The sequence below is a fragment of the Macrotis lagotis genome, chromosome 1 (assembly GCF_037893015.1).
Source record: "Macrotis lagotis isolate mMagLag1 chromosome 1, bilby.v1.9.chrom.fasta, whole genome shotgun sequence".
In the NCBI taxonomy this organism is placed as follows: Eukaryota; Metazoa; Chordata; class Mammalia; order Peramelemorphia; family Peramelidae; genus Macrotis; species Macrotis lagotis.
Genome location: NC_133658.1, coordinates 358240423 through 358381311, shown reverse-complemented (window position 1 = coordinate 358381311; position 140889 = coordinate 358240423). Strand labels below are relative to the sequence as shown.

General features: G+C 39.2%; 2 protein-coding genes, 1 long non-coding RNA gene, 1 other non-coding gene and 1 pseudogene across 8 annotated transcripts; 3 read left to right on the top strand and 2 right to left on the bottom strand.

The window, feature by feature from the left end:
* Nucleotides 1–23657: 23657 nt before the first annotated feature.
* Nucleotides 23658–56904, top strand: ZNF341 (zinc finger protein 341). Of its 5 annotated transcripts, none has more exons than XM_074212144.1 (15): nt 23658–23715; nt 35819–35929; nt 38355–38542; nt 41285–41446; nt 43373–43633; nt 44881–45076; nt 45947–46031; nt 46365–46555; nt 47047–47237; nt 47647–47855; nt 50475–50571; nt 51944–52076; nt 54243–54354; nt 55033–55103; nt 55444–56904. In XM_074212144.1, exons 1-15 carry the CDS (start codon nt 23685–23687, stop codon nt 55944–55946), a joined length of 2541 nt encoding a protein of 846 aa, XP_074068245.1. In that variant the 5' UTR covers nt 23658–23684; the 3' UTR covers nt 55947–56904. The 5 variants fall into 5 exon arrangements, with proteins under 5 accessions (XP_074068245.1, XP_074068244.1, XP_074068246.1 ...); XM_074212143.1 differs by having other exon boundaries at nt 23659–23715; nt 41282–41446; XM_074212145.1 differs by lacking the exon at nt 43373–43633 and having other exon boundaries at nt 23660–23715; nt 41282–41446.
* LOC141505882 (uncharacterized) lies at nt 40535–76465 on the bottom strand. Its single transcript, XR_012473719.1, has 3 exons — nt 75486–76465; nt 57766–57862; nt 40535–40931 (listed from the first exon to the last, which is right to left on the bottom strand). It is a non-coding gene; the product is annotated as an uncharacterized LOC141505882 (long non-coding RNA).
* On the top strand, nt 75913–133852 carry CHMP4B (charged multivesicular body protein 4B). Its single transcript, XM_074212148.1, has 5 exons — nt 75913–76364; nt 127333–127510; nt 128440–128554; nt 129941–130067; nt 133590–133852. The coding sequence occupies exons 1-5, from the start codon at nt 76172–76174 to the stop codon at nt 133652–133654; spliced, it is 678 nt and encodes a 225-aa protein (XP_074068249.1). The 5' UTR covers nt 75913–76171; the 3' UTR covers nt 133655–133852.
* On the top strand, nt 79439–79578 carry LOC141510288 (U4 spliceosomal RNA). Its single transcript, XR_012474799.1, has one exon. It is a non-coding gene; the product is annotated as a U4 spliceosomal RNA (small nuclear RNA).
* On the bottom strand, nt 102878–104376 carry LOC141505878 (motile sperm domain-containing protein 1 pseudogene; annotated as a pseudogene).
* Nucleotides 133853–140889: the final 7037 nt, after the last annotated feature.

Sequence of the window (140889 nt, the reverse complement as noted above, 5' to 3'; positions counted from 1 at the left end):
TTGACTCTAAGGATCCTTGAAACCACTGTCCTATATTTCTTTCCTCTTTCACTAATGATGCTTGTCCTTCATTCTTGAAGAAGACCACAACATTAGGGACATGATGCCATGACAAGCATGTGAATTGGATTTGAGTGAGGGGATGCTGTGCTAAGTCACCAGCCTCACTTTCTCTTCCAGAGCCATCTGGGTCCACTGGTTAGATATGAAACAGGATGACTGGAGATGGGCCTGAATGGGAGACAACCAGGGTTAAGTGACTTGCCCAAGGGAACTGTCAAGTATCTGAGGCTGGATTTGAACTCCTGTCCTCCTGACTCCAGTGCTCTATCCACTGAAGACCTAGCCCCTTTCACTACTATGTTTGATTTATCTATCTTCATTGAATGCATAGTTTTCTTCCACTCCATACTGCAATGTCCCTTCCTAGCTTATTAAAAATCTCTTAATGGCTAAATGTAATGATGTTTTTCTAGTCTTCATCATCCATTATTACTTGGCAGCCTTTCACACTATTGATCACCCCTTTAAGGTCCCCAGCCTGAGAGGTCCCTGAGATCATGGAATAATACAGCTAGCATTTATATAACAATTCCTAAGTGAAAGGCATTATGCTAAGCATTTACAGTTATCATTTAATAGCCCTACAGATAGGCACTATTATTATCTCTATTTTACAGTTAAGGAGACTGAGTCAACAACTTGACTTGAGTCAATAGAAGTTAAGTTACTTATTCAGGGTCAGCTAGTAAATGGCTAAGACTAGATTTGAACTCATCTTCTTCAATCCCAATAGCCACTGAAACACCTAGTTGTCTCAATAAAGCAGCAGAAGAACCAAAAGGGAAAAAAACTGAGCCAAGATACTCTCCCAAGAAGTTCCTAGAAAGTTAGGAAGTAGACTGAATGAATGTGCAAACAGAAAAAGAATTTCATCATAAAGTATTATAATGAAAGGGATACTCAAGACACAAAATCAGAAGTAGACAATGTCTCTAAAACATTTACAAGAAAAGTTTCAAAGAAAAATGCAACTTCTTTAAAGGATCAACTAGAATTCCTGGAAGAAATAAAACAACAATTTTTATAAAAAGCTAAATAATGATTTTTAAAAACCGAATGAAAGGGGAAGCTAAGTGGTGCAGTGGATAGAGCACTGGTCCCGGAGTCAGGAAGATCTGGGTTCATATCCAACCTCAAACATTTAATAATTACTTAGTGTATGATGTTGGGCACATCACTTTAACCCTATTGCCTTAAATAAATAAAATTTATAAAAAAATAAAAGCACTAGAGGAAAAGTTGATAAAATAAATGAGTTAGGGAAGAAAAATTTAATAAGCATCAGACAACTTGACACAGCCATGAACTGTCAAAAAACAAATCTAGATAACAAATTTCACGAAATCATAAAAAAAAAAATAACCGAACTCTTAGAAGTCATCTCCTCTCTCTCTCTACTCTTCTTACACCTTACTCCCAAACATGTAGTCTTTTATTCATCAACACTAGTCTCCTGGTTGTTTTCATAAGCAAGACATTCTGTCTCTCTCAGCTCCTTGCACTCTCTCTGGTTGTCCCCTGTACTTGGAATGCTCTTCTTCTTCCAGTTCAGCTTCTGACCTCTGTGACTTAGTTTAAGTCACAATTAAAAGTCCACCTCCTACAAGAAGTCTTCTCTAGTCCCTCTTAATTCTAGTGATCCCTTCTGCTAATTAATTCTTATTTATTAGGTATGTAGCTTGCTTTGTATATATCTCTATTTGTCTCCCCCATCAGATTGTAAACTTTTTTGAGGACAAGGGCTGTCTTTTGCTTCTTTTTATATCTCTGGTACTTAGCACAGTGCCTGGTATAATAAACATTAATAAGTGTTTATTGAATTTATTGAACCAGAAGGCAAAGTAGAAATAGAAAGAATCCACCTGAAAGAAATCCCCAAATGAAAACTCTTAGAAACATCATAGCCATAAGTCAGAGCTTACAAATCAGAGAAAAAAATATTACAAACAACCAGAAAGAAAGAAATGAAGGAAGGAGTCACTTCAGGTTCAAACAAGAGCACATAGCTTAGAACACAATATTCCAGAAGACAAAAAAAAAACTTGCAACCAAGAATATTTTACCCAGTAAAACTGAAAATTTTCAGATGGGAAAAATGAACCTTTAATAAAATAGAGCACTCTCCAGAATTCCTAATGAAAATATCAGCACTAAATAAATAATCTGAAATTCAAACACAGGAGAAAAGATAAATGTAAAAAAGTTATTATGAGTGAGCAATCATATGGGACTAAATAAAGGATCAGATGTTCACATTAAAACATGGGGAGAGGAGAGATGTATCTCCTCAGCACTCAACATCAGGGATCATAGAGGGAGTTTAATTAGATGGAATTACTTGGAGTGGTTCTGTTTGATGATCTTAAAAGAATGGAAAGGGAAGAGATTTGAAGAGGAATACACAGCTAAGGGAGGATAGGAGAAAAGAATGGGAAAAATTAGGTCATATAATTGGTTAACCAAATAGGAATCCTATACAAACAGGGAAGAAATAGTTCAGTGAATGACACTTGAAACTCTCATCTGAACAGTCAACAGAAGGGAAGAATACATACACATACAATTTGAGTATAAAAAATACATTTCACTCATTAAGGAAACAGAAGGTAAAAAGGAAATGAGGGAATTAGAGAAAGTGGAGATTAAGGGAAGAATGAGTCTTAAAGAAAAGAAACTAGCAATAAGGGCAGATTTCAGAAAGGGGCTTAAAAAAAAGAAAGATTCACATGACTAATGTGGAAATAAGTTAAACATGATTGTACATGAAGAACTATCAGATTGCTCTTTTGTGGAGGGGGTATGGAAGGTGGGAGAAAAATTTGGAACTCAAAATCATATTTAAGATAAATGTTGAAAACTTATGAAAAAATTAAAAGAAGAGTAGAACCTATTCTTTGGTTTGGGGAAAGGTTAAAAAAATTTAAAAGATTAGGGAAACAGAAGCAGATTATACCAAACCTAGTGCTGGGCTTCTTTTTTCCCCTATATTACTTTATAAAGGGGGGAAGAAAACAACGAGACAGAAAAATATAAGAGTATAGTTTGGAGAGAAATAGAAAATCACATTCTTTTTTTCTTTTTTTTAGGAAGATTTTATTTATTTTGAATTTTATAATTTTCCACCTAATCTTGCTTCCCCCCACCCTCCACAGAAGGCAGTCTGTTAGTCTTTACATTGTTTCCATGGTATATATTGATCTAAGTTGAATGTGATGAGAGAGAAATCATATCCTTAAGGAAGAAAAATAAAGTATAAGAGATAACACAATGATATAATAATATAACAGTTTTTTAAATTGGAGGTAATAGTCTTTGGTCTTTGTTCAAACTCCACAAGTCTTTCTCTGGATACAGATGGTATTTTCCATTGTAGATACCCCCAAATTGTCCCTGATTATTGCACTGATGAAATGAGCAAGTCCATTAAGATTGATCATTACCCCTGGAGTCAGGAGGAACTGAGTTCAAATTTGACCTCAGACACTTAATTACCTAGCTGTGTGGCCTTGAGCAAACCACTTAATCCCATTGCCTTGCAAAAACTAAAAAAATGAAAAGGCTAAAAAATTGAAGAAAATGTATAGTAACTTCTAGGGAAAATGAATGACCTGAAAAACAGATCCAGAAGAGATAAACAACAAATCATTGGACTACTAGAAAGCCTGGACCAACAAAAGAACCTGGAAAACATCATGCAAGAAATTATAAGGGAAACCTGCCCCAATGTACTAGAACAAGATAACAAGATAACAATTGAAAGAATTCACAGAACCCCTCCAGAAAGAGACCCCAGGATTAAAACTCCAAAGCCATTAAGAGTTAAATTCCAGAACCCTCAAATAAAAGAGAGAATATTGAAAGCAGCAAAAAAGAAAACAATTCCAATACAAAAAGAATACAATCAGACTAATACAGGACCTTTCAGCCTCAACAATGAAGAATCAGAAGACCTGAAATAAGATATTTCAGGAAGCTAAAGCCCTGGGATTACACCCTGGAATGTACTACCCTGCAAAATTCAACATATTCTGCCAGGAAAAAGATGAATGTTCAATTAAATACAGGACTTCCGGAATTTCCTGACAGAAAAACCAGAACTGAACAGAGAATTCAATTGCCAAATACATGACTGAAGAGTTACATAAAAAAAGGTAAATGAAAAAGGGGACTGAAAAAACAAAATTGTTTTAAACAACTGTAGGTCCCTAAAAGGGAAGATGTAACAATTCTAATTCTTTAGAACTTTACTTCTCAAAGAAAATATTAGAGGGTAGAATATAATTGAAGAGAATGAACCTAAAGGATCTAGGTATAATTGGGTCTTGTCTTTCAATTGAAGAGGTCCAAGATCACATTACTAGTTTGAGATGAGAGGCCCTGAAAAAAAAAGTGGAGGTGTTAACTTTAGCTTAAGTGTCTCATTATACTTTGACTCACTTTAATCACACAGTGCTTAGCACCTTGTCTAATGCGAGTATCATAAACTGTGTGGACCTGAGACAGTGTCTTTGTTACTTTCAATAATTTGTTTTTATTTATTTATTTATTTTTTAGGTTTTTGCAAGGTAAATGGGGTTAAGTGACTTGCCCAAGGCCATGCAGCTAGGTAATTATTAAGTGTCTGAGACCAGATTTGAACCCAGGTACTCCTGACTCCAGGGCCGGTGCTTTATCCACTGTGCCACCTAGCCGCCCCTCTTTCAATCATTTGTAAGATTCTCAGGTGAGACCTCCAGAGCCCCCCAGTACTTAGAGAGCTTTAAGCTTCATAAATTATGAAGACCTGAGACAGTGTCTCTGTTACTTACAATCATTTCTAAAGTTCTCATTGAGACCTCCAGAGACTCCCAATACTTGGAGATCTTCAAGATTCCTATAGTTAATTGGATTAGCTTCCTGTTCTTCATTTAACATGGGGTTAAATACTCTGGGTGGGGAGGGGGGGTAAAGGAGGAGAGATAATAGGCCTTGGTTCATTTAACAAGGTGTTAAGTACGGTGGGTGGGGGGATGGAAAGTGTGAAAGAAAATAGGCCTGGGGGGAGGGGTATAAATAGTTCAAGAAATGATATGGCTTTGGATCATACTTTGACTTGTGAGAAGGATTATGTGTACTTGAAACTCCCTAAGAAAAAGTCTTCAGGTCCAGGTGGATTTACAAGTGAATTCTATCAAACATTTAAGGAACAATTAATTCCTATTCTACATAAACTATTTTAAAAAATAGGAGAGAAAAGAGTCCTGCCAAACTCCTTTTATGACACCAACATGGTGTTGATACTTAAACCAGGAAGAACCAAAACAAAGAAAATTATAGACCAATCTCTCTAATGAATATTGATGCAAAAATCTTAAATAAAAATTTTAGCATTGAGACTACAGCAAGTTGTTACTAGGTTAATACACCATGATCAGGTTGGATTTATGCCAGGCAGGCAGGGATGGTTCAACATTAGGAAAACACTCAACATAATTAAACATATAAATATAAACATATAAACATAAACAGTAAAACCAACAGAAATCAGCCAAGAATGAGCTACCCAGCAAGGCTGAATGTCCTCTTCTAGGGGAAAATAATGGACTTTCAATGAACCAGGGGAATTTCAAAGGTTCCTGTTGGAATGGCCAGAGCTGAACAGAAAGTTTGATCTTCAGATACATGACTCGGGTGAAGCATAGAGAGTGGAGGAGAAGGGGAAAATATGAGGGATTTAATGTTGATGAACTGCATGCATTCCTGCATAGAAAAATGACACTGATAATACTCATATGAACCTTCTCAGTTAATAGAGCAGGTAGAGAGAGCTTTTATAGTTGAAGCACAGGAGAAAGCTGAATTTGAAGATAAAATATGGTGTAAAAATGGAGTCAATAGAAAAAAAGGGAAATGTAATGGGAGAAAGTAAAAGGAGAGGGGGAATAGGCCAAGATATTTCATATAATAAGATTTTTATTACAATGAGCTATTGCAATGATATGGAAGGGGGGGGAGGCAAGGGGGAATTAGGGAATCTTTGCTCTCATCAGAGATGGCTAGGAGAGGAAACAACATATATACTCAATGGGGTATAGACATCTGGAGTAAGAAGGAAAGAAGGGGGACAAGGGGAAGGGGGAGGTGTGAGTGATGGAGGAGAGGATGGACCATGGGGGGAGAGTGGTCAGATATAACACATTTTCTTTTTTACTTCTTGCAAGGGGCTGGGATTGGATGGCCTGCCCAGGACCATAGGGCCAGGTGGATGCTGGACCTATGGGGTGGTATGGGGGCTCAGGGCCTCTTGGCCCCAGGACCAGGGATCTGTCTGCTGCGCCACTCAGCTACCCTGCAGCAGAGTCAGAGTGAAAGGAGAGAGAAAATATAGTACATGGTAGTGGAGAAATACAAAAGTAGGGAGTTGCGATCAACAATGGCAACGGTGGGAAAATATGGAAGTAATTTTTGTGATGGACTTACCATAAAGAATGTGATCCACCCGTGACAGAGTTGTTGGTATTGGAACAAAGACTGAAGCACATTTTTTATTATTATTATTGGGAGGAGGTGCAGGGCAAATGGGGCTGGGTGGCCTGCCTGGGGCTGCATAGCAGGGTGATCGTTGGTTGTCTGAGGCCGGATTTGGACCCGGGTGCTCCTGGTTCAATGCTCTGTCCACCACCCAGCCACCCCTACTATTATTACTATTTTATTTTATTTTGGGTCTTTTTTTCCTTTTTGGGGGGTTTTTGCAGGGTGGTAGGGTTCGGGTGGCTTGCATGTCACACGGCTGGGTGATTGTTGGGTCTACGGGGCCGGATGTGGGCTCTGGTGCTCGTGGCTCCAGGGCTGGTGCTCCGTCCATTGCGTTACCTGGCCATACCTACAATTATTACTATTATTTTTTTAATTTTAATTTTTTTCTCTCCCCTTTACTTTATCGCTTAAGCAAGTCTATATTTATGGGGGGAAGGGGGTATTTTATTTACTCTTAAACAAGAATATTTTATTAATGTAAAAAAACACTATTTGTACAAAATGAGAATAAATATTAAAAAAAATTCTATGTAATTGGAAAAAATATTAAATTAAATTAAAATTAAAAAATAAAATTAAAAATAAAAAAACACTAGAAAGTGGGGTGGCTAGGTGGCGTAGTGGATAAAGCACCAGCCCTGGAGTCAGGAGTACCTGGGTTCAAATCCGGTCTCAGACACTTAATAATGACCTAGCTGTGTGGCCTTGGGCAAGCCACTTAACCCCATTTGCCTTGGAAAAAATCTAAAAAAAAATAAAGTTGTAAAAACACTAGAAAGTTTAGATATAAATGGAGTTTTCCCTTAAAATAATAAATAGTATCTATCCAAAAACCATCAACAAATATTATGTATAATGGGAATAAACTCAGAGCATTTCCAGTAAATTCAGGGGTGAAACAAGAATGCCTATTATCATCGTTATTATTCAATATAGTATTGGAAATGCTAGCAGTAACAATGAGAAGAAAAAGAAATTGAAGGAATCGGAATTCGCAATGAGGAAACAAAACTTTCACTCTGCAGCTGATATGATGATATACCTAGAGAACCTGAGAAAATCTAAAAAAAAAAATCCTTGAAACAGTTAACAAATTCAGCAAAGTAGCAGGATATAAACTAAATCCACATAAATCAGCAGCATTTCTAGTCCAAGAACAAGAGATAGAAAGAGAAATTCCATTTAAAATAACTGTAGGTATGGGGTGGCTAGGTAGCTAGGTGGCTAGGTGGCGTAGTGGATAAAGCACCAGCCTTGGAGTCAGGAGTACCTGGGTTCAAATCCGGTCTCAGACACTTAATAATTATCTAGCTGTGTGGTCTTGGGCAAACCACTTAACCCCATTGCCTTGCAAAAACTAAAATAAAGACATATTTTAAAAAAATAACTGTAGACAACATTAAATATTTGGGAATCTACCTCCCAAGAAAAACCCAGAAATTGTATGAATACAATTATAAAACTCTCCTCACCCAAATAAAGTCAGATCTAAATAATTGGAAAAATGTCAAATGCTCATAGTTAGGTCAAGCTAATAAAAGAAAAAATGACAACTCTACCCAAATTAAATTACTTATCCAGTACCATACTAATCAAACTACCAAATAACTACCTTACCTAACTAGGAAAAAATAGTAACAAAATTAATTTGGAGCAACAAAAGGACAAGAATAGTAAGGGAACTGATGGAAAAAAAAATGTAAACAAAGGTGACCTAGCTCTACCAAATCTCAAACTATACCATAAAGCAGCAGTCATCAAAATTGCCTGATACTAGTTAAGAAATAGAGTAATGGATCAGTGGATTAGGATAGATTCAAAAGAAATTACAGTAAATGACTACAGCAATCTATTATTTGACAAAACCAAAAACATCAGCCTCTGGGATAAGAACTCACTATTTGACAAAAATTGTTGGGAAAATTGGAAAATAATATGGCAAAAACTAGGCATATACCAAAATAAGGTCAAAAATGGGTGCAGGATTTAGACATAAAGAGCTATATCATAGATAAATTAATAGACCAAAAATACTCTACCTATCTGATCAATGGAAAAGGGATAAATTTATGATCAAACAAGAATTAGAGCACATTATAAACTGCGAAATGAATGATTTTAACTATATCCAACTAAAAGGGTTTTGTACTAATAAAATCAATGCTGCCAAAATTAGAAGCAAAGCATAAAGTTGGGAAACAATCTTCACAACCAGGAGTTCTGATAAAGGTCTTATTTTTAAAACATATAGCAAATTACATCAAATTTATAAGGTCACAAATCATTCCCCAATTGATAAATGGTCAAAGGCTATATGACTAGACAGTTTTCAAATGAAGAAATTAAAGCAATATATAATCATATGAAAAAACACTCCAAATCACTATTAATTAGAGAAATGCAAATTAAAATAACAATGAGGTATCATCTCACACCTATTAGATTAGGCCAGATGAGAAAAAAGGAAAGATGATCAACACTGGAGAGGATGTGGGAGGATTGGGATATTGATGCATTGCTAGTGGAGTTGTGAACAGATCCAACCTTTCTGGAGCGCAATATATATAGAACTATGCCCAAAGAGCAATAAAATTTTGACCCAGCAATTCTAATTCTAGGACTATATCCAGAAGAAATTGTAAAAAATGGGAAAGGTTCAACATGTTCCAAACTATTCATAGCAGCTCTTTCTGTAGTGGCAAAGAATTGGATATTGAGGGGGTGCTCATCAATTGGGGAATGGTTAAATAAGTTTGGTACATGAATACTGTGGAATAATGTTTCTATAAGAAACTATAAATGGTTATACTCTAGAGGAGCATGGAATGAGTTACGGAACCAGTGACCCCAAATAGTCACTGACAAAGTACTGCTGGCTACTGGTCACTCCTTCCCCCTCAAAAGAACAGTCTAAAGGGGTGAAATAAAGTTTCACTCCCACCCCACTCAAAATCCTAGGCAACTATTTTTCTTTGACTGATTACCAAAAAATTTGGGGGCTCAAAGACCAACTGGGTTGTCCTCAGAAATCTCCATCATTAACCTGGTCCACCCTGAAGCCCAGGATCCTATATATTCAGGTTCACTGTTCACCCTGTAATTCTCAGTTGTTTTTTGCCTTGAATACTATAAAAATACAAAAGAAAAGGTAGTCTACTACTCCTAAGTCACTGACAAAATGACCTACACTTGAAATTTATGTATTGCAGGTTCCTTGTCATGCTTCTTTGCCACAGTAGCCTGGCATAATGCCTGAACATGCTTTTCTGGCATCTAGCCTGTCAATTTCTTAAATTTAAAATTTTTTAAATGCCCAGAATGAAATTAATCATCTTTTAATAATTTTTGCTCAGATATCATTGTATTTCTTTTTTCTCACTCTCCCCAAAGAAAAAAAATAAAATGCTGGTAACATAATTTTAGAGAAATTCCCATATTGGCAATGTCCAAAAATGTATGTCTCATTCTTCCTGTTAGACCTTCACCTTAGTAAGAAGAGTGGGATAGTGAGTTCTTTTTTTATATGCAATATATATTTTATGAAAAAATATATATATTTTCTGAGGTTTATTTTTGAATTTTACAATTTTTCCCCCCAATCTTGCTTCCCTCTCCTCAAGCCCCATGTTTCCATGCTATGAGAGAGAGATCACATTTTTTCCTTAAGGAAAAAATAAAGTTTAAGAGATAACACAATTACATAATAAGATAACTTTTTTTTAATTGGAGGTAATAGTCTTTGTTCAAACACCATAAGTCTTTCTCTGGATAGAGATGATATTCTCCATAACAGATACCCTAAAATTGTCCATGATTGTTGCACTGATGAAATGAGCAAGTCCATTAAGATTGATCGTTACCCCCATGTTGCTGTTAGGGTATACAATGTTCTTCTGGTTCTACTCATCTCACTCAGTATCAGTTCATGCAAATCCTTTCAGGCTTCTCTGAATTCCCATCCCTCCTGGTTTCTAATAGAACAATAGAATAATAACATACAAATATCACAATTTGTTCAGCCATTCCCCAATTGATGGACATTCACTTGATTTCAAATTCTTTGCCACAACAAAGAGCTGCTATGAATATTTTTATACAAGTGATGTTTTTACCCTTTTCATCATCTTTTCAGGGTATAGATCCAGTAGTGGTATTGTTGGATCAGAGAGTATGCATATTTTTGTTGCCCTTTGGCCGAAATTCTAAATTGCTCTCCAGAAAGTTTGGATTTGTTCACAGCTCCACCAACAATGCATTAATATCCCAGATTTCCTACATCCCTTCCAACATTGATCATTGTCCTTTCTGGTCATAGTGACCAGTCTGAGAGGTGAGAGATGTTACCTCAGAGATGCTTTAATTTTCATTTCTCTAATCAATAAAGATTTACAATAATATTTCATATGATTATGGATTGCTTTGACTACCTCATCTGTAAATTGCCTCTGCATATCCTTTGACCATTTGTCAATTGGGGAATGGCTTTTTTTTTTATAAATTTGACTCCGTTCTCTATATATTTTAGAAACAATGAGTCCTTTGTCAAAAATACTAGTTGTAAAAATTATTTCCCAATTTACTACATTTCTTTTGATCTTGGTTAGTGGTTTTGTTTGTGCAAAAGATTTTTAATTTAATGTAATCAAAATTATCTAGTTTGTTTTTAATAATGTTCTCCATCTCTTTCTTAGTCATAAACTGCTTCCCTTTCCATAGGTCTTCTAGTTTGCTTATAATATTGTCTTTTATGTCTAAATCCTGTACCCATTTTGGTCTTATCTTGGTATAGGGTGTGAGATGTTGATCTAATACTAACTTCCAATTTTCCCAACAGTTTTTATCAGAGAGTTTTTATCCCAGAAGCTGGACTCTTTGGGTTCATCAAACAGCAGATTACTATAATAATTTCCTGCTATCTCTTTTGTACCTAGTCTATTACACTGATGGATAGTGAATGCTTTAGGGAGATTTAGAAAGATTGCCTAGTATTGTTAAGACCCCTCCCCATCCAGGAGAAGCTAAGTAGTGCAGGTGATAGAGCACCAGTAGTCAGGAGGACCTGAGTTCAAATCCCACCTCAGACACTTAACACTTATTTAACTGTGTGACCTTGGGCAAGTCATGTAACCCAATTGACTTGCAAAAAAATGACTAAATAAATTTTTTGAAAAAGACCCCGGGGACAGCTAGGTTGCACAGTGGATAGAGTACCAGCCCTGGAGTCAGGAGGACCTGAGTTCAAATCCAGCCTCAGACACTTAATAATTACCTAGCTATGTGACTTTCGGCAAGTCACTTACCCCCATTACCTTGCAAAAAAGTGAAACAAAAAACCCCCAAAAAACAAAAAAGATCCCATCTAAAGTTATGTAACAGAAATTTGTAGTGGACCCACACAGAAGGACTGTGTGACTTCTACCTTTGTTCAGCAGCATATTATAGGAATGATAGTTGATGGGAGTTATTCAAGGCTGAGTCTTCTCAAGGTACAGTGGCCAATATAATAAAGCAACCAGGGACTCCAGAAAATTAGATGGTATAGAATTGAACTAGTTCACCAAAAGGTCAAAGCAAGGAAAAAAGAAGGGAGTAGTTAGCCCAGGAGTGATGGTCAGTATAGAACTGAAGGTTTAGTAGATAGAGTTTAGTAGATTATGGTTAGATAAGGAGATTTCATAATTCTATAATATGGAGATGGTATATTTAAGAGTGATGATAAGATCAAGGGTATGACTATCTTTGCCTGTGATTGAAATAGAGTTGGAGGAGTTGGTTATAGGAAGTCAGTAAGTTGAAGAACTGAGTAGTTAGGGTGATTAAGGGAGAGTCAATGAATATAGATATAGATATGAATATACATATAGATGTATAGGCTTGAATATAGATATGGTTGTAGATATAGATATGAATGTAGATATGATATAGATATAGATATGAATATAGATGTAGACATGGATATAGATCTAAACATAGATATGAATATAGATATAGATATGGTTATAACTATTGAAATAGATATATAGATATAGTTGATATAGATATAGATATTGAAGTTCCCTGGTAAGAGAAAGAAGTTGGGGAGGAGAGAAAAATTATGAATCAGGTATTGAACTCATTGAGGAAGAAAGGGGAGTGACCTGGAGGGTCCATAGATAATAACTAGCAGAATTTTGAGTGGGTGATAGATATGGATTGCTTATATAAATCTTAGTTCCCAGACTGCCACCTGGCAAGCATTGCCATAGAGACTCCAGAAATGTCTAATGGATTCTGCCTCAGAATTCACCAGTTTGCAAATAGTTTTTCAAAGATTTTGAAGATTTGTAGGAGACAGAAGCCAGAAGAGATTGCTTATTTCCCCACATAGAAGGAAGTATAGTAGAGTCAAACAAAATCTAATTTCTTAATGCTTTCTCCCTGACCCTTCCTCCAGCCTTCCTCTGGAGGGCTCCTGTTATTGGACAGTAGTAATAGAACTGCTGAGACACTTCCTTTTCTATTTGCAGTCAGGAGAAAAAAAAATCAGAGGAGAATTAAAGATATGATGCACCCAGTTGCTAACTGGCAATGGTCAGTTCTCACTTTATGTTGTTCATTTCCTAATTAGACCCCCCTCTCATATTCTCATGTGTGTTCCTCTGTATAATTAAATTTTTATATTTTTAAATTTTTATTTATATATTTTTAATATTTTTAAAATTTTGAGTTTCAAATTTTCTCCCTCCCTCTTGGATCTTCCCCAGTCACTGAGAAGGCAAGCAATTTGATTTCAATTATTCAGGAGAAATCATGCAAAACACATTTCCAAATTAACCATATTTTTAAAAAGCAAATTAAAGTATCATTTTCTCACTTTTCATACTTTAGTTAGTACTCAGAGATTATCAGTTCTCTCTCTGGAAACTGATAGCATTTTTTTTATCATAGTCCTTTGGAATTGTCTTGGATCATTGCATTGATCAGAGTAACCAAGACTCTCACAGTTGATCATCATTACAATATTGCTATTACTGTGCAATATGATCTTCCAGTTTTTCTCACTCACTTCACTTTGTATTAGTTCAAATAAGTCCTACCATGTTATTTCCTTCAAATCCAACAGAACAATACATAATACAACCATAGAATAAAAGTCTTGTTCCTCCAACTGAATGGAGAAGTATTGTACATGATAGGGGCTGAACATCCAAATCAGACCACAAATACATTTGAATATACAAACATCAAAGACATAGTCTCAATGGAGTGGAGATGTTTACCTACACTTACTCAGGGAGAAGTCATAAAGTTGGTCCTGGTCACAATCTTTAGATATTCCTTTCCTCCTTCTGTGCCTGGGCTAAACAAATTTGTATTTTTTCTTTGAAGAAGCCATTTCTGGGGAGGATGGTTGGATAAGGGGCTCATTTCTGGTTGAGCTACTGTATATGGAGTTAGAGTAGATAGAAGAGAAGAGAAGCACAGCTATTCTTTCCCACTTTATAGGAGGTAGGGATTGGTCTCAAAAGAAGGATTTCTTTACAGCACTCCTTAGAGGATAGGACTTAGAGTCAGATTTGCAGCTTATGTTCCATGTTTCTAGCACTCTGGGTGAGGGTGCTGGCAGAGGCTCAATAAAATGAGAAAATTATCCTACAGGCCTATGATTTTTCTCTCCTAAGCATTTTCCTCTTGAGCTTTTTTTTTTCAACCTCTTCTATCCATAATAACTATGTTACCAGTAGAAGGATGACCTATCCAGGTATCTGGTGAAATTATTGCCAGAGTAGAGGTGCTTGGAAATTACCCTGTTAGAGAATTTTTTTAAAAAGCAAGAAAATTAGAACGAGCAGAAAAAAAAATTAGAATAAGCAGATGGAAACAGAACCATAGTTAAGAGGCTGAGGAAAAATAATCCTACAAGCACAAACACAGCCAAGAGAAAGGAGTTTGAAAAATTTTATCTTTTATGTTGTCTGTTGGTAGCTATTGTAAGATAGTGCTATTGCTGTTTTCCATGGGTCCCTAAAATTATACAGTATTGTATGCTAACCAAAAAGTATAATTTAAGTCTTATTCATTATATCCATTACTGAAATAAAATAAATTCTCAGTTTGAAACTAAATTTAAAGATAGATTCATAAATGTTATGTGAAATATCCTTGAAAATAATCCATGTGTAGAGCACCTGAAGTCAGAAAAACCTGAGTTCAAATTTGACCTCAGACATTTGACACTTACTAATTGTGTGATCCTGGGCAAGTCATTTAACCTTGACTGCCTTGTCTCTAATCCCTCCCACCTCAAATAATAATCGATGTCGCAGTTACAATTGAATGAGAAATCTTGCATTTTAATTGATCCAACCATTTTGAAGAACAATTTGGAACTTTGCCCAAATGGCATTGACCCAGCAATCTATGTCTTTCCCAAAGAGAGCAAAGAAAAAGAAAGGACCTATACCTGCAAAATATTTATAGCTGATCTTTTTATGGTGAAAAAGAATTGGAAACTGAGGGAATGTCCATTAATTGGGGAATGACTGAACAAGTTGTGGTATATGATTGTGATGGAATACCATTATACTATGAGAAATGTCAAACAGGATAGCTTCAGAAAAAACATGGAAAGACTTATAGGAACTGATGCACGGTGAAGTGTATAAAACCAGGAGAATATAGTAAATAGTAAAAGCAATATTGTAAGAATAATCAACATGGGGGGGGCAGTGAATAGAGCACTGGTCCTGGAGTCAGGAGGACCTGAGTTCAAATCCAGACTTAGATGTTTAATAATTACCTAGCTGTGTGACCTTGGGTAAGTCACTTAAACCCCATTGCCTTGCAAAAAAACCAAAACAAAAAAAAGAATAATCAACACTAGTTGATCAGCTACTCTAATCCATACAATTATCTAAGACAATTCCAAAGGACTCATGATAAAAAATGCTAACCACATCCAGAGAGATAACTGATGAATTTTGACTATAAATTAAAACCTATCTTTTCATTTACTTTTTCTTGTTTTTTTAACATGAATATGGAAATATATTTTGCATGCATATGTATAAATAATATCATGTTGCTTGCCTTTCCAATGGATAGAAAAGAGTCTGGAGAAAGGGAAAGAATTTGGAACTCAAAATTTTAAAAAATTAATGTCAAAATAAATAAAGTATATATATATATATATATATATTAAAAATAACTAATTTTTCAGTTAAAGATATATAACTAAGAACAGGACCAGATACCAATTTCTTCATCATGATTTTATTATAGTCAAGTGAAAATGTTGCTTTGCAGTATACTTCAAAAACTGACATTTTCATTGCTTTTTTAAAAAAAGATGAATATTCTCTTTGATTTTAATATCCAAATGAGTATAATTATCAGAATAAATTGTTAAATCTTTAACCTGAAGATAATTCTGCTAGACTTTCTTCTTCAGGATCCCCAAAAACATTAGGTGGTTTACCAATGAAATCATATTTTAGTTATTTATACATCTATATACAATTCAAATTTTCCCAAAACTAGATACCTCTGATAGACAGTAATGACTGAATATGCAAGAAGTGTTCACAGCACTGAACACTGACAAATACTGTTTTGTGGGGCTTCTCATTTTCAAGTCTGATTCATATAAGAATTTAGAAAATGAAAATAACATTATATAATTGACTTGTCTGTACTAACAATGTTTTTTTTTTTTAAGAAAAAATAGGTCAGTTTGATGACAAATTGAAGATAGTGGTTATTAGCACCTTGGAAATTCAAATTCAATTCATCTACCGCTGATATCCATATACATCACGTACATGGTGATATTAAAATTAAGTAAACTTTGAAAGTCATTCTTCCTCTTGAAAATACTTAAATTTAAATCTTTTAATTTATTCTGGAGGAAACGCTTAGAAAGTATGCTTTCCCCTTTCAATCATAGATGTAAAAAACTCCCATGAGCAGCTAGGTGGCGCAGTGGACAGAGCACCAGTCCAGGATTCAGGAAGATTCATTTTCCTCTGTCTAAATCCGGCCTTAAATACTAGCTGTGTTATCCTGGGCAAATCACTTAACCTTGTTTGCCTCAGCTTCCTCATATGTAAATGGAGAAGGAGATGGCAAACTACTCCAGTATGTCTGCCTAGAAAATCCCAAATGGGGTCAGGAAGAGTCAGACACAACTGAAGCCATTAAACAAAAAAGGCTACTATATTAGCTATCTGAAATTTATAAAGATTTATATATTTTATCAATATCAAAAGTATCTTGCAATGATCTATCCTAAATTACCAAGCGTGGGTCCCTGCCACAGATTGTATTTGCTTTCTGAGAACTTACCCAGCTAAATATGGAGAGATTTATCACTAGTTTTAACTCTTGATGACAAATTTTTTGGCCACAGCAATCCATGGATCTATATTATTTATGAGAACTTAATATAGATGGAGTGCTCACAGTAAAATGACAGAAAAAATTTATTAATAGTTGAATTTTTTTCTCTCAGTCTCTAAGGATGCCAACTTTGCTCATCATAAAATACTATTTATCTTTTCATTTGTGACAGTCATTTTAGCTTATTCATAAGATGTGAAAGCCAAGCCCACCTATACAATCAGTGGAGAAACAATGAATTATAAAGGCAGAGAAAGAGAAACAGCTTTTATTGACAATGGGATTTGCATCTTCCCTCTATCATAAAGGCAGTTAGACTAGTTCAGAACTTGCATCAGGGATACTTCTGAAACTGTTGACCTGATTATGACTGCTTGTCTGTACTTGCATTAGCAGTTGAGATAGATTATTATTTTGTGAAATGTTGTCTGATTTTTGAATTGAGAAATTCTCAAGACTGAGTGACCTATGGAAATTGTTGTTTGGATTTTTGTGTGAATTAAGTTCTCTCTCTAAAGTCTGGGTCAAAGAAGCTAAAATTCCCCCTGCAAGTTGGGGAAGAGAGGCACTCACTAGTATTTGCCACAGGCAATCTCTAGTGCTCATTATCATTAACCTTGTCTAAATATACAAATTTGTAGGAATACTTCTTACCAAATATTACTGCCAGAGTCAGGAGAACATAGGACACAATTATCAGCAACACTCTATAATGATCAACTATGAAAAACTTAGTTCTTCTCAGCAATACAATGATCCAAGACAATTAATTCCAAAGAACTCATAATGAAAAATTCTGTCCACTTCTAGAGAAATAACTGATAGACTCTAAATGCTATCTCAATTTACAATTTTATTATTTATATAATTTGTAATTTTTTAAGCTGTTTACTTTGTTATAGTTTATAATGTTCTTTTCTTTTGGCCTGTTTCTTCTTTCACCATATGACTAATATGGAAATATGTTCTACATGATTGCACATACATAACCTTTATCAAATAGCTTATTGTCTTAGGTGAGGCTCAATTATTTTTTTAAATGAATGATAAAATCAAATTCTATTAAAAAATATTACTTCCAGATGGCTAAAGTTCCCTTAGAGTGTTTTAATGGTATCAAACTCAAGTTGAAATGAACCATGTGCTACATATTGACTTAGAAAAGTACAAATTAACAATATCTCTGTTGTATTGTGTTTTTATTTATTTTGCTAAAGATTTCAAATTACATTTTAATTTGGTTTTAACACTTTTGAGGCCAATGGGCTATTAATTTGATCCCTCTGCTCTAGAATGCTATAAGTTTAATAAAAAGGGCATGGGATAGCTTTCTAGGAGGAGAAGGAGTAGGAAAACTAAGAGAAATTACAATGATGCAGAAAAATGCATCATTAAAATTTTTTTAAAAATAAAGTCAAAAATGATAAAAGGATATGCAAAGACAATTTACAGATGAGATCAAAGCAATCCATAGTCATATGAAAAATTGCTCTAAATTGTTACTTATTAGAGAAATGCAAATTAAAGCTTCTCTGAGATACCACCTCACTCCTCTCAGACTGGCCAATATGACCAGAAAGGATAATGATCATTGTAGGAAGGGTTGTGGGAAATCTGGGGAAACTATTACATTCTTGGTGGAGCTGTGAACTCATCCAACCTTTCTGGAGAGAAATTTGGAACTATGCCCAAAGGGCAACAAAAATGTGCATACCCTTTGATCCAGCAATACCACTACTGGGTCTATACCTTGAAGAGATTATGAAAAAGGGGAAAAAAACATCACTTGTACAAAAATATTCAAAGCAGTCCTGTTTGTGGTGGCAAAGAATGGAAATCAAGTAAATATCCTTTAATTGGGGAATGGCTTAGCAAACTGTGGTATATGTATGTCATGGAACACTATTGTTCTAATAGGAACCAGGAGGGATGGGAATTCAGGGAAGCCTGGAAGGATTTGCATGAACTGATGCTGAGTGAGATGAGCAGAACCAGAAAAACACTATACACCCTAACAGCAACATGGGGGCAATGATCAACCTTGATGGATTTGCTCATTCCATCCGTGTAACAATCGGGGGCAATTTGGGGCTGTCTGCAATGGAGAAAATCATCTGTATCCAGAGAAAGAGCTGTGGAGTTTGAACAAAGTCCAAGGACTATTTCCTTTAATTTAGGGAAAAAAAACTATCTTATTGTCTGATGTTGCTATCTCTTATACTTTATGTTTCTTCCTTAAGGATATGATTTCTCTCTCATCATACTCAATTTGGATCAATGTGTACCATGGAAACAATGTAAAGACTGGCAAATTGCCTTCTGTGGGGGGGTGGGGGAGGGAAGTAAGATTAGGGGAAAAATTGTAAAACTCAAAATACATAAAGTCTTTAATTTAAAAAATAAAAAATAAAGTCAACTGGGTTTGCTTATGCATTATCATTTGGTCAATTAAAGAAGAATCTACTTACCTTTGAGATATAACCTGTAGTGATATTTTGAGTTTATTTTGGCATATGACATGAGGAGTTGGTCTAATTTCTGCCAGACTGCTATCAAGTTTTCCCAATAGTATTTATATAGTGAATCCTTCCCTCAGTAACTTGGGTCTTTGGATTTATCAAAATTATGCCAGTTTGTTTCTCCATATTATTTACGGAATCTGTTCTACTGATTGATCAAATTTTTTTTAACCAATGTCAAATTGTTTTAATGATTACTGCTTTGTAATACAAAGATTTGAGATCTGATACTTCTAGGTTCCTTCCATTTCTACTTGTCTCAATAAGATTCTTGATCTTTCAATTCTCTATTAATTTTTCTCTAGATCTAAAAATAATCCTTTGATAGTTTGATTGATTTTGCTCTGCTTTTCTTGATTAGTCTAATTTACTGCCTCTAGGACAAAAATATAGCAGGGAGAGAATGAAGGGGGTGTGATATTGAAAGACTGTGAAGAAGGGAGACACAGAAAGGGAATATTGTATAATTGGGGAAATTCCATATCCACACCCCAAACTCAGTACTTGTGCAGGTGGTTGAAACAATAGCCTATGCGTTTCTCTAGCACCCTAAGGTCCTACTAAACTATCCTGCTGGGGAAATAACTTTCTGAGTTCTAACATAAGACAAATCCGAAATAGGTCAATGGATGAACACAGCCCTGAATGTCCTAGAAGCGTCAAGAAGTAGCTTCTTAAGTATAAAAGATGGGAGGGGAAGAGGAGTCACAAAGACAGGTTTCAAAATTAAATAAAGTAAACAAAATGAAAAATTAGCATGAGGCTGTAACTTTGTGGCCTTATGTTTTTGTTTCTTTTTACTTTTCCCTTAATAAAAGTTTTACTATTAGGAAAAAAAAAAGAAAGCTCCATTTAACTCTAGTTTGTTTCCTTCGGTAATTAGACTTGTGTAGAAAGAAGAGATTCTCAGACTAGATTTGAAATCCCAACATGGCCAGTATGTAGAGGATGACTGGCAGAAGATCTCCATACCTATGTAACTAATTCTGGAAAGATCACCAGCAAAAGTTTGAGTAAGGGGTGATTAACTTTTTGTGCTCTGGAACTCTGGAATATTATCTATTATGCAATCACAGATGGGTTATAACCTTCATCAGTAGAGAAAATAGTTATAAGAAATCAGTGATCTTTGAATTAACAAGAAAGGGGGGAAGAGAAAGGAGGGAAAATACATGGATAGAAGAGCAGACAGAGTATCCTTGGTGTGGCCATAGGGTCCTCTTCAGAAGGACCTAACAGCTGCCAATAGACCCTTGACTTTAGCATCTTAAATATCTGAAACTCTTGGTTCTGAGGTCTAGGGTAGGAAGGAAGATCTGGTCTAAGGAAATCAGATTCTTAAATTTGCTGAAGACCACAAAGCTTTAGACTAGGAAAGGGTTTAGGTTAAATGTAGTTCTAAATCAGAACAAGATTAACATTGGTACCAGGGTCTCAATTCTCTAAGCATCTCTCTTCTTGTCTCTGTCAGCACTGACTCATCCTACAATTCCTTCTTTCAAGGGCCAGCAGGTGGCTCTAGGAAAACAAAGAAGAAAGGAATCATCCATGACCTTGATCCTGGATTTTGAATATTCTGCAGTGAGGGTCTATTACAGGCTTCTCATGGGTAGTGGAGTCAGGTTATTGCTGGAGGGGTTTTAGTTAAGATTTCTGGGATTATTTAGGGAAAAGAGGCATCAAATGAGAAAAGGAAGGTCTGAAGGAATAGGAGTTTTTGGTAACACAGGAAGGGATAGGCAAAATATCAAAGCAAGTGTATATGAAGGGGAAAGGTCCCTGGGGAAGAGTGTATCTGTATGTATATTTGTATATGTGTGCATATACTATATAAGTATTTCTATATATCTATTGATGTATATATAAGTATTTCTGAACTCAGTGGGATATTGTTGCTGCTGGGATTTTGGGGGTCACCAATTAAAGACAGAATTTGGGGTAGCAGAGAAATTGAGGTCCACTGAAAAGGATGAAAGAATTGACCAGCACTCACTTGCTCTCTCTCTCTCTCTCTCTCTCTCTCTCTCTCTCTCTCTCTCTCTCGCCTGATCAGCTCCCTTTGACTGACTGCCTTTCCTTATCTCCCTCTTTCTGTCTCAGCCTTTGTCTATCAAGCAACTATGCCTAGTCTTTAGGTTTTTATTTATTTTTTTTTAATTTTCATCCATTTGTACATGTATATTTCCAAGTTGCAAAATTTCCCTCTGCCCTTCCTTCTCAAATCCCTCCTCTCAGTAGGGAACAGTCAGGTTAGCATTTTACATATATATATTGTTAAACATATTTACAAATTAGTAATTTTTGCAATGAAGAATTAGGATTAAGGGGAAAAGATACATAAGAGATAATTTTTATTAAGTGTTCATCAGATTTGGTAGGGGTGTTTTGTTTTCTGTGTGTTTTGTTTTGTTTTTCTTCCTCTGGTTGGGCATAATATAGACCATTACCAGTCTAATACAGTTGTCTTAGTTCTCTGGACTGTTGAGAGGAGTTGCTTCCATCAAGATTGTTCATCTCATAATGTTATTGATGTATTATTGTTCTCTTGACTCTACTCCCCTCACTCTGAATCAGTAACTCATTCCATGCTTCTCTAGTCTATTTATTGTTTCTTATAGTATTCATGTACCATAACTTGTTCACCATGCCCCAATTGATGGGCATCCCCTCAATTTCCAATTCTTTGCCACTATAAAAAAGAGCTGCTATGATTATTTTGGAACACATAGGACTTTTCCCATTTTTTTTTCTTCTGGATATAGTCCTAGAATTGGAATTGCTGGGTCAAAGGATATGAACAGTTTTATTACTCTTTGGGCATAGTTCCATATTGCTCTTCAAAAAGGTTGTTCACAACTCCACCAGCAATGCATCCATGTCCCAATTCCTCCTACATCCTCTCCAATATTGATCATCCTCCCTTTTTCTCATCTGGGCTAATCTATTAGGTGTGAGGTTGATACCTCATTGTTTTAATTTGCATTTCTCTAATCAATAATAATTTGGAGCATTTTTTCATATGAATATATATAGCTTTAAAATTTCTTCATTTGAAGAATTTTTGAATTCCTTTGACCTTTTATTAATTGGGGCCTCCTAGCCTTTTGTAATTCACCCTGTCCAAAAGTGCACGTTGACCCTCCAGGAGGAAAAGTTTTTTTTAAACTGTTTACTTTGTTATATTTCATAAAATAATCCTGAGTCATTTTAACATCCCAGAGAGTGTGCAAATGAATTCTTTTGCTTTTCAGTGGCCCCCAAATGTTATCCTTATCTGGTTGCCCCAAATCCCATAGTCAACAATATGATTGGGAAGGATGAAAGTTTGGGAAGTTAAATAAATGTGGAAGATTTTAGTGTTGTCTCAAGAATCATCAAGGAGGGGCAGCTAGGTGGAGCAGTGGATAGAGCACCGGCCCTGGAGTCAGGAAGACCTGAGTTCAAATGCGACCTCAGACACTTAATTACCTGGCTGTGTGGCCCCATTGCCTTGCAAAAAACATAAAAAAAAAAATGAACTAAGAATCATCAAGGAGAGGAGTTGGATTTCGTGGGGTTTCAGTGCAGAGGAATAAGGCGGAGGGTATCCAAGAGCAGGGGGAAGGGATGAAGGGAGTGTCAGGAATAAGATGCAGTGTGTTAGGGGGAAGGGGTGCGGGGACAAGTGCCCTGTTCGGGAAGGGGGTGTAATGTTTCTAGTTTCTTTGGATACAGGGGAGTGGGTGGGGTATGGACGTCATGGTGGGGGTGTGCTCGGATGTTCAAGTGTGTGCTGGGTGGAGAGCATGGGAGAAGTGACCCCCGGGAGCAGAGTGTGTACTGGGGGGCTCCACAGGGTGACGTAGGGGCGGCATGCCCCAGCCCGAGGGTACGCCGGGGGGCACACGAGGCGGAGTGGGCGCGTGTGGAAGCGCTGGAGCGGCTGGAGGGGGAGTGTGCTGGGGGGGCGGCTGCGAGAGAACGGCGCTGGACGCGGGCCTATGGGAAAGGGGTGCCAGGTCCGAGGCGACAGCACCTCGGGGGCGCCCCCTGCCGCTGGCGGGCCCTGCCTTCGCGCCCCGGGGCCTCCTGCCCGCCATCGGTCTGCCCTCTGCCGCCGCAGCTGCCGCCATTGTCCTCGCCGCCGCCGCCGCCGCCGCCGCCGCCGCCGCTCCCACAATGCTCGTCTAGCCCCGAGCCCTCGGCGGCGGCGGCGGCGGCGGCTCCAAGATGGCGCAGACGATCTTCGAGGCGCTGGAAGGTGAGCGGCGCGGGCCGGGCCGGGCGGCCGGCGGGCGGGCGGGCGCGCGGGCCGCGGCGGTGGCTGCAGGGCGCGGAGGGGCGGCGCGCGGCCCCGGGGAGCGGCGGGCGGGGGTGGCTGTTCCGCGCCGCGCGCCGCCCCTCCCTCCGCGCCGCCGCCGCCGAGGGCTGGGGCCAGGGAGCCCCAGGAGTGGGGCGGCGGGGCCGGGTGCCTGGAACAGCCACGACGGAGGGCCTGCAGGGCGGGAGGAGGGCTGCGGCCTGGAAGAGCCGCTCGCAGGCCGGGCCCGGGAGGGGCGGCCGGGGAGGCCTTGGCCGCTTTGCGCATCCGCGTCTCCCGAGAGCACGCCGGAGACCCATTGGGCCGGCCTCGTCCGGATTCCGGGGGCCGCCCTCCGCCCCGCCGCCAGGCCGGGCCAGGCCTTGGGAGCTCCCGGGCCCGGGCCCGGATACTGGCTCTAGTGCGCACAAACGGGCGCAGGCCCGGCCCCTGGGGAGGCGACGAGCGCCCCCCCCCCCCCCCACGGTGACACAGCCCGCCAGGGACCCCCGAGATGGGCTCACACAGGAAAACATTCATTTTAACTGATGCCCTTTATTTCATTTCTGAATAGACCTCCAGCTCCTCTCCTGCCTAAACACTGTATATGTGTTTATACCTGTATGTATATCATATATTACATGTAGACTGTATTGTGTCTGTATATATATACATATATGTATACACATACATATACACACTATATCCACAAAGCTAGAAAAAGGAACACTTAGCTGCTCCAAATAGGAAACTGAGCCATAGTATATTACACCCCCCCAAGTAATTTTCTTAAATTTTCTGCAGGCCAGACAAAGTCATCCTACTTAACAGTTCCTGTTTATTGTTTTATCTTGTTAACATGATTGTTATCTTGTATATTTGATCCTGCATCATTTCAAAGGAGTATTCCTTGGCATCTCAGAAAAAATCATATTCTTTCTCTTTTACAGATAGCAATGTTTTCTTCTGTTCATGATCTGTACTTTATTTGGCTAGTTGAGGGCAATTGTGTTGTTTCTTTGTGACCACAAAAAATATCACAGACCTTTCTCTCTTTTGACTCCCTGCTTTGAGGGGATTTTTTTTTGGGGGGGTCAAAGATTATGGACATTTTATTCACAATATGGACATAATATTCACAATTACAGATTGTTTTCCTGAGTAGTTGGACCAAGCAACTCCAACAGTGTACTTCTGGAAGGCTCTCCAAGACTATTTACATCTCATCTTGGGCAGTTTGCCAGCCTCAACATTGTTTTTCTTATTATTTGAGGTTTGAAGTAATCTTTAATATATCAGCTTCTTCATTTTTCAGATGAGGAAACAAATCTAGACCTGGGAAGTGACTTAATCCAAGTTCGGGGTCTAGATTTGAGTCTAGTTTACTACATAGAAGCATAGTACTTGGTTTCAAAACCCATATCTGAGAATTTATCTTCTGTATTATATTGGGAAAGTTACTTTTCTTTAGGCCCTTGAATCATCATTTTTAAAATGAGGAGATTGGACTAGATCATCCTTCAGTCCCTTTCAGTTCCAAATCTCTTATCTCCAATTTCAGCTGCTACATTTTATTTCTACCCTGTACTCTACTCTCCTTTTATTGGTTTCAATTTCTTCTTCTGTAAAATGAATCAGTTGGATTAGATAATCTCACAGGGCTTTTCCAGCTCTTAAAAGTCTTATGTTTGGGGCAACTAGATGGAGCAGTGGATAGAGCACAGGCCCTGGAGTCAGGAGCACCTGGGTTGAAATCTGCCCTCAGGCACTTTATAATTGCCTGGCCATGTGACCCTGGACAAGTCACTTAACCCCATTGCCTTAAATAAATAGAAAATTTTTTTTTATTTAGATTTTTCAAGGCAATGGGGTTAAGTGGCTTGCCCAAGGCCACAGGGCCAGGTAATTATTAAGTGTCTGAGGTCGGATTTGAACCCAGGTACTCCTGACTCCAGGGTCTGTGCTCTATTCACTGCACCACCTAGCCGCTCCAAATAAATAGAAATTTTTAAAAAATTTTAAAATGAGAATAAAAAAAGGGTGGGTGGAAGCAATCAGTGCTGCCTTGATAGGATTTAATAAAGGTAAATTGAGGCAAAAGATAGTTCTTAGTAAAGTGAGAATTTACCAATAAATAGAATCTCAACTTCCTAAGCAAAGCTGAGTCTAAATGAGGTGTACAGCTCTCTTTTGTAGTTTTGGATACTACAGGAAAAATAGGAAGGCTAGCATAAAAAATGGAAGAAAATATGATTGTATAGAAATTGGGGATGGGCTAGCAACAACTTTCTCCTTTCCTCTGAGAATAAATTTTCATTGTTTGAATCCAACTATAAATGCAATGACAGATAACAAACCAGACTTTGGATAACAAATCAGGAAAACATGAAGGATAATTTGGTGATGTAAAGGTGCTAGACCAGACTCCCTGGTGTCTACTTGACTTCTTCAAGGTAACAGATTTCCTTGACTTAAGAATAGAATAGAGGTTAATAAGAGAACTAGATTTCTAAGCTTTAACTCCTTACAAGACAGTTGAATTTCTAAACTAATTTCAGAGACAACGACTTGGACCAGGACTGTCCAAGATGCAGTTCAGTGTGTTTTTATGAGACTGCCTGTGACGAGTTACTAAATGCCTTAGCAAATGAAACTGAGCAACTACAGAGCTCTCACTAAAATGGCAAATCAAAATATGTTGTCTATTATTTTAATAACTTTTAAAAATGAGGTTGGACAGCTCTGACTTAGTTAACAGGACAAATGCAACTATAAATAGAATAAACTTAAAAAGATGCAATCTGATTATTTCAGTGCCTACAACATGTTATTCAAAAATGTCAAAAGACAACGCTTACTCTCAAGGCATAGTCTCGTGGTGAAGATAACCTGACAGTTTTATACAAATGAAATATTTAAAGGATAAATCAGAGATAACTTCAAAGATAAGGTGCTAAGACTAAAGAGGACTAGAAGCCTTCTTGCAGAAGAGGTGACTTCAGCTGAAACCTGAAGGAAGTCAGGAGGAGGAAATAAGAAAAGAATTCTAGCCATGGGAGATAGTGAAAATGCTCAGTCTGGAGATGGAATATCCAGTGTGAGGAATAGCAAGGAGGTCTTTGTCACTGAATCATAAACTAGTTGGAGGGGAATAAGGTGTTAGATGACTATACATGTAGGATCAGACTATAAAAACCAAATGGTCATACTTAAAAAGATAAATTTGTTAATTGAGTACATGGTGGACTGCAGTTGGAGAAGACTTGAGGTAGAGAGATCAACCAGAAAACTATTAAAATAGTTCAGACTGGAGATAACGAGGACATTCATTATGGTGAGAAAATTGTCTGGGAAGAAAAGAGGGCATATATGAGAGGTTTTGAAGGTGTGACAAGACTTGACAACTGATTGGATGTGGGGGTTAAAAGAGAATGTGGAATCAAGAATGACACTTAAGTTTTGGAAAAGAGTAATGGATGGTAGTAAGGATAATTGTAATAAGGTAGTTAGAAGGGATTATTTGGTGTTGAAAAAGAATTGGACTTGTTGAGTTTAAGGTATCTACCATATATCCATTTTGAGATGTCTAATGGGAAGTATTACAAGACCAGAGGTCAGGAAAGAGGTTAAAATTTGGCAACTAGATCTGAGAATCATCTGCATTGAGATATTAAATCTATAGGAGTTGATGAATTCACCATGTGAAATAGTATAAAGAGTAAGAGAAGAGGGCTCAAAACAGTCACAAGGGGCCTTCACTGTAAAGGGTGTGATCTGGATGAAGATCCACAAAGGAGACTGAGTAGGATTGATCAAACAATAAGGAAGAGAACCAGGGGAAAACAATTATCACCGAAACCTAGAGAGAAGAGAATATCAAGGTGGGAATGGCAGTGGATATCACAAAGGCTACAGAAAGGTCAAAAAGGATGAAGATTGGAAACAAAGCCATTTAATTGAGCAATTAAGAGATTAATTAGTGACTATGGAGAAACCAGTTTCATTTGAGAAAAGACATTAGTAGTGGTCCAAATATTCTCCCTCTTTGGTCTTTAAACATTTTGTTAAATCTTGCCAATTCTTTGTGATCTTATGGATCATATCACATCAGTATCATCCATCTGGTTTTCTTGTCAAAGGCACTGGAGTGGTTCAGTTACCTAAAGCCACAAAACTAGTGTCTGAGGTGGGATTTGAGTTCAGGTGCTCTATCCACTGAGCCATCTAGCCTCATAAACATTTACACATTCTTTAAAAACCCAACTATCCCATTAGGAAGCTCTCCTTGAGGTCCTCCCACCCCCATGCAACACTTTGTTTTTTATACCTTTCTAATGCAATAAGCTTTATTTTATCTTTGTCTCTCTTAGTGGCCTTTAGTATTTAGCACTAGACCTTTGCTGAATGAATGGAAATACCAGGAGAAATTTTTTTCATTAGCATTTTTAAATGTTATCTTTTGTTTTTATTTCATTTTCAAGTATATTGCTCCCTCCCATCCCCAGAGAGATATATCTGGTAAAGAAAAAAGAGAAAATGAGAGAAAAGAGGCAGTTCAGCAAAACTAACATAAGACTTTAAAGTATATAGTTTTCCCACCATCTGTAATCCCACTTCAGACAAGGCAGAAAGGTACATTTGCTTTCATCTTCTTGGAGTCTTGTGTTGATGATTATAATTATACTGTATTTGGAATTTGTGTGTGTTTGTTCCATTTATTTAAATTATTGTAAAAAATGTATATCATGTTTTCTCGGTCCTTCATACTTAACTTTACATGAATTTATATGTCTTCCCATGCTTCTCTTTATTCTTAATTATTTTTTCTTATGGCACAATAAAATTCCATTGCATTCATGTACCTCAATTTGTTTCTCCATTCCTTAATTGATTGTTTATATAGTTCCTCACCACTCCAATAATTGCTACAAGAAATATTTTATTTGTGAGACATTTCTGTCTTAGACTTTTAGTATTTTTGCCTGCTTCTGATCATTTTCATCACTTTTTTAGCATAATTTCAAATTGATTTCCAGAATGGTTGAATGAATTCACTGCTCCAAAAACCAGTTTATTAGTGTCCCTTTCTTTCTACAACCAACCCCCCCTCCCCACACACACATTGACTATTTTGGTATTTTTGTCAACTTTTCTAATTTCCTGGATTTGTTTGAGGTAAAATATCAAAGTTGTATCAATTTACATTTATCTTAGTGACTTAGTGAATTGGAGCATTCTTTCATATGTTTGTTTATAGTTTGTAGTTGTTTTCTTGAGTCCTATTTGTCTATATCCTTTGACCACTTAACTATTGGGAAGCTAGAAAACATTTTAGGAGAGATCACTCTTACTTGGGTAGGGACTATTTATGAAGTAAGAGGTAACTGAGCTGGTCTTAAAATAAAGGAAAGAACTTTAACTTCAGTTCTGCAAGTGTTCATTAAGATCTTTCCATGTGCCAGGCATTGCTAAATCTGATAACTCAAAAATGAAACAGTTTCTTTTGTCAATGAATTGACATTCTACTGGGATCTCAACAGATTTAGAGGGATACAGTGATGGCCCGGACAGAATCAAGCTTAAAAAGGGAGCTAGCTACTTTTATCCTAGTTGCTCTTTTCCCTTTCCTGTGCCTAGCATAGCAAAATATATGTAGTAATCATGATAGTAGTAAAAACTTCTGTTATAGTTTATGGCTTAATGGACCTCTGCTAAATTCCAAACTCCTGTGATATGGAGGTATCCCTGGGTTTTCTAAAGTTATGCCACTGAAGCACAAACTGAAACAAGCTCTTCAGAACTAGAAAGACTCCAGATGTGTGCCCAATGATAGACTGTTGTCCACAGATCAGCCTAGTTCTTTTCTGGAAGGCTCATCAACAGAGGGTTGACAACCAGGTGATGAGTTTTATTGGTCTTAGCTCTTGAAAGCATGAAGAGCCTAAAGTATGAAGAGGTTGTAATCTGCATCAGAGGAAGAATCCACATTGGTGAAATTCTGGATTCTCCTCACTCCCTGTAGTCCAAGCATGTAAAAGCAAGTATGGTCTCTGAAAAGCATTTATTGATTATTTATGTATTGCTATGCTAACACTTGGGATTACAAAGAAAGCTTGCCATCTCTTCTCAAAATGGTCCCTACTCTCAAGGGACTCACATGCTAGAAGAGAAAACAACACACAAATAACTGGACATAGAGGATATATACAGAGTATATGAAAAGTAATCACAAGGTACTAGTAGTGAAGAAGACCAGGAAGGTAGAATCTAAACTGAATGTTAAAGGAATCCAAGAAAACCAAGCAGGCAGAGTTGAGAAGGGAGAGCATTTCAGGCATCTTGGGCAGACAGGAAAAAAGCCATGCAGTCTTGAGATGAAGTGTTGCATTTAAGGTACAGTAATTAGGACAATGTGGCTGAACCATAAAGTATGCAGATGTAGAATATAAGACTAGGAAGGTAGGAAGTAGACTGGCTAGAAGTCTTTAAAAAAACAGGATTTTATATTTGATCCTGGGTTAATAGGGAGACATTGGAGTTTATTTTGTAGAGTGAAATCATGCCCTACCCAGCCTTAGATCATCTTAACCATCTTCCATATTTAAATACATATATGTGTAATATATATATATATATATATATATATATATATATATTTCTGTTTTGACTTTGTTTTTAAATTACCTTTGACAAATATATTTATTCCTCCATCTCTCCCCAGAAAGCTATCCTTTGTAACAATTTTTAAAAAGATATGAGAAAGGGGAGGCTAGGTGGCATAGTGGATAAAGCACTGGTCCTGGAGTCAGGAGTACCTGGGTTCAAATCCGGTCTTAGACACATAATAATTACCTAGCTGTGTGGCCTTGGGCAAGCCACATAAGCTTGTTTGCCTTGCAGAAACCTAAAAAAAAAAAAAAAAAAATGAGAAGACACTTCCCTCCCTTTTCTTTGTAAATGTGAAGGGTCACAGGTATATTTGGGTCTACCTCAAATTAACCTTAACTAATCTCAATTGGACCATCCCTTTAGCAGGGTAATCATTGTACTCTTCCCAAATCAATTTACCAACTCACTTTCTGCAGTAGTTTTCTCAAATCTCATTTCTCAAGCCTTCCATGGATTCCCCTCCCCCAGCCTCTTTGCTGAGGCCCTTCACCAAAAAACTTAAGGCCACTGCATTTGATGTTCTTCTTCCTCCTTTTCCTGTCTCTCATACATCTTCCCTTTTGCTATAGTCATATATAAAGAAATGACCCTGTTCTTTGCCAAGATCATTTTACATGCACCTTTGATCCTATCCCCTCCTGTCTTTCCAAGTTTGTCCACATTGTCATTTCCATTCTCTCCTCAATCTTGTTCTGTATTGTTCTTCTTAAATGCTTTACAAACATGCCCATATCTCCCCATCCTTAAAAACCCTTACTTGATCCTATAATCCCCCACTAGCTATCACTCTAAAGCTTCTCCTTTTCAGCTAAACTCCTTGAGAAGGAAGTCTATATTAGCTGTCTCCACTTCTTTCACCTTCTTTGTAAATCTTGTTTCCAATTTCGTTATTCAGTTAAAACTGCTCATTACTGGTGATCATTTAGTTGCCATATTTAGTGCTCTTTTATCAATGCTTATCATTTTTCATTTCACCATCATCACTCTCTTCCCCTGGATTTTTCTTGTATATTCTCTAACTTGATAATCATATCAGTTCCCATTGGTTCAATTTTTATTTCTATGGAGCTGATTCTCTGATGTAAATATCCAGCTTTAGTCTCTCTCCTGAGCTACAGTTCCGAATTACCAACTGCCTTTTGGACATCTTGAACTGAATGACCTGTAGACCTTGCAAACTCATTATGTACAAAACCGAATGCATTATTTTTGTCTTTCCCTCCCACCAACCCCATCCTCTATCATTCATCCCTCACCCAATCCTCCTCTCTTTCCAACTTCTCTATTACTGTTAACATCACCCTTTCCCTTTCACTTACCCAAACCTACAACCTTAGTGTTATTCTTGATTCCTTACTCTTACTTACCCAACACATCATATCAGTTGCCAAATATATTCATAGCATCCCTCCTTTGTATCCACTTCTCTCCACTCACACAGCCTCCATCCTAGTTCAGGTTTTCATTATAATAGCTTTCTAATTCACCTCTCTGCTTCAGGCTTCACGCTATTCCAAATTGTCCTTTCTTCCTCAGCCAAAGTGATTTTCATAAAACTTAGGTCTGATCATAAATAAATCATCCTTACTCCGTAAACTTCAGTGGCTTCCTATTCTAGTATCAAATGTAAAATCCTTTAGCATTTAAATTTTGTCTAACTCTCCTTCACCTACTGCATGATCCATCTACACTGACCTTCTTGCTCTTCCTTAAACAGCACTCCATCTCTTCTCTGTGCTGCTTCAGTGATTGTCTACTGTTTTGAATGCTCCTCACTTCTCTTTGTTTCCTGGCTTCCTTAAATTCGCAGCTCAAATCCCACCATTTGTTAGAGATTCCAAGTTTAGCTCTGATTTTTAAGACTTTGGTGGTAGAGGAGGCAGGGAGATATATGTTAAGAAAGGTTAGGGTCTATTCCATGGCTTATCTGCTTCGTTTGACTCTGTTGACCCATCCTCTTCTAGGTGCTTATTCTTCTCTGGGTTTTTGGAACACTTCACTTTCCTGGTTCACCTACCTGCCTGACTGCCCCTTCTGTTTCCTCTGCTAGCTCATCATCCATATCATACCCCCATCATTGTGGATATTCCCAGAGGTTCGACCCAATTTCCCCTTTCTTCTCTCTCTCCTTCCTTTTTTTGGTAACCACTCAGATTAACTATCATCTCCATGCCAATCTGCATTCTGTCCCCATTTTCTCCCCTGAACTTCAGTCCCATATCACCAGTTGCCCAACTGAATATCCTAGAGATATTTTAAATTTGATTTCCAAACTTGAGCTCATTATCTTTCCACTTAAACCTCTTCTTCCAAATTTCTCTCTTTTTAAAGCATCACTAGCTTTCCAGTCTTCCGAGTCTATAATCTTGGCATTATCCTGTATTCTCCATTCTCTCTCACCCCAGGTATACAATCAGCCAAGTTTTGCTGTTTCTATCTTCCTAACATTTGAACATTTGAGCCCTTCTCTCTACTGATACAGTTAGCAGCCTTATACCTCAATAGTCTTCTTTTTTGTTGTTGATTATTTTCTTTTTTAAAAAATTTATTTAAGGCATTGGGGTGAAGTGACTTGCCCAAGGTCACACAGCTAGGCAATTATTAAGTGTCTGAGGCCGGATTTGAATTTATATTCTCCTGACTCCAGGGCCGGTGCTCTATCTACTGTGCCACCTAGCTGCCCTGCTCAATTCTAATTGGTCTCTCTGCTTCAGATCCCTCACAACTCTATTTTATGCTACCTATTCTGCCAAAATAATTTTCCTTAAGCATGGATCTGTCCACATGGCCTAAGTGTGCCTTCAGCCCCTGTCACAATCCAGATAAACAGCCCTAGGTAGAATGGAATTCACACCAATGGGACCATGCAGGGGAAGGGAGTAAACATTTATATAACATCCATTATGGGCTAGGCTCACAAATATTATCTCATTTGATCCTCTCAACAACCTTGAGAGACAGAGGCATTTATTATCCCATTTTTTTATGGTTGAAGAAACTGAGGCAAACAGAGGTGAAGTGGTTTGTACAGGATCAAATTCAGAGTTTGGATTTGAGCCTCAATCTTACTGATTCCCAGCTCAGAACTTTATCCACTGCACCACCTACTGCCCTTGGTTGACACTAGTTGACCTTCCATGGTAAATAAGACAGAGCCATGCTTAAGAGAGCCATGGATGGGGCAGCTAGGTGGTGCAGTGGATAGAACACTGGCTCTAGAGTCAGGAGGACCTGAGTTCAAATTTGGCCTCAGACACTTAATAATTACCTGGCTGTAAAAAAAAAAAAAGCCATGGAGAGAGAGACATGGATGGTGGATTCCCAGGCCTAGAATACTTCTGGCTACTATCAGTTGGTTTTCAGACCAACCTCAACTTTCAGGATTGTTGCTTTAAAATTAGACCAGTAAAGCAAAGCTGGTAGATAGAAATATTTATTTTCTTTGGTATTTATTAAGTTCAGAATAATTTTTTAAAAAAAGGATTAGCGGGAAATATGAAAAAACATTAATTTATACAAAATCAGTCAGCATGAAAGAGTTGTGGCTAAGGTGATGTGTTGCCCCACTTTCAGGCATTTGGGAGATGACTTTAGGCTTTTGAGATACTGTAGAGGCATTTGCTGTATGAAACTGTACAGTCCCTGAGCTGTGGGCAAGAAGGATACTGACTTTTTAAAAGAAAGCTTAACTTTAAGTTCAAATCACACCCTGAAGTTTTAATAAAGTTAACAAAGGAAGACTCATGTAATTCCCTCTTAATTCATGATGAAGAGAACTGTTCCTGAGTCTAAGAATGATAAAACAGTGTAAGCCCTGAGCAATCCATGTGATATGGATGGTGGGCCTTAGGTAAGGGTTTATATTGTGACTGTTTGGGGAGCAGCTATGACTTCTGAGGAGACTTAGCTATGCATGGTTTTTTTTTAATCTTTATTACCAGTTTTTGGTTTTATATGATTTCAATTTCCAAAAAAATCTTCTACTCCAGCCCCTTCCCCAAGAACTATCCCTTATAACAAAGAATAAAAAAATAAAGAGATGGGGATAGAGAATATCTTATCAGCAAAACTAATCATCATATCAACCAAATCTGATATTATATGTACTATTCCACACCTATAGGTGAAAATAAGGGAGAAAGGTACATTTTCTCTTTTCTTCTCTGGGACCAAATTTTATCCTTATAATTACAGTGTGGGGGCAACTAGGTGGCACAGTGGATAGAACACTAGCCCTGGAGTCAGGAGGACCTGAGTTCAAATTTGCCTCCAGACACTTAATAATTGCCCAACTGTGTGACCTTGGAAAAGTCACTTAACCCCATTGCCTGGCAAAAGCAAAAAAAAAATAATAATTATAGTGTTTAATGTTTATTTACATTGTAATATATTATTCTTCCCTTTTTGCTTAATTTTGCATAAATTAATGTTTTTCCATATTTCCCTCTAATCCTTTTTTAAAAAATTATTCTGAACTTAATAAATACCAAAGAAAATAAATATTTCTATCTACACAATAGAAAACAGATAGAACCAGAACTCTATAAGTATATGTTTGCCTTATAACTTCAAAGCTAGTCTGCTTGGGCTTTTTTCTGGTCTTCCTTCTATTCTCTCTGCATTTTGGGGTTGGGGAGTAGGGGATATGGCATTACCCTTTATTGCCCAGACAATCTGGTGACCCTCTGCTCTGGTGGTAGGCTCACCAGTCCTGTGCCAAATTTAATGTGGAATGCCCAATGAGCTTTGCTCCTGTTGCAGCACAGAGCTTCCTGAAACTCAAGTTAGCCTATCCATCTCAGCCTCTCCAGCTGCAGGAACTCCTGTCCTGCACATCCACACCCAGCTCTTTTTTTCATCGAAAGAAAAAAAAAGCTCCAAGGACAATTCTTTCCTATTTTTTTTCCTACCCTATATCTATTTTCTCCCTTGATCCCACCCCTTCATTGAGGAGAAAAAAGAAATTAAAAAAAATAAAAACAAAGTAATTATTAAGTGTCTGAGGCTGAATTTGAGCTCACTTACTCCAGACTCCAGGGCCAGTGCTCTGTCCACTGCGCCACCTAGCTGCCCCATAAAGATATTTTCTTAAAACAATTATTTTGAAGATGTATAAATTATTCTCCAGGTTCTACTCACTTCACTTAGCACTGGTATTTCTTTACATTCTTGATATTTATCATTTTTATGATTTGTTTTACATTCAGGTATCCAGTTTGTTCAGTTAATAATCAACTTGGCTTACAATCCTTTGCTGCCACAAAAATGTTCAATAAACATTTCTTGGTATAAATGAAATCTTCCTTTTTATTTTGGATCTCTTTAGGCTTACCACGGAGAGTCACAAGATGTGGACTGAGCATAGTTTCTAATCTGATTGTATTTTTCTCTTTAGGAATAGATAACCAGACTGTTCTGGCAGTTCAGTCACTATGGGATGGACAAGGGGCAGTTCCTGACCCAACTGCTCCAAGTGTCAATGCACCTACTGCCATCCAGTCCTTGGGTGAGTTGTTACTCAGAAGCTGATAAATATCAACTGCTCTTCATGTGGGAGATCATCAGCCAAAAAGCATATTCATAACAATTCAATTTGACAAGCAATTTGTTTTAGCAGTTTGTTAAATATCTTTTATGCAAAAAAAACTGTGCTGGCTGTTAGGGGTACAAGGACAAAATGAAAAACAGTTCCTGTCCTCAAGAAACTTTTACAGTCCTTGGGGGAAGTGAGATATGCACATACTTTGGTAAAAAAGTAACTGGAGGGGGCAGCTAGGTGGTGCAGTGGATAAAGCACTGGCCCTGGAGTCAGGAGTACCGGGGTTCAAATCCCATCTCAGACACTTAATAATTACCTATCTGTGTGGCCTTGGGCAAGCTGCTTAGCCCCATTTGCCTTGCAAAAACCTAAAAAAAAAAAAAAAAAGTAACTGGAGGAAGAAGAGAGCACCCTACCAGTCAAAGGAATCCAGGAAGATCTCCTGTAGGAAGGAGCATTTGTGCTCAGCCTTGGAAGAACTAAGGATTCCCAGGGACATCTACTAGAGGGAGCACTTGCCAGGCATATGGCCAGCAAATGTAAAGGCATGGTGGTGCAGGAAAGCTAGGTGGTGCTGCAGTCAGGGCACTGGCCCTGGAGTCAGGAGGACCTGAGTTCAAATTCAGCTTCAGACACTTAATAATTTCCTAGCTGTGTGACCCTGGGCAAGTCACTTAAATCCATTTGCCTTGCGAAAACAAAAAAACAAAAAGAGCATGGTGGTGGAAAGGGAGAACCAATTGTGGAGAACAGGAAGTAGGTCAGTTTTCCTGGAGAGGGTGTAAAGGGGGCAATGTCCAGGAAGCCTAGAAAGGTAGGCTGGAGCCACAATGTGGAATGGTCCAGATTTCAAGCTGATGTGTTTGTGTTTTTTTCCTAAAGGCAAGAGGGAACCACTGACAGTTCTTGAGTAAGGAAATGCTATGGTCAGGTTTGTGCTTTAGCAGTGCTATTTTATCAGCTATGTAGAAGACAGGCTATAAAGAAGAGATGAACTATATTGTTGTAGTGCTCCTTAGACTTCTTCCCTCTACACACCATTCCCTAAAAGAGTCCCTACTCCCAGGCTCTCCTCCTTTCCCCTTTTTCAGTCCTTCACCATCCTATAGGATTTGCTTGTCTGTTTATTTGTTTTTTCCCTTAGAATCCAGACTGGCTTTTTGGATCCCTTAATGCTGAGAAAATAGGATCGGTGTAGAGGGACTGAGCACAGTGTTCCTATTGCACATTTAAACTGTCCTACCCAGAGACCCTGTAAAACCTTTTATTAACAACCACTCACTTATTTATCTTCCTGGGGCCCCTGTGATATGCAGACAGGCCAGACATTTTTTTCCATTTTGTTCCTAGGAAATCCAAAACACAGAAGGCACAAAAGGCTTGCTAAATATCAAAAAGGGAGTCAGTGGGAAAACTGAGACCCAAATTTCTGTCTCTGAGCACTGATTGAGATTCTGGCTTTGCTTTTTTAACTGCCAAGTCATTCCTCCCCTCCACCCTCATCCCACACTGCTTTAGTTTCTTCATTATGAAATGAAGGGGCTGAACCATGTGATGCCAAGGCCCCATCCAGCTCAGATTGCTGCGATCCACAGTACAGTTAATAGATATCAGGTCTTTTGTTTCACATGTGACTTTATATTGACCTGGCCAGAAGTAAGTGTTCCCTCTTACGAACACTTATGGCATTTTGTTCATCACTCTCTTAGAGCACCAATGTTTTATTTTGTATTTTCTATATACATATAAGATACTCCCAGCTAGAATAGGAGCTTCATGATGTTCACTTGGGACTTTATCTGAGATGTCCTTGTAACCTTTCCCATATATAACCTAGCACAAACTTCTGTGGTGGTTTATTTTTTGTAACTCACTAATATGCTTCCTATTGAGTATTATATATTATCCTTATAACTAGAATTTATGTTCTTTAATTGTGGAGGCCATGTCCCTTCTAAACTTTGTTTCTCCCCTTTCTGACTAGAATTGGTACTCTGAATACCATAAGCATTTAATAAATATTTGTGGCATTATGTCCATTTCAGTTTCTTGTTTTTAGTAAGTGTTTTTAATCTGTGTTCACACATGTACATATATGCATTATGTGTTTTGACATATACCTCTTAAACTCCTGGAGGGCTTGTGCCCTCTTATTCCTTAGCTCCTAGCAGAGGTCTCCATGTATTGGCTGTGCTCAGTAAATATGTTTTCATTGACTGATGTGTCCAGTAATACTCACTTGACCTTCCTGATCACAGACATGGAACACAACAGCCATTCTGAAATCAGATATTTGTCCTGGTTCTTTTTTTTTTTCTGCCATTCTCTCTGACATGGTTTTTCTTACTTTGCCTTACTCTCTGTTACTGCCCTCTCCCCATCTGACTTACAGATGATGAAGATGTCTTTCTCTGTGGGAAGTGTAAAAAGCAATTCAATTCATTACCAGCATTCATGACCCACAAGCGGGAGCAGTGTCAGGGGAGCGCCCCTGCACTGGCTGCTGTCTCCCTGGCCACCAATAGCATCTATGCACCTTCTGTCACATCTGTGCAGCAGGCTCCACCAGCCAATCGCCAGGTAACCATTGGGAATGAGGGGTATCTTCAGAGCTGGGACTTGGGGAGGTAAAGGGAGGTGAGGTAGCAGCTATGGAAAAATGGAGTTCAACTCACAGGAAGGGTTGGAAGAGAACCATAGAATGCTGAGTTACTAGCAGAGTTTTCAGGGGAAGGAGCCTCTTTGGTCTCTTCACATTCTCTATTCTAAAAATGTAAACATATTATGTATATACTGACAAATTTCTAGATGACACTCTAGGAGAGTCCAAATGTGTCCACTAAAGTGAGATAGGAAGAAGAGATCTGAGGAAAGGTTCTCCAGGTTATTCCCTAGACATTCTGATTCTCTTTCCTATCTCTTATCATAAGCAAAGAATTGTGAGCTTTCTTTTTCCCCCCAAAAAGTGTTTCTAAATGGCAATAAAAAAGAATATAAGAAAACCTATCCTCTATGTTTAAGGGAACAACTATAATACCAGGACAGTTATCTGTGAATTAACTTTCATTTTCCAGGGCCCTGGATTGACATCAGTGTCTTTTCCCCAAGTACAGTTTTTAGATTGTGTGCAGTTGATTTCTCTGGCTTAATATTTTAGAAATGTTGAGGTAAGCTAAACATTGAAGTAAAAATCCTGATAGTGGCTACTTGCTACATCTTCATTTTATGGCTTTGCCATGTTTTAAATTTTGCCTTAAGAGGATCTCTCAGATCCGTAAGTTAATATAACATTATATTAGTATATCAGTATCCTGGGTTGATTTCACTGTACTTAACCAACTAAAAACAATTTTTTAAAATGAAAATTAGTTCTATGTGTGATGCCACATATTAGAATTCCTTGCTAGTAGGGGAGGCTGAGACCTTAGGTCACCCAAGCTGGGGAGTTTTGAGCCACATTGGGCTAAAGCTGGTCAAGTATTTCCACTTTATCTGAAACCAATACTATTGGGGTGAATAGCGGGGGGGGGGGAGACTACCAGATTGCCTAAAAGAGGGATGAAACTTCCCTTTGGAAATGGAGCAAATTAAAGTTTCTAGGTCAGTCAGCTTTGGAATTGACTCATAAATGATCATCATATTTCCAACTTGGGTGAGGTCTAGCTATTAAAAAGAAAAATTAGTCAGAGGGGGCTGGCTTCTCAGGTAGAAGACCTCAGAGCTACAAAACATTCTAAAGGGAGGGAATTGCCTACATTTTTTTTTCTTTCAATCAAAACAATGAAACTAGGCTGGTCACTTTTATTTCTCATTTGGCCTGACTTCTCTGGATTCTCACTGCAATAAAAACATTACTATATTTGGGTTGGCAAACTTCAGAGAAAGATTTCAGCTCCATAAAAATTTTTAAAAACCTGTGTCTTTGTTTGGTCAAGTCTCTTTCCTCCTTAAAACTTTGTATTTTGAGCCCAATTAAAGTTCAATATGTCTTTTAAATTTTTTTCTCCTTTGTTCAAAGAACAGAAATTCCGTAGAGTTGGCTGATTGAATGTTAGCATTCTGGTGAGAGTGGATGATAATCTCAGACAAGGGCAGATTTATAAGCAATAACACCTAGTGCTTGCTCTGTCAGTAGAGGACGTGAAGTGGTTTGTTTTTGACTCCATGGCAAAAATATAGGGGGCTGCTAGGTGGTACCATAGAGAGAGTTTGGAGCCTGGAGCCAGGAAGACCTGAGTATAATGTGGCCTCAGACACTTAGTTAGTAGCTGTGTGACCCTAGTCAAGTGACTTAACCTCTATTTCAGTTTTCTCAACTAGAAAATGGGGGGGGGGGAATAGTAGCACCTACCTCCTAGAATTGTCATGAGGATCAAATAAGATAATATTTATAAAGTGCTTAACATTGAGTCTGGTAGGGGTTATGTCAATGCTAGCTTTATTATTATAATCATTATTAATTTTAACTTTACTTCCCTATGAGAGAATGGAGCTTCTTAGACTTGCAAGAAGGGATAGTTGAGTGATGGAATATTAATATACCTTATATATCATAAGTTAATATGTGCTATATATTGATAATGTCCTCTCTTACTCAGTCATAAGTTTAGTTTGTTTTATTTTAAAGAAAATAGAGATTAGTATTTTTTTTTGAAGGTTTATAAATATCTCTCTCAGATATAGGGTTGATGAGAGGCCCTTCTGTCTTTTGCAGCAATTAGTGAAGCATAGAAAAGGAAAGTGATTAAATTGTGTTTGGTCATTTTGTTCTTTAAACACCCTGTCTCCTGCAGACTCTCACCTGTTTTGAATCATTCTTATTTTTATCTGTGGAAGGCATATCTTGTGGATGATGGTGTGGGGTAGTCATTAGAGTTCTGGTTCTGGAGATGGGATGATCAAGGTCCAAATCCCACACTTTCTTTTTCTTTTGTAAGTCACTTAACTCCCTGGACCTTGGTTTTCTTATCTGTAAAATGGAGAAAGAGAAGTTTCCAACTTTTCTTGGTTTTCTTATCCCTTGGCTTTTGGTCAACCTTTCTGTTCACTTGGTCAATATGAAAGCAAATGAAAGTCTAGAGTTTATTATAAACATAGACATCAGAAACAGTATAAAAAGATTTTTATAAAATTAGTTTCTTTTATTATTAGATGCTAACATCTCTGAACAGGGGTATTTGTATTCTTCCTGTTTTGCCTCTTTGTCAAGTGATGGGAGAAGAGAGAGCTCCAGGTACCCCAGGAGGGGGCATTGGGTTCTTCCCAATGCTGGAGATTCCTTTTTGTGTGATGTCCAGTTCTTATGTGTTTTCCCTGCAGCAGATCTCTACATACATCACAGTGCCCCCATCCCCTCTAATCCAGACTCTGGTGCAAGGGAACATTTTGGTGAGTGATGAAGTGCTCATGTCAGCTATGTCAGCCTTTACGTCACTGGATCAGCCGATGCCCCCTGTGCAACCCCCTGTACAGCCTCCTGTGCAGGTAAGAAAAATTCATGCCTTGCTAGGGAAAGAGTACAGCTTCTTCATAACATTAAATTTGTTTATTGTCTTGGTTCACTCTCTAATCTATAAGCCACCCATTGTATTTCAAAGATCTTGTTGAAAAATAATGATTTATTTTCTTATTTTCTCTCATATGAGTAATTCTGATCTCTGATAATTAAATCAGATATTAGGTTCTTGAATTAGGGCTCCTCAGTGTAGCAATTTGAATTCTCTAATGTGAGGTCTAAGTTTTTTAAAATGAAGAGACATCAGTTTCCCCATTTTAGTGCCTACATTTGGTAGCAAAGGTCTTTCTAAATGAGTGATTATGTGGCAACCCAGTTTCTGTAGTTGGAAAAGGAAAAGATTCCCACTTAAGATTTATGCATCCAAATAGACACATAAAATAAATTTAAAATAATGTTTTATTAATATCTTTTGTTTTTTGTATTGCCTAAATTTCCCTCGTATCTCATTCTCTTTATTCCTGGAGAATTGTTTTCAAATGAAGCTTATTAAAGGCACAGATGATTGAGGCCTCAGGAAAGGTGTACCACAGTTCTCCAAATCTGCATTGAGATTGAGTTTCAGCATGACTGTTCAGTATGCCTTCCAAGAATTACTTTTGTGTTTTTTAAAAAAAATTTCCTTCCTCTGATGTGTGTCAGGGATGTTCCCTCCATTTAAGGATTCTAGGACAGTGATGAGTGGAGAGCAAGATTTCTGTGTCTGAATTTTGAGAACTGTAATTGGTTGAGAAAAAGATGAGAATGATAGGATTGGATGACCCTCATCTATTCCAGATTGGCTAACAAGAAGACTCTTCTTTATGATCCCAGGTACTATGGGATTGTTTGGGTCTAGGCAGAAACTTATTTTATGAAGGTATAATTGGGGAGGCAAAGACAAACTCTCTTGGCTACTTTAGGACTGAAAGAAAAAGAAACCAAGAAGCAATTAAAACTATGGGAATATACAGGGAAATAGCTAATTAATATAGACATGCATTTCCCAAAGAGTTCTGCCTCTAAATTGTCAGTCTATCACCAGAGTAGTGGTCTTCTCAAATGTGAATTAAAGACACTAGGATGGAAGTCCTTAGAGCTTTAGCTCTTGGGAATTTCACATAGACTTGTTGGTTTAGATTCTCTAGGGGAAGAGAGGAATAAACTTCAAATTCATAAAGATTCTAATTTAGGGAAAAATACCTGAGTTATTAATACTACTGTGTATGAATGTATATGCTTGTGTATATTATTTAGCAAACAATATCAATTCTGTTGCATTCCAAGAGGAAAGATGGCATTGCAGTTAGGAAATTCTAAGAAGCAAACACATACTTTCTACCTTATTTGTGACATAAGAAGAGTAATAGAAATCACAAACCTGACACTATAAAATGAATAAGCAATTATAGTTTAAAGAACTGTTACCATATTGGTGAAAGAGATGGTTGTTGCTTGTTCTGGACCATGAAGTCACACCCTGGGATGGAGCTTTGGGGATTCATAGCAGTGGTTTAGCCAGAAGGAAAAGCAGTAAAGGACCATTTCTATCTCGAGCACAAATCTAGCTTTATTTCATGGTCTCCCTTTCAGATTCTTCCTCTGACCCTACTCCCCAAATAACTTTGCTTTTCACAGGTGGGTTTGGTTTCTGGGTTGAAAGAGACATAGTATATGTTATTTTGTTGAAGTCACTTGGATTCCCTAAACAACCCTCAGTTTCCTAATCTATAAAAATGAGGATCATGGTCTACCTGCCTGTGTAATAGGGTTCTTATAAGTATCAAATAGTCTACTTTACATACAAGAACTTAAAACTATATAAACTATAAATTTAAAGTATTTTTCTTTTTGATGATACTCAGTCTTAATGCCATCTTTCTTTCTGATTTCTATTTTATCTCTTCTCATTCTAGAGCAGCCTGAGTATGCACTCAGGGCCTGGCTACCTCCCTCAGCCTCCACCACCTCCTCCACCACCTCCACCATTGCCTCCTCCCCCTCCCCCACAACCCCCTCCTCCTCCTCCTCCTCCTCCTCAGAACCTTGGGGCTCCAGGACGTCCCAACACGGCTAGCAGTGGAGTGGTGGAGGTTTACAATGCCCCTGTCCCCCTGGCAGGAAGCAATGTGGTGGAGATCCAAGCTTTGGGGATGCAGCCCTACCCACCTATAGAGGTAATGGGACACTCATCTTTGGGGAAAGGCCGTAGAACTTTACCACCAGTGAGGGAAGGTACAGCCAGAGGTTTCCTGGTGAAAGGATAAAAAGCAATGGATAATCAGGATCCTGGTTGCGAGAGAGGCTCTGATGAAAAGACTTAAAATTGGAACTTTTTCCCAGGCTATTAGTGGGAAGACAACTCAGAAAGGCAGAACTAGAGAGGAGAAAAACTGCTAACATAATGTCAAGATTAAAGACGAGATTTCTAAAGAGGCTCTAGCCTTCATTTGGCAGGATGGAAGAAGCACTGCCTCTGGAGTCCCAAGACCTTGGTTCAAAAGCTGCTTCCAACCTGTGTCATCTTTGGCAAGTCACTTTCCCACTGAGCCCCAATCTCCTTCTCTATAAAATGAGAAAGGTTGTTCTAAAGAGTCTCTGAGGACTAAAGAGCCCTTCCAGCTCTAGACCTGGTGTCCTTCAATTGTACCTGGGCTGCCCTTTTGGAGACTGGGGATAAATTTTTCTTTTTAAACTCTGCTTGGGTCTCCAAGGGGTGGGTAGTATGCTTGGTGTCCCAGGCTTTTCTAATAGATTGCTGATACCTTTTCGATATCAATTTACTGTTTTCTGAAACTCACATTTGCTTTTTCTCTCTGCTAGCCAGGCAAGAGGCAGTGGCAGATGGGCTGAATTGGAGCCACAGATGGGGTTGTCACTTGAGATCTATGGGAGAGGGGTGATCTGACTGAATTTCCCTCAAAATTATTATATAGGAGGAATTCACTGAGACTGGGGCTAGGACAGATCAAGTAGGAAGAAGCATTTACACTGTTATATTATATACTATGTATTACATGCTGGCACTAAGAGGAAAGTTAAAAGAAGAGAAGATTCTTAGAGTAGTGGAAGCATGGAGTAGTGGAAGCAGTCCTGAATTGGGGATTGCCCTACTTTATGGCTTAAGGCAAATCATTTAACTTTTTAGAACCTCAGATAAAGTTCTGCTGAATAGAGTTTGATTTAGATTTCTCATAAACTGAGGATTTTAAAATTGGAAGAGACCTTATCAGTCATCTTACCCACCTCCCTGAATTTTACAGAGAAGGATCTTGGAGGCACAGAGAAGGACAGGGATTCACCAAAATTGCTAAGGTCCTACCTGGCACTCACATTTCTACATTTCTATCCTTTCTATCTTCTATCCTTGGTTCAGGTGGCTCCAAGTAGACCGGTGAATTCTCCTTGATAACTGTGCTTTCAGGTCCCAAACCAGTGTGTGGAGAATCCTGTGTATCCCAGCCCCCCTGTGTATAGCCCCGGGAAACAGGGCTTCAAACCCAAAGGACCAAGCCCACCTGCTCCCTTGACCAATCCTGCCAGTGATAACATGGCTGCTTTCAATTCTTCCTCCACATTGAAGACCCGGCGCCCCAAAAGTGATGGCGGGCTCCAAGAAGGTAGGGCTCAGGTCCCTTTTCCTTGGCCAGTGGCCAAACATTCTGACATTTTTTAGCAGAGCACTTGATTGTTGGGGCTGTGTTTCCAGGAGCATTCAGTAGTAGACCACGTGATCAGAAATCTTGTGTGTGTGGACTGCATGAATTTAATGATATACTTAGGTTTATAATGGAAGCTGAATACACTAACACCTCAAAGCTGGGCGTCACATATAGGTGACAGCTGGACAATAAGTGTTTATAAAGCATTTACTGTCCTAAAGAAAGGCAACCACAGTTCCTGTCCTAAGGAGCTTAGAATTTGAGAAGGGTCTGAGCAGATGGCCCTCATTTTCTGCTGGTTGAACTACCTGAACAGCTTCTCTCTTTTGAGGGGAATGTTAGGCAGGACACACCTGAGGTGACCCTAGGGCAGAATTCTTAACCTGGAGTCCTTGTAGTGAGGCTTTTCTTAAAAATATATTTTAAAACTAAAAAAAAAAAAAAAAAAAGAAAAAATATATTTTGACAGCTGTATTTCAATATATTGAATTTCCTTTGTAATCCCATGCATTTCAAAATATCATTCTGTGAAGAGATCCATTCACTAGACTGCTAGAAGGGTCCATCACACAAAATAGATCAAGAGCCCTCCCTTTGTGGTCTTTTCTGTGGGGATCCATTAGTTTCAGGTGACAGAAGTTGAAGGGGAAGAGGACCTGGATGCTTTCCTCAGGGGGGGATGAAATCTGGGCCTTCACTTTTTGCCTCTGCCGTGCAAGAGCCTAGTGTATGGCTGCTGCCCTGAGGTAAGCTACAAGTAAGACCCTACCCTTTACTTCCCCGCTGTTCTAATTCTTCCTCTGTTCTCTCATTCTGTCTCTGTTGCAGGGAAACCCAAGTGCCAGAAACTCAAGTGTACCTACTGCAACAAGACATTCACCAAGAACTTTGACCTGCAGCAGCACATCCGGAGGTACCTGTGAGGAAAGGGTCTGCTATTATCTCTGAGGAGGGACCCAGCCCTTCTGCCCATCTTGGACTGGTAGACCTCTGCTGCCCCACTCTGTTTAGGGAGTGCTGACCACAGCAGGACCCTGGTATCTTTTTCTTTGTTGCCAATGTCTCTAGAGTAAGTAAGGGACCCTTCATCCCCCTCCAGGCTCTTGTAGGGTGGGTACAGGCAGTCAGTGTGTGGATTTTCTCTTCCTGAATCCATACGGTCTTGTCTGGCTTCTGACAGTACCTGGCATCTCTCTCTCTCTCTCTCTCAGGTAAAGGTTAGATGACTGACTTCCTTCTCCTTTAGTCACACAGGGGAGAAACCCTTCCAGTGCATTGTCTGTGGCCGGGCCTTTGCACAGAAGTCAAATGTCAAGAAGCACATGCAGACCCATAAAGTGTGGCCACCAGGACATGGGTGCACCATCTCTCGGAACTCAGTGACAGTTCAGGTTATGGCACTGAACCCCACCCATCAGGAGAATGAGGAGGACCCAGGTGTGGAGCTGAGCAGCCACAGGGGCTGGGTGTTGGGCAGGTCAGACCGGAGCTTGATGTGGCAGCCCTAGATACTTCACTCCTAAAGCTCTGTTAGTATTCTGTGTCCAGAGGACAGTGTTGTGGAGTCTTCCTTTGTTGTCCCTGGGCTGGTGGCATCCCTGCCTTTCTTGTGAGGGCCTTCGTCCCCAGGATCCTCAGATTTCCTGGTGCTAGCCACTATTCACTTGGCGGGCAGAACACAGCTCCTCCTATCTCCAGGCCTCTCCTCCCTAAGGGCTGTATGGTAAATCTAGGTTTATTGCCTGCCACAGTTATTTAAATGTTTCATGTGAATGTTGTCTCCCTGAGGGAACAGACTCATTTTTCTTTTTTATCTCCCGGAGTACCTAGTGTCATACCAAGCACACCATCCGTCCTCGGTAGATCGTGATTAATTGAGCTCTTTTTCATCTGTTATCCTGATTCAGCCTCTCTGTGCTTTCCTGCAGGGATCAGCCAGCCCCCCAGGAGTGTCTCCCAGCCTCAGGTCTTGGCTTCAGCTGATGAAAGCGAGGCAGGAAAGTTGGAAGCCAAGCAGGTGGTCTTCATCGACAGCTCTTACCAGTGTCAGTTCTGTCCAAATAAATTCAGTACATACTTCCAGCTAAAGTCACACATGACCCAGCATAAGAATGAGCAGGTAGGTAGGCCCTGATCTATTCCATCCTCACCTTCTCTTCCTGAGTCCAGCCTGGGGAAGGAACTAGGTACCTTCCTCTCCTATCAGAGGCCCTGCCATAGAGATGGAGCAAATGTGGCCTGCAGATTCCCCTTGAGTGGGCCTGCCTGCTGACTTGCCCCAGAGGGCCATAAACCTCATCAGGAGAGGGAGGTTCTGAGGCAACCCCAAGAGAAGGGCAACCTGTGGAACAAATGCATCTGGTTTATCAACCAAGCCTCATGTCCATGGCACTATTCTTGTGGGAGGTAGTAGAAACTATTTGTCTGGATACTAGGTCACGACTGATCTGACAGCAGGGATTGGAAGGGGTAGGCAGCCCTCCCCACTGCTTACCCCTTTCTTCCCACTGCCTGGGACCTCCCTCTAGGTGTACAAGTGTGTGGTGAAGAGTTGTGCCCAGACGTTCCAGAAGCTAGACATGTTCCTGGAGCATATCAAGAGTCACCAGGAGGAGCTGAGCTACCGATGTCACCTGTGCAGCAAGGACTTCCCCTCCCTGTATGAGTTGGGCGTGCACCAGTACTCCCACAGCCTCCTGCCTCAGCACAGCCCCAAGAAGGATGTCACGATCTACAAGTAATGCCAGGCCATCTCCAGGCAGAGTCCTTGGGCAGTCAGGACTGAGGTTTTGTGCAGCCCAGAACCTTAACAGACCTTTAAAGATGTGCCAGGAGGCCAAGCAAATGGACAATCTTGGGTTATCTGTTGGGACTAGTTAGTGTACACACAAGTTTCTAAATGTTTTGAGGGCTCACAGCATGGGTGACATCTAGAATGGACCATGGCTCTGACAGTCATGGATGAGGCTGGAGGGAGAGAGGAGGGCACTAGGAATAGAGCAAAGATCATTTAGTAGGTATCGTTTTACATGTCCATACAGGACATGTTGGTTAATTCATATCCAAAACTTTTTTTCTTTTTAACATATAACATGTCACCTGCCCCAAACTGACTTTTTTCATCTATACTAATAACAGCCTTTATTTAAAGTTTATAAAGCACATCCCTCATAATAATTCTGTCAGAAAGAGATAGCAAATATCCCAATTTTATAGATGAAGAAACTAAAGCATAGATTAGGTGAAATGACCAGCCCATAGTTATGTAGCTGATAAGTGGCAGAAGGTAACATTTGATTCTCCCCAAGAAATGCATTGTTGACATTTCATTCCCCACAGTGCCTTACATAATGTGCAGTATTTGTGTGGGCATCCAAGGTTATTTGTTGGAATCTATGAATGTACAGACTTATAAATGTGAAACCTGAATTTTTAAGACTATTCCCCTTCATCTTTGAAAAGTGATCTGAACCCCATAACATGCTTCTGAGTTTTGATTTCTCACTATAAATGCCTTTTGACCTCCCCTTTTTGGAGTCAAAGAGACCTTAGTCCATTTTAAGTCAGGTCCAAATAAAAAGAAGTCTCTACCCTTTTGAAAGATCTACCCTTTTAGCAGCAAAACACCCCTCCTATAGGCAGAGAGCTCCACTCCTTCTTGGTATCCTAGGCAACCAAACCTCTTCAGCTAGTATCCAGATGATTTCTGATCTGATTCTTCAACAGGGTTTAGAGCCCCCTGAAAGTTAGGAAACATCTTGGAACTAGACTGTTTGAGCAGACTTCAGAAAGAGCTTGGTAAAGAGGAGTATGGCAGAGGGACTTTAATTCAGGGTCTGTAGTACCCTTCCTATTTCCATCACAATGATTCTTGTTTACTCTTCAATTAAACCTTAAGAAGTAGCAACTGGAAATATGTAAAGTTTTCCCTTTTGTATGGAAAAATGCAGGCTTTTCTCATCAAGCTAAGAGAAATGCAGGAAGTGAGGTACCCTTTGGTACAGCTAGAAACAAAAGAAAGTGTTTTAACTCTGAGAGAGATATCTGAATTTAGGAAATGCAGAAGGGTGACACAGTCTTCTCCCCTCCCCTTCCTCTCTACTCCCCCTTTCTGTCTATGTTTCTGTTTCTCTCCCCTCCCCTTTTCCCTAATTCTTCACATTAAGGTAGTGGTTCTCAAACTGTGGTCCATAGGTATCCTCCCAGAGGCTGAGAAGCAACATGGTCTATTGGATAGAGTGCTACCACTGGAGTCATACCTGAGTTCAGATCCTGCCTTTGATCCTTACTTGGTGATTAGGAGCAAATGATTTCTCTGTGAGCCTTTGGCAACTCCCTAAGACTTACTGTGAACCAACCAAAGAGAATTTCTTAGGCCCCTATGGACCAGAAAGTATATGTTAGGAGCAAGGGATAAAAGAAAAAAGGAAGCCTTCTTGTCCTGCAGGTATTTACAATTTATTTAGGAGAGGCAACATTTAAGTATGAAGATAGATACAGAATAGATAGCAAATTCGGCAATAGGAGCTAGGGCAATAGGAAAGTCTTCAAGAGAATAGTAGCACCTAATCAGAGACCTAAAAGACTCAGTTATTGATGAGTTGCTATTAGTGGTGGAACTTTTTGTACTGAAAAAAATCATGACTTCTTGACATATTAATTCATCACTTAAGGCATCTTTATGGTATCTATAAAAAAACAACTATTTTTCATTTGTTTTGGTTATTTTTTTTCTGTGACAAGTGAAAACATGGATTGGTGTTCCCTTTTTTTTCCTTTCACTATCAAAGTGATTAACTAGCAGAAAGAATTTGAAAACCATTTTTTTTTTTTTTTGGTTTTTGCAAGGCAAATGGGGTTAAGTGGCTTGCCCAAGGCCACATGGCTAGGTAATTATTAAATGTCTGAGACCCTATCTGAACCCAGGTACTCCTGACTCCAGGGCCGGTACCACCTAGCCGCCCCTGAAAACCATTTTTTGAAAGGACTTTTAGAATGTCTGAGAGCCTAAGAAGGGAGTTAGCTCTGTGGTTCAAAAAAAATGTCCTAATTAGTTGTAGAAATGAGAAAGGAATTTGAAAGGTTTAAGGCATAGTCAGTAGGATAATGCGATTTAATCAGAGATTTTAGGCCATATGATAGACAAGTCATCAGGGACCTGGGAATAGGATGGAGAATTTCTGATTGGCCTTACTAAGAATCCTTTTCCTCCATTCCAAAGGTGCTGCTGTTCGCTGGATAGATTTTTAGGACAAGAAATAGTGTGAGGTCTGGTTTGAGTTTTGACTGCCTGTCCTGGGGAGTCCAGTCTCTAGTATTGTCATCTTTTCAAGTCTTTTTACTTCTTTCCATTCAGGTGTGTCAAATGTGTCAATAAATACTCTACCCCCGAAGCCCTGGAGCACCATCTCCAGACAGCAACTCACAACTTCCCCTGTCCACACTGCCAGAAGGTGAGTGCTTATTTTCCCCAGGAAGGAACTTGGAAAGAGTGGGTGACCCAGAAACTGAAGTTTTCTTCCTTTTTTTTTTCCTCTTCTCCTTTCCTATGTCAGTATGTTCTGGGAGGTCCTCTGGGGTGTCTCAGGTGAAGAGACAATACTCATTCCTTTACTACTGAAGAGTCTATCTCTGACTCCAAGTATCTCTGTAACATTTATTATGGATAGCATTGGGCCTCGAGCTCTGCCAGATCCCAAATTCCCCTCCCTAAGAACTGGAGGACTCAAGCCCTTATATCTTTTACCACAATGGTGATTTTGAGTTTTACAGATTGGGGGACTTTAGGACTTGGTTGCTAAAATAATCCCCCTGTTCTTTATGAGCAGGGCACTTGGCCCGTGGGGCTGCAGCCTCTTTATTGTACCCTTGTCCCGACCCTGGCTGTCTCAGCCTAGTAGTATGTGGAGTGTTTTTGGTTGAGACCTGTCATTACCTTGCTCCTCCCCTTCCCCCTGAGGGCTTAGAGCCATGAAGAGTCAAGGGACAGATGGGGGTTCTCATAGCTTACTTGATCATTCCCCCTTGCCCCCACAAAGAATATAAAAACTCCAAACTAAAATTGAGCAACTTACTCCTCTGTTTATAGATAAGGAAGTGAGAGGCTCGCCGTGGGGGCAGGGCCAATCTCAGAGGATTGACTGCTTTGTACTGAGCTAGCTCAGGAGGGGAATTGGAAACCCCACTCTGGTTAGTAGCTCTTCTGTGTCTTTGCCTCGGTTCCCAAAGCCACAGGGTGGGGACTCTGGGGGGAACTGGAGCAGGTGTTCAGGTCAGCTGCAGTAGAGTAGTCCAAGGGTCTCTGCCCTGGAGCCCTTTGGATGAGAGGAAATGCTAATGGAATGAAGCCCATATTTGGAGGTCACAGTCGAGAGCCTTCCCATCTCCTCACCTGGATATCCTCCACTTTGGTGTAATTTTATAGAAGAACTCACACTATGATGTTTAGGGAGAAAAAAAAAAGCTTTTCAAGTGTGGTTATTATGTCCTTTCTGTGTTTGTACCCATCTCAGAACCTAGCACAGAGTAGTCAGATAGCTGTTGACTGATTGGTTTCAATGTTCTCTAACCTGTTTGCATTCTTGCTTCTCCCTGGGCACAAGAGTGGGGGAGAAGGGGTAAGCAATGCAGTTACAGTAGTAGCCAGAGCAGATTTCTGCCTCTGTCTCTTAGGTAACAGAATAGAAGTCTTCATTCCCCAGTAGGAAATGTTCCTTAAATTAGCCTAGTGAGGAGAGCCCCCAGTTCATGGGACTAGAGTGTAAAGAAGGCTGGGGTTCCTGGTGAGCTTGGTTCTTGATAATGCCTCCTTTCCTCCTCCCCCAGGTGTTCCCCTGTGAGCGGTACCTTCGACGTCATCTGCCCACCCATGGCAGTGGGGGCAAGTTTAAGTGTCAGATATGTAAGAAGTTCTTCCGGAGGGAACATTACCTCAAGCTGCATGCCCATATCCATTCTGGTAGGTGGAGGCAGTCACCCAGGGCTGCTGCCTTGGGCCTTTCTGTCCCTGGCATTACTCTTGGTACCCACTTTCACATCTCCATTCACTACCTCAGAAGCCTTACTGTAACCATTACCTTAACTTCAAGACTTTTCTCCCTATTTGCCTCTCTTCTTTCTCCAATTTGATCCAAATACCTTTTATCCCCTGATCCCAATTTCTTTTCATTCCTCCCTGCTCCCATATTTTTTTTCATGCTACTCATATTCTGGGGACAGTCTCCACACATCATCCCTAGCCCTCTACCCTTTTTTTCAGAGACTTTTTTCAGACCCTACTACCCAGCTTGTGATGGAGAAGTCACCTGTTGTATAATCTCATTTTCTCTCTAGTTTGGGCCTCTATGATTGTCCCTACAAGTAGGGTCTGGGGCTTTCCAATTTTGGGGAGCATGTTTACCTTTTTTAGTAAAGCAGAGTTTTATTATCATTATCCTCAGCAATAATCATTACTGTTGTGTTCAAAGGATTCAGAGCCTATATTTCTCAGACCAGGTTCCAATTCTTGCATTTACAGAGTGATTTAAGATTTGCAAAGCCTATTTAAAATATTATGTCATTTGATCTTCACAACAACCTGAGAAATAGGTACTATTATCTTCATTTTACAGAAGAGGAAACTAAGGCAGATGGATGCTAAGTGACTTGCTTAGAGTCACAAAGATATGAGCACAGGTCTAATGCTCCCTCTTCTTTTCCTCCTTCCCTCTTCCCTTCCCTCCTTCTTTCCCTCCTTCTCCCCTTTCCTTCCTCCCTTCTTCCTCCTTCCTCCCTTCCCCCTTCCCTCTGTCCTCCCTTCCCTTCTTCCTTCTTTCCCTCTTACTTCCCTCCCTTCTATCCTTCCTTCCTTCCTTCCCTCCTTCTTCCCTTCCCACCTTTCCTCCCCTCCCCCTTTCCTCCTTCTTTCCTTCCTTCTTCCTTCCCTTCCTTACTTCCTTCTTCCTTCTTTTCCTCCTTTCCTCCTTCCTCATTTCCCTCCTTCATTCCTTCCCTCATCCTCCTTGCCTCCCTTCTTTCTTTCCTTTCTTTCTTCCTCCTTCCCTTCCACTCTTCCTTCCCTTCCACTCTTCCTTCCATCCCTCTTCTCCCCCCCCCCCCCGCTTGCTTTCCTTCCCTCCTATCTGTCTCTCTATCTATTCTAGGTAGCACACATTTCTATAGCACCTATTATGTCCAGACACTGCTCTGAGGGCTTTGCAATTATTTTCTCATTAGATCCTCACAATGGCCATGAGAGAGAGGTGTTGTTATCTCAGTTTTACAGTTGAGAAAACTAAGGCAAACATAGGTAAAGTCACTTAGCTAGGGTCATACAACTAGTGCTCAAAATCAGATTTGAATTCAGGTCTTTCTGATTCCAGCCCAGCACTTTTTCCACTGTACCATCTAGCTAGTTATAAAATCAGGTAGTTGTTATTTAGTGATTTCATCACCTCCAATTCTTCATGACCCCATTTGACATTTTCTTGCAAAGATATTGAAGTAGTTTGCCATTTCTTTCTTTATCTCGTTTTACAGATGAGTAAACTGAAGCAAACAGGGTTAAGTGACTTACTCAGGGTCACATAGTTGGTGAGTATCTGAGGTTGGATTTGAACTCAGATCTTTGTGACTTCAAGCCTGGAGCTTGCAGAACTGAGTTTAAATCAGGTCTCAACACTAATAGTGTGACACTTGTCAGAACACTTAACCTGCCTCAGTTTCCTCAATTGTAAAACAAGGATAATAATACCACCTTCCTTCCAGGGTTGTTTTGGGGACCAAATGAGTAATAATTCCAGATGTTTGATAAATGGTTGTTCCTTTCCTCTTTCTTCAGTGAAGTAATATTTTTTTTTCCTGAACCTGTGATTTCTTCAATAAATGGAACTCCCCAGTGAGGAAATCCATTTGCTAATATAGCTCTGAACCTTAAGGTCTTAGAGAGTTGTATGTGTGTAAATGCCTTCTCCTGGAAAGGAGTCCAATCTTCTTGCTGCTCCTCAAGAATAAGAATGGTGGGAATACCATGGACTTCTGTTCCCCCAGATCACTCAGTGCTGAGGTTCCCTGCCTCCCATTTCAGGGAAAAGGATGGTAGATGTTTGACCCCTGGTCATTTGACTTTGCTGTTTCCCCCATTCAGGTGAAAAGCCCTTTAAATGCTCTTTATGCGACTCAGCCTTTAATCGGAAAGACAAATTGAAGAGACACATGTTGATCCACGAGCCAACCAAGAAATATACATGCCCCTTCTCGTACGTAGCATCACTTTGGGGCAAAGGGCTAAACCAGGGTGGGCTGAAACTGGGGAGGTGGAAGAAGGGCTGCTGATCCTCCCAGAGTGGGATTTCACAAAAGAACACCGCTATTTGCAGCCCCCAGTGCCTCTGGATATCAGGGTGTCCACTATATGGGGCAGGAGCTGCATTTTGTCTTGTGTCTTTGTCAAGTCCCATTCCTTTGTCAGGGTCTCAGATTCCACATATGTAAAATGGGAAGTCTGAGCAAGATGACCTGTGTAAGGTCCCTTACTGCTCTAAAATTGTATTTCTCTTGTGAGCTGAGGAAATGTGTTTGATACTGAAGTTGATGAGTTTTGAGCCTTTCTTGTCCTAAGGGCAGGAGAGTCCATCAGTCTGTTGGCACTTGCTCCCACAAACTGTAAACAGATGTCTGCCCTCCCTAAATAATATCCCCTTAGGTAAGACTAGGGCCCTACCCTGGGAGAGACTCCAGGTAGAAGATTTCTCTTTTTCCATCCTTGGTCTTTTATTCCTTGTTTAACCTCATCTGTTCTGCTCCAAGTCCCTCCTTGCCTAGTGAACTGTTGTGGTTAGGCCACTGGTCAGGCTGAAGTTGCTCTTGTGGCATAGGAGGGAGGATCAGTCTCAGGGGCTTCAGCTTCCCAGACATAGAGGATTTGGTTCTTACAGGACACATACAGGCTGCAGTAAGGAATTCAATCGACCAGACAAGCTGAAGGCTCACATCCTTTCCCATTCAGGTTAGTGACTCAGAAGCTTGTGGGGAAAATGGCATACTGGGTAGAAGGGGAAACTGGAAGCCTAGACACCCTGCAAAGAATCCATTCTTTCTTCCCTGTGATGGATGGGAAGGTGTTTTTGCTCAAGGAAAAAGCCCTGGGCTCTACACTGGGGAGGCCCAAACCAGCCCTGCTTGCCGCAGAGTGGCTTTGGATAGGTGTTTGTCCTCTGGGTGCTTCCATCCTTCCCTCTGTACACAGGGAGTGGACCCTGCTGTGAGGATGGCCCTAGCAGGGACTGGAGCCTAGGGGGGCTGCAGTGACTTCCCTGCCCCCTCTTTCTACTCTACCCCCCACACAGGGATGAAGATACACAACTGCCAGTACTGTAGCAAATGCTTCAGCCGCCGGGCCCATCTTGTGGAGCACCAGCGCTCCCACACTGACAACTACAAATACCGCTGCTCCAGCTGTGGCAAGGGCTTCACGCGGAACAAGTATCTGAAGGAGCACCGCTGCCGACTTGGCCCGCTGAAGGACAAAGACCCCCAGACCCGCCGACCCCCAAAGCAGCGGGGGGCTCGTGGGCGCAAGGCAGCCCTGCCTGACCCATTGGGCCTGGAGGAACTCAAGGGCAATGCTGAGGGGGCTGAGGGAGGGGGCTCTGGCAAAGGCCCCTTCCCAGAGTCAGATGCAGTGCTGTCTATTGTGGTGGGAAGCTCAGTGGGGGGTGAGCCTGAGCTGGTGGTGCCTGGGCACTCAGACAGTATGGGCCCCAACCTGACCCTGGCAGGACTGCAGTCTGCAGCTGAAGGCCCCTGTGCCATGCTGGCTGTCCCTGTGTATATTCAGACCACCGAGTGACAATGGGGGAGCACTTGGCTGAACCTGGGCTTCTTGGTGGGGCTAAGCTCCCCAGTACTGCTGCTGTTGGGTGTCCTGGGCAATAGGCATCCCTTATGAGGCACAAGGAGCACTTCTCAGTCTTCTTCCCTGCCCTGATGGGGAGAGGATAAGGACCCCAGCCTACTGGCCCTGAAAAGGCTAGGCAGCACCCCCTCATGCAAACAGGGTAAATCCTAGGGACTGCCTGGGCCAGCCCATGGTGCTGCAGATGGGCCTGGTCCTGCTCTGTGAGACTCAGGAGTCTCCCAGATGGGGCCTGATATGTGTAGGACTTGGGTTTTATGATCCAGTCGGGATACCTTGTGTTTGGGCAATGGCCTTTGTGAGGGCAGACCAATGATCCTTCCTACTGGAAGCAAGGCAACCATGAAAATCCTTTTTGAATGTCATTTATAAATACCTCACAACCCTTATTCTGGCTCTTGCACATACAGGAAGTCTTTTGGCTGGCTGAGGCCTAGGAGAGGTTTTATGACACTGCTATCTCCATTGATGACAGTTGGTAGATATAATCTACCAGCCTTTGGGCAGGTGGGGGAAATGGATGAGGAGACGGGAGAGCTTAGTGGATGGAACCTGGATCCTGCTATAATCTATAGACCAATGACTCATCTTAGCTGTGTAAGATCAGACATAAGGTGGAATAAAGTATAAACATTAGGACAGTCAGGGAGGAGAAGAAACAACAGCATAACCTGCTGTCCTGGCTCTGAACTGCCTCTGGGGGAAATAAAGCAAAAATAAGGCTAACCCTGAGGCTGCTGGGCAATGAGATTGGGTGCTAAGGGAGAAAAAAACCCGGTCATAGCAGCCTGTCGAGCCCCTGAAGTCATAACCCCATTTTCCATGCCCTTTTCTTTTCCCCATCCCCCATGAGAAAAGAAATGCTCTGGCTATAAAAGATGACTTGATTCTATTAAGACTTGGTAGCCTTTACCTTCAGTTAGTCCTTGGCCTAAGTGTACTGGAAGGGATGAGGAAAAAAGCCCAGGCTTTTTTTTGGGGGGGGGGAGGGGTATGGTACTGGGAGTGAAGGAACAAAAGGTATAGGACATAGAATCCAGGGTGTTGGGGTAAGGTCCCTGTCCCCACACAGTCTCATATCAAGTCATTTCCTGCCCCCTATCCCAAGAACTCACTCTAACTGGGCTTTCAGCTAACTCGGGGTCCCAGATGGGCTTCTGCAAAGCACATATCTCTGAATGGATTAAGTCAGGGAGTTAGTGGGCCTTGTAGAGTGTTCTTCAATGAAATAAATTCCATTTATGATGGAAATAACTTCCTTCAGATGTGAAGGAAAAGGCTTTAAAGAATGAGGAAACCCTTGTGTGATGCATATGTTTGTAGACTTTCAAGGTCATCTGATCTGCCTCCCTCATTTTTTAGCTGAAGGAAGGAGCCCAGAAAGAGCTCCATGGACTTGCCCAACAGCACACCAGCCGAGTGGCTGGGGCAGAGTTTGAACCCCAGACCCAAGAACTACTGCTTTTCTCACTGCACTATTGCTATCTTTCCTTCACTGCCATCATAGTCATGTGAACTTTAGGAAGACAGAGCCGTGGCCCCAAGACAGCATGGTGTAGAACTAGAATGAAGTCACTCTGTGATGCTAGGCAATCCATTCTGATCCTGCCATCATCCATGGATGGTATGGTGCATCAAGTGGTCAGGTTACAAAAACAGGGAAAACTCTCCCAAAACAATGAGTTTAGATGTATGTAGACAAATAAGTATTTACAGAGAGTTTGAGGAGGGAGGACTTCCCATTGGTGATTACCTTAGCTGAGTCTTGAAGGAAAGTGAACATTCCAGGAAGCCCCATTGAGGAGAAAGTGCATCTTGGAACAGGAGGTGGCCAGTGGAACAAGGGATTCCTGGTAAGTGAAAGGGAGTTAACATGAAATAAGTCTGCAAAGGTAAGCTGCTGCTGCTGCTAGATTGGCAAGGGCTGTAATATCAAACTGAGAGGTCTGTTTTAGCCTTGGGAACCACTCCAGGTCAGGGCAGGACAATGACCTGGTCAGAATTGTACTTTAAGGCAGGTTCTTTTGGAAGCTTTGTGGAGAATGGATCAGAGTGGGAGAGAAGCCAAATTGGGAGTCTAATTAGGAGGCTGATGACTACAGTTCAGATGAGAAAGGGTAAGAACAAGGGTAGGGACTATGTGACTAGAGATGAGACAACTTCAAGAGATGTAGATGTATCATCAGATGGCAGGGCAACTAGGTGATTCAGTGGATAGAACACTGACCCTGGAGTCAGGAGGACCTGAATTCAAATTTAGCCTCAATTTCCTAGCTGTGTGATCTTGGGTAAGTCAATCCCATTTCCTTGCAAAAAAAAAAAAAGACTTGTAGACTATGTGGAGAGGAATGAGGAAGAAGGAAGAATTAAGTATCCATCAGCCCATCATTTAAGTACTTGTTATATGATGGGTACTGTGGATACAAACAAAAATCCCTGATCTCAAAAGGCTTGCATTCTATTGAGAGGACACATTAAAAGAGATATAGGATGAATAATAGATAATGAGAGGCATTATACTGTAGTAGAGAGCCAATGCAAGTCAGATCTTCCCTATGTGTGCCTGAAGCAGGATGAAAACTAGGGGTTGAAACTTTTGAAGGTCCTAAATTTAACAGAAATCTGTTCAGTGCAATTCCCTTGATTTCTAGATGAGGGAATCTGAGGTCCCAAGAGGTCAAGTAACTTGCCCAGGGTCACATTGAGTTGAGGTTAAAGAACCAGGAAGCCAGGGCATTTGAGGACACATCAATGTATAAATCCAACGATTATAATAGATTGACAGGAATTGGTATGAGGAGGAAGACTGAACCAAATATTGAATTTTGGGGGGAAGGGAAATGACTTGGATTTTAGTAATAGACAATTTCCACCATATAGATTGGAGAATAATAATAGATACGGATAGGGATAATAATCAGGGTGGAATGCCCTTTCGAGAAGGAAGAGTGATTAAGTGATGATAGATGAAGGGTGGGTTAGAAATGATAGAAACAGCAATTTGCCTACTTCTGGCCCATTGTCTACTGGGGGGGAGGTCCAGACTGAAAATGTCTGTGGTACTCAGTTGGGAAGACAGTTATGCAGGATCTTCTGGGGAAGTGGATGACATAAATTAGATATATCAGAAAATGGATGGAATATAGGGGAAAAAATCTAAGCTGAAGAGAACTTTGTTAAAAAATAGATTGGGAGATTCAAAGAACCCAATGGAAGAGAACAGGGACTCAGAAAAAGGGCTAAGGTGGAGATGATATTGGGAAATGGTATTTAGGGAAAGGGTTTTATTTGTGCCTAGGAAGCTGAGCCTGAATCATAGGGATGAGGAGAGGAAGTTTCTGTTTGCTAGCCATGGAGATGGGATGAACAACCATTTGGTTGGGGCTGTCACAAGGGTCCTGTGGTGGTAAAAAGTTATCCTCAGTTCTCTCTTCCTCAGCAAAGAAGGGAAATTGGGACTGGTATCAGAGGCACTATTCCTAAGAGATATTCTAAAGACACGAAAATTGGTGTCTGAGGCTTTGCTCTCTGAGAGTTCTGGACCTTTTCCCAGTCCATCATAGCATTGTCCAAATGATTGTCAAAGTGAGAGCAGAGTTGCTGGTGCTTCCAGGGCTGTAAACGGGTTGAGGGAAAAAGGGAAGAGGAGGTTAGAGTCCTTAGGCAGTGGTTCCAGGTTAGGGCATTCACTCACACTCAAAGAAGAAATCCCCTCCCCATTCCTTAGTGGGAGCTCCCAAAAGCGTTGTTCTTCTACCCTGGTGATATTTGATCCCATCAGCAAGCCTCCTCAGTGTGAATGTCTTCCCTAAGCACCATTTTCTCATCTATTAAATGAATCATTTGGAATAGGTCCATTTCAATTTCAGATTATAAAAAATGGAGATATATGGGATGGTTCAAAACAGTGATTTCTCCTCTTTATCTCCATTTTATTCTGCTGTCAGATCAGCACTGCTATCTCTGAAATGGTGCATTTATCCAAATGGATGAGTTTGATCAAGACAAATAGGCCTCAGTGTCTTCATTATAGGGAAGCTAAGGTATTTAAAATTTTTTTTTATTTAAGGCAATGTGGTTTGAGTGACTTAACCAAGGTCACACAACTAGGCAACTATTAAGTGTCTGGGGTTGGATTTGAACTCAGGTTCTCCTGACCCCAGGACCAGTGCTCTATCCACTGCACCACCTAGCTGCTCCCAGAAGCTAAGATTTTATTTTATTAAAGATATTATTTGACTTTTACAATTTTCCCCCCAATCTTACTTCCCTCCCCCACCCCCACCCCCCCACAGAAAGCAATCTGTCGATCCAAATTGTGTGATGAGAGAGAAATCATATCCTTAAAGAAGAGATGGGAGGGGTGGCTAGGTGGCGTAGTGGATAAAGCACCAGCCTTGGAGTCAGGAGTACCTGGGTTCAAATCCGGTCTCAGACACTTAATAATTACCTAGCTGTGTGGTCTTGAGCAAGCCACTTAACCCCATTTGCCTTGCAAAAAACCTTTAAAAAAAAGTCTAAGAGGTAACAAGATCAGACAAGATTTCTGTTTTTTTTCTAAATTAAATGGAATAGTCCTTGAACTTTGTTCAAACTCCATGGCTCTTTATCTAGCTACAGATGGCACTCTCCTTTGCAGACAGCCCAAAGTCGTTCCTGATTGTTGCACTGATGGAACCAGTGAGTCTATCAAGGTTGAACATCACCCCCATGTTGCTGTTAGGGTGTACAGTGTTTTTCTGGTTCTGCTCATCTCACTCAGCATCAGTTCATGCAAATCCCTCCAAGCTTCCCTGAAATCCCGTCCCTCCTGGTTTCTAATAGAACAATAGTGTTCCATGACATACATATACCACGGTTTGCTAAGCCATTCCCCTATTGAAGGACATTTACTTGATTTCCAATTCTTTGCCACCACAAACAGGGCTGCTATAAATATTTTTGTACAAGTGATGTTTTTACCCTTTTTCATCATCTCTTCAGGGTATAGACCCAGTAGTGGTATTGCTGGGTAAAAGGGTATGCTCATTTTTGTTGCCCTTTGGGTGTAGTTCTAAATTTCCAGAAAGTTTGGATGAGTTCACAGCTCCACCAACAGTGTAACAGTGTCCCAGATTTCCCACAACCCTTCCAACAATGATCATTACCCTTTCTGGTCATGTTGGCCAGTCTGAGAGGTGTGAAGTCCTACCTCAGAGAGAAGCTAAGCTATATTGGGGAATAGCTAGATGGCTCTGTGGGTAGAGTACTCAACCTAGAGTCAGGAAGATTGAATTCAAATCATCCTCAGATACTAGCTGTGTGACCCTGGGCAAGTCACTTAAGCCTATTTGATTCAGTTCCTTGTCTGTATAATGAACTGGGGAAGGAAACAGCAAAGCACTCTAGTAACTGCCAAGAAAACCCCAAACGAGTCATGGAAAGAAGAGCATTACTAAACAAAAAAAATCCATTTGTTGCAGGCAGTAAGTGGCTTAGGTAAAATTTTAACCAGAGCCTGTGGTTCCCAGCATGAGGCTAAGGGAAATCCTGCCTAGTCATTGCAGAATATTAACCAACCAGCAAACATTTATTCAGTGCCTTTTAATGTGCATGTCCTGTCCTATATGCTGGGAAGACTGAGATAAAAATTAAGCAGAGCCTGCCCTCAAAGAGCTTACATTCTAGAGTATTTGTGAAGAGAATAAATGTTGAAATGTGTTTTAGAGAGAGGGGACTAGCAATAGATAAGAAGTGGGTTAAAAAAGGTTTCCTCTAGGAGGGACTTTTTTCCTATCAAGGGTCATTTGAATATGACATCACTTGTGGGCCATACAAAATTCATCCCTAAAAACTCCTACTGTTATTGAATTTTTGACTCCTGCCTAGAGTTGCCCTGGTAGTGCCAAACCATATGATTTTCAAGGAACTTATATGGCCCTTGAGCCAGACATTCCTTGTCCCTGGATTACAATCTTGAAGAAAAGGAGGGATTGTGTTCAGGGAATATATTCCAGGTTATAATGGGATAAGTAATGCAAAAGCATGGATACAAAAGATGGTGTGTTGTATGTGTGAGGAACAACCAGAAGACCAATTTGGATCTGTAATAGTTCAGATGGAGGTGATGAGGATACTTCCTTGGATAATAGCTGTGAATGTATGAGAAAGGGACAATGTGAGTGGAAGGAATGACAAGATTAGTCAACTAATTGGATATGTGAAATTAGGAAGAATGAGATATTAAAGATAACATTAAAATTTTGAACCTAGGTGACTAGAAGTATAGTGGTATCCTTGACAGAATAGAAAAGGTCAAAAAGGTAGGTTTTGGGGGAGGAAATGAATTCTGTTTTATATAATTTGCATTTCAGTTGTCTATGATATATGCAGTTTGATATATCTAGTCAGTTGGTGATGGGAGATTGGAGCTTAGGAGAAAGTCAGGGCCTATTTATAAGCCCTTGACATGGAGATAATAATCTATGGGAGGTCATAAAGTGAGAGAATGTAGAAAGAAAGGATGGGTGTTGTTTCTATGGCACTCTCCAGTGTTGATAGAAAGGTTCTTGCATAACTTCCATTCCCACTGACTTCATTCTACTCCTTTCTGACATCAACAGACAGGACAGTGATTTCAGGACTCTGATATTTGTATTCCCCTACATATTTTTTCAAGTATTTTCATGTTCCTTGGTCCCTTAATTCACTTGTATTATAACATTTACTAAGCTTCTATTATATGTACCTGTGGTCAGGACTAGAGAGTTGAAATGAAAATTCTTGCCTTGTCCTCAAAGAGCTAGCTTACAAGCTAATGAAGGGAGGGTGGGGGTGGGTAGGAATCAGGTATGTACATTGATATTTATCTTATAAAACTGGCAGTGATAGAGGCAAAGGAGAGAACCAGACAATGTACTCTGAGAAAAATCTGATAAGTGAGAGATTATTTTCAGGTGGGAATGTGAAGAGGCTCCATGGAGAAACTATCCTCATTTGAAACTTGAAGAAAATGATTTCAGTAGATGGAAATGGCCTTTAGATTTGGCCTATATGAAATAGAAGGCAGAATAAGATAGGTAAAGATAGACTTGTAAAATGGGGCAGGGTGTTTTTTGTTACCCACCCATTCCCATCTCTTCCCCCGCCCAAATTTTACCAGTAAGGAAATAATGACAGCCTAAGTGAGTTGTCTGTAATCACACAGCAGAATCGGGCTTAGTATTCAGGACTTGGATATGTAATCACTGATTTGTCCTCATGAAATGAGGACCTGCTGATAATGTTTTTGTGATAATACAGATGAAAACAAATTCTTCCCAGAACCTCTTTTCCCCTCCATGCCTTTTACTCCAAATTGAAGGGGAGTGGGGAAGAGAATGAAAAAGGTTCTGAGGAGTCTTGTTTGACTCCTTTCTGCTGAGAAACCACAGACAGTTAAGCACTCTTTTTGAGCCTCCTGGAGAGCTGAATCCTCCCAGCCTTGGATTTTGGTCAGTGCCCTTTCACCCCATGGACAGAGTAGAGAGTTACAATGAAGAACAAAAGTTGGTTCCCTGAGAGTTTCAGTAAATAAAATGAGCTCCAGAAGGAAGGAGAACCGGTTGAGCTAGTCAGGTGGAAGAAATGGCAGGAACAGAGCCAGCAACACTCCCAAGGGTAGCCTGACTATTCTAGGGAGTGACTGTGACACCAGTGGTCCAGGGCCTGATTCCAGTCATTAGTCTAGTGACCAATTTAAAGAATTATTCATTATTCACAAGTAAAATCACATTGTTAAGAGTTAGAAGATTCAAATCTGGTCTCAGACACTTAATAATTACCTAGCTGTGTGGCCTTGGGCAAGCCACTTTAACCCCATCTGCCTTGCAAAAACCTAAAAAAAAAAAAAAAAAAAAAAGTTAGAAGAGACCAAGGATACTATCTTGTCTTCAAGTCACAAAGAAAAAATAGGCTAAGTTAAGTGACTTACCCAAGGTAATACAGCTAATAAGATTTCAGATTTGAATCTAGGTCTTCAGTCCACTATATTTTCTTTATACTTAATGAAGTTACCTTTCTGACTGGTGGACCAACTCTAAACAAAACACAGGTGCGGGGCAGGTTGCTGAACTTGAGGAGTTCTCTATCAGAAGAACTAGATTCCAGTCTCCTTTTCTCATTGATTTGTTGAAAATGATTTTTGGGGGCGCCTAGGTGGCACAGTGGATAAAGCACCGGCCCTGGAGACAGGAGTACCTGGATTCAAATCCAGCCTCAGACATTTAATAATTACCTAGCTGTGTGGCCTTGGGCAAGCCACTTAACCCCATTTGCCTTGCAAAAAAATGCCCCTAAAAATGATTTTGGTTCAGTCACTTTGCCTCCTTTGCTTCAATTTCCTCACCTGTACAGGGGGGACTTATATAATCACAAGAGCCTTCTTGTACTATGGGGCTGGCAGGAGGCAGAAGGATACAAATATCATGGAGGTGCTCTAGAATTTATATGGATATTTAAGGAAGCCAGTGATTTGATATGGGGCCCATGCCCTGCATGTGGTCAGCAGGGTTGAATCCCTGGGGCCCTTTGAGTGGGATGTGAATCTACAGGATCAGTTTGGTACCCTGCCAAAACCCTGTTCTCGCTGGCTCAGCTTGCACAAAATTTTCCCTCTGCAATTCTCTCCACTTGATATTCATCTTAGTCTCAGCCCAGTCTTGTGTTTTTTTTTTTGTATTTTTGATTCATTTTTTACATCTAGTTTCAGCTGTAATCTCCCCTTTATATTACCTTGCTGTCTACCTACTCCAAACCACAAAGAATGAAGGGTTATTGAGGAATGAGGCTATTGTTCAGGATGATGTAGTGAAGAGATCAGGGCCTTGTATGTAGCCAATTTCTTCCCTCTTCCTTGTGTAACTTTGCACTAACAGACCACTCTTTGGGGTTCATTTTTTCTCAGCTGTAAAATGAAAAAAATGAACGAAATGATGTCTAAGGTGCCCTCCACCTCTAAATCCAATGAGGTCATAATTTAGCCCAGTCCCCTTCATACCCCAGCTTATCTTTGCTCCCTTTCATCCTCTACCCCTAGTCCTAACTTTTTGTGGAGGGAATATGTGTTTGTATCTCTGTCAATAAGAATACTAATGTGTAATTTCTAGATCCAAAGCTGGAAGGGACCTCAAAGGCAACTCATTTAGTCTTCTTGCTTTATAAATGAAGTGATTAAGTCCAGAGAGGTTACATGGCATGTAACACAGGTTATATCCTAAGTGGTCTTCAAACCTAGATCCTCTTAATCTAGAATCAGTGTTCTTTCCATATTGCCTCCCTAATCATGTAGGTCTATCAGCTAATAATTAAACATTTATCATGTGCCAGACACCATGCTAAACATTGAGGATTAAAAAAAAGGCAAAGATGAGAGGTTAACATTTCATTTAAATGATTAAAATTAATTTCCTAATTAGGAGTTGGGAGCTTTTGGGGGCAGCTAGGTGGTGAAGAGGTTAGAGTGTTGGGCCTGGAGTCAGAAAGACTCATCTTCCTGAGTTTAAAATCCAGCCTCAGATATTTACTAACTGTGTCATACTAGACAAGTCACTTAATCCTTTTTGCCTCAGTTTTCTCATCTCTAAAATAAGCTGGAAAAGGAAATGGCAAACCACTCTGGCACCTTTGTGACCCCCAAAAGGGGTCATAAAGGACTGTACACAACTGAAAAAGGAGCCACTGAGGCTTTTGTAGTCTCAAACCTAGAGCTTCTGGTCCATAGCACCATCTTACACAAAAGATGTAAAGGGCATAAGAATCAATTCTCCTGCAGCCCTTGGAAACTGAACCACTGACTTCTAATATAGCCCTTAGCCAAGTACAATAATAGTCTATTGTTGGGATAAGGGTCTCCAGGTAGTGACAGGTGTTCACTTCTTTCTTCAGATTTCTGCTTTAACATTGATGGCGGAACTTCCCTGCCTAAACCTCCCTTCTCTTTTCCAGACATTCCACTCCTTACTCTTAACCCTCACCCAGGGAAGATAGAAACTGGCTTCCCTTGTTTTCTGTTCCATAAGCTCTAAAACATTTATTATATTTTTCTTCATGGTTTGTTTTGGTTTGTTTGTTTTGGAATGCTTTTATGCAATATTGAAAAGCCCTTGTTATTCAGTGATTTTTTTATTTGTTACGACTGTGATCTCATTTGGGTTTTCTAGGAAAGGCTTGTCATTTCCTTCTCCAGCTCATTCTATAGATGAGGAAACTGAAGCAAGCAGGTAAATGACTTGCCCAGGGTCACACAGCTAGAGAGAATCTATGGTCAAATTTGAACCCAGGGAGAGTCTTTTGACTTCAGACCTGGTGCTCTGTGCTCTATGGCTTCACCTAGTTGCTGGTCCTTTGAGTTTATTTCCTGGAGGCATTAGCCCATTTCAGTGATATGGTTATATAATGCAGGAGCTCTTTAGTGTCAGGTATAGAAATTGAACTGAGAACTCAGGAAATATTAGTTTGATGTCTCTCTAGCTCCATCTGTGGCAGATTGTAGTGGAAAGAACCTTAGATCTAAAATGAAGAGAGAGCCAATGCTCCTCTCCCAACTTCCTGGACCCAGGGTTCTTTCCATTAACTGTACTATCTGCTTCTCTTTAATCATAATGGAATAGCAGTCCAGCTGAAACTAATTAGTAAATGAATTCACAGCACATTATCGATCTAATTCTAGTCCTGGCTCTGCTACTGATTGTGTGTGACCTTAAACAAATTCCTTCTGCTTTCAATTTAATGAATTATTAAGAGTCTACCATGTGAAAGTCACTGTATTGGTCACAAGGGTTACAAAGAGAAAAACAAAATAGCCCTTGACCTCAGGGAGTTTACATTCTACTGAAAGTGAGGTGGTGGAAAATACTCAGCCAAGATAAATCTACATAATGTAATTTTTAGGGGAGAACATTAAGAACAGGAGCAGGGAAAAGAAAGGCCTTGGATGGAAGGTAGAACTGAGCCTTGACGCTCTGAATTAAGCTAAATCAAATATATTTGAGAAGAGAAGAGGAATGGGGATCATTCAGACATGATGTAGGAAGGATGAAATTCTGTGGAGAGGGAGCAACAAGTAGACTGGCACAGAGAGTACGTAAAGGAGAGTAGTATGAATTGGACAGCAAGGGAAAGGAAAAAGCTATATCATAAATCACTTGAAATGCCTGAAGAGATCTGGTATTTTATTCTAGAGACAATAGGGCACCACTGAAAATATTTAAAGTAGGGAAATGATATGATCAGATCTAAGTAAGAAATGGGAATGTATTGAGACCAATGAGGAGGATGTTTTTTATTTTTAAAATTTTTATTTTTTCAATTATATGTAAATATAGTTTTCTACATTAATTTTCTTAAGATTTTGAATTCCACATTTTTTAATTCCCTTCCTTCCCTGTCCCCTCTTGATGACAGCAAATAATCTGATATAGGCTATATATGTATATATATATATATATATATATATATATATATATATATATATATATACACAATCATGTTGAACATATTTCCATATTAGTAATATTGTGAAAGAAGAATCAGAACAAAAGGGAAAATTTGAGAAAGGAAAATATATATAAAACTAATTTTATTCGGACTTGAGTTATTTTTCTGCATGTGGATGGTATTTTCCATCACAAGTCTTTTAATAGTATTTTCCATCACAAGTCTTTTAGAATTGTCTTTGATCATTGCACTGCTGAGAACTATAACTATCATGGTTGATCATCATACAATGTTATTATTAATGTATAGTATATACTATCATACAACATTGCTATTAATGTTCTCCTGTTTCTGTTCTCTTCCCTCAGGATCCATTCACTTAAGTCATTTCAGAGGAGGGTATTTTAATTGTGTTAGGAGTAAGGTGAACTTGAACTAGGGTCAAAATTGTAAGAATCAAGAATTGGCAATAGTCAGATCAGCAAGGATTTAATAAGGGCTTATTCTTTTCTTGGCACTGTTCTAATGCTGGGAATACAAATATAATTAGAAATAAAGGCAATCCCTGTCCTCAAGGATCTTACATTCTAATGGAGGAATATAGCACATGAAAGAGAATTTAAAAGGGGATGGTTCTGAGTATGGTGGAAAAAGGTCAAGATGAATCAGGAGTGCATCCTGGAAAGGACTGAAGCCATGGTTGACCTGGACTTCCTTAAAATATTCTGGGAGGAACCAGCCAGTCAGGAGAAGGTACAGCAGTAGAGGATATATTCCCAATGTGAGACAGGAGAGATATGAAAGCAAAATTGACTCATTTGTATATGGAGGTTGAGGGAGAGCACTAGTTGGGGCTGATTCTGAGGTTGCAGACCTAAGTAACTAGAATAATGGTGGTGACCCTAACAGAAATAGGAAATTTGAAGGTAGGTTGGTTTTGAGGAAAACAAAATGAATTCCATTTTGGTTTGTTGAGTTTGATATGCCTACAGGACATCTAGGGGAACATATCTCAAAGGCCCATGGTAACATGAGTGGTTTGATAGCTAATGTGCTCATCTTGGAATAGACATTAGAGTCCACATCCCGTTTCAGACATTTAATAGTTGTGTGACCCTGGGCAAGTCACTTGATCTCTCTTAGCAGAAGTTTCTTCATCTGTAATGGGGATAACATTGGAGCCACATGCCTGTGAATACCAATGAAAATTATGGATATAAAGCACTTGCAAAACTTAATACTATATACATTGTAGTCATAATTAGTGAGAAGTAGCATGGTATAATAGATAGCTAGCCTTGAAGCTCACAGAGACTTGAATTCAAGTACTGTGACTGATACACACTGGCAAGTTACTTAACCTCCCAGTGCTCTAAGCTAGTGGTACCAGAGTTAGATCAGTACATAATAATCTCTGCAGGTCAATTGACTTAATATCTAATATCACCTGTTTTATTGTATTTTTTATTATGTTAAATATTTCCCAATTATATTTTAATTTGGTTCCTTTCCCCTACTCCACTGCATAATGGCTCCACCAGTCACTTCTATTCCAGACTATTCTCTAAACATAAAAATTGCAGAGAAGATTGCTGACTTCTTTGGGAGAAAAGACCTTCATTCCTTATAAGTTCTTATATTAGTAGCTTGCTGTAGTGTTGATTACTATTAGTATTATGAGACTAGAATTCAGGATGAAGCTTAGGATGGGTTGGATATATAAGGAGTATGGTGTCATCTGCCTAGAGATAATAATTAAATGAGATTCTAAGTTCACCAAAGGAGAGAATGTGAGAAGAGAACCCAGTATATTGTTTTGGGGAGTAACCACATCTAGTGGCAGAAGAAGGATGATCTAGGACAGGAAAGCAAGAATAGGAAGAAGAACCAGAAGAGAACAGTAAGTAGCACAGAAACCAAGACAAGAGATTTTAAGGGGAAATGGTGAGAACAGTGTTGAAAAGTACAGAGAGCTCAAGTAGTATGAGCACTGAGAAAAAGTCTATTGAATTGATCAAAAATTGTCAGTGACTTTGGAAAGAGTGATCTCAAACAAATCGAAGGATCAGAATTCAGAATGCAAAAGGTTGAGAAGAGAGAGATGAGGAAATGGAGAGAATGAGTGTAAACAGCTCTGTGTTGGACTGTGACTGTGAAAAGATATGTAAGTTAACTTGTGGAGATATGAAAATAAAGTTAAGTATGGGACTTTTTTTTTGGTTTTTGCTAGGCAATAGGGTTAAGTGGCTTGCCCAAGACCACACAGCTAGGTAATTATTAAGTGTCTGAGACCAGATTTGAACCCAGGTACCCCTGACTCCAGGGCTGGTACTTTATCCACTGCGCCACCTAGCCTCCCCTGGGATGTTTTTAAGGATAGGGGAGAGGCAGATTTATAGAAGGTAGATGAGGAAGAGGTGGTACAATGGATAGAGCTTGAACCTGGAGACAGGAGGACCTATGTTCAAAGCTGGCCTCAGATACTTATTAGCTATGTGACCCTGGGAAAATCATCTCAGTTTCCTCATCTGTAAAATGAGCTGCAGAAGGAAATGCTAAACAACTCTAGTATCTTTCTGAAGAAAACTCCAAATGGGGTCAAAAAGAGTCTGACACAACTGAAAGGACTGAACAACAACAAAGATTAGGGGATATTGAAGGTGAAAAAGGGAATGATCTAGAGAGCAAACTGTTGAAGGAGCTAGGAAAGGGATGGGGTCAAGAGCCTTCCTCTTATCAGAGGCTAGAACAAAGGAGAGATCAGGGGATGATATCAAGGGGTTGAAGTGTGGAATAGCCCTCAAAGATTCAGAAAATAGGAGGTGAAGTACTTACTGAGAGGGAGGAAGGAAGAGGTGGTGGAGGAGACTTGAAGACAGAAGAAAAAAATTTGGAACAGCTTGGAGAGGCTATCAGGAAAAAAAAAGAATTTGCCATGTGGTTAAGATCATTTGAAATTTGATCATTTCAGTCTACAGCAGAACAAGTCAGCATAACTATGATTTTCTCTTTGACTTTCAGCAGCATTCAATTAGGAATAAAGTTCAAGGATTGTAGTTTAGGTGTCCCTAGGCCAGCAGCTATTGGACAAGACAACAAAGAAATTAAGGACTGAGGACAGTGTTGAACTAGTCAAGCCTTAAAAAGGGCAGAGATAAGGAATTCTGAGGTTAGGGAGGGGCACAGTAACTGGAAGGTTAGGTTTAGGAATGATGACACAGAGGGAGTGATTGAGAGATAGGTGGTTGTTATCTAAGAAATTTCAGATTTCCAGATTTCAGGAGGCAAAAGAATTGTGGGTAATGGTGACTTTGAAGGTATGATCCTCTCTGTGAGTTGCTGAATTGGAGTGAAGGTCTCAGGAGTTGAGGAGGTTGATGATTTGGTATGGTAGACCCAATTGAAGGGTATTCCCTTGTGCATAGGTCTGCCATGGTGGAGAGAGAACATAGTCAGGAAGACAAGTTCAAAATTCTGCCTCAGAAACTGCTAGTTCTGTGATCCTATACAAATCACTTAATATCAGATTTTGTTTTTTTCTTTTTTGATATATTGTTTGATACTTTGAGACTCAAATGAGAGAATATCTATATGTTTTACAAACCTTAGAATTATTATTGTTATTTAAATACCCAAGAATGAAGTCAAAGTTTGGGGTGGAGTGGAAGACTTCCAGCCAGCTGATGAAGTCCTTGAGAAAGTAGGGATTATGATTTAGGGGATGGTTGAAGAATACAACCAGAACTATGTCCAGTTAATATAGAGTAAATATGGATATATGGAAAAAATCTCAGAGGTGTATCATTGTGATAGTAAAGGTAGAGCCCTTTTAAAACCCTTACCAATCTGGTTTTTTTCCCTTTCCCTTTCCCTTTCCTTACCTATTCTATGCTGAAAGGTCCAAAAGGTGAACACTCAGTAAAAAAGGAAGATAGTGCCATAAATAGAAGTGAATGAAAAACTGTTCATTGAAGAAAGGAATGGAGGCTGGATATGAGCAAACTCCCGCAGTGGGTAGTGGGGAGAGCAAGTCTTTTTATAGGGTATGGGATATAGGAGGCAGGGTGGTATGGTTTCTATAGGGTGTGGGAGCTGTTTGGGAATCTCCATGGAGGATGTGTTTTATTTGGGGGATCCCCAAGGTGTGATTGGGCATTGTTTGGAGTTTCTATGGAGGTTAGAATTTATGTCCTTAGGAAAGAATAATCAGTGGGACTCAATTGCTTAAGAATGAAACTCAAGTCTAGATCCAACATTCCAGCCTTTTTGTTTTAATTTTACTAAGGGGGGGGGGGGATTGGGTCAAAGTTTGGTGCTTTTAGAGCCACTTCTAGCTGAGTGGGGGAGTAATGATGTTATCAGATTCAACAAATGGCAAAGGGTGTTTGATATTCTTGGATCTGTTGATATCCTTGGAACCAAAGTAGCATCATGGATTTGGATATCTGAGATGTTACAGTGTTCATTGTCTTTTGAATGAAGAATGTAAGCATCTGGAACAAAGAAGGACCTAAGAAGAATATCAAAAAGACCATGATTAGTGGGGTTATTATGGGAAGGAGCCAAGGGAGTATGTGGGAAGACTGAAACCAAGTGGACTAGGTGTCAACTGATTTTTCCTTAATATGTGAGGCTCAGTAAGGTTTTTTTTTAGCAGTATCCCTAAGCAATCCAGACTGATTAATATAGCAAAGAGAAAACTAACGGTGGGGATAGGAACTGTAGGAGTGGTTTATTTTCTACATGGAAGGAATCACGAAAGTAAGAAAAAAAGGTGCCTGCTTGCTTTTGGAGAAGGAGAAGACAACCATTCTGCTTGTAGCTTGTTTGGTTGCCTGCTTAGCCTCCTCATTCCCAGTTGCCATAGAGGTAGACATATACTGATGATCCTTACAGTATATCACTGCCAAAGGAGAGGAGGAGGATGCAGCAGAGGAGTTTAAGGATTAGGTCAGCATTAGTTATAGGAGAGCCTTTAGAAGTGAGAAAACTCCTTTCTGCCCAGATAGAGGCATGAGAATGTAAAATATTAAAAGCATATTGAGAAGCTGTATAGATGTTAATCTATGTCTCCTTTGCAAGAGTGTGGGCTGGAATTAAGGCAATGAGTTCTGCTCTCTGAGAGGAGTCTGTGGAGGGAGAGAGCTTGACTCAATGAGAGAGAGGTGGAGGAAACAATAGCATACCCTACTATCTGCTTCCCCTTTACAACTGAGAAACTCCCATTGATGAACCAGGCATCATCATGGTTTGGGAAGGGGATGTCGGAAATATGAGGGAAGGGCATAAGATCAGAGAGGACTTTGAGATGAATGTGAGGGGAAGAAATCAGAGGGTAGTGGGAGAGGAGTGGCAGGATTAAGAATTGTATTTCTAGCCAGAGAGATGTAAGGGCTACTTAGGAGGGCCAGGTGGGCATGGTATAGCTGGGAGGGATGAAGAAAGCATTCAACTTGATTATTAATAGGGTCTATTATGGAGTGGGAGGAATATACAGTCATGGGCATGAGAGTACATTAATTTCTGGGCTTCTTTGGCCAAAAGGACAGCGGCTACCAGGGCATGCAAACAGGTTGGTCAGCCCCCAGCCATTGGGTCAAGTTGCTTAGAAAGGTTTGCAACCACCTTCAGATCCCATCCAGGCTTTGACCAAGAAGACTCATTGTCTCTTAAGAATAAAGCAGGAGGGGCAGCTAGGTGGCTTAGTGGATAAAGCACTGGCCCTGGAGTCAGGAGTACCTGGGTTCAAATCTGGTCTCAGACAATAATTACCTAGCTGTGTGGCCTTGGGCAAGCCACTTAACCCTATTGCCTTGCAAAAACCTAAAAAAATAAAAAATAAAAAAATAAAGCAGGAAGGACTTATTAAGATCAGGGGCCTCCCTGAGCTTGTAAAAAAGAGGAGGAGATGATAATACCAGGGGGTAATGATTCAGAAAGTTTCCTGAGATATTTCAGAGTTTGATTAGAGCCTCAAAGTTGAGAATTTAGTTCCAGAAGTATCCAGTAAAGCCAAGGAAGGACAAGAGTTCTTGTTTAATCAGGTGAATGGGCATAGAAGAGAGAAATTCTGGCTTCTCTTGAGTCATGAATTTCTCAGAACTGGTGAATTTGAAACCTAGATAGGCTACAGATGGGAGGGCGAACTGGGCTTTATCTTCAGATACTTGATCACCCTTATCAGCCAAGAAATTAAGGAGATCAGCAGTATTCTTTTGGGAGGATTCAAAATCTGGACTTCATAAAAGTAAATCATCCACATATTGGAGAAGAGTAGAGGCGGGGGGGGGGGGGGGGGGGGGGGAAGGTTAACACCCAGAAGATCTTGGGCCAGTGGACAAAAGAATTGTATTTGGATAAAAGGTGTTTGGACAGAAAGATGTGGGCTGTCTCTAAAACCTTGAGGGAGGGCTGTCCAAGTTAGTTGTTGAGACTTTTGGGTGTCAAGGTCAGTCCAGGTAAAGGTAAAAAGATCTTGGGAATCTAGAAGGAGTGGCACAGTAAAGAAGACATCTTTAAGATCTAAGACTGAGTACAGTGTGGTAGAAGAAGGAATGAGGGGAAAGGAGTGTCTATGGGGATGTAGAGGGATAATTACAGCCTGCTTTAGAAGTCATGGGCTTGAGGCCCCCAAGACCCACAAGAGGGATAGGATATTGAGGTCTGCTAGGGAAGGAGGCGAGTCCTTCAGCTCAATGAGATTTGGCACATGATGAGAAGCAAATATAGGGACAGGGTTTATAGGAAGATATGGGAGAGTGGAAGTATCATGAGTGGAGAGTCAGAAAATGAAAGAAGGAACAATTGAAGTATCCCTGAAATTAGGGGGCACAGAATGTTTTAAGTTGGAGGAATGAACCCAATAGTTTAGGATAGTGAGGATGACTTGATAGGAATCAGTCCCCTTGGGACTGAGGCTTTTTAGTTTGTTCAGGAAGGAGTCTCAGTAGAACTCAATCACCAGGTTTGAGGGGAGTTACGGCTGTAAGTATGGAGGTGGGAGGGGGAAGAGTTCTATCAGCATGTTCCCTCCAGAGATGCCTTGTGAACATAAGGGTGGTAATGTAGTCCCCATAGAGGGACCAGGTTAAGGTAGGAAGTTGCCAAGGAGGAAAGGATGTTCATATATATAGGTTCAAAGGGGTTCACCCTAGGGGTGGCTTGAATTCTGGAAGAGAGAAGGGAAACCGTTCTGATCATATCTCCAAAGATAATTTAATTAAATGTTTATTTATTTCTTTATTAAATGTGTTTTTAAGATGGAATTTCCCTCTTCCACTTTGCCTGAGGACTGTGGCCTATATGGTATGGAGATGCCAGGTTATTCCAAGGGATTGAGAGAGGAACTGAGTGACCTTAGAAATGAAGGCAGGGCCATTGTCTTATTGCAGTGAGGTTGGAAGGCCAAAACAAGGGATCGGATGGTTTAACAGGACCTTAGGGACCTCCAAGACTTTTTCAGTTGTGGTAGAAAAATCTTCTATCAAACATGAAAGGGCAACCACTGGTGACGCCAGGAGGACTTTATGCTTCTGTACTGGAGGCATGTGAGTGAAATCAATTTGCCAAGTCTTAGCCTACAGGCTTGATGGGTTGGGGAAGGGGGGGAGGAATGAAGATCCCCTAAAAGTGAGGTAGGGTTATAGATAAGCCAGTCTCTGTTAAATTTCAGGAGGGTATCAGAGCAGAAGAACTAATCAGTGGGAATCTATTTGATTCAGATTTTTGTTAGGCACATCCCAGTGGAGATTCTGGGATGGTTTTGGAATGTAAGGTTCCCATGAAGACTGGGAGAGGTGAAGATCCACAGAGTAGCCCAGTTGCTATAACTAAGATCCTCACAGGGGGCGGCCCCACTTACTGAGTCCTTTAGTTTTGGTTTAAACAGAGAAAGAAAGAGGCATCCCAGTTCTGTTTCTCTGTTTCAAGTCAGTTCCCCACCTAGCTAGGAGTTTAGAAAGGAATACTTAGGGGTCCTGGCAAGAAGAAGTGGGGGGAGTGCCTGGGAAGGAGTCTTACCTCTCAGATTAGCCCCCTCTTCTGAAGTGACCGGCTGAGTGGAAAGGGTCCAGGATCCCAGAAAATGTAACAAGCTACAGCACCGGTCTGCGTTTAATAAGATAGATTTCATGTAAAATCTTTTCTTTGGTACAAAAAAACAGCACCACAAGTGCATCCCTTCCATCTTGAAAAGGGTTATCGAAGGGATTGAGTGTGGCCCATCACAGTAGATGTTCAAAAGTTGACTGTTGAATTGGTTATAGATTGCCCTAGGGTTATTCTCTGCTTCCTGCGCTGACTCGGATCAGCTTGCCAAACCACTTCTTTCCTGGAGCGAGGCCTGTGGGTGGACTACAGTTCCCAGTACGCACTAGCACCCTCTGACCTAAGCAGTGTGAAGGACTACAGCTCCCGGCATCCAATGCGGCCCCGGCGCGTAATAGACCTTTCTCCCGCGGTACAACGAGGGCCCGCGACTCTCCAAGTGGGCGGTGCAGATGGCGCGGGTGGTGCCGGGAGTTGGGGTCCGCGTCGGGTCGCCTAGACGCCGCGGGGGCCTGTGGGAGGTGGCGAGTACAGGCCCCGCCGAGGGAGGAGGCGTCAGTGCGGCCTGAGCCGGGGAGCTGAGACCGCGACTTCGCCCGGGCTTCCCGAGCGGCGGCGGCGGCGGCGGAGGGGACCGGGCCCGGGCGGGTGGCGGCACCATGTCGGTGTTCGGGAAGCTGTTTGGGAGCGGCGGGGGTAAGTCCGGGGGCAAGGGCGGCCCGACCCCGCAGGAGGCGATCCAGCGGCTGCGGGACACGGAGGAGATGCTGAGCAAGAAGCAGGAGTTCCTGGAGAAGAAGATCGAGCAGGAGCTGGCGGCGGCCAAGAAGCACGGCACCAAGAACAAGCGAGGTGAGCCCGCGCCCGGGAAGCCGGGGGGCCCCGCCGGCCCCGCCCCGCCCCGCCCCGCCCGGCCGCCGCGCACCTGTGGCGCCCCCTTTATCCCTCGGCGTCCCGGCCCCCGCCCCCGCTGTGGCCCTCACGCGCCCCCCGCCCCGCTGCCCTCCGCCACTTGGCCGGACGCCCCCCCCCCGCGCCCCCCGCGCCCCTCCCCTGCTGCCCCACAACTTCCCCGGCCCGGAGCCGCGTGGAGAAAGTCCCCCGTGACTCAGGCCGGGCCGCCGCGCGCCTCCCACTTGCTGACGTGCCCGGAGCCTCGCCCGCGCCCACTCCCTCCCTCCCCGGCCAGGAAGTGGCTTGTTCTGGGGCCCCTGGGGAGCCCCTCCTCGCCCACCTCCCCTTACTCCCGGCCGAGGGCGGCCCGGGTCCAGCCCGAGCCCCTGTGGTCGGGGAGAAGTCTGCCGACCGATGACCTTCTGCCGCCCCTAACCTTCCTCTTTTCTTTTGCCAGACCAGTAGGTTCCAGTATGCTCTGCTTGTAATTGTGGGGTCATTTTTCCAGCAGATGCTGGCATTTGCTAGGAGAGATCGGTTTGCTTCATTTTTGATAGGATAGGGCAGATGGACAGAGGGTTTCTGTGATCGGTGGGTCTAGAAAATGGCAGTGGAACCAGGGCAGCTTTGGGCAGTTTGGCGATTTTTTGGATGAGTATCCAGAACTCTTGGAGGATGGTCAAGTGGCATTTAAAAGGGCAGCCTGATTGGGCTGAACCTGCACTTCATAAATTTCTCTTCCTCTTATGACATATCCTATGCGGGGTGAGGAGAGCTACAAATGTACAAAGTCTTCTTTATATGATCCTTGGGTCTCTATTGCTTCACTACTCCGGGCATCATCAGACTGCTAACCACCCACCTAGGCATGGCATAACACTGTACCGAGTGTGCTATAAATAAAGTAGGAACCAGGTCCCTGCCCTTAAGACAGTCTTCTGACTGTGGAGCTGAGGGGAATACACTCAAATAAATATCATTGAAATATAAATTAACTGCTAATACTCCATTATCCCAGAGTTAATTATGGCATGATAAATTGGGGGTATGGGTCAAAAGGTTTGAATCCAATATTTCATTTCCAAACTTTAGTGTCATTTATTAATTTAGACATACTTATTAACACAGAACTGCAAGGCCTTGTGCTAGGTGCTGGGAGGTGTAAAGATGAAGAGCAGGTCTTTACCATTTGGATCTCAGAGTCTATTTTAATAGTTTAAATCATTTTTGGTGGGGGGAGTTGATGAGGCTTTTTCTTAGAATTCTCTGATTCTACTTATTTGTGGGTTCCCCAAGACAAATTGTCCAAGCAGACAGTTTTCTTCAGTGAGACCTATATAGAAAAATGAGTTGTGGTTTGGCAAAAAATGGAACAAAATGAATTTATTTTTGTGTTTTGGCAGATTTTTGACATTTACAGACTGTGAACATCTTTATTGATTTTCTCCTTGTGAGAGTCAGCATGAAAGAAGCTTAAATCATGTAATAGAAATAGCACCTATAGGGGTGGCTAGGTGGCATAGTGGATAAAGCACTGGCCTTGGAGTCAGGAGTACCTGGGTTCAAATCTGGTCTCCTACACTTAATAATTACCTATCCCTGTGGCCTTGGGCAAGCCTCTTAACTCCATTTGCCTTGCAAAAATCTAAAAAAAAAAAAAAGTGAACATAGAAATAGCACCTGTATTAGACTCAAAGGTCCTAGGTTTGAATCTCAGTTTCCTCCTTCATCTTTCAGGTCTGGGTTCCCTTAAGGTCCTTCTGGTTCTCAATCCTGTGATCATGATAGTAGCATCTAGTGAAGATTCTTTTATTTTTGTAAAATTTTATTTATTTAAGCCAATGGGCTTAAGTGACTTGCCTAAGGTCATATAGCTAAGCAAATTTGAACTCAGGTCCTCCTAATTCCAGGACCAGTGCTCTGTCCACTGCACCATCTAGCTGCCCCCAGATTCATTTATTTTTAAGATCTATCACAAAAAAAGGATAGGATTTTCTAGAAAGATTGTATTTTTAACAAAACATGGAAAAGTATTACTTTGTAAAAAATTGGAAATTGGGAACTGACCATTTATGTTATGAATTTTTTAATATATATATACATATGTACATATGTATATATTATATGTATATATTTATATATCTATATTTTTTAAAGTTAAACCTCCAGTTTTCATCATCTAACCTCCTCCATTTCCATTTTAACTATAGAGCCTGAGTGCTGATATTATTTCTCTTAGATCAATGGTTGTGAAGCAGAATATGAGTCGTTTTATGAGTTAATTTAGGTTAAATGAACAACGCCTAATAGGATATATAGAAATCTGTCTGTAGTGGGAACTCTGCTACCATCAAATCATAATTATTGTTAGAATTGGTACTTTTCTCATATTTATTAAAGTCACTCTAAACGTTTTATTGTGGGAGGATGTCTTAACGAGTTAAATTTATTGCTATTGAGGAGTCCCTGTTCTCTGATAGAGGCATTAAATTGAAAAACACTTGTATCTTATTGGTTTATGTGCTTGTAGATTCTTCTCTCTGAGAGCACCACTTATGGAAAACTAGAATATCAAGGAAATTGTTCAACAGAAAGGAGAGTCCTGCCTGGGTCATGCTTAAATTTCATGTTTGAACCATTCAGTACATAGTATGGAATCTAGTTTCTTTTTTTTTAAGACCACAAGAATGAAAGATTCTGGAATTTCAGGGAGATTTTGGATACACAGATGCCTAATTGAATGTTTTTGTTTTATTAACTCTGTCCCTTTTGCATCTTGTTTGGCAGTTAGATTAAATATTTGAGTAATGATTGCAAAAGTATGTTCACAGATTGAGCTCAAGATGGATTTTGCTTAGGCCCCTTCCAACTCTTATTCTATGATTCTAGAACTTCTAAGCATGAGAAATTCTGAGCTGAATTCCTTTGCTACAGGAGAGATAGTTTTTAGGGGTGTGAAGAAGGGAACTATACAATATTCCTTAAGTAGAGAAGTGCAGGTTTAGTATTTCTTAGTCAAAAACATCTTTCATAGCTTTGTGCAGTGGCAGTATTGTAGCCACTGAGGTTGATCCAAGGTGCTATTATTGCTAATTGAAACTTTTCCCAATACCCTACCGTGATGACTTGAAATATAATTGGCATTGGCAATTTTTGACAGTCTCTAAGGAGACTGAGTTATTCTTGTATAAAAAAGTAGTACTCCAGGTGGTGCAGTGGACCAGCCCTGGAATCAGGAGTACCTGAGTTCAAATCTGGTCTCAGACACTTAATACTTCCCTAGCTGTGTGGCCTTGGGCAAGCCACTTAACCCCATTTGCCTTGCAAAATCCTAAAAAAAAAAAAAGGCACTCCTAAGATTGTTTTACATTACCATCCAATTTCTAATTCTTTTTTCTAAAGATTTATGTTTGGTGTTTTGTTGTCACAAAATTAACTTATAGGATAAGATTACTTGAAAGAAAAAAAAATCTATCACATTTACAGTGTTCCAAAGGATAAAGGGAAAGGCAGGTAGTATGGGAGGAGTAGAGTTGCTACAGATTTTTAGCAGTTCTTTCAGGGATATAGAAATTTGTGAAAGATTGGTTCTTTTGCCCAGAAATAATTTGTCATTATGTGTCATTGCTTTTTTTAAAATATTTTTTGAAATTATTTATTTTATTTAATTTTGAATTTTACATTTTTCCCCCTAATCTTGCTGCCCCCCCCACAGAAGGCAGTCTTTTAGTCTTACTGCTTTTTGTTTTAAGTAATAATTCTGATATTGGTCATCATGCCGAGAGTCAGTGTTTAATCTAGAGAGACAAACATACCAGAGATAATGAATTTGAACAACATATCTTAAAATAAGGATACCCAGTTGGGCCTATTTTTAATGTCTTCTCCAGAAATTGACTCAAGACCATATGAGTTAGTTGTCATGAATGAGCTAGCTCTCTGCACAGCATCCTCAGTAGGTTGTACTGGGTCTGGGCACTCAGTAAATGAATTTAGGAACTTCTGTCCTAAAAGACAAATTTTTAAAATGTCCAACCTCTCTATGTGTGGGTGCCAGTTATGATTTTGAAAGCCATCTACAGCTTTTTCTACTACAAATGTTCAATTGTCCAAATCTGAGGTTACTTTTCTCCAGGCTGGTAAGTGGGAGCCAGCTCTAGGCAAAGACTGGCTTTAGAAGAATGAATGTGTGCTCAGTGGTTGTATATTTTGCTATGCAAAGTGGAATGAGAAGTTGAAGAGTGAACTATTCACTTCTTCACTCCTTTTCTATGGCAAAATCAAGAACATTAATGAAAGTATACTAGTTTGGGGAGGAGAGGGATTATTAGTTCTTTAAATCAGGACCTGGTGTAAAATGGACTTTTAGTACCAACTAACTTTGAACTTTTTTTCCATTAAGAACTCTGTTAACTGGTTTCTAGAAAGCTAGTGAAGCCTCCTTGATGGCAGAATGGCAGTTCCTTTGTTGGCTTCCAGAACTTCAGAGAATAATTTGATTTCTTTGTCATGTCACAGAAGCATCTTAACCTCTGAAGTTCTCACCCTATCCCTGGACTTCTCATACTCTGCCTTTGCAAGTCTCTTCCTCTGATTGGATGGTTCTTCCCAGATTTTCTGTTTTAAGTAGTTTGCCCAGGCCAGCATTTGTCTTCATTCCTCTCCAGGCTCCAGTCCTTTGACACTCCAGACTGTCTCTATCATCCCCCTTCTGGTTTCTTTCTCCACTCTGCCCTCCTTCCAGCTTCCTTTTATGAGTTGTCTTCCTCCATTAGAATGTAAACTCTTGAGTACAGGGACCCTTTTTCCTTTCCTTTTATATTCCCAAAAGAATAGTTCCTGGCCTTTTGGTTTAATGCTTGTTGACTGGATATGATCACCAAGGTAGATCAGGGTCTCAGACTGAGAGGGGTGGGAGGAGAATGGAGGTGGTACGGAGGCTGCTCCTGGAAAGGGGAGAGTGGAACAGTAGACTCAAAATCCAGTCTCCTTATAGGATTTCCCAGGAGGTGTGAATAGCCAGGGATTTGTGTGGAAATAAAAATGTGTTACTAAAGCAGTGTTTTTTGCATTTAGATTCTGTGATGGTTACATGCTAGAGGATTTATTGTAAGACATTTCGTTAGAATCATTAAAATTAACAGCATTGCATAGTAAATGGTGTTTAAACCTAAGGGGAGTTTAAAATAATATCTTTGAATATGAAACACTGTTGGTAGACCCCCTCTGAGACTTTCAGTTTGTCATGATTGTAATTTTTCTCATTTTGTAGGTAGTCTTAAGATATGAAAGTGGATATAGGGTGAGCTAGACAAGGTAGAATTTAGAAATCTAGACTCAGGAGTAATGTGGCTCAAGTTCTTTGGGAAGGTAAAGGTATGAAACTATCCCTGGACACAGCCTCTACTCCCAGATCAGATAACACCCTGGGTTTCTCTGAGGAGTTTAGGGGCAAGAGTCTCTTTAAATCATAAGGTCTTCTAAGGGGCCTGATCCTGAGAGAGGTAGATGTATAATAGAAAGTGGGCTGAACTTGGGAGTCAGGAAGTTTTGTCTGAATCAAAGCTCAGATATGAGTTGTGTGATCCTTAGGAAGTCATTTGACTATTTTGGAAGATCAGATTTTTCCTTTGTAAAATGGGTATAACAACCTTATGTTGTATGCTGCTTGCAGATACAGGGAATATTTTTTTTTTGTCTTTATATTCCTATCACCTAGCACAATGCCTTGCCCTTGGCAGATGCTTAAAAATGTTTGTTGAATTACATTTAACAGTAGTTTCATTGAATAAGATGTGCAACAACAGACTGAAAACCATGGAATCTTGGTGTCTTCTCCCTTTTCTGCCACTGTGTCACCATTCAAAAGTGGAAATGCCACAAAGAATTGAGGGCCATCTTTTATTTTTCTGTTTCTTAAATTGCCTTGATTAAAGAATTAAAGTGGTCATCTTACTAATGATTAGTCTTTCCATACTTAAGTAATTTGATCTTTAAAACAGACTTTTCTCTTGCCATATTTCATTAATATTATGACCATTTTCTTCAGAAGAAACACTAAATAACTTTACAAAAATATTAAGTTGATTCTCTTTGTTTAGAAATAAGTTTTAATTGATTTTTTAATATCACTATAATTTTCCTGTTTCTTTCCCATTTCTAGAAAGCCATTCCATAAAACAAGTAGCATTTTTATAAAAACTAAAAAAGGAAAGATGAAAAAAGAAAAAAACAACATCACATCAGCATATTGAAAAAGTCTGAAAATATGTACACTTTTGACCCCCTACCTCTACAGTATCCTCTTGAATCTCTTTTTTTTTTCAGTTTTATAGAATTCACTCTTGATTTTTTTCTTTGGTAGTTCTTTCTGTTTACATTCTTTTAGCAACTGCGTATATTATTTTCTTGACTTTACTTCATTCTGAATTGTTCCATGGAGACCTTTCCTTCTGTGCTTCTTTGTATTCATCACATTCATCATCTCTTATAGCATTCTAATCTATTATTACATTCATGTACCTTAGTTTATTTAGCCATTATCCAGTTGGTGGACACCTACTGTGTTTCCAATGCTTTACTCCTACAAAAAAATGTAATTACAAATATTTTATTGTATTTGAGGACTTACTTTTTTTTTTTAAGGTTTTTGCAAGGCAAATGGGGTTAAGTGGCTTGCCCAAGGCCACACAGCTAGATAATTATTAAGTGTCTGAGACTGGATTTGAACTCAGGTACTCCTGACTCCAGGGCTGGTGCTTTATCCACTGCCACCTAGCCTCCACTGAGGACTTTATTTTTTAATGATCTTCTTTGTGGTATAAGCTTAGTTATGGAATCTTTGGGTCAGAAGGTATAAACATTTAGTAATTTTTTTTGCATGTTTCCAAATTGCTTTCTAAAATGGTTATTCAGATTCATAACTCTATCAGCAATATACTGATTGTGCCTAGCTTCCCCTTTCAGTATTGACTGACCATCTTTTGTCATCTTTGCCAAATTCCTTGGTTTAAAGGTAAAATCTTGAGATTTTAAAAAAAAATTTCATTTCTCTAATTACCAATGATTTAGATCTTTCTTTCAATTATACCAAGAAAAGACTTATTGATGTGAGAATCACCCCTAAATCACACCAACTTGTCAGACCAAAGATCAAAATTAGTAAATGTGTAGAGCGGGCTCAAGACATTTGCAAGTGTTACAGGTAGAGGACCCTGTGATTGAGGCAAACCTTGAATGACTCTAGGCCTCAATTCAAACCTTTATTTTATTTTCTTTTAAAGATTTTATTTATTTTGAGTTTTATAATTTTTCCCCTAATCTTCCTTCCTTCCCTCCCCCCACCCCGCACAGAAGGCAGTTTGTTAGTCTTTACATCAAACCTTTATTTTTAATAATTCTGATATTTAACCTTTAATTTTAATAATTCTGATATTTAACACAGAGAACAAGTAAAGTACCCATTAAAAAAGGTTGCAGTTTCCATGGGAGAGAGATTAGTATACTTATGTAGAGTTTACACAACCACTGGTATAGCTGCAGCAATTGGTTCATAGATTTCCTTCTACACAAAGTATGACAGATTCAACGATCACTGTATAATAGAAAAACAAAAAGATGGCATTCCCAAAAAGATTTCACTTGAACTTGAGCACACTGAACCTTTTGGCTAGGCAGTAGGGTTAAGTGACTTACTCAAGCTAGGGAATTACTCACAGCTAGGGAATTAAGTCTTTGAGGTTGAATTTGAACTCAGATCTTCCTCTTTCCAGGGCTGGTGGCTCTATCTACTGTGCCTCCTAGCTGCCATATACTGAAATTTTGAACAAAATTTTAACTTTATAATAAGCTCATGTAATATCCTTATGGTAGTAAATGCTAAAGTAGATTAATAATATACAGTAGTTAGGCATTTATGACTTTTTAAATTTTTATAAATATTTATTTTTTTATATGTGCATTATCTGAAATTTTTCACACTGTGCTGCATTTATAATTATCAATGACCAACTTGGAATAACCAAAACCAAAATGTAAAAATGTCAAGGAATGAGTGTAGAAACAAAATAAAAATGAAAGCTATGGCATACAATTAATAATTCTGTCCCAAGCTATTTAAATAAGAGATAATGAAAAATGGGTAATAGAACAACAGAAATAATATCAACACTGATTATAATCATTTTATGTAGACATTTAGGTTGTCAAAGGAAAACCAAAGGAACCTAGAAAATATCTTAATCAGCAAGCAACTTCACTTGAACTTGCAAGTTGAGAGGGAAGTCAAAGGCTATACCAGGTTAGAATATCAACTCTTTTGTTAAATCTTATGAAGTAGGAAAATCACGAACAGTATTATCTCATAAAAGAGAAAAAAAACAGCGAAAGGTGAAAACCAGTTTAAAGGTTGGCAAGAGAACAAATTAATCCAATTTATCCAAAGGGCATTTAAGGATGAAAATGGGAAGAAAGAAAAGAAGTATTAAAAAATAGAAAAATCTGCAGAGTTGTTTATAATGATCTATTTTTATCGCTAAGGGCAATGACTACAGTACTGCCATATGCATACTAATAGAGGAAATAAGAATGGAAAATGCAGAGAGCAGATATGGGAAAAGCAACTGGATTAGATTAAATGTAAATGGGGGAGATCTGTGCTGGAAGTGACAGCTAATTATCATGTAATATGACAATCAGAAATGAATGAGTGATTTTACAGAATTTCTGAAATAAGATACCAATGGAGTGAAAGAGACCAGCAGTGTGTTCAGAGATTAATTAACTAAATTGAAGTTTGGCTTCACCATCACACAGGAAAGAACCAAGTAACTGAAGAATGTCTCTTGCCTAGATATGTCCAAATGCATTTTAATACTCATTTGGATTGAACCGTGTGGAAAATTGGTCCATCAGTGTGTAAATCTGGGACATACAGTGTTAATAGATGAGTTGAGCCTAGAACTTCTAAACCAGAACAGCCCCTCTATTCCTCCAATCCCCATTTTGTGAGTTCCTTTTAGGGCTTCCATTTTGGGGAGGGGCCCAGATTGTCTTTCCTTTAGTTCCTTCCCAGCTTTGCTTCTGACTCTAGACTTTGCTATCATGTGACTCAGATGCCTTCTCATACTGGAACTTCCTCAGTTCCTTGTTTTCTTCTCACCCTGGAACACCCCTCTGGCCTACTTTTCCCAGTGGGGCCTTCCTTTTGGGAAGGGGTCCAAGCTGGCTATCCTTCATTCCCCTCTTGAATCTACTTCTGACTATCCAGATTGCTACTGGGATCCCTGCATGGGCATCTTCTCATACCCTCATCCCTGCAGCTCCCTTTTATGTATTGTCTTTCTCCATTTGAGACCCAGGATCTGTCTTTTTGCTTGTATTTTTTATCATCAGCACTTCCTGACATACTGTAAACACTTAAATATTTCCTGCCTACCTTAGGAGATTGCAGAGTTCTTTTAATGAACTCAAGGTTCTCTAGGGAACAATGATCAGTCTTTCTGATATTGGTGATGCTATATGACTGAGACATGTGCTATGATAATCTCTGAAAAATTGAAAATGAATTTAACCCAGAAAAGGAAAGGAGAATGGTCAGTGTGAGTAGGATGCAACATATAGCCAATGAGAAGGTTTGAAGAACAGGAAGAAAAAAATGTCATGGGGAAAAAAGATAGCCTGGTGATGTGGCAAGGACAGGAGATAACAGAAAACACCACTGCTATCCTTTTAATATTAATAGAAATGAAGGAACCTGGGATGGACCTTCTTTGGCATTTCATGAGAGGACATGGACAGGATAGGCAAAATGAGGGTCTGTATCATTGAGGAGATCCATAAATCTATTTGGGTACTGGATATTACCCACCTCAGGCTTATTGATGAGGTGCTTTGTAAAATCTTAAAGCATTATAAAACCATAGAACTATCATTACTTTTTTTCTGCTTTCCTTCCTCTAATACTTTTTTTTAGCAAAATATACTCAATAACTTTGTTAGAAGCAAAGACACTTTGCAAGAGTTTGAAGGAATTGAGAGATCAATGGATTACAGATTAATAAAAGTATGATGAAGACTTTTTATTACTCAAACAACCCTTGTTCAGTTCATTTAGTTAGACTTTGAACAGATTGCTGTTCGATTTCATTTTTAGACTGACCAGTATAACCTGATAGTGAGTTTCCTTCATCTTTTCTTTAATAAGCAACACTTCTATTCCTTCAGTCTGAGATAAACATTTTATTTCCTATAGTTACTGAGGAAACAGGATGGTTTCTTAGGCTTGACTATCCTAATTAGTTCTCCAACATCCACTCACAGAAACTACCCTTAAACCACATATTTATTTCCTGGTGTGTGGGTTAAAAATGCACTAAACAAAAACAGACCAGGGGCTGGTTCGAGCAAAAGTTTTTATTTGCTTGTCTTGAGAGAAGGGCACACTTCAAAGGTAGTGCAGATCAGGAGCAGCCCCGAACTGACAGTCAAGCAAGATTATATGACCTTACGCAATCCCCTCCTCCTCCCTATCATCTCTTTCTGTCAACTCGTTGGTTAGTCTTCAGTTACATTCTACTTGTGAAAATCTATCCCAGCAACAAAGAAAAGAATGAAAGGTTTTCATAAAATATTACCTCACCATCCAGATGGTGAGAACATCGAAAAGATTTTTAATGACCTTCTATGTCTATCTAAATGAAATAATGTCCTAGTATGGAAGGTCTTCTACTATCCTCCTTGTCAGTAAAAATAGTCTTATCATCACACAAGAGGCTTATGAGCTTCTTTGGAATGCAAGGTTTTTCTCATGGGGAAAAAGTCTACTGTCCTAATAGTAAAAGAAGTCTTATCAAAAGTTAGAAGAGTGTTGGGGCAGCTAGGTGGCGCAGTGGATAGAGCACTGGCCCAGGAGTTAGGAGCACCTGAGTTCAAATTCCGCCTCAGACACTTAATAATTGCCTAGCTGTGTGACTTTGGGCAAGTCACTTAACCCCATTGCCTTAAATAAATTTTAAAAAAGTTAGGAGAGTGAGCCACCTGTTCAGAATACAAAGGATTTGCTTCTAGAAATAGTTTAAGAATAATAATTTGTTCTTTCTTTAATATTTCTTAAACCTGAGAGGACTTCACTGAGAATATTAACACTAAGAAGGTTTTATTGGGACTATTTCACTCACTGGGCACAACTTCTACTCAGAAACCACTTTCCTCTTGTGCCTGCCTTACATCTTTCAAACATTTAAAACAAATTGTTTTATTGATGCCCTTTCCCTGTATCACATTCATTTCCAAATTTAGCCGACTCTATTCAGCTCTATTCAACTCTATTCAACCAGCTTTCCCTTGTATCAAAGATTTAAAAAACACCCAACTATCAAATAGTTTAACAAAACCAATTAGTACATTGATAACAATCTTAACAGCTTGTGAAGTATTCCACACACATAATCTCCAATGAAGGGAGATGAATTTTCTCATCTTGTTTCAGGGTCAAATCTTGGCCAGTATTTAGTTTCATTTTATTGTGGGTTTTTTTTTTTTTTTTTTGGTGTACCTTGAACTACATGACTCAGCTTATGATCAAATAGTACAGATATTTTAGTCACTTTTTCCTCATAATTCCTAAATGTTTTCCACAATGATTAATTAGACCATAACTCTACAAATAAGGTATAAAATCTGTCTTGCCTTTGTCCTTCCAGCATAGACTGTTTATATCTTTGCTAGTCTGCTGGGGGTGAACTGACTGAATGACTTGACTTAGTAGTTGTCAGTGACTCCAAGTTAGCTTGCCTTGTAGACTCCTGGGGATTGCTCCAGAGACCTACTCTTGGCCTTGAGATCAAAAAAATTACATTTTTTTTATTAGTGACTTAGATAAAAGCCTAGATGGCATGTTTCTCATATTTTTAGATGTCACAAAGTCAAATGGAATAGTTTACATCTTGAATGAGAAATGCAGGATTCAAAAAGAACTTGACCATGTAGAATTTGGGGATGATTCTAATAAGATTAAATGTACTGCAGAGAAATGTAAAGTCTGACAAATTTAATATAAAAAATTGAGTTAGGGGGTGACTAGGTGGCACAGTGGATAGAGCATCGGCCCTGGAGTCAGGAGTAGCTGAGTTCAAATCAGATACTCAATAATTACCTAGCTGTGTGGCCTTGGGCAAGCCACTTAACCCCATTGTCTTGCAAAAAAACCCTAAAAACAAAAACAAAAAAAAATTGAGTTAACATGTATAAAATGATGAGACATTGTTAATTATTTGTTTAAAAAAAATCTTAGATCTATAGATGAAAGGGACCTGAAAGGTCATCTGATCTAATTTTACAGTTGAGAAAACTGCAACCCATGGAAATTGTTACTTGGCTAGGATCTATCAGGCATGATAGATGTCAAATTTGAACTCAAGTCTTATGATCCCAGAGATAGTGCAAAGTAAGATTATACATAGCCCTGAAAATCTGTCAGGATGTAATTTTAAAAAGTCAAAATATTTTGGAAATTTAATACAATTAAATTTTAAAAATCACTTGAGAGTTTTGGTGGACTTCAGATTCAATATGAGTCAGTTTCATGATGACAGCCCAAAAAACTAAGACAGATGTAAGCTTCATTACAAGTCATAAATTACAACTCAGATATCTCTGGGTATGGCCAAACCAGTTTAAAATGGAGGCCCTATCTGATTTTAATGTGTTAATGTATTGGAAATATATAAACTTGTGGTTTTCTAAGTCATCATGTTACTTCAGGAATCCTTATGTCTGGTTTAATGACCTTGTTTCTGTTTTAGTTTGATACCATTGGTTTACAGGATAAGGAAGCTATTAAAAACAAGCATTTTAAAATCTTTATATGATAGGCATAATATTGGACTGGGGGGGGAATTAAAAAGATAAACCAATCACATCCTTACTCTTAGGTTCAATGATCCTGCAGTGTTCTTTTCTGGGGATGATGTTGGTAAGATAGAGAGCATAGATAAGTAGGGTAACCAGGATGGGTAAAGGACTTGAGTTCATGTCACTTGAGAATAGATGGAAAGAACTGGGGAAGTTTGACCTGAAGAAGAGTTAAGGGAACACATAATTGTTGCCTTCAGATATTTTGAAGGGTTTTTAATGTGGAAGAGAGATTAGATTTTTTTTTTATTTTTGAACCTAGATAGCAGCTGCCAGAGGCAGTGGGTGGAAATTGCAAATATTTAAATTTAGATTTGATGTTAGGAAAATACTTCATAAAAATTAGAGATATCTATATATGGAGTGGGCTGCTTCCAGAGGTAGTGATTCCCTTTTTGGCTATATTGTAGTGAGAATTCTTTTTTCAGGTATAAGTTAGACTAGAGTTTTACTTTACCTCTAAAATTTCATGTTTGTGAGAGGTGTACGTGTCATTGACTTAGCACATACTGAAAGTTTGAATGAAGAAGCTTCCATTATGGGGCTCCATTTCTTGTCATGGTGGTCCTTAGTGATGACAACATCAAAAATCCCTGCTTTACTTTTCCCCCTTAATGTGACTGCAATATAAGCTGATGAATCTTTCAAGGTATATATTAAAAGAAACCAGGGATATTAATCCTGAATGAGATATCATTTTGAGGAGAGGGAGAAACCTAGGCTCTTTGCTGGGTGTGGCAGTCCATGCCCTTAAACCAAGGTAACGGAAGTTTAGGTTCAGGTTGGAGGATTTCTTGAGCTCAAAAGTTGTGAGCTAGGGTGATCTATACCCATGTGATCTATACCCATCTGGTATCCATCTTAAATTCCACATTAGTATATATCTGAGTCCTTGGAGCAGGGAGCCACCATGTTGCCTAAGGAGCACAAAGGAGCCAAGTTGAAATGGAGCATCTTGGAGCTCCCATGTCAGATTGGGCCCATGAGTAACCCCTGTATTGCTAGTCTGGGTGAGATGGGGAGACCCTGAGGGAAAAGAAGGCAGGCACAGGCAGGCGGCCTTCACAGGTCCAATGAGTTGTCTATCATTCACTAAAATTGCTTAAACTAGAACTGAAGGTTCTTGATCCTGTGGAAGTTGCAAAGAACTCAGGAAGACCTGAGTTCAGATTTCCCCTCAGACTTCTACTAGCTATTGGGACTGGAAGAAATCATTTAACCCTTATATGCTTCCATTTTCTCATTTATAAAATGCGCATAATAATAGCAATTCCCTCACAGGGTTGTTGTGAAGATAAATGAGATAATAATTTGTAAAGCACTTGCAAACTTTAAAGCATTATAAAAATGCTGGCTTTTATTAACTATTACATTAGCTATAGGGGAAATAAGGTAGCTAAACATATAAACATTTCACAAAGGGCTATAGAGTGGCCTTTAGATTTAGTACCTTTAGATTTTGAAGAATGAAAAGAATTGTAGAGCTTAGCTTCAGGAATGGCTCATAGGGGACGTGGGAGTCATTAGAATTGGGGAAGTAGAAAAGTTCAGTATATATTTAAGGAGAAGTGACCATACCAATTTGTCTAGTATCATTGCACTATTCTTCTTTTTTTTTTAGGTTTTTTATTTTTTTGCCAGGCAGTGGGGTTAAGTGGCTTGCCCAAGGCCACACAGCTAGGTAATTACTAAGTGTCTGAGGTCGGATTTGAACTCAGGGACTCCTGACTCCAGGGCTAGTGCTCTATCCACTGCTTCACCTAGCCGCCCCTCACTATTATTCTTAAATCTGCTTCAGTTTATAGGCCAGAAAGTTATTCAAGCTGTTTCCTAGTTTTCCCACCAGTAAAAATGAAAGGACTGGAGGTTCCTTCCAACTTAAACAACAGCAACAATAAATACCACAAGCCTGAATTTTAAGTGAATGTTTTAATTTCCTTTTTATAATCAATTTGATGCTGGTTTTTTCACCTGACAGGTATATGTCCTAGGCTTATGATAAGTGCTTGTCTGGTCCTTCCCCAGGCTTAGCTATGCTGCTCTGAAGGAAAGGAATTGGTTGAGGCTAACCCTAATAAATATAAGGTAATTGGATTTTGATTAAAAAGTTCTAGGACAGGATTTTGCTGTCCTGGTTTTTTTCAGTCTCCCAGAAAACCTCCAGTTATTCTAAGGTTGCACACAGAAATTCTTAAAAAATAAAAATAAATTGAAATTAAATTAATTAAATGATAACTGATAATGATTTTTGGTAGGTATAGATATGGCATCTTCTAAAAGGTTGGAGAATCACTACTTTAGGGTAATCTTTTAGCCAGATATTGGTTGGGATCCTCTCACTTCAGAAAAAACTGTTAGTAGCCAGGGTACAGTTCTTGGTCAGAGAATGTCAGAACATAATGAATTCTTAGGAGATCAGAGCATCTGACCCTACCCCCAGAGGCCTAGAGAGAAATGATTTGCTACTGTCACACAGCTATATGGTAGCATACCAGTACCAAAATGTGGGTCTTTTGATTTCCAGTCCAGTGCATTCTTTAAACCACCAACTTTGAAGCTGTTAAAGATAAGAGCAGCCATAGTTGTATAATGTGCTCGATTTTTTTTTTCCTTTTTGTTACCCAGGTAAAAAAACCCCTAAATAATGACCACAGGAGAGGCAGTCCTGTGAAGCTCCCTAGATTCTGCAGAGCATCCTTCTGGCAGAGTTGATTTTGAAACCATTGTTTAATTATGACTTTATCATGTAGTGTTGGTAAATGAGGGGGAGCTGAGTAGAATTCAATCCTCATGAACAAAGCCCAGCAGTAAACAATAAAAGCAGTAAAAGTGGATACTTCTGTGAAATAGGCAAGTTAGGAGAGGAACAGGGTCCTACTTCAGACCCCTGTAATGAACTGTGGAGATAAAATATGCAGGAAACTTTCTCCAGTGTCTAGGGCAATGGAGGATACCAATATCAGAAGACTAGTTAACTTATCGATAGTTGTATTTAAACCTACATTTAAGAATATCAACTGCCGAGATTTAACAGTGATATTTCAGGCTTGCACATACATTTACATATCTGAGAGAACATTACCCAGTTAATGTAAAAAGTCTTATGTACTCAGTGTAAATTTTGGCTGTATACATAAGCAATTCAACCTGTTAGGGAATGTGGAAAAACCTAAAACTATCAGATTCTGAGTGATGATTGTTAAAAATATGAAGTTCTAATTGGTCTTTGCCTCCCCTCTTTTCATTCCTCAAAGCAGTTCCCTTTATTTTAGTTAATTTTCAGGATCTATTCCTTGGTCATAATATCTTGGAAGTTTTATTCTGTACAGACAAAAGGGAAAAACCTGTTAATGATGACACTCTCCAGATATCTTATTCATAGATAACATCGAACTAGTTTATCCCTGGAACAGTGCAAAGCCTCTGCAGTGAATTCCATAGCAATGCAAAAAGAGATTGCTGTAAAATCATTCACACTTAAAAACCAAAGTCGGTAGAAGTTGCATATTGCTTGGATAGGAGATGGACAGTGATCTGAAATTTTACTGGATTGCATTTAGAAAATTTAGCAATGCATTTAATAATCTTAAGCTGCCCACTGCAGCTAAAGTCTCTCTAGCAACACACAGTCTAATTTTTGTAATGCAGTGTTTCTGAAAATTGTGGCATGCTGAAATCAATATTTTTAGTGTCATAAGGACAAGGTGAAGATGTGTGGTAGTTATAAGTACATTTATTAGCTTCAATTTGTTTATTAGAAATGGTATAGAAAGAATTATTGATATGTGTATATGTTTATATCATTCTACTTTATTCTAATTTTATACACACACACATATAAAATTAGAAAAAGAAATAGATGAATCAAACAAGAAAATGGTCCCTTTGAATCTAAATCATTTGTTCCAATGACTGGCAGCAGTTGGACAGCTGCAATTCTTCATAGATACTCCCAGGAATGAAAATGAAAAAGGAGATCTTATTTGGAATTTTCTTTTTTCCTTTTTTTTCCTAATTATATACAAATATAAGTTTTCAATATACAGGTTTTTTTTGGTGGGGTAAAGTGGCTTGCCCAAGGTCACACAGCTAGGTAATTATTGTCTGAGGCTGGATTTGAACTCTGGTCCTCCTGACTCCAGGGCTGCTGCTCTATTCACTGTGCCACCTAGCTGCCCCTCAACATGCAATTTTTGTAAGATGTTGAGTTCTGCATTTTTTCCCCTTCCCTCCCTTTCTTTTCCCCCTCCCCTTGACAGCAAGGTCTGATAGAGGTTATACATGTACAACTATGTTAAACATATTTATCTGAAATGTTTCTGAAAAAACAAGTTTAAGAGTCTCAGAGGATTAGGAGTAGTTGTGATTTTCACTAGTTTAAGATTATATATCCCATACCTGATATAAAATTTGTACTACATTAAGAAGTTTTATATATCCCATACCTGATATAAAATTTGTACCACATTAAGAAATTTTACAAACATTTTGGGGTCATGAGTAAGTCAAAATGTCTATTGTCTTCTTAAAAACTCCGAGATCTATGGTGGTAACTTCTTAATAAAACCTGGTCCTTTCAGGATACTTTGAAAGTAAAAGTATCTGGAAATACGCCAGGTAACAAGGGAAAGAAAGGAGCAGCAGGCAGTACAGAGCTGCTATTTTGAGCTTTTGTTTTTCTTAAAATTGGAGCTTGCAAACTGTAGTTAGGGAGAGTTATGGCATGGTGGGAAGAGAGATAGGTAGAAAATTAGAATCTCCAGAGACCTGTCCCAGGATCATTACTGACTCACTGGGTAAACTCATGAGCAAGTAAGTCTCTTTCTATCTCATTGCCACAGATTGTTCATCTGGATATGATTTCCTGAAATGAATATCCTGAAATTTTTGTTCTGTTTTAAAGGGATTTGGGGATGACTAGGACCTTGAAACTATGGACAAAGTTGGTTTAAAAATTATATTTCTTGATTCTTTTTTGATCATTCCTGTAATGTTGACTCAAGAAGAGAATACATATTCTGATGGATTGTTTAAGAATCTTAGAATACTCAATTTTATTCATCCTTTAGTTTTAAAAATATTCTTTGTTATATGGCTGTCTGGGATGGGGGAGGGAGGAAGACAAATATAGTGGCAAATTTAGGCAATGTAAAAATAAGATGAATAAAAATTTTTCAGAGAATCTCATTACATCCTTATTTCAAGAGTGAAAAATGGACACAGCATTTCCTCATATTTCTGATTTGGGTGATCAAGAAAGAAGGGTCATCACAATGGAATTATAAAATGGTAGACTTAAATTTTTGCAACATTCAGCAATTTGAGATCTTCAAGGGTAGTATAGTTTTCCTTATAACCTTTACCCAACTCCTTTCCAAGTCTCTAGCTTTATTGTTCATTTGTGGCATTTGTCCCAGATACATAAGAGAGCCAGTGGTATAATGGATAGAAGGTTGGACCAGTTAGAGACCTAGAGTCAAAATTTCACTTCTGACATTATTAGATGTGTGCCTATGAGTATGGTGCTTCTCTGAAACTCAGTTTCTTCACCTGGAAAACAGGAACAAAAATATCCAAATTATTATTCAGTCAGTAATTAACAAAGGCCCACTTTGTGCTAAGGACTACAAAACAAATAATGAATCAATCTATATTTGCAATTGGGGAGAATCAGGAAAAGTAGCATTCAGAAAACACTGCCTGAATTGCATCTTAAAGAAAAGAAGGATTCTTTGTCAGAAGCAAAGCAGGGAGCACATTCCAGACATGGAGGATATTTGGTACAAAGGAAATGGAGTCTTAGTAAGTGGAACAGAGAGAAGGCCAGTTTGGCTGAAATGCATAGTGTAGAAAAGAGAGCAGTAGTCAGTGAGGCTGGAAGAATAATCTGAAGTCAGGTTATGAAGGGCATTAGAAGCTAAACAGAGGTTTATATTTTTATCCTATAAGCAATAGAAAGCCACTAACAATGGTTGAATTGGGGAGGCACATGATCATATTTATACTTAAGGAAAATTCCTTCAGCGGCAGTGTATATGATTAGCTAGAGTAGGAAGAGATGAGGCAGGGAGCCAATAAAGAGGTTATTGAAATAATGTGGATGAGGTGATGAAGTCTGAACCAAGGTGGTTACTGGGATTGGAAGGAAGGGATCAGATGAGAGAGAAGCTGTGAAAATAGAGATGGAAATATTTGAATATGGAGATTAAAGGGGAATGAGGATTTCAGGATAATGCTGAGGTTATGAACTTGAGACTCTGAGATGTTGATAGTGTCTTTACCAGGAATAGGGAGGGGCTTAAGAGGGAAGAGAACATGTTCAATTTTAGACCACATGAGTTTAAGATGTTTCTAGGACACCCTGGAAGGTCTGATAGGTGATGTGGGAATGAAGTTCAGGGGAAGAGACTGGGGCTAGATATATAGATCTGTGAGTTATCTGCATGGAGATGTATGTAGTTAAACCCATGGGAGTTGTTGGAATCACCACTTGAATACTGAGGGAGAAGCAAAGAGGGGCCAAGCAAAGCAGGCCGAAGTTTGGGGGATATAGTTAAGGGGCCAGGATCCAAGTGATTAATACCAAGTGATTCAGTAAAGTATCATAGGATCAGAACTGGAAGAGAATTTAGGAATTATCTAGGCCAAAATCATTTTAGAGATGAGGAAATCAAGTCCTAAAGAATTGAAGTAATTTCCTTGAGGGCACATAATGAGTTCTTGCTCAGTTTTCCTGTTTCTTTGTGCTTCACTCTCCCCACTGCAATACAAAAATAGAGTCCATGTTTATATAACACTTTACAGTTGGAGAATGCTTTACTTAAGTTTCTTCATTTTAAATCTCATAGCAACCCTGTGAGGTAAGCAGTATACTGTTAACCCCAATTTGCAGTTGAGAGAACTGAGGCTGGGAGATGTAAATAACTTGACTGAGGTCAAACAGCTTTTATGTGACAGAGCTGGAATATAATACAAATCCAGTGCTCTTTTAATACTGTATGATGTTGCCTTCTTTGTATGATGTTTGTTCAGATGGTACATTTGGGTTACATGGGCATTTGGTAGTTCTAGCTTCTGTCAAAACTCCCTTGAATTATTGTTGAAATTAAAAGAATCAGAGACAGAAGGGACCTTAGAGATCATCTAATTCAGCAGCTCCTCAGGGAAGAGACTGAAAGAGGGTACATGACATGTTCAGAGTGTCAGAGTCAGGGACAGAAGTGGGACCTACACCTAGCTTCTAGAAAATGCATGGCACTGCCCTGGTGCCCTTAGATGCCCTGTTTGGTCCCAATGACTCCTTGTGGTATTGGTGCCAAGAAGTACTTTTCCATTGTAGAAAGGGGCAAAGCAGCTTGCAGAGGGCATTGAGGGAATTTTTGAGGGAATAAGACAGGAAGCACCACTCTTTGGCATGTTTTCCAAAATCATTATAGAAGGTTGGACCAGTTAGAGACCTAGAGTCAAAATTTCACTTCTGACATTATTAGATGTGTGCCTATGAGTATGGTGCTTTTTTTTAAAACATTTAAAAGATTCACTTAATTATAGGAATGAAAGGATATTCAGCAAGGTTACAACATTGATTTAGTCGAGGGCAGTTTATCTGTCCCATGTTGATCGTGTTATTTCACTGGTCAATCTTGAGGGAACTTCTGACTCCTTATTTGATGGACTTTGTTCTTGGATCACTAGGAAGCTATACTCATATTATCCTTCTAGGCTGATTGACTTTTTTAAAATATATTTTTATCTATTTCATTAAATATTTTCCAATTATGTATAAAAATTGGAACTTTTTTTTTTAGGTTTTTGCAAGGCAAATGGGGTTAAGTTGCTTGCCCAAGGCCACACAGCCACCTAGCTGCCCCTAACATTCATTTTTTAATATTTTGAGTTCCAAATTTTCTCTCACCCTCTGTCCTCTCCTTGAAAAGGCAAGCAGTTTTATATACATGTGAAATCATACAAAACATTTGTATGTTTAAACATGGTACAAAAGAAAACAGACCAAAAAAGTTAAAAAAATGTATTTCAATCCTCATTCAGAGTTCATCAGTTCAATCTCAGGAAGGTGGATAGCTGGACCAGTTGAGTCTTGAGAATAGTTTATTTTTTCAATAAACAAAAATCGATTTTCTCTACCTTCCAGTATCCCCTTCCTATTGGGGGAAAATGACAAAGAAAATCCCTTGTAATAAATATGAAGGCAATCAAGGCAAATTTACACATTAATCATGTCCCCAAAATATGTCTTATTCTGAATCCTAAGCTCATAACAACTGTGTCAGGAAGTAGCATGTTTATAGCCCTAGATCATCCACTTGCTGCTGAACCTACCAGCTTTGTGACGTAATATAAAACATTTCTCTTCTCTGAACCTTAATTATCTCAATAGATGTTGTATTGCTCTTAATGATTTGTGATCTTTGAAAGATAATGGAGTGGGGGTGGCTAGGTGGTGCAGTGGATAAAGCACAAGCCTTGGAGTCAGGAGTACCTGGGTTCAAATCTGGTCTCAGACACTTAATAATTACCTAGCTGTGTGGCCTTGGGCAAGTCACTTAACCCCATTTGCCTTGCAACAACCTAAAAAAAAGATAATGGAGTGGAAGAGCTATTATAGTCTTGGAGAGAATAGTGGCTAGACAGTTTCCTGACAAGTTTTGTCAATACTATACTGATTCTACCAAGTTGATTCACTGTGCTTCTTGAGAGGCAGTGGTTTTTGGATTTGGGACTGGGGTTTTGGATTTGGATTTAGGGAGGATTTGAGTTTGACTCTTGCCTCTTGTGATCATGAGTCAGTCTGAGTTTTAGTTTCTTCATCTATACTTGAGGATAATAATCACATCTACAGGTATATTGTGAGGATCAGGTGATACACTGTAGAAATCACTTGGTAAATTTTAAAAGTATATATGTTTGTTGCTCTTATTAGCTTTCTTCTTACCCAACTCTTGGATCCTTTCTCTCTTTTCTGAAAGGTCCTATGACTGCCACTTAAATTGAAGTCTTCATCTTTTTTTCCTAGACCATTGCAATATCCTATTAATTGGCTAACATCTATAAGCTTTTCTCTTCCCCAGCCCATCCTCTACATAACTGTCAAAATAATCTTCCCAAAGCACAGGTATCTGATCATGATATTCATTGACTCAGAAAATTCTCCGTGGCTTCCTATTGTCTCTCCAAGTTAAAATATAGACTCCTAAGTTTAGTATTTAATAGCATTTACAATCTGGGTCTAGCATTTTTTTCTGAATTCATATTATTCTTTGTACACACTACATCCTGGTCAAATTACTGTTTCCTGAACCTGGAATTTCATCTTGAGGCTCAAAATCTTACCAGTTGCTCTCCTAGCCTGAGGCTTGACATGTATTTCCTTTGTCATCTCTTCAAGGATCAGCTCTTGTGTTACCTCCTAGGGAAGACTTTTCTGAACCACTCCCAAAGGCTTTTTTGAGGGGTCTTGCATTAACTTTTTATTTTGTTATTGTTGCCTTTTGTTTTTATACCACATTGCTCAACCTGTCATTGATTTTGTCACACAGGAAGACATTATGTAGAGCCAATCCCCTATGTATGTCAGCATATTCCAAATTCTGTATCCAGAGTTCCTTTTGCTTGAGAGGAGGAAGATGTGTTTTATGTTGATTTTTGTAGGACTTGAGATGGGTCATTACAGTGTTCCCTTGCTTTTTAGTGTTATTTATGTTATTAGAGTCAATGTGTATATTCTTGTCTATTTCCTTTTCTCCAGATTACTTAATTAAAGGCCTCTGTTTTTAATTTTCAGTCCTCATTTGTCATTTCTTCTAGTACAGTAATTCATATCCCATAGTTTGTTTAGCTGTTACCCAGTTGATAACATTTTATTTCTCATTCTTTGTGGTAGCAAATATAATTTTGTTTTATTTATACACACACACACACACACACACACACACACACACACACACACACACACGTATATGCCATCTCTTTTTGTTGCCCTTCTTAGGATAAATAACCAGAAGTGGATTTGGGTGAAAGGCATGAACCAGTTCAGTGATCTTTTTCAATTCTAACTTTTGTTTACTCATGGGCATGAATCATAATTAAAAAAGCTTATCTTAAAAAAAATCAGTCAGCACAATAGGAAATTTAAGACATTCATTTCTTATTTGTTGAAACACCTGTTTTTGAGTTATTTTGCTTTGGAGTTAGATTTTTCTTATGTTTTACAGTAGGCATGCACCTGCCATCTGAAATAGGAGACAGAGTGCAGTGGAGTACAGAGAATTAGTACAAAACTTTGCAGCAGCACAGCCCCAGGGCCCTGGTCCCAGCTTCCTTTGAGCAAATCAACCTTCCAGGTCTTTACATCTGTAAACCAGATGTGAACCAGAATGATTTCTGGGGTCCTTTTAATGCAAATAATTTGTATTTCTAAGGTTAATTTAGGATAAATTCAGTTTGATAAATACTCTATCTCATTTAAAATGTTATGTTTTCATGCCATTGGTGTGTATATTGGTCATCAGAGTTTGCTTCATTTTTCAGTTTTCCCATCTCCCAACCTAGTGGACTGTTTTTGTTCAGTAAATTAGATGAGCAAGAGCTGGCTATCTGGCATAGATTATAGTGCTTTTTAAAAAATCCAAATCTAGGATTACATAAATTTGGCAGTTTGTAAAGGACATAGAATTCTAGGTGATGTCTGTCATGATGGCCCTTTTTTAATTAATTAGGGATGACTTAGGGATGATTTCTATGACAATAAAATAGGGATGACTTAGGGATCATTTTAAAGGTCTTACTTATCAAGTACTTTCACTTAAAAGTAACTTCTGCTGTAAAAATTTTGTTCCCTTGTAGGACAGACTATATTTTTGCTGTATAGCAGGAGTTTTATGTCTTGGACCCCTTTTGTATTCTATTGAAGCCTACAAACCCCTTCTTAGTATCATGTTTATAGTTCAAAACACAAAATAACGTAGGATTACAGAAAGGGAACCAGTGATATTGAAAGACAGCAAATATTTTAAAACTCCTCAAATTTATGGACCCAAGGTTAAGAAATACTGCTCTACAAAATATCTTAGATTTCAAATCTTTGCAAGCTAAGTGTTGCAGATTCCTCACTCCCATCATTACTTCTCTTTTAATTCTAGTTGTACCGATTTTGTTTTGACAAACTTTTAAATTTTATGTCATTAAGGGGGCAGCTAGAGGGCAGCTAGGTGGTACAGTGGATAGAGCACCAGCCCCGAAGTCAGAAGTACCTGAGTTCAAATCCAGCCTCAGACACTTAATAATTACCTAGCTATGTGACCTTGGGCAAGTCACGTAACCCCATTGCCTTAAAAAAATTATGTTATTAAAACTGTCCTTTTAATGATCATCTCTATTCCTATTTAGTTAAGCATCTCCTTTTCCTCTTAATTTTTTAAATAACGATGTAACTTATGTTTAGATTATATATCCATTTGGAGCTTATTCTGGTATATGGTACTGGTGTAAGCTTATTAAAGGCTGCTTTGTAGTTTTCTTATCAGTTTTGATTAAAAAGTAAGTCTAGTAAGTTGAGTTCTAGGTAGGATATTATTTGAACACTATCATCCTTTGTTCCATTGCTCTTTTTGGTCTTTTTTATCCAAACTACCAACTTTTCTAATTTTTCGCCAATACTAAAATAGTTTTACTACTTAATAATATAGTTTAAGGTCTGGTAATGCTAGATCTCTTTCATTTCTATTTTAATTTTTCTCCATTATTGATCATTTGTTGTTCTAGATGAATTTTATTATTTTTGTTTAGTTTTATAATTCTACCCTTTAGTAGAATGACTGACATGGCACTAAATCTGCAGATTATTTAGATAGCATCATTTTAAGAAAAATTATTATGGCCCAACCATCATCATCAATTATTTGTTTTCCTTTATTTTTGTGGTTATGATATATTCATATAAATCCTGAATGTGTCTTGGTGGACTCAAGATATTTTATACCTTTGTTATTTTCAGTGTTATTTCCTGTTATGCTCTGTAATAAACAGAAAGACTAATGCTTTAAGAGTATATATATTTTAATTGTGCTAATTTACTTATTTTCAATTAACTTAGTTGTCTCAGACATCCTTTTATCAGTAACTTGCAAATAGCATTATTGTTTATTGTTTTATTCTTATTCTAATAGAATTAAATTAAAAATATCAGTAATAGTGGACATCCTTACTTCTGATATAATGGAAAGCCTACCATTACAAATAGTACTGATTTGATTTTAGATTTTTGCTGATTATTGTATTAAGATCTCATTATTTCTTTGCTTTAGTGTTTCTGAAGAATCCTTAAAATATTTGTCTTTGTTCTCCTGAGCCTGAAAAAAATGTTTTTTCACTTTCTATAAAATTTGTGATGGTGAAGAGTGGTTGTCATTTTAATACATTATTCTCTTCAATTCTCATACATCAGATAAAATGTTAATAACTTATAAATGAAATTCACTTAATCCCTAAGTCTAATACTTATTTTATGATGTAGAGCATGTTTTTTTCCATTTACTTCAAGTAAGGCTCTAGGGCTGCAAATCATGGAAGACCCAACTGAAGAATTAATGTTGAGACATTTTAAAGGAAACAGTGAGGCCTGTGGTGGAAATGCTTAGGTTGCGATGTATTATCAATGCACACCAGAGAAATAGTGTAGAGGTGTCAAACTCCAGCCTGCAAAACTCCCATTGAATGCAGCCCAAACTGAATTAAATTGTAATAGGAAAATGTTTCACACAAAAAAATATAATAAAAGATAAATAATGTTAATATTTAGTTCTCTAGAGTCATCATGTGGTCTGCAGGGATTGTTTCTCTATTTGTGTTTGACACCACTGATGTAAACTGTTGGCTTTATAGAAGGATCATAGATTTAGAACTGGAAGGCATCGCAAAGCCTAGATCTAGTCCAGTCCTTTCAATGTTTACAGATGAGTAAAATGAGGAAATTTTCAGATGAGCAAAAAAGTCATTTAATTGATGAGGTCATCCAAGATACTACTTTGGTATCCACAAAAGATGTAAGAGACAACTTCCAGTGTTTTAGGTGGATCCCTAAATGAAGGATTTACAAGGAGGATCTATAAAGACCTGCAGAGAATTAAAAGGCATACTTGGGTTGCCATTTGTATACCTGTAGGAAGTACCCAACATTACAACACAGTAGATCTTTCAGAGCACCTTATTTACTGACATTTTATTTCTTTGAACATTAAAATTATAGGACTCTAGAACAAGGAGTCCTCAGAAATTTAGTTGAACTTCCTCTTTTATGAGGAAATTGAGATTCAAAGAGAGGAAATTACTTGCTTACTATGGTCATATATTGTGGTAGTGACTGAGTCAGAATTTGAAACTCAAGACCTCTTCAAGCCTAACTCAGTACTTTTTCCATACCTGAAATGAAAATCAAAAAGAGTGCTTTTTGGTTTTCCTCAATTCCCAATGTTGTGTAAAAAATTGCTTTGATAGAAACCTAACATTAAACACCAATACAACCGACCATTTTTGCTGAATGATTTACATTTAAATTAACTTTTAATGCCTTAAAAATGCCACATTTTTTTTCAGTTCCTCCCATTACCATCAGAACTATCACATTATCTCAAAAGTTTAAAGGACCTTAGTGACCAACCTATGGGAAACAAACAATCCTCAATATATTTGGCAAGTGGTCAGCCTTAAAACAGTCCATTCCACTTTTAGACAGCCCTAATTTTAAAGAAGTATTTTCTGACATTAAGTCTAAATTTTCCTCTTTGCAGCACCCATTCATGGTTTCTAGCTCATTCTCGTTCACTTTTTAAACAGCGAATGTTACTTCAATACATCTCCCCCCCCCCCCAAACAGGTCTAAGCTATAAAAATTTCCTCAGATAATTTTACAAGTCAGTCAACAAACTAACTTAACTTTGTGTAACATGAGCACAAGGTGCTTGGCATCCTTCAAATAAAGTTATACATCAGTTTAAAATATATACATATATATTACACATTTTGCAAGTATTTTAAATCACCCAAATTTTTCTGTAGCACGGAGTCAAGAGGGAATAAAGGATAGTTCACATTCATGATGATGTGAAGATGAAAGGATTTCAGTCCATTTCGGCCCTTACTCATATTCTAAGAATAACCATAGTTATAAGACCTAAAACATAAGCGGCTACTAATTTTTGATTCACACTTAAATGGAAGTAGTGAGGCACTAGAGACTCCACTTCTCCCAGCGTGGGGAGCATCAGAGCAGCAATGCACACTATTCCCAGGAAGACAGTTAATAAACTAGGTCCCGAAGAGACAGCCCTGTTTTCCGTTTGACACAGCATCTGCTCCAGAAAGACACTTTCTGCTAACTGCTCCTTTATCCTTTTTTCCTCTTCTTCCTTCCTTTGTTCCTTGGCGGACGGCAGGAGGGTCGCGATGATCTCTTTGCGTCCCAAAGCCTTCCTCTGACTCTGCTCCGAAACTTGAAGCCGGAATTTGTCTATGACATCATAGTGGCAGGGCCGGACGTCTCTGTGACGGATGACGATGTCCACGCAGCACTGGGGCTTCACCGCCCCCGCGGCGTCCACCACCACGTACTTGTTGGGGGTGGTGCACAGCACTTTGAACTTGAGGGCAAACTCGTAGGGATTGTACAGAGTCAGCACTTGCTTGTGGGTGGACTGGTCGTCTGCATAAAAGATTAGCTCCGTAGGAAACACGAACACGGGCAGAGTGCCTTCCCCTAGCTCGGGCTGCCGTGGTGGCTGCTGCATTGGCGCAGAGCCCCAGGGCCGCCGCCGCCCTCCCGTGGCTGGCCGAGCCCCTTCTCCGATTCAGTTAAAAACCCCAGAGCATTCTTCCGGTCTCCCTCACGACGGACGGACGGAACGCGGCTCCTCGGGCTCGGTCCCTCCCCCTGCGAGCGCGGGGACTACGGCGCTTCCCCCGGCCCTTTGTCAGCGACTGGAGCTGCGCTGGCTGCTGGGAGACGGGGGCCCCGCGGCAGCGGCGGCGGCGGCGGCGGCGGCGGCGCGGCGCTGCGTAGCGGCTCTCGGGGCGGAGCTGCCGTCCGGGGGGGGGGGTGCCGCGGGAGGGCGCGGGGCGGGGCAGCGGGGGCGGAGCCTGCGCGGCGCGGCGCGGCGCGGCCCTACCGGGCCCGGGGCGGCCCCCGCTCCGCCCGGCCGCCATTCTCCTGGGGCCGGGGCTCCTGGGGGGGCTTTTAAATGCTGTTCGGTGTGTTGTCGTGCTGACGTGTTGGGCTGGACCCCGGATGTCCTTGCCTTTATGCGTTCCCGTGGATTTAACCGCTTCTGCTCCGGACAGATTTTAGGCGACATCCATCTGTAACCAAGCAGGCATTGAGGCAGAGTGGCGGCAGAGAGGCCATGGGGGGACCAAGCCCGACAGAGGTTCATAACCGACCCGGGAGCTCACTGAACCGGAGAAGGTGACATGGCCAGGCCTCACCTTAGGAAGACTGATTTGGCGGCTGGATGGAGAGGCGGCAGGCGGGCAGAGCCCCGGTAGCTGTCGGCTTCTGGTGTAGTGCAGGCTTGGGTCAGCTCCGGGGATCGGCAGTGCCCGTGGAGGAGGGGCTTCTCCAGGGTGCAACATGAAGCTGACACTTCGGGGTTGCCACGGACAGTTTCTTCACTGGGAAGTTGCTACACCGGGGAATAAATAGATTGGGGATGGGGGAGGGTTGCTGGGATGATTTTTTCTCTATTAAAGACTTTATTTATTTTGAGTTTTACAATTTCCCCCCTAATCTTACTCCCCCCCCCACAGTAAGCAATTTGTCGGTCTTTACATTGTTTCCATGGTACACACTGATCCAAATTGAATGCGATGAGAAATCATATCCTTAAGGAAGAAACAAAGTACAGGAGATAGCAGAATCAGACAATAAGATATCAGTTTTTTTTTTCTAAATTAAAGGTAATAGTCCTTAGTCTCTGTTCAAACTCCACAGTTGTTTCTCTGGATGCAGATGGCATTCTCCATTGCAGACAGCCCCAAATTGTCCCTGATTGTTGCACTGATGGAATGAGCGAGCCCATCAAGGTTAATCATGGGATGAATATTTTATTTTATTTTTTATTGAAAAAATTTTTAGATTTTATTTCTCATATACTTTAATTGATTTTCCCCCTTTTTTCTCATTTATTCATATTTTTACAAATGTTTTTTATATATTACAAAAATATTATTTAAGAATAAGCAAACCCCCTCCCCCCCAAAAAAATATAGACCCACATGGGCAATAAAGTAAAGGGGAGAGAAAAAATTAAAATTAAAAGAAAAGAAAAATAATAATTGTAGGTATGGCCAGGTGGCACAGTGGATGGAACACCGGTCCTGGAGCCAGTAGCACCCAAGCCCAAATCCAACCCCAGACACCCAACAATCACCCAGCTGTGCAGCCCCAGGCAGGCCACCCAGCCCCATTTGCCCTGCAACCCCCCCCCCCCCAAAAAAAAGATAATAAAATTGTGCTTCAGTCTGCGTTCCAACACCACCAACTCTGTCTCGGGTGGATCACATTCTTTATGATAAGTCCATCACAAAAGTTATGGGATGAATATTTAAAACATTTTTTTCTCTTTGTTTTGTTTTTTAATAACATTGCAACAACTTTCATCTGTTTGTAATAGATTTTTGGGTCAAAGATTATGATTGCCTTTTTAAACTCTTAAATATTTTATTTAATTTTTAATTACATGCAGAGATTATCTTCAGAATTCATTTTTTTGGTAAGGTTTTCTCTCTTCCTCCTCCTGACAAAGTAATTTAATAATATAGGTTATGCAAGTGTAACTATTTTAAACATTCATATTAATGATTATCTTTTTAAATATATTTATTATTTTAACATTGTTTAAAAAATTTGAACTCCAAATTTTTTCTCCTTCTGACCTTCCTTTTTCCTTTCCCCATCCACTGAGAAAACAAGCAAAATATCAATTATGCATATGAAATGATGTAAAATATATTTACAAATTAGCCATATTGCAAAATAAAAACAATAAAAATAAAATGAGAAAATTATACTTGAGTTTGCACTCAGAGTTCATCAATTCATCATCTCCTCTGGAGGCAGAGAACAATTTTCATCATGAGGAATTGTTTTGGATTATTGTATTAGAGTAGCCAAGTTTTGAATGGTGGTTGATCATCATTCTAGCCTTACTGTTAACTGTGCACAATGATCTCTTAGGTCTTCTCATTTTACTTTGCATCAATTCATATAGGTCTTGGCATGTATTTTTCTGAAACTACCACCTTAATTTCTTAAAATAAAATAGTATTTCCATTATAATCACAGGCCACAACTTGTTCAGTCATTCTCTACTTGATGAACATCCTCTTGACTTCCAATTCTTTGCCACCAAAAAAAAGAACTGCTATAAATGTTTTTGTATAAATAGGTCCTTATCCTTTTCCTTTGAACTTTTTTGGTAAAAACTTAGTAGTGATATTGTGGATAAAAGAGTATACACAGTTTGATAGCCCTTTGAGAATATTTCCAAATTGTTCTTCAGATTGATTGGACTAGTTCATAATTTCACCAACAATTTATTAGTGCACCTATTTTCCCTCATTCCCTTCAGCATGTATATTTTCTGATGGCTGTGAGATGGTATTCCAAAGTTGTTTTAATGTGCATTTCTCTAATCAATAATGATTTAAAGTATGTTTTTCATATGACTAGTGATAGCTTTGATTGCTTTGTGAAAGCTATGTGTTTATATCCTTTGATCATTTATCAGTTGGGTAGGTGCTCTTATTTTTATAAATTTGATTTAGTTCACTGTATATTTTAGAAATGAGGTCTTTGTCAGAGAAACCACCTATACATTTTTTTGATAAGTCATTGTGGTACTTTTTATATGTTTTAATATTTTATTTTTCCCCAGTTACTTGAAAATAATTTATAATATTTATTGTTAAGCTTTGAGTTCCAAATTCTATCCCTTCTTTCCCTTCCTGAGAAGGTAAGCAATCTGATATAGGTTATACATGACCAATCATGGAAAACATGGGGAGGGAGATTCAAAAAAACAAAAAAAAAGTGAAAAGCAGTAAGCTTTGATCTGTATTTAGATACTTTAAATTATTTATCAGGAGATAGCATTTTGAGTCCTTTGGAATTGTCTTAGATCAATCATTGTGTTACTGAGAATAGCTAAGTTGTTCATTATACAATATTACTTTTACTGTTTACCATGTTCTCTTGGTTCTGCTCACTTTTTATCAGTTCATGTAAGTCTTTCAGGTTTTCCTGAAATCATCCTGCACATTTCTTATGATATAGTAATATTCCATTACAATCACATATGTGGTACCTTGTTAGCAAAATGTAACCTGAATTATCCCTTTTAATTAGGGCTCTTCTTGCTTTTTTCTTTATTTGAGGTCATGATTACTGTCCTTGCCTTTGTACTCTGACTGAAGCATAACAGATTCTGCTCCAATCCTTTATTTGAACTCTGTTTGTCTTTGTCAAGTTTGTAAACAAGACATTCTGTTTTCTAATTCAGTCTTGTGTCAACTTGTTTAATGAGTGAGCTCAACCTCCTCACATTCACAGTAATTTCCCTCTATCCTGTTTTCTTCTGTTTATCCTGTTTTATTCCTGTTCCTTCTCAAAGCTCTGTTTTGTTTTTGACTATTGTCTCCCTTAATTCACCCTTCTACTTGTCATTTCCCTCTCAGCATTTCTTTTTTCTTTTTTTTAGGTTTTTTTTTTCAAGGCAAATGGGGTTAATTGGCTTGCCCAAGGCCACACAGCTAGGTAATTATTAAGTGTCTGAGACTGGATTTGAACCCAGGTACTCCTGACTCCAGGGCCAGTGCTTTATCCACTACACCACCTAGCTGCCCCGTCTAAGCATTTCTTATCCTTTTCCTTTCTCTCTCTCTCTCTCTCTCTCTCTCTCTCTCTCTCTCTCTCTCTCTCTCTCTCTCTCTCTCTCTCTCTCTCCCCCTCTCCCCCCCTCTCCCCCCCCCTTCATGTTTTTCTTTTGCCTGATGCAGCCACTCCAACCAAAAGGCATTTCTGAATATAAAGCATATTTTAACTTTTCTAGGGAAAAGTTAAAAATACTAGCAGCTGCTATTTTCCATTAATACAGGAATCCCAGCCATTTTTTGAGGAAATAATTATCTTCTTTGAAGCCTTAAGATTCTCCTGGAGACAACAGTGAAATCGATGAGCCTCAGAAAGAAAGGGCTCTCCTTTCTCTAACTGGGAATCTAGGGAAGAAGAAGGGGAAATGGAGTGCCCCAGTCTTAATAGCTCTGGAGATCTGTCAGGGTCTCACTCTCACTCTCATTGAGTGAGATCTTTAACTCAAATCCACTTCTAATTGGCGATATTGCCTAAATTCCTAACCATTCTGTCTTTGCTCTCTGGTTTCCTCCTTCCCCCTTCTTTTTTCTTTTCTAAGTCAGCTGACTCCTCCTTTTCTTTCTGATCTTTTTACTCTTTTTACCTTCCCTAGTCCAAAGTTTCTAGAAGCTTTGTGCCTCCCCTCCCCCTCTTTCCAGAGCTGTTACCCAGCAAGGTAGGATGGGTAGATCATGCTCCCTTCCCATCACTGTGAATGCCCTGCTTATGTCCTCTAGAGGGGCTACTCTGCACATCATTTCAGACCCCAGCCCAGGAGCTAGGTTGTCATTTCTGCTGCCAAAGCACTAAAGCTGCATTAAATAAAAGGGGGTCTTGTTGGCACCAGTTCAGCTGGAAAGGATGGAAAGAAAAGCTATTTGGAAAAGAAGTGGTACATTCTAGCCTGGGAACAGAAATCAAATAAGTTCTTCCTTGCCTTTAGATTCTCAGAGCAAAGGAAGAAATTATTGTTTGCAAAGTTACTTTTAAATGCTCTCCACACAACCCTTTGCATAAGGTTCTTGATCCAGCTAGAGTTTCTGCACAAAGACAGGGCTGAAGTCATAGGTTGAAGAAAAAGCAGTTCTGAGATTTACAGAAAGTTTTTATTATTAAAGTAGATGAACAGACTCAGCTGCCTTTTCTCCTCTCTTTGGAGAAGCCAGGATTACTGTTATGAGATGATTACTTTGTGAGGAAAATAAGAAAATTATATAGAAAAAACAAGTAACTTCATTCATTTCCATATTGCTTCCAGGCCAGGGGTGACCTTCCAGCCCTTTCTGATTTGTTCCCTTTAATTTAACCCATTTGAAAGTAGGTACTAGGTAATGTTGCATTGGCTATAACTGTGTCAGTCCAGAAGACCTTTTTTCCCCCTTTAAGAGGCAGCCACAGTGGTTAATAAGCATTTCAAAAGGTCTTAATAACTTAGTCTGAAGCATATAACTCCAATTAAATAGACTATGACAGGATACTTTCCCTCCCCACTCTATATTTCTTCTTGGTCCTTCCCTTTCCAATAGTTCCACATTTTTCTACCCATATATTTCACTATCATGATCTCTTTTATCTGTGGGACTGTCACTCCCTAATTCTCATCTCAAGTCTGTTTCTCCTTTCTTTCACTCTTTGTCAGTTTCTTGTCTCCTCTCTCTTCCTTCTCTTTTCCCTTTTCTTTGAATTATAGATTTAGAGCTAGGATGAACCTCAGAAATCATATCTGGTCCAACTCCCTCAGTTTACAAATAAAAAAATTGAGGCTCAAGGAGGTGAAGTGACTTGCCCAAGAACACACATAAGGATTAGAAGCAGAATTTATACCCAGACCCTTTGGCTCTAGAGTCATTGCTCTTTTCTCTTTGTTCCCTCTTTCTGTTTCAGTCTTCTCCTAGTTCTCACATTCTCTTTTCCCTTAATGTTCCTGCTTTCCTCACCCTCTCCTTGTCATCTCTACCTCCCTTTTTTTCTTCTCCTTCCTTTCTATTTTTCTGAATGTTCAGATGCATTATTGTTTAATCAATAGAATCCATGATCTGTAGTAGAAATTGGGTTCAAATCCTCCCTTTAGTTTACCCCAATCATTCAACAATTATTTCATCTATTATGACACTGCAGGGGTCCAGCCTCTGCCGGGTCCTTGGAACCTGACAGGAGGGATAGAGTCTGCGAAATGAGTTGAGTCAACAAGGGGGTAAAAGGCAGGAGCCGGTTGACTGACTGTCAGCTGCTTAGATTTATTTTTATAGTCTCAGAATCATATCAAACAAGCAAACTAAAATCATTTCCTTGGTTACAAAAGTATACGATTTTCATCATTAATCATATAATTCATATGGTTACGAGTTTGATCATGTAGTGGTTACAAGTGTGATTATCAATCATGTAGTTAATTTTCTTGTCTCTGCTCAGACTGTGATGACCTCAACCTGTCTGCTGCCTAGTTTGTTACTGCATAGTAAAGTTATTAATTAAGCAGAACTTTCTTTGATATAATTTGTTTAATGGAATGTTTTTGTGTTGCATATGTAATGTTTTTTGATATGCTCCCTTGACAACCTATAGTGAGGATAGTTATGTTTGTCCACCCATCTGTTGACTCCTTCAGTAACCAATTTTCCTTTCAGCCCTTGTTGGTAGACACTATGGTTTCTATGATTTTTTATTCTTTCCCAATAAACTAAGGCTGTTAGAGTTCACATATTGGTCACCTATACTAACTATTCTCTCACCATCTTTATCATATATTCCTGTGTATGATAAGGCGGGGGGGCAAAACTGTTAATTTCCCTGGAATTCTATCTGACCCATCTTGTATCTGTTTTCCCAGTATATATTCTGACATCTCCCTGGAACTCCCAGTGCTGTATTTTCCAAAGATTTCATAATGTTGAAGCCTTTTGTATTCCTCAGGGAGAGATAATCCTGTTAAATTTGGACAGAGTTCACAATCTGTTTTATTCAAGGAATTTCTCTGAAATCCTTCCTTTATAGTCATTCACTATTAGGATGAGTAAGTTTTGCAATCAATAATAGACCTATAAATTTGGGCATACATGGAATCCCTATATATATATTGAAGAAGGAAATGTTGTTCCATCAGGCGATGTGACCACCTTGAGTCCTCTTGCCATGACTGTGTCAAACAGCTTAGAGACCCTGGCTCCCAACATGACACTGTTCTAGGTGCTAGGGATACAAAGGGAAAAAAATCTTCCCCTTGTAGACGTTATAGTCTTCCCAAGAGAGACAGCATATACTATAAGACTTTATAAACAATATTTTCAGGAGGGAGGTACTAGAAGAAGAAGAAGGTTTCATGAAAGAACCGAGTTTTAAAGGAAACTAGAGATTCTGAGAAGTAGTTTAGGAAGAGACAGCTAGTTGGCGCAGTGGATAGAGCACTGGTCCTGGAGTGAGGAAGACCTGAGTTCAGATGTGGGCACAGACACTTATTACCTACCTGTGTGACCTTGGGCAAGCCACTTAACCCCATTGCCTTGAAAAAACTTAAAAAAAAGTTTAGGAGGCTGTGGATTTTGGGTACAGAAACACACCTATACAAAAAGGAATGTCTACTGGAAGGATCTGTAGTATTGGTCTGGCTGAACAGAAGGAAAAGCCCTAGAAGAGTAGAATAAAGCCAGATCATTAAAGGTTTTAAATGACACAGGAGTTTGCATTTGATCTTTGAGTAAATAATGAACTGATAAAGTCTGATTAGGGGAGTGACATGAGAAGACCTATATTTTAGAAATACACTTTGGCTGCCATAGGGAGGATGAATTGTAGAGGGCAGACATTTGTCAGAAAGACCAGTTAGAGAGCTAGGGAAACATCCAGGGGAGAGATGAGGGTCTGAATTAGGGTAGGAGTCTTGTGAGCAGGTGGTCGAACTTAAATTCTTTGGACCTTAGTTAAAATGAGATACCACTCATACTAGCTTGCAAGGTTGTTAAATGAGGATTAAGAAGGATAATATTATGTAAATCACTTAGTAAACCTATAACCATAAATGCAACTATTATAAATATACATTTTATTTATTAAATAGTCCTCAGTTGTATTAAACTTTTAAGATTAATTTTTTAAGATTTTATTCCACATTCTCTTCCCTTCATCCATCCTTCATTCTTTTTTTTTCCTTAGGTTTTTTTGCAAGGCAATGGGGTTAAGTGGCTTGCCCAAGGCCACACAGCTAGGTAATTATTAAGTGTCTGAGACCGGATTTGAACCCAGGTACTCTTGACTCCAGGGCTGGTGCTTTAACCACTGCTCCACCTAGCTGCCTCCATCCATCCTTAATTCTTTGAGAAGGCAAACAATATGGATTATGCATGTGAAGTCATGCAAAACACATTTCCATGTTAATCACGTAAATGTAGCAAATATTACTTTTACAACTACTTTACACAGCCCCTACTTCCCTTTGCAATACTTTCCTAGTATTCCTCTCACATTCCCCTTACTTTATCCCTCCTATATCCCCATCCTTCATCTATTTATCTTCCAGCCTTCAGCTACTCACTCACTTATCTTCTCCTGTCTTGTCCCCTCTAGAACACTGACCTTGTAGTTAGGAGTTTGTGCCCTCAGACACTTGGTAGCTGTGTGACCTTGGACAAGTTACTTAAGCCTGATTACCTTGTATCTAGGACCATCTCCAGTCATCCTGATTCATATCTGGCCGCTGGACGCAGATGGCTCTGGAGGAGAAATTGAGACTGGTGATTTAGCACAGCCTCCCTCCCCCCACTCAGATCCAATTCATGTCCTTGACAGGGCATCACTTCCCTGATGTCGTGGTCTTCTAGAGTGGAGGACAAGCATCATCCTTTCTCTTCTGCTTATCTCTCTTAAATGATCATACTACAGAACTGAGATAAATGTTTTAGTAGTGGTGGAATTTATTGATTTCTTGTTTTTGATTTTAAAAAGTATGTGAGCAGAACTTTATTTTTAAATTTTTTTTAAGGCAATGGGGTTAAGTGATTTGCCTAAGGTCACACAGCTAGGTAATTATTAAGTGTCTGAGGCAGGATTTGAATTCAGGTCCTCCTGACTCCAGGGCCAGTGCTCTATCCACTGTGCCACCTAGCTGCTTCCAAAACTTTTAAAAATAGGAAATAGATATGCAAAGTGTTGTACTTGCAATATGTCTTCTGTCATCTCTTTCCTGTGGATCGGTGTCTCTCCAACGACACTTAGGCATTTTCAGTCTTGCTTTGAATATCCCAGAGTTTGTCTCTGGTTGGAAATGATGGTTTCCTAAGAACTATCGAGCATCACTCAGGATAAACATCTTCTTTCTTTGTTTTTAAACTGAAGGTGATTTCAAAGTGTAATAAAAAACCACCTCCAAAATTGCAGCTCTGACTGTCTCTCCCATTGATGTAGAGTAGATTTAAAAGGTAGAATTGATGGGGAAAAATTTTCCACTGTAGCCTCCTCTTTCTGAAAGAGGTCCCTGGGAAAAATATATATGCACTCACACAGATTGAGTTTGTTGTGGAGTTTTAAAATTTTTTCATTTGTCCTTTCTATATATCTATACACATGTTAAATATTCTCACAGCAAACTCCCATTTTAGCCATGTCCAAAAATGCATGTCTCATTCTGGATGTTTAAACTGGCAGGAGATTGGTAATGTTTTTTTGGATTAGAGGGCAAGCAAATGGTACAGTGGAGAGAAGGCTGGGCCTGGTGGCAGGAAGACCTGAAATCGAAATCCAGTCTTAGACACTTATTAGCTATTTGACCCTGGATAAGTCACTTAACCTCTGCCTCAGGTAATATAAAATGAAAGTAATTGTAAAGCACTTGGCTTTACTTACATGGTTTTACTTACACAGGAACTTACATAGTTTCTGGTGCATAGTAATTTATATAAATTATGCTATTATTATTATCATCATCATCATCATCATCCTTGTATTAATCAGACTTAGTTGTTTTCTGGAATATACTTGTGCCATATGGCAGCAGCCATGTCTAGACCCAGAGAAAAAGTCAAGGGTTGATGAGCAGGTACTTAAAGAATAGAGGCTTTCATAGAAGACTTTCTGTGTCAAGAAAAAAAATAGATCATCAAGGTACTCAAAAACTGGAAGAGCAGTATTCCTTGAAAACCTATGTAGACCAATACTGGCTTTTACAGTGTTCTTAAAACTAAGATTATAGCAGATTCCTTTGTGCTTTCTCCTTTCTTTCCAGCCTTTATTATTTTCTGTTAGCAGTTTCTCTTCTAATTTTATATTTAAAAAACTATATTTTATTTTTTCCAATTATAAGTTTAAAAAATTAGCACTTGTTTTTTAAAATTGTTCTTTTCCAAATTCTCTCCTTTATCCTCCTACTCCTTCCTTGAGAAGGTAAGTAATAATCCTTCCCATGTGTCTGTCTAGCACTTAGTTTTTGCATAGTGCTCTCATAGAAATATTTTCTTTATGATCCCTCTTTGGTAGGCAGGACAGTTATAATAATCTGCTACAAATCTAGCAAAGTGACAACTGAGTTAAATCTGTCTTTTGTCTCCTAGTGTAATGTCTTTTGCATTGCAAGGCCTGAAGGAATAAGAATCTTCTAATAGAGATGAAATATACCTTGGAGATCATCTAGTAAAAATAATACTTTATAGCTGTTTTGTGGCTTCAGGCAGTTTTTGTATTCATTATCTTAATGAGTCTCACAACACCTTGGAGGTCTAAGTTGTAGAAGCAATAAGATTTCACAAGTTAGAAAACTTAGGTTTAGGTATATCAGCCCAATGTCATGTATCAAATAAATGTCACAAGCAGAACTAGAACCTAGATCTTTTGACTTCAGGTCATTTCAGTTCAACAAATAGTTCAGTGCTCTTTCCATTACTGCAATATACTTTTTTTTTCTTTTTAGGTTTTTTTTGGCAAGGCAAATGGGGTTAAGTGACTTGCCCAAGGCCACACAGCTAGGTAATTATTAAGTGTCTGAGGCCGGATTTGAACCCAGGTACTCCTGACTCCAAGGCCGGTGCTTTATCCACTACGCCACCTAGCTGCCCCAATGCAATATACTTTTGATTTTATAGATGAGGAGACCAAATTAAAAAAATGATGGAGCATATCTGCTAATAATTTTTAAGTGATATACCTTGCTTAAGTCATATGGAATAATGTTTGGGAGTTCTGATTACCAAGCCTGTTCTTGCCCTCTTTGTTCCAACTAAAGTGATACTGGGACATGTTTTTCCCCCTTCTCCAGAATTTTCCCACCTCACTTGAACAAGGAAGCAGCTCATATTTCTTCTGTAGCTGATGATAAAGTTGGCATCATCTCTGATTCAGTTCTTCTTGTCCCTTACAAACATTTGTTTTCTTGTTACTAAAGTGCTGTAGTTGAGAGTATCCTCTCTAAGCAACAGAGAGCCAGTTAAGGTACCAGAGAAATAGAAATTATAGAGAGTGATGCTGCACTGAAAAATCCATTCAACTCACATCCAGCCTGACCTCTCCAGCTGTGTGGGAACAAATACAGTCTTGTCTCAGAACGTTTTTTCCTAGTGTTTGTTAAGAATGAACTTTTCCTTCTCTTGTGTGAGCCTTTGAGACAAATTGTGTTAGGAGTGGACTGGGAGCCAGCAGGTGGATAGAGCCCAGCCTCTGGGTCAGGCTTTGTTAGGGAATTAGGGATTCCTCAGACCTCTTTCTGCTGTTGCCTTTTTGGAATCACAAACCAAGTTCCTGACCTTTTAAATGGCAAATAGGCTCAAAAATAGATTTTAGAGATTTAGAGCTGTGATTATTTGAGATTATCTGGTCCTGTTCCTCAGTTTGCAGGAAAGGATTTTTACAGAGATTAATTGACTTTACTCAAAGTTGTCATACAGGTAAGAAGTGGGGAAGCTAGGTTATAAACTTAGAGCCTCTTAACTTGAAATGTAGTATTTTTATTTTTTAGGTTTTTTGCAAGGCAGTGGGGTTAAGTGGCTTGCCCAAGGCCACACAACTAGGTAATCATTAAGTGTCTGAGGACGGATTTGAACTCAGGTATTCCTGACTCCAGGGCCGGTGTTTTATCCACTGCGCCACCTAGCTGCATGGATATGCAGTATTCTTTATACTATACATTACAGCTATTTCCAATCCATGACAACAGAATGGAAACTGGATGGAGAGGCAAGGCATGTCAGAAACATTGACCCTGGAGGCAGGAGATTTCTTTACAATCGACACACATGTGCCCTGTACAAGTCAGTTTTCCTTATATGTAAGATATTTTACATATGTAAGATATCTTAATAACTGCCATTTTTATTTTATAGGTATATACTGTATGAGAAGTTCTTTCCAAACTGTATAGTGCTGTAGAAATGAGAACTGTTCTCTGTAAAATGAGAGGATGGGACTAATGCTTTCTAAGTCCCTTACAACTCCATAATTCTTTCATCTGTTATTTTTATAGGAGTATCTTTATTATAATCCTTATGCTTATATAATGCTAAAAATTTATTCAGGAATTTAATATACATTTGTTAAGAACCTGCTCATATGCATATGTGGGAGGGACAATAAACATTAAGTAGCCATTATTTTCACTGTTTTATGTATATGTCACTTATTTGATCGAGACCTTTAGATTGGAAAGAGATCTGAGTTATCCAAAATTTGTAATTTAATTAGTCTTTGCTTAAGGTATAGCAAATATTTATGCTTTTTTTCTTCCTTCTCCTAGCACTGAAGATTCATAAAGAATAGAGATTAATATTACCTTTTAATTGTTTTGTATGAACTTAAATATGGCTTATTAAGAATGTGGAAAATTAACTGATTGAAACAGGTTTAGGGGAAAAGGTTTTCCATATCACATGGAGTACCCAATTTTTAAATAAACGTAATTCTCAGCCACAATAATATTTTCTTGAAAGTGTCTCTCTTCTATCCTGTTGATACTGGTATGGCATTTTGGAGTAGAGCTTAAAAATAACTATCCTGGTTCTATGAAAGATTCTTTAATCCTGGTGGGAAGATAACATATTGCTGTGTTGGCTCTGGGGAGGTGTTTTTGCCCACATAAACAAGGCAGAAGACTCTGAATGCCTTGCAGTTCTCACATTGACACTATAAAATGCCTGCTGATTGGCAGGTCAGACCAGCTTCTACTGGCTGATCTGAAAGAAAAGGGATGAGCTTGCACTGCCAATCTCCTTTTATGCCTGCATCCCAGCACTGATGGAGTGGTAACAAGGGTTGAGGCAGGGCATTTGTGGATTCCAGATGAAATTTTAAAATCCTTTCAGCCCATATTGAAAAATTGCAGTTCTGAAATGTTATTGTCTTTGGGAGTCTTTGAGCTTTCCCTATAACAATACAACTTAAGTTTAAATGCCTATGTGTCATTAAAATGGAAATTTTCTAGATTAAAATATGGATTTCTGAGAAATAATATTATAAAGGAATAAACATTAAACACATTGTTGTTACCCTTAGTGTGCTTCCTAGCCCCAATTCCAGCTTATTGGTGACAACTTTTGCCACCCTATTCCTGTTAGTAATCTCTGCCTGGTCTCTGAGAATTTCCTGACTTGTCCCTTTTCCAGTGTGCAGGCCTGGATCTTTCCTTCTAATTAGGCATTTAGGGAGTTCAGTGGATAGGGCACAGGGCCTTGAGTTTAAATTCATTCTTAAACACTTTCTAGCTGTTTCACCCTGGGCATGGTGCTTAACCTCTACCTAAGTTTCCTCAACTGTAAAATGAGAATAACAGCAGCTACCTCCCAGGGTAATTTAAGGATTCAAATAAGATCATATTTGTAAAGTATTTAGGACAGCCTGGAGCACAGATGCTTGTTCCCTTTCCTTTCCCTCCCTTTTCCCTCTCCATCCACATTTTTTTAGGGGTTTTTTTTTTTTTTTGCAAGGCCGTGGGGTTAAGTGGCTTGCCCAAGGCTACCCAGCTAGGTAATTTTTAAGTCTGAGGCCGAATTTGAACTCAAGTCCTCCTGACTCCAGGGCTGGTGCTCTATCCAGGGCGCCACTTAGCTGCCCCCCATCCACATTTAATGAGTTTGAGACAGAGGTTGGATTTTTCAAAGAGGACTTTGCTTAGCAATTAAGGAAAGGAACAAAAAAAAAGTCAGTAGCTAGACAAATTATAGGTATCTAAACCTGAGCTATTCTTAATCTAGCCATATTTGACTAACACAAACTATCCTGTACTAACTATAAACACTAACCACATATTCCCATTCAGCTTCAGCTAGCCTTATCATGTGATGAGATATATACAGCCTTGAGAGGAGGCCTAGGCTGTTGTCATAGGCAGAAAGCCTATGACTTCATTTTAGGTTCCTGTTGCCTTTTACTTGTAAGCTGATCCTATATTTGATTTCTCCTAACCAATTTCTTAGGTTAGCACTTCCTTACTCTCTTAGTGGTCAAGATTTCCAAGATTGAGCTTTCTTTTTTGAGAGAGAGAGAGAGCTGGATAAATCTTTCTTTGTTTTCTGCCTTATTCCATTTAATGTTCAAATGCATTAAATTGATGACAACATAACCATTAGTTGTGAGTTCCAATTTTTTTTCCTTCTCTCCCTCCTCCTAAGATAGCAAGCAATCTGATATAGGTTGTACTTGTGCAATCGTGTGAAACAAATTTCCATATTAGTCATATTGTGAAAGAAGAATTAAAATAAAGTGGGGAAAAAAATTCTAAAAACAAAAAACATTTTTAAAAAAGTAAAAATGATGCTTTGATCTGTATGATTCAGACTCTATAGGTCTTTCTAGATGTAGATGGCATTTTCTATCACAAATCTTTTGGAATTGTCTTTGATCTCTGTATTGCTGAAAAGAGCTTAGTCTATCATGGTTGTTAATTGTATAATGTTGCTATTAATGTATACAGTGTTGTTCTGGTTCTGAAGAGCTGGTTGAATCTCATGGGCATCTTGAAAAAACAGTTGGCTATTCTCTGAATAAGTCACTAAGATTTATTTAGTGTCTACAGTTGGTCACTGATTCCAGGATTCATACTATAGTACTTATGTTTAACAATTTTCTTTTGTGTAGGCTTTACCCCCTTGCCCTAATTCACTTTGTTATTAGAAAAAGTTTCAATGCTCACTTTTCCTTGCTTTCTCTGCTGCTGATGTGGGCTATGCTCTTATAAATTCAGTTTGATTACCTTCTTCCACTCCCTCTGTCTCAATTATTCCCGTATTTAGTACATTTTCAAAATCATTTGTACCTATCTTGCTATTTCACATTATAGAAGATTATTGATTTCTGCAAAAAAAGTTCTTTATACCCCAAATTGGCTCATAGAAAAAGGTTCAAAAGGCACTGGCTAAAAATCTTTCCAGGTGCTTTTTTTTCTTCTTTAGTAACATTTTTTTAACAAATGTTTCCTGAACTCCCTAGAATTTGTAAAACTGTACTGGGAATGTGGAAGTATAATAGTCATCCTGTCAATAAGTATTTATTAAGCACCTACTGTGTGCCAAGGAGAGGCAGCTAGGTGGATAGAACTTAGAATCAGGAAGATTGGAATTCAAATGTGACCTCGTACACTTTCTAGCTTTGTGACCCTAGGCAAGTCATTTTACTTGTTTGTCTTAATCCCATGGAAAAGGAATTGGCAAGCACTCCAGCCAAGAAAACCCCATGGAGAGTATGGTTCATGGATCACAAAGAGGCAGACAAATGTGCCAATGAGTTCCACTGTGCTGAGTGCTTGTGATATAAAGTGAAAAGACAGAGCTCACAGTCTCATGGAGGAGACAATGTCCAGAAAGCTTTGTTCAAACATGCTTATATACAGAATAAATAGGAAATCATCAACAAAGGGAAGACACTAAAATTGAGGGATTGGAAAAGTTTTCCTGAGGGTGGGATATTAGCTGAGCCTCAAAGGAAGCCCTGGAAGCTAGTAGTGAAGGTGAGAAGTGAGAGCATTCCAGGTATGGGGGAGTCAGAGAAAATGTTTGGAACTTAAAGAGGGAGGGCCTGGTTAGTGGAATAGCAAAGAGGTCAGTGTCATTGAATAGAGGATCTGGCAGGGAATGAGGGGGTCTAGGGGGCAGGGGGGCAGACTAGGAAGGACTTTGAGGGCCCAACAGTTTTCTCTCACTGTCTACATAGCCTGAGGATTGATAAATCATGTTGATTCCACTTGCACAGCATCCATCCCCTACTTTCCAAACCCAAAGCCCCATCCTTGACCTTTGGCACCTCCATCTGAAATATTATAGCAGCCTCCTAATCTCCTCACCAGTTCGGATATATTTTTTTTTTTTTTTAGTTTTTGTAAGGCAGTGAGGTTAAGTGACTTGCCTGAGGTCACACAGCTAGGTAATTATTAAGTGTCTGAGGCCAGATTTGAACTCGAGTAACTCCTGACTCCAGGGCTGGTGCTCTATCCACTGCACCACCTAGCTGCCCCATGCTATAAATATTTTTGTACAGTTGATGTTTTTACCCTTTTTCATAATCTCTTCAGGGTATGAACCCAGTAGTGGTGTTGCTGGATCAAATGGTATGAACATTTTTGTTGTCTTTTGTGCATAATTCCAAACTGCTCTCCAGAAAGACTGGATGAGTTCACAGTTCCACCAACAATACATTAGTGTCCCAGATTTCCCATATCCCTTCCAACATTGATCATTGTCCTTTATGGTCATATTGGCCAGTCTGAGAGATGTGAGGTGGTACCTCAGAGATGTTTTAATTTGCATTTCTCTAATAAGTAGTGATTTAGAGCAGTTTTTCATGTGACTATGGATTGCTTTGATTTCCTCATCTGCAAATTGTCTTTGCATATCCTTTGACCATTTGTCAATTGGGGAATGGCTTGTCCTTCTTTTAAAAATTTGACTCAGTTCTCTATATATTTTAGAAATGAGTCCTTTGTCAGAAGTACTAGTTGTAAAAATTGTCTCCCAATTTACATTTCTTTTGATCTGGTTACAGTGGTTTTGTCTCTGCAAAAGTTGCTTAATTTAAGGTAATCAAAATTGTCTAGTTTATTTTTTTTATTTTTTTAGATGGTTTGAAGTTCTTGTTTATTCCTTGTTTTAATTAGTATTATTTAATAATAAACCATTCACATTTTTTACATTTACCTCCAAGCAATTAGTGATTGAAAACATTTGTGCCAACACTTAAAGACTATTTTTTAATAATTTGTGTTCTAGGTCAACAATTGCTAGTAAGGTTTCAGAAACATTTTCAAAAGTACTTTGTGCTGGTCATTTTTCCTACCTCTAGTACCATTACATGCCCATTTATGTGATACAGCACAAACTTGAAAGACTGCTTGGATCCATAAGTTTTTGTAGACTGATCTAAGACATTACAAGTTCACGTTTTCCAAACATTTTTATAGCATGTTCTAAATCTTGCAAATTCTTAAGAAAACCATTTGTTCCAAATGCAAGTTAAGTTATTGACAGATATTGGTCCTTTGTTATTGAAGACCAAAATGAAATCATCTAGTGTGAATGTCACATTTCCTTATAGATGCTTCAATTCTGGTCTTCCAAATAGGATGCAGCACCCTCACTGGGGACACACCAAGGTGGACAGCTAATATATCTATAAAAAATACATGAAATAGAGGAATATTGTATATTCAAGTTCAGAAGTACTAGAAACCAAGAGATCTGTGTCTATCCTAAGAAGTGGGAGTTAAGATCAAGTGGGAATGTTAACCTCAGAGGCTGGTTCAATTAATAATTAGCAGGTCCCTGGGTTCAGAAGAATATTTGTAGCCTCAGCTGAGGGTGGAGCTTTCTTCCCTTTGAGTCAGCAGCCAAGGCCTGAGGCTTTCTAGACACCCGAGGTGAAGAATTCTATTAACTTCTGCTCTCCTCTTTACTTTTCATCCCTCTTAAGTACCAATGGAGAAAGGAGGCAGAAACAAGCAGAGTCCACATCTTGGATGCACAGCAAGCATGTATTTTTCTACTCAGTGTTTTGATATTCCACAGATGTAGGCCAACTGGCTTGAGATCTTTTCCGACAGGCATCATTGTATAGCATAGCCAGTTTTGAAGCCAAAAGAACTGGGGTGGTTCATCCCATCTGAAGATGGCCATGATGCTGCACATAAACCAGGACCTGCAATCTTAAAACAAACCTCCTGACCTCTGAGCCAGGCCAAGGGACCGTCTTGCAGGCGTCACCCAAGCAGCCCAGCTGCTTCATGGTCCAGGCCTCCGCCGAAGGCCCCACTGGGCCCCAAGACTCAGGGAGGGTCATGTCACGGGGCCCCGTGGCGCTGGCAAGCCGGAGGAGCCACCTGAGCGTCATGGCTGCGGTCAAGAAAGGTGTCTAGTTTATTTTTAATGGTATTCTCCATCTCTTCTTGGTCATAAACTGCTTCCCTTTCCATAGATCTGACAGGTATTCCTTGATCTCTTAACTTGCTTATAAGTTTTTTTTTTGTCTAGATCCTGTATTCATTTTGATCATATCATGGTATATAAACTTGGTTTAATCCAAGTTTCTGCCATACTAACTTTGAATTTTCCGAACAGTTTTTATTGAAGAGAGAGTTTTTATCCCTTTGGGTTTTATCCCTTTGAACTCTTTGGGTTTATCAAATAGCAAATTACTAATTGTTTCCTGCTATTGCACCTGGTCTATTCCACTGATTCACCACTCTATTTCTTAGTCAATACCAGACAGTTTTGATAACTGATGCTTAACAATATAATTTTAGATCTGATAGGGCTAAGCCACCTTCTTTTGCACTTTTTTTCATTGAATTCCTGGAAATTCTTGACTTTTTATTTCTCCATATGAATTTACTTACAATTTTTTTCTAACTTATTAAAGTAATTTCTTGGAATTTTGATTGGTAGAACACTAAACAAGTAGTTTAATTTTAGTAGAATTGTGATTTTTATTATATTTGCTCAGTCTATCCATATTTGCCCAATTATTTAAATCTGATTTTATTTGTGTGAGAAGTGTTTTGATATTGTTTTCAAAATGTTTCTAAGTCTGCCTTGACAGGTAGACTCCCAGGTATTTTATATTGGTCTGAAGTTACTTTGAATGGGATTTCTCTTTCTAGTTCTTTCTGCTACATCTTGCTAGTCATATATAGAAATGTTAGGATTTATGAGAGTTTATTTGATATACTGTGACCTTGCTAAAGTTGCTAATTATTTCTAGTAGTTTTTTAGATGATTGTTTGGGATTCTGTAGGTATACCATCATATCATCTACAAAGAGTGAGAGTTTTGTCTCTTCCTTCTCTATTCTGATTCCTTCGATTTCCTTTTCTTCTCTTTATTGCTGAAGCTAACATTTCTAATATGATATTGAATAGTAGTGGTGATAATGGGCATCCTTGTTTCACCCCTGATCTTATTGGGAATGCCTCTAGCCTATCCCCATTGCATATAATGCTTGTTGATGGTTTCAGATAGATGCTGCTTATTAGTCTAAGGAAAAATCCATTTATTCCCATACTCTCTAGTGTTTTTATTAGGAATGGGTGCTATATTTTGTCAAGCTTTTTCAGCATCTATTGATATAATTTCTGACAGGTTTGTTATTGATATAATCAATTATACTGACAGTTTTCCTAATGTTAAACTAGCACTGCATTCCTGCAATGAATCCTACTTGGTCATTAGTATTATCCTATTGATAACTTGTTGTAGTCATTTTGCTAAGATTTTTGCATCTATATTCATCAGGGAGATAGGTCTATAGCTTTCTTTCTCTATTTTAACTCTTCTTAGTTTAGGTATCAGTACCATATTGGTGTCATAGAAAGAGTTAGGCAGAGTTCTGTCTTCACCTATTTTTTTTTTTTTTTTTGCAAGGCAATGGGGCTAAGTGGCTTGCCCAAGGCCACTCAGCTAGGTAATTATTAAGTGTCTGAGGCTGGATTTGAACCCAGGTACTCCTGACTCCAGGGCCAGTGCTCTATCCACTGTGCCACCTAGCTGCCCCTTCACCTATTTTTTCAAAGAGTTTATATAGAATTGGAACCAGTTGTTCCTTAAATGTTTGATAGAATTCACTTGTGAATCCATCTGGCTCTGGAGATTTTTTCTTAGAGAATTCAATAATGGCTTGTTGAATTTCTTTTTTCTGAGATAGGGTTATTTAGGTTTTTAATTTCCTCTTCACTTAACCTGGGAAACTTAAATTTTTGTAAATATTCATCCCTTTCATTTAGATTATCAAATTTATTGGCATAGAGTTGGGCAAAATAGTTCCAAATTATTACTTTAATTTCCTCCTCATTGGTGGTGAGCTCACCTTTTCATTTATGATTCTAGCAATTTGGTTTTTTCTATTTTTTTAAAATCAAATTGACCAGAGGTTTATCAATTTTATTGGTTTTCTCATAAAACCAGTTCTTGGCTTTATTTATTTATTAGTTCAATAGTTTTCTTGCTTTTGACTTTATTAATTTCTCCTTTAATTTTTGGAATTTCTAATTTGATATTTAACTGGGGGTTCTTACTTTGTTCATTCTCTAATTATTTTAGTTGCATATTTAGTTCATTGATTTCCTCTTTCTCTAATTTATTCATATAAGCATTTAAAGATATAATATATCCCCCTCACAGCTGCTTGAGTATCTCATAGGTTTTAGTATGTTGTTTCATTATTGTCATTATCTAGGATAAAATAATTAATTCTTTCTATAATTTGTTATTTGATCTATTCATTCATTAAAATGAGGTTATTTAGTTTCCAGTTAGTTTTGGGTCTATATCTCCTTGGCCCAGTATTGCATGTGATTTTTATTGCATTATGATACGAGAAAGATGTATTCACTATTTCTGCCTTTCTGCAGTTGATCATTAGGTTTTTATGTCCTAGTACATGGTCAATTTTTGTATAAGTGCCATGTACTGCAGGAAAAAAAAAGTATCTTTCTAGCCCTATTCAATTTCCTCCATAAGTCTTATCATGTGTAGGTTTTCTAACAATCTGGTTACCTCTTTAAATTCCTTCTTGTTTATTTTATGGTTAAATTTATCTAAATCCGAGAACAGGAGGTTGAGGTTTCCCACTAATAGAGTTTTACTGTCTTTGTCTTCCTATAACTCCTTCAACTTCTCCTCTAAGAATTTGGATGCTATATCATTGGGTACATACATATTTAGCATTGAAATTGCTTTATTGTCTATGGTACCTTTTAGGAGGATATAGTTTACTATCTTATTTCTTTTGAGGCCATCTATTTTTGCAACTTGTTTGTCTGAGATAAGGATTGCTGCCCCTGCTTTTTTCACTTCAGCTGAAGCAAAATATATTTTGCTCCAATCTTTTACCTTTACTCTATATGTATCTCTTTGCTTCAAATGAGTTTCTTGTAAGCAGCATATTATAGGATTCTGGTTTTTAATCCACTCTGCTATTCACTTCCCTCACCAGTTCATTTGAAGAGAGGTCTGAACAGGTCGCTGTCCTGTTTGTGCTTCTTGAATAATCAGAGGGAAATTAGAGGCCTACATGAAGTTCTGTAACCTTTTAGTATCATACTCTTGTTTCTTTTGCTCTCTCTCTTCTATAAATCACAAACCTGGTTGTTGTTTTTGTTTTGTTTTTGTTTTTTATCAAAATTTTATTTTTCCGGTTTCATGTAATGATAGTTCATTTGCAAATTTATGAGTTCCACATTTTTCTACCACTCCCCTTTCCCTTCCCCCTTCCCCTCCCCATGGCAGCGAATAGTCTTCTAAAAGTAGTATACATGTACATTGGTTTTTAACATTTTTACATATTAGTCATTTTGTGAAAGAAGAATTAGAACTAAGAGGAAACAAAGCTCTGAGAAAGGAAGGAACAATGTGAGAGAAGTTATAAAAAAGTGAACATAGTTTGTATTCAGATTCTGTTGTTTTTTCTCTCTGGATGTGGATGGCATAGTCCATAGCAGGTCTCTTCAGGGTTGTCCTTGATCTCTGAATTGCTGAGAGGAGCTGTATCCATCATAGTGGATCATCTCACAATGTTGCTGTTAATGTGGAAATGTTCTTTTGGCTCTACTCCCTTCACTCAGCATTAGTTCATGTAATTCTTTCCTTGCTTCTCTCAAGTCTGACCACTTATGATTTCTTACAGAACAGTAGTACTCCATAACATTCATGTATCAAACATGTTAAGCAATTCTCCAATTGATGGCTATATCCTCAATTTCCAATTCTTTGGAAAGAGGTGCTATAAATATTTTTGAACATGTGAAATTTTTCCTGTTTTTATGATTTCTTTTATATGTAGTTATAATAGTGATAATGCTGGGTTAAAATTGGTTTAATTTTATTGCTTTTGGGTCATAGTTCTGAATTGATCTCCAGAATGACTTAGTTTCACAGCAGTGCATTAAATGTCCAGTTTTCTCACTTCCTCTACAACATTAATCATTTTTCTTTTTTGTCATCTTAACCAATCTGATAGATGTGAGAGGGGTACCTCATAGTTGTTTTAATTTGCATTTCTCTAATCAGTAATGATTTGGAGCATTTTTTCATATAATTATACATAGCTTTAATTTTTTATTTCCTCTCTAAATTAGCTCTCTATCCATAGCAAAAAAGTTTTATCTCTAGTGCTATTTATGTCCTCTTTAAAAGAGATTAAGTAGCAAATCCAGTGGATTTTTTTTTGGAGGGGGGCGCGCCAGTGGCTTAGGGTCATCTAGCTATTGAGTGTCCAAGGCTGGATTTGAACTCAAGTCTTCCTGATTCTAGGACCAGTGCTCTATCCTCTGCACCACTTACTGGGCCACTGGGCTAAGTAGGTCATAGCTAATGATTCCCTTTTATCTGCATTACTATTTACTCTTAAAATAATGTCAGTAAATTTTATCAGTTATGATTTTTTGCCTCAGAGAAGTCATTGAACAGGAAATCCCCTTTGAGGTCCTGATCACAAAGATGATGTTTTCAGCTGGTTAAATAATACTTCCCTTTCCCCGCTTCATCAATGCTGAGTTTAGTATAGCTTGAATAAATAAACAAAAAATAATCTAGGTTTGGACATATTTTCTAGTACTTTTGTCCCACAAAATTCAATTGAATAAACTGTAATGTAACTCTTTTAGATGATATTTTTCAAAGTCTTGTTTTCTGCTCTCTTGTTCAGCTGCCCTTCAAGCACTTAAACGCAAGAAGAGATATGAAAAACAGCTGGCTCAGATTGATGGTACATTGTCGACAATCGAATTTCAAAGGGAAGCCCTTGAGAATGCCAACACTAATACTGAAGTACTCAAGAACATGGGCTATGCTGCCAAAGCCATGAAGGCTGCCCATGACAACATGTAAGCCATGCGCATGGTCTTGGTTTTCCTTATCTACAAAATAAGGCAGTTGAGTTAGTTGATCTCTAAGATCTCTTCTAACTCTAATGCCCTTATACTTAAACTATAATTTCATAGTAATGCCTCATTTATCTAGCATTGTTAGGATGAGTTCTGACTTAATTACCAAGCTTTTATCTTAACTTTTTTTAATGAAAAAATGTTCAACTTTTAGATTCCCTGACTTTTGCAGTGAATCATGGCAAATAGAATTTCTCCTTTTCTTGATGCATCAAGGTTACCACTTACGTATTTCCACAGCTGTGCTGGATACCCCTAAATGACATACTAAAATTATTTTGTCCTTCACTAAATGGCCCCAGATTGAATTTCTCAAGTTCTTGAGTCTGCTCTTCATATACTTTCTTGTCTCTTCCCTCACAGCAAAGTTGTCAGCAGTTACTTCTCCCTGTTGTGATAAATGCCTGCTTGTTAGAACTTTGTGATATAGGGTCTAAGGAAAGGCCTGATGAAGGGTCTTTTCTGTGTCCTAAAAAGGAGAGGTTGCTGGATAAGTGAGGTATTGCTGTTTGTGTGTTATTTAGTTATATAAAATATTTTTTGTTATTTTTTTCAAGCTGTAAGTTAATTTGGGGGCCATTTAGCCTTTTTGAGAATGGCTATTTTTTTTTAGTGAGTAGGTGATGGTTCTGTCCGTTGCCCAGTATTCAGAATTACCTTTAGGGTCTGTATAATGAAAGAAAACTAATGTTCTTAAAGAGTTTATTTTAGAATAGGCAATTATAGTTTGGGAAGAGGTGAAGTGGAACATGATTCATGCCTGAGAAATTGGGTTCTTTCCAGTAATTAAGGCTCCCTTATTATGAGAACTGTTCAGACTATTGTGTATGCATCTTGACTGACATGGCGTATGTGTTACTTGTTTAAAGGGATATTGATAAAGTAGATGAGCTAATGCAGGATATTGCTGACCAGCAAGAACTTGCAGAGGAGATATCCACAGCTATTTCCAAACCTGTAGGATTTGGGGAGGAGTTTGATGAGGTAAGTGACTTGATCAGTTATATAATTATAAAAGTTAAACAAATTCAAAACCTTCTTTAGCTGTCCAGTAGTTTTACAGACTTTCCAGTTTGCCTCAGACACAATTGCTTTTTTTTTCTATAGACTAGGATTTGGGGGAACAAATATTTCCCCCCTTCAAATTTTTTTAGGTTTATTTATCTGTCTGTCTGTCTGTCTGTCTATCTATCTATCTATCTATCTATTTATTTGTTTGCAAGGCAGTGGGGTTAAGTGGCTTGCCCAAGGCCACACAGCTAGGTAATTATTAAGTGCCTGAGGCCAGATTTGAACTCAGATACTCCTGACTCCAGGGCCGGTACTCCTGTCCACTATGCTGCCCCCCCAAAAAAAAATTTTTTTGGGGGGTGAGAGTTGTTTAATATCTTCCAGTTCTGAAATTGTCAGACTGTGCTTCATGAGTACAAACACAGGCTTGCTGAGCGTGCACCTTATCTCACCCCTCATTGATCTAAGGTCCAAGGGTCTTTTCAGGAGCTGAGTGTCAGGTCCATCTCTTTTCCTTTTCAAGATGACAAAACTGCACTGAAAAGTATGTCATTGTGCCACATGTAACAGTGCTAAGGGTCAGAGTCAAAAATGACTCTTTTTTTATGATGTCAAAAGCCCAAAGTGTGACTGTAAGACTTTCCGTACAATCCTTCTGTTAATCATGCTGGGTAGCTGCAGTTATATGTATCACAACATACATTTATTGGGTGTGCCTTACTTAGCGTGTGTGGCAGGACTCTGTCCTCAGAACAATATTGGGGGGGCAGCTAGTTGGCGCAGTGGATAGAGCACTGGCCTTGGAGTCAGGAGTACCTGAGTTCAAATCCAGCCTCAGACACTTAATGATTACCTAGCTGTGTGGCCTTGGGCAAGCCACTTAATGCCATTGCCTTGCCCTCAAAGAGCTTACATTCTAGTGTATAAAGATAATAAATACAAGATAATTGAAGGAGAGCAGAACAACTAGCTTGAGGTGGAGACATGGCCTCTAGGAAGCGTCAGCTGAGCTGGGCTCTTAAGAAAGCTAAGTGGCATTGCTGAGGAGTGACTAGTGACAGCCTGTAGAGACTACATGGTGAGTTTGGGAGGGGGTTTAGTCATCTAGTCTGGCTAAATTGTGGAGTGGGGGAGGACTTTGCATGCCAGGCTGAGCATTTTACAACTTATTCCAGGTGCAAGAGAAAGACTCATGATAGGTTTTTGAGTCAAGATTAGAACTGTGTCTTCCACTCGCCTCTCTTTTGAACAGAATTCAGACATCAGCTTTTGAACAGGAGTCATCAGATCTGCAGTCAGAAGGTCTGGGGTTGAAATTTCCATGCCAACTCTTGTCATTCTTGAATTTCTTTCTTTCAGGATGAGCTCATGGCAGAACTAGAGGAACTAGAACAGGAAGAACTAGACAAAAATTTGCTGGAAATCAATGGTCCAGAAACAGTTCCACTACCAAATGTGCCCTCTATAGCACTACCCTCAAAGCCAGGTAAGCACTTCCAAAGTGTTTTTTAAATAGCAGCTTGAGTATGTTATTGTCGAATTTCATAGTCTCTTGGCTTCATCCAGGCTATGAATACCAGGTTAGTGTCTAGTAAGACATTCTGAGAAGCAGGCACTTCTTTATCTCTGTTTTGTATGTAGTTTTCTCCCATGATGTTATACAGATTTAGCTCAGAGAAATTTTTGGCCAAAGGTGGAACACTGGAGAATTTCCATGGAATATTAGATTCAAGATGACACTTAGCAGAAATGTGGACTACAAATGCTATTGCTCCAGAAATAACTCCTGTGGAAAAGAGAGATTTGGACTATTTGAGGCCATTTCAAAGGTCTGGTTCATCTACCTTTGAAGGCTAGTTGATGAAGATGATGAAAGGAGCATGGAACTAGGGGAAAACAAAGTTCTGGTTTTGATTCTCATATATTCAGCAGAATACAGAACTATGTTTGCTATATGGGTATCGTACTGCTTGCCTTTTTAATAGGTGAGGAAGGGGCTTAGAGGAATGATGAAGGGAATTTGGAATTCAAATTGAAAAAAATGTTAAAAATATACATTAACCCATGTTCATTGAACATTTTTAGTGCTTACAACATGCAAGACTGGTGGTTGGTAGAATTATAAGAACATATGGAACAGATCTTTACCCTCAGAGCTTATATTTTATTTAGGGATATAACATATAAAAAGATAAGCAAACAAAAGAGAGTTTGAGATGGGATCGAAAACTCTGAATTGGAGAGAGAGACAGGAAGCAGAGTGCCCAGTTAGCAGTCTATAATAATCCCTGTCTGAAGTGATGAAGATGTGAATTCAGATGGTAGCTGTGTAAACACAGAGAAGGGAATAGATGCAAGAGAGATCACTTTCTCCCTCCTCAGCAATATGTGCCATTGCCAGCAAATTAATCATAGGGGATTTGGGAGAAGATGATTTCCAGCCTTGGAAATATAGTGATGCTTGGAAAAAAGATAGGGAAGTTTGGAGGAGAAGCTTCAAGTATAATATATCATGTTTTGGACATGTGGAATTTGAGATGCATGTAGAATACTCAGAGGGAGACACCAGCAACTAGCTTGGTGCTGTAGGACTGAAGCTTACCAGTTCTCTAATTATTCTTTTCCAGGATTCAAATTCTCCATGTGTAAAATGAAAGGGGTTAGACAATTATTTCCATTTTTTTCACTTAACAGGCATTTATTTTTTTCCAACCACCCTTCCAGTTTTAAAGGAGGAAAAAATTCCTCATAACAAATACAGCAAAGCAAATTAAATTCTATTATTCTCCATGCCCAAAAAATGTTATTCTGCATCTTAAGTCTATCACCCCTTTAACGGGAAATAGCTAAAAAGATTATCACCGGTCATCTGAAATTATGATTTGGTCACTCATTGATGAGAAATTTTAAATCTTTCAAAGTTGTTGTCTTTACAAGGTTTTTTAGTAATTTAAGCTTTATGTCTTTGTCAAGAAAATCCCAAATGGTGTCATTAGATGTCATAACTGAAATAACTGAACAATGATTATCCTCAGCTTTGACCTTCTATAGATCAGTTCTCAACTCATAGAAATACTGTTTGGGATACTAATAGCTGACATTTATGTAACTGTTTGAGGATTATAGAATGTTTTATTTTTTTCTTTGCTAATGTAACTTTATCGGACAAAACAGCCTCTACCTCCATGCCCAACCCATCAAGGGACAGATTTGCTATTTTGTCACTAAGACATAGAGGGGATAGGAAAGACTTTTGAAGTCAAAGGGAATTTTAGAGTTGGAAACCAGTAATAAGGTTCCTGCCCCTGAACCAGCAGGGCCTCAAAAGGGTTTCCTTTTTTGTTTGTTTGTTTGTTTGTTTGTTTGTTTTGTTTATAAAAGAAAAATTTTATTTATTTTGAATTTTACAATTATCTCCCTAATCTTGCTTACCTCTCCCCATCCCCCACAGAATGCAATCTGTTAGTCTTTACATTGTTTCCATGGTATACATTAATCTAAGTTGAATGTAAGAGAGAGAGAAATCATATCCTTAAGGAAGAAAGATAGCAAAATTACATAGTAAGATATGGGTTTTTTTTTTTCCTAAATTAAAGGTAATAGTCTTTGGTTTTTGTTCAAACTCCACAATTCTTTCTCTAGATACAGATGGTATTCTCCATCACAGATACCCCAAAGATTGTGCCTGATTGCTGCACTGATGGATAGAGCAAGTCCGTTAAGGTTGCACTCCCATGCTGCTGTTAGGGTGTACAGGGTTCTTCTGGTTCTGCTCATCTTGCTCGTCATCAGTTCATGCAAATCCCTCCAGGTTTCCCTGAGTTCCTGTCCCTCCTGGTTTCTAATAGAACAATAGTGTTCCATGACATACATATACCACAGTTTGTCAAGCCGTTCTCCAATTGAAGGACATTCACTTAATTTCCAATTCTTTGCCACCACAAACAGGGCTACTATGAATATTTTTGTACAAGTCATGTTTTTACTCTTTTTCATAATCTCTTCAGGGTATAGACCCAATAGTGGTATTGCTGGATCAAAGGATATGCACATTTTTGTTGCCCTTTGGGCATTCTAAAAGAATTTCTACCAGTAGTGCCCTACTTGCTTATCTGTATGGTCCTCAGAGATAGGATTATCCTATTGCAAGAATCAGCGTTGCTTGGTCAGCATCTAGCAAGGGGGAGGAATTAGTAAAGAAGACAAAAGTTTGCATAGGAAGCAAGCAAATAGGTCCATCTGTTTTATCCATTTAGCAAACACTTATTAAAAGATTGTGGGATAGTATTCTAGGGCCTGGATTTTTCTAGTTACAATCTTTGTGACTTTGATGAAGTCATTTCACTCTGAATATCAGTTTTCTGTTTCTAAAATAAGGGTAAAAATCCTTTGTCTTGACTACCTTTATAAATTGCAACAAGGCCCAAATAAGATGTATATTGTCAGAGTGCTTTGTAAGAGTCAGTATGATGTGAAGTTCATTTTTTCATTCCTGCTATAACCATATTCATGGGACGTCGTTGAGTGCAGAGCTTTTCTTCTCCATAGAGCTCGTCTTCTTTCACCACATCCTGCTTCTGGATATCTAGGTGTCCCAAATGATTTCCAGTAGGCTACAGGTGTCTGGTTCAGATAGCCTTTGACTGGGATAAAGACACTTAGAGCAGGAAACCCCCCTCAGCAACTCCTTCACTCATATTTAAGGGGGAAATGTATTCCTCCCAATGAGGGTGAAGCCCTAGAACAAGTCATCATTGACGTCCTCCTCACATGATTGTTCCTGGCCGATGAAAGCAGCTGGGGGGGGGGGGGGAAGAGGAGGAAGGCCAAGCTGCTTCTCTGGCACATGGGACCAGTTACTCAGTGAGGGGAGTGTGGTTTACATCACCATGCTGACTTTACACTGGAATCTGACCCATGGATGGGGAGGGAAGGGGAGTTTTTAAATAAATAGCTTTTCTAAATCTGTGTCTTCCTCATTGCTTCCTCCCTTCCTCCCTTTTAACAGTCAAGAAGAAGGAAGAGGACGAGGATGACTTGAAAGAGCTGGAGTCCTGGGCTGGAACGATGTAATCAGTACAACTCTATGGATGGATGGGCTTGTATAAAAACAGACTCTGGTCACCTGTTGCAGTGGGTGTATGCGAGTGGTGTGGGGAGGAAAACCATCTTTATCTCTTGAATCTTCCCTGAAGCAGTGGGCCTGCATCGCAGCATACTGGATAGCATGGTCTGCACCGAGTGGGAGGGGTTTGGCGGGGGAGCAGGTGGGGGGAGGGGGAAGGGAGTTGCCTGCTGTTTATAATGTTGAATTTCTGTAAAATAAAATGTATTTGCAAAATCCAGCATTCAGCTTTTGGACTATGCTAACTCATTGCTGGATTCTCAATTGGAATTTATTGTTCAGAATTGAAATGCTCTTCAAATATAGTCTTTGTCATTTTAAGTCAGTTAAAATGTCCCACATGCCTCTGTAAGTCTTGTATGCCATTTAAATAGAAGTCTTAGGTTCTTTCTTGTGTTCAGCTGTAATAATGCATTTGATTTGCATCCTCTGTAAGCTGTACTATATCCACTGACTGATTGCCTTTGTGTCATCACTCCACTCCCACCTTTTCATTCGAATCACGTTTTAAGTTTGTGAAACTGATTTGAAATGGACAAAGTTCTCTTGGAAGCAGGTGAGATTATTAGAATTAAATTCCAGCTGTACATTTTTTAACATAGCTCTATGGAAGTGTTTCATTGCTGTTTGTGATAACTGATTGATATAACTCATTGGAACATGTGCATACATTTATATTCAGATGAAACTATGGTTTGCACTGTCTATTAAATATCTCGATTAATTTTCATACATGGCCATTTTCTTCACTTGATCATTTACCTCCAGCCCTTGAAACTGGATACAGTGTCTAATGGTATTTCCTGGCAACAAATGGAAGAAGTGAGCCTGGAGCAGGTTTTCTGGTGCCCAGATGTCTGTTTTTTGTGCTTTACCTTGAAATGTTCCCCTTCCTGAGCCCCTCTAGACATGACTATAGCACTAAATAAGCCCTTTTTAAACTCTAGGACCCTGGAGGCTCCTCTGCTTTTCCGTATCACCTTCTCCAGTAAGAAAATATGGCAGGACCTACCATCAGAAACCCACTGAGAGGGAGATCACAGGTGTGTCCAAGAAAGTGACTGTCCACATGACAACGTGTGGACTAATCCCCATCCCCAGCAACTTCTGTCTGGGCTGTGACTTTATGTCTTAGCCCCACCTCCTCGGGGTGGTTGGAAAATCTGAAAACTCAGTCTTGCTGCTCGTATCTTTTTTTTTCCCATCAAAAGGAGACTGACCAGCTGAAGCCTTCTCAGTTGCCTGTCTGCTTTGCTGTAACCCCAGCTCCCCAGGAGGACCTTGGGACAGGTGCTATAGAACATGTCATTTTCCTAAGGTCCATTTGGTTTCAGAGCACCTGATAAATAAACTCTTGTGAATACTATTGTCATTTGGAAATTGTAATCCAAGGCCCACCCAAGCTTGGGGCACATACAGAAATCCAGTCTGAAGGCTAGGGATTGAAGAAGCCCACAGACCAGGTCTTAACCTGAGAGAGATGTCTAAGCAAGTCCTACAATTTGGTTTAGGCAAGGCTAGGCTTGATAAGGGGCTGCAGGAGAGTGGAGAAAATATGTAATATGGTGAAATAGGTGATAAAATCTGACCCCAACTAGGAATTCTCTCCTGTAGGTTCTCAACAAATGCTATTACTCTTTAATACAGTCTTTGCTAGTTCTTGTGTCAGCTTTACTGACATTCAAACCTCAGTTCATTTCTAGAAACCTTGATTCAGAACTAGTAGGTTTCTCATGATCTCTCAGACTCCTAATAGCTCTAACATTCCATTACATATTTTTTTAGTATGTTGGTTTATTTACTTTATATTATTGCAATAATCTTGTTGTGAGAATAAACATAACCCCGCCCTTCCTCACCAGAAAGATGAGAAATCTCAAGAATAGTGAGAGAAAAAAGTGTACTTCAGTCTGTGTTCAGATATAGCCCTGTCTCTGGGATAAGTTGCCTTCTTTATCATAAATCCACCAGAGAAGTTGTTTCAATATTTTTCCCACAGTTGCCATTACTAGCTGTATTTCCCTCCACTCTATACCTCCTCATTCTCATTTATTCTCTCTCTCTCTCTCTCTCTCTCTCTCTCTCTCTCTCTCTCCTTTCATCCTGTCCCTGTTTATCTGAATACCCTTTCCCATAATCTTCCCTCTTTTCTATCATCTACTCCCCCTTCCCTCACCGCTTTAACCCATCCCTTTCCTCTCATTTTTCTCTAGGTAAGATAGATTTTTAAACCCTATTACATGTGTATGTTATTTCTTCTCTGAGCCATATCTCATGAGAATGAAGGCTTACTTATTCCCCCTTGCCTTCCCCTGTTTCCATTCCATTATAAAAGCTTTTTCTTTACTCTAATGTGAAATATCTTAGCCCTTTCTTTCACTCCTTTCTCTTCCTCCCTGTATTTTGCTTTATCACCCATTGACTCCATCTTTTTACTATATTATACCATTATATTCAGCTCCTTCCTGTGCCTTGTCTATATATCTCCTTCTAACTGCTTTTATAAATGAGAAAGATCATATGAGTTATCAGTATCTTCTTTCCATGCAGGAATACAGTCACTTCATCATCATTAAGTTCCTCATAATTAGTCCTCATCCACCCCCTCTTGTAGTTCACCTGAGCCCTGACTTGGAGATCAAACTTTCTATTTAGCTCTGGTTGTTTCAATAGGAAAGTTTGAAAGTCCCCTGTTTTAGGGGTGGCTAGGTGGCATAGTGGATAAAGCACCGGCCCAGGAGTCAGGAGTACCTGAGTTCAAATCCGGTCTCAGACACTTAATAATTACCTAGCTGTGTGGCCTTGGGCAAGCCACTTAACCCCGTTTGCCATTATAAAAGGAAAAAAAACCCTAAAAAAAAAAAGAAAGTCCCCTGTTTCATTGAAAGGCCATCTTTTCCCCTGAAAGAGGATGTTCAGTTTTGCTGGATAGTTGACTCTTGATTGTCAACTAAGCTCTTTTGGCCTTCCAGAATATATTATAAGCCCTACAAGCCCTTAATCTAGTAGATGCTGCCAGATCCTGTGTAATCCTGAGTATAGAACCATGGTAGTTGAATTGTTTGTTTCTGGAAGTTTTTAGTATTTTCTCTTTGACTTGGGAGTTTGGGAATTTGGTTATGATATTTCTGGAAGTTTTTCTTTTGGGATCTCTTTTAGGAGGTGATTGGTGAATTCCCCCAATTTCTATTTTACCCTCAGCTCTAGGATCTCAGGGCAATTTTGCTGTATTATTTCTTGAAAAGTGAAGTCTAGGCTCTTTTCTTGGTTGTGACTTTGAGGTAGCCCAATAATTTTTAAATTATTTTTCCTGGATTTGTTTTCGAGGTCAGCTGTTTTTCCAATGAGATTTTTCATATTTTCTTCTAATTTTTGGTTCTTTTGGTATAGTTTTATTTCTTCCCGATTTCTTGCAAAGTCTTCAGTTTCCTTTACTTATAGTCTGCATTTGAAGGAGTTATTTTCTTCAGAGAGCTTTTTTAGCTGGTCAATTCTGCTTTTTAAGGCATTCTTCTTATTTGCCTTTTGTGTTGCTTTTTCCATTTGGCCTAAACTGATTTTTAACATTATTTTCTTCAGTATTTTTTAAAATTTCTTTCACCAAGTTGCTGACTTGGTTTTCATGATTTATCTGCATTGCTCCTATTTTTCCTCCCAATTTTCCCTCTACCTCCCTTAATTGCTTTTCAAAGACTTTTTTTTGAGCTCATCCACAGCCTGAGCCCATTTTCTTTTTCTCTTGGAGGTTTTGGATACAGAAGTTTCATCTTTGTCATCTTCTGAGTGTGTATTTTGATCCTCCATGGGACCAAAGTAATTTTCTGTGGTCAGATTCTTCTTTTTCTGTTGTTTGCTCATTTCCTCAACCTGTAACTGATTTACCTCACTTCCAAGGCTTTGTTGAAAGTGAGGAGGTTTTGGAGACATTCCACAGGGACCTTAATTCCTCCAGGGTCTTATGAGAGATTCTGACTGCCCTCTTTCTTGTGCTGTGGTATGTGGATGACCACAGGCCCTTCCCTCTGCCCTGGAGGTATGAGGAGGGTCCCTGCATGGCTATGCTAGCCCAAACTGCAATCTGGATTTGATGTGGGCAAACAGCAGAGTCCTGCTCCAGGGAGATCAGAGAGACTTCTGCAGTCTCCCCGACCCCCCTTACTGTCTGAGGGCTGAGAGTGCTGGGTGGCTCTGCTGATTCCTGCTGCAGATTTTCAATGCCAGGCTGCTCTGAGATTGGCACTCCACTCTGGCATGGCAGAGTTCTCTCACCACTCCTTCCAGCTGTCCTGGTGATCCCTAGGCCAAGAGGTCTGGAAACTGCCCGCTCTGTCATGGACCCAGGTGCCTCCAGGGATTCAGGCACCTGGCTCAGCTACAGCTCCATTGAGGCTTTTTCCAACTTTCAGTCCTGGTGAAACAGGACCTTTCCTGTGGAACTTGTATGTTGTCTTGGACTGGGACATTGTGTCACTCAGTCTTTCTGTGGGTTCTGCCCCTCTAAATTTTGGCTAGAATCATAATTTGATGGCTTTTGGAGTTTTGAGGGGGGGACAAATTTCTGGGAATTCCTGCCTTCACACCACCATCTTGGCTCCGCCCCTCATTCCATTACATATTGATGTTCCAAAAATAAATAACTGATGCACAGAAGAGAAGGCTGTCCTGTTGTAATCTCATTTGATCATCCTCACAGTGATCCTGGGAGACAGGTGAGACATTCATTGTTTTCATTTTGTAGCCAAGGAATCTGACTGAGTGGTCACTTTCCTGCAGTCACATAGACCAGGAACTGTGCAGGAACCAAAACTCCAGGTCTTCAGTTCATTTCACTAGTTCATTCTGCCTCCTGTGCAAACCTAGGCAGCAGTTGGACAAAAGCGCCTCCAGACCCTGACCAAGGGAGGAAAGACTTCTAGCTCTAACCTTTGTAAACACTTGCAATGTGAGGACCTCAGGGCAGAAACAACCTGCAAAGGGTCCCCTCCTAAAAATACCCAAATTGGGTGCAGCTTTTTTGATGAGCACGCCATCACAAAATCACAAATTTTCAAGGCATCAGTACTCATTAAGAATATTTCTTAACTAATTTTCCTCTGATGACTCAGAAGGCACTTCTGGCTATTATGGGCCTTGACATTCTGAATCTTATTTCTCAGTGTGTTATCAATATGTGGAAGTGCCAGTAATATAGAGGGTCAGCAGTTAAGCCAACTTTGATTCTACTGGGTGCTAAGTATTGGAGAGCTCTTTGCATGATTTATGCTTCTTTTATTATCTTTTTCAAATGTAAAGTCAGTCCCTTCTGGCTCCCTGGATCTCTACTAATACCTGTCTGCATGGTCTTAAATGTTTTTTATAATCTTTTCCAGGGGTAAAAAATAATCCCTTAAGCTTCTTTGATCCCATATTGGTGGCTGCTTGTATGGCTTGATGCTTATGTTGTCTTTCTCATGTATAAAGATGGCACCCTCTTTCTTTGCTTCTGTGTCAATACAGGTATCTTTGACCATTTTAAGCAAACTGATGAACTGTAATGGCTCAGGAATATCTTGACCACATTTCTTCCAGACCCATGCTTACTTCTGTCTCCTTGAACACTTCTCAGGGTTTTCTGTGATTCAGAGATGGGAAACCACAAGGCAGGTTTGCCAGTCCCTGAGCACATCCTGCACTCCTACAATAGCCTTATAAGTTAGTACAGGTGCTGTTATCTCATTTTACAGATAAGGAAATGGATAATCAGAGATCTCCATAGATTTGACCAGGAATTAAGGGGCTTGTATTCACCTGAACCCTGATTGACTAACTGATAAATAAGGTTTGCAGTGAAGTATTATGGCATATTTTCATTTCTTGCTGAAAAACCCAGATCTGAAGGCTGGAAAGAGATACACTACAATCCCACACATGAGGCCATCAGATTTAACTGATGTGATAACAACCAATTGCCACAATGGCTCCCAGGGCTGGAATTTTCCAATATATTTGGTATCAGTGACTAATGTTTAAAATTTTTTTTTATTAATTTAAGGTAATAGGATTAAGTGACTTGCCCAAGGTCACACAGCTAGGCAATTAAGTATCTGAGGCTGGAATTGAACTCAGGTTCTTCTAATTCCAGGGCTAGTGCTCTATCCACTACACTAACTAGCTACCCCCTAATATTCTTACAGTAGGGAGGAGAACCCAGGGAGGGTGCTTATAGAAAGGGAGGCAGTCATGGTAAGGGAATGTTATTGCCTGTTAAAGAGTAACTAGGGTCAAACTGAAAGGAATTGTTTCCTCCCTCTAGCATTTTTCTTTACTACTTCAAGCTGAGATAGTATGAGAAGGTTCTGAAAAGAAGGATGTTCTTAAAATCAAACAAGTCCCTGAATCAACGAATGATTGACCATTATGAGGGAATGGTTTATACTGAAAGGTCATGATTACAATCTTAGAATCCTAGAAGTGAAAGAAAGGACTCGTTTCCATGTAGTTAGCATGGAAAGTTCTCTTGGCATTCATTCCATGGAAAAGGGAAAGAAAGGTAAAAAGTTCAGTTATATGAAACAGGCAAGAGCAGTGGAAAGAGCATTGATCTGGAGTCAGAAGATAGCTAGATTTCTTACCACAGAATGACTTGTGTGACTATCAGTCATTCACCTCTGGGCCTCAGTTTACTCATTTGTAAATTGAGCTAGTTGTATCAAGAGCCCCCTGAGGTCCCTTTTAGCTCTAAAATTATGTTTCTTTGTCTAGGTTAGCCTCATCAACTGAACATCATTCATAACTTTGAGACCAAATGAAGACCTAGTATGGAATACAGTTATTCTAACTTTCTACTTAGGATGACCCAATTTCAGTATATAGCATTGGCATTCAAAGCAAGCGAGCCAAGAAAAGGAGCTCTTGAGATATTAGAATTATGAAATGTGGTCTTAACCCTAGACACCAGGGTTATGTTATGATTTAGGGAACTTCTGTCCTTTCTGAATCTGAGGGAATTACAAGGGCTATCCCAAGCCCCTTGTCTTCACCAAGATCTAGAGCAGGGATTCTACCATGTTTGTGTCATGAACCTTCTGGTAGCATGGTGAAGCCTGGGGGACCCCCCTTTCAGAATATTTTTTAATGAATAGAATAAAACAAAGGATTGTAAAGAAAACCAGGCAATGCTAAAATGCAGTTACCAAATTTTTAA

Bases quoted from the DNA above. Each gene is read 5' to 3' on its own strand.
- ZNF341 (XM_074212143.1), top strand. From the start codon at position 23,685: ATGGCGCAGACGATCTTCGAGGCGCTGGAAG. The intron at 41,447-43,372 runs GTAAGAAAAATT...TTCTCATTCTAG, and splicing joins CTGTACAGCCTCCTGTGCAG to AGCAGCCTGAGTATGCACTC. The intron at 47,856-50,474 runs GTAATGCCAGGC...CTTTCCATTCAG, and splicing joins AAGGATGTCACGATCTACAA to GTGTGTCAAATGTGTCAATA.
- CHMP4B (XM_074212148.1), top strand. From the start codon at position 76,172: ATGTCGGTGTTCGGGAAGCTGTTTGGGAGCGGCGGGGGTAAGTCCGGG. The intron at 128,555-129,940 runs GTAAGTGACTTG...TCTTTCTTTCAG, and splicing joins TTGGGGAGGAGTTTGATGAG to GATGAGCTCATGGCAGAACT. The intron at 130,068-133,589 runs GTAAGCACTTCC...CCCTTTTAACAG, and splicing joins AGCACTACCCTCAAAGCCAG to TCAAGAAGAAGGAAGAGGAC.